Source organism: Chionomys nivalis, chromosome 11, assembly GCF_950005125.1.
Source record: "Chionomys nivalis chromosome 11, mChiNiv1.1, whole genome shotgun sequence".
In the NCBI taxonomy this organism is placed as follows: domain Eukaryota; kingdom Metazoa; phylum Chordata; class Mammalia; order Rodentia; family Cricetidae; genus Chionomys; species Chionomys nivalis.
Genome location: NC_080096.1, coordinates 40,979,426 through 41,121,027, shown reverse-complemented (window position 1 = coordinate 41,121,027; position 141,602 = coordinate 40,979,426). Strand labels below are relative to the sequence as shown.

Genomic DNA, 141,602 nt, shown 5'->3' with positions numbered 1-141,602 from the left:
GGAGATCTTTAAGCATCTTTTTTTTTTTTTTTTGTAGTACTAGGAATTGAACCCGGATCCTTGACTGTGCTGCCCGACCACTGAGATACACCCCCAACCCTCCAGTGTCTTTCTAAAAGGTATTCCTTGTCATTTTTGTGGGGACAAGTGCTTGCACTGAACATATTGGGCCTTTTATGAATGCTTCCGTATCATTATGTATATCCATTACTATAAACGGCTTCCCGACCTGCAGCCATGCCCTCCAGGAGGATCCTCACAGGACGGTCTGTACCTATTAGAGCAGGCGGCTGCTGTCTTGTAACTATTTTGCTGTCTCTGCAGTACATGTCCCTTCTCCTTGTGCGAATAGTTTCTCCACCCATGCCTGCAGAATGCCAGGCCACCAGGCACATCGAATCAAAGCCGCCATTATAACATCCATTTAAATCAATGGGCTGTGACCCGGATACCATGTTATTTGTATCAAGAAATGAGGGCATAGGCTTAGTAAGTGCAGAGATTTGCCTCTTCCGATAGGAGCTGATAATGACAGCATGGTCCTGAGTTTAGGATGAGGAAGGACATATCTATGGCAACTGCTGACAACCGAGCATCAGGTCGGCTCACAGCATCCACCAGAAAACGCCTGGGGAAGTTGAGTTGGAGTTCCTGTTTGAGCTTTCTCTCTGTGGCCACGCCTCCCGAGACTGAACTTCCAGCTTCTCCTTCCCACTGTGAGCATTTTAAGATCATGGGATAAATAGTGGTACCTCTGCTGGAGGTGTCTTACCTTCCAGCTCTTCTCAAGGATAGTGTTTTCACTCTAGGGCTGTTTTGCTGTTCTTCTCCCCCATCACAGAGTTGGGAAGCAACCCATCCCCAGACTAAGGACCTAGCAGGACACTTTGAGACAAATATATTTAATTATGAAATGTGGGATATGGGGGCAACCCCACTTCCAGAGCCAGCTTCTCAGTAAGCTCCAACATGAAAATTTACCAATAGAATGCGCCTTACTTACAACAATGTACCTGTTCCTTCTCTCTTGGTCAGTGTCAGAGACAAATCCAGCACTTTACTTTCTACATTTTGGGGGATGGATTACTATCTTATGTAATTACAAGTAGGTGTGTGTTATTTCCAGCATTTTCAGTGGTTTTATTTGTTCTAAGTTTTGTCGTGCTGTCTATGATCCGGCTTTGCAACTTGATCTCACGTCTCTTCCATTGATCCACGACTGGTCTCTGGACAAACTGAGTCCTTCCACCTAGGGCCCAGCTCGGCTTGTAGGGAGTTGAGGCTGAATATACAATGTGATGGGTAATCTCAGTTGTCAAAATGGTGAGATATAGAATCAGCTAGGGATCTCTGGTCATGCCTGTGAGGGATATTTTCTTTTCTTTTCTTTTTTTTTAAATATTTATTTATTTATTGTGTATACAATATTCTTTCTGTGTGTATGCCTGCAGGCCAGAAGAGGGCACCAGACCTCATTGCAGATGGTTGTGAGCCACCATGTGGTTGCTGGGAAATGAACTCAGGACCTTTGGAAAAGCAGGCAATGCTCTTAACCGCTGAGCCATCTCTCCAGCCCCGAGGGATATTTTCTTAAGTGGGGTGGTGCCATTCCCAGTGCTGAGATGCTGAGATCCCAAACTGAGCAAGAGCATTCATTGCTGGTACTAAAGGCATGTGCCATCATGCCTAGACCTTCCTCTCCTTTCTCTCTCTCTCTCTCTCTCTCTCTCTCTCTCTCTCTCTCTCTCTCTCTCTCTCTCTCTCCTCCCTCCCTCTCTTCCTTCCTCCCTCCCTTCCTCCCTCCCTCCCTTCCACACTCTCTCTTTCTTTCTCTTTCAAGACAGGGTTTCTTGTGTAGCCTTGACTGTCCTGAAACTCGCTCTCTAGACCAGGCTGACCTCATACTCAGAGATCCGCCTGCCTCTGCCTTCCCGAGTGCTGGGATTAAAGGCGTGCACCACCACTGCCCAGCTCTTCTCCTTTTTAATCTTCCAAAACAGAACAAAGACCTCTCTGTCCAGGTAAAAAAGGGACTTGTTTCTGGAGAGCATAGGACCAGGAGGTGCACCAGTGGCAAATGATAAGCAGTTTGGAGAGGCTACCTCCATCTTGGCACCTACACCCCAATTACCAAGTCGTTCATACCAATGACTTTCCTCCTCCTAGGATGAGGCAATCTAGTTTCTTCTTGGTGATGACACCCTCCACAGTCCCAAAGTAAACATTAAGGAGGATATCTTGGAGGGCCCAAGCACACTCACACAGTCGGTTGTCCATTTCAAGCATATTTATAAATATTGTATGTGAGAAGTCCTTTCTGTCCATAGTCACACAGGAAAGAAAAGTCTATCAGCACTGTGTGTACATGCGTTCTCTCTCTCTCTCTCTCTCTCTCTCTCTCTCTCTCTCTCTCTGTGTGTGTGTGTGTGTGTATGCATGCTATGAGTGTGTCCCCACCATGTATCACATGTGGAGACCAGAGCAGGAGGACATGAGGTGTCTTCCTCTCTTGCTCACCTCCTTATCACCTTCAAACAGGATGTCACACTGAACCAAACATTCTCCATTTCTAGTTAGAATGACTTTCCAGCAAGCGCTTGGGATCCACCATCTCCACCTCTAGTGCTAAGGTTACAAACACATGCATCCATGCCCATCCTACTGCCAGGGCTTTCCTTGGTCCTCCTCTGTCTCCTGTGATGTGTTTCTCCTCAACCTTCCTAGATGCCAATGGTAGAGTTCTCCACAAGGCTCCAAGATGGTCCCTTGAATCCATGACCAGTTCTGTCGGTGGTGGTCTAGGTTTTTACCAATCCAGTAAGTATTTGGAAATTAGGGAAAATATTATATTCTCACCAGTGGTGGATGTTACAGTTAAACCAATACTGACCTTAAATATAGAAGGAGAAAGAAGAGGGGGAGAAGGAGGGAGTCAGGGAGGAAGAGAACCATTGTTATTACTGTTCCTGTTAAGGGGCTGGGGATGTAACTCAAAGGTGGAGTACATGTCTACCATACAAAAGCCCTACGTTTGATATCCAGAAGCAAAAAGAGAAAGAGAGAAAGAAGGAAGGAAGGAAAGAGGGAGGGAGGGAGCAAAGGAACAAAGGGAGGTCACTGCTGGAGATTTAGAATCAAGTGAGCTGTGACAGTCTAGAGCACAGTTTAGCAAGCATCCTTACGCAATTGGTCTTCAAGCCATGCTTTGATAGTCCCCCTAATCAAGAGAGAAGATTCGAGTGCTGCAAAGACCCAGACCGTGAGATCCACACTCCAGCTTCACTGTGTGCCAGAATAAGACAACAACAAATTACTTAACCTCTCTGTGTCTGAATGTCTCCATTTACTTAGAATAATCCCTCTACCTGGATGGAAAGATCAAATGATGTGAGAAATCGTACTGTACACATACATGCTAGAAATGCCTGTACTCTGGTGTTTAATAAGCTGCTTAATTGTGGGGGGGGGCTGTGTTGATTAGACTGTAGTTAACAGGAAGGAAATGGAGAATTACGTTTTAGGAAGAGTGGTGTGTGGTCAAACTATCACAGGGGTTATTTTTAATTTCTGGTTGACCTGTGAAATTCCCATAATCTGACTGACCCCGTTTTCACGCCTTATCAACCATAGCTAATGTGCGCTTATGAGGAAATTCTTGGTCAAAGCAGAGGCTTTGACGCTCGGAAAAATTAATAATTGGATCAAGATTATTTCTTTTATGATGTCATTCCTGTGACCTTCAGGGTCTCTGTGTGTGTGACTGAGACCAGAGAAGTAATGCCAGGGGTTCGTGGAGAGGAGAATCCAGTTCCAGAGAGGTAGGAAGAGGGAGGTTTTGGAGAGACAGGACCGGTCTGCACCTTGTGTAATGATTACAGGAAGCCTAACAGCTAAGGTAAATTGTCTGACTGTATATTCACTTAAAGTCTAGATTAATGGCCGAGCTCGGGGTGACTTTTCTTGTTCAGAGAATGGCAACCCGAAGGGTTAGAGCTCGTAAAGAGGGAGAAAGAAAGAATCCCAAGTCCAAGCAGGGAGGGAGAGCAGCTTGAGACTGCTCTGAGGCCGGGCTCGTCCCTTTCGTTGGACAGCTGTTCCTAAAACTGAATTTTTTGAATCTAGTTTTATGGGCTTCCTTCTTCTCTTCCCAGAGATAAAACTATCCTCATTAGTAATTTTCAGTTTCTCCTACAAAATACTCAACGCTAGTTAACTTCTCAGTTAAACTTGCTGTCCAGATTACAGTCCGCATGAACTTTCCTCAGAACACTTAACTGCCAAAATAAAGTGTTGGTTGAACCCCTGCTTTGGACAGGGCCAGGGCGAGACACTGTACACTCCCTCTCTGCTGACGGCCTCTTTGGGTTGTAGCTTCTAAGGATACAGTGTGACACAAACCTGTCGTTTTTAACTCTCTAGAAACTACCTTTAAAACATGAAATAGCAGAGGGCTCACTCAACAAAGTGTTTGCTGTGAGGAACTGGAGTTCAGGTCCCCAGCATCCATCTTAAAAGCCAGGTGTGGGGGGTAGTCAAGAACCAAAGAATGGGTCCCCAGGACTCACATGGCAGCTCTCGACTGAACCTCCAGTTCCAGGGGATTCAGTGCCCTCTTCTGACCTTGGCAAGATTCTGACAAACGTGAACTCATGCAAGCATACACATATAAACACAAAGCATACACATATAAATACATACACATAAGAATTTAAAATTCCAGACCTGCCCCAAGCTTGATGTGTCAGTTACACACCTGCTCCCAGCGCTGGGGAGATAAAAACAGGTGGATGCCTTAGGACTTGCAGGCCCGCCAGTCTAGCAAGCTCCAGGTTCAGAGAAAGTCACTTTCTCAAAAAGGAGGATGGAGAGTGATTAAGAATGACACTCGACATCGAACTCTGGTCTACACACACACACAGAAGCATGCACTTAATCCTTCATACATACATGCACACACACCAAGAAAACTGTTAAAATTTTTAATATTAATCCAAGATGAGGTAATCATTTTGACAAAGAGTTAATATGAGGATTATGAACATGTATTATGCATTTAAAGGACGTTTCAGTTTGGATAAGCTACTGTCACAGTTGGGAAAGGCAGTTCGGGCCTGGACTGCTCTCTTTGGAAAGAAACAACCTCTGGCTTTGAACTTTGATTGCGACTGGCTATCCGAACTCCCACCTACATTCTTCAGGTATCCATTGGTCAATAGACGGGTATGACGGGTATGTCGACAATGCCCTAGTCATTATGCTACAAACTGGAAATTCAGAAGTGCTGGATTAACAAGGTGTTGTTTGCCCTAAAGCTCCTGCAGGAGTGGGAGCCACACAAAGGGACATTATACAAAAACGGAAAGAACTGTGAGTCTCTGAAAGAAGAACAAGAACGCAGTTTGAGAGGTGGCACCGTGGGACCTCCAGGCTGTTGTACTGTTTTATCCCAGTGGCACGATGGGAAAGGGCATTCTAGGGACAGATTCACCAAAGACATTGCCATAAAGGATGGCAGCCAGGGGTGCCTGAGTGTGTGACCGGGCTAAGGTGAAAAGGGAGGGAATCAGGAAAGCCATGCAAGGCAGAGAGGGATCTGGTACGTGACGACGGGTTTGAAAACAATCTCCAAAGATTAGCCTGTTCAGAGCAAAGTACAAATGTCACTGTGCTTAAGCTTCTGGCCAGGTCAGAGACTGTTCCATAGCTTGAGCCTGATTGCTCCGCAAAGCCAGGACCATGTGCCCGGTTCTCACTCTTAACCCAGGGCTGCAGTGCCCTTGAAGCCCTTTCTGTCCCCAGGCCCCCATCCACTTCGACCTCAGCTTGGAAGAATGGCACCATCACCTCTGTGCTTTTAAACTGCTCGACAGGTGGAATTCACACCCCATCGTGTTTAAAATGGGGTCCCAACGACCCACGGGCCAGAATTCCTGAGGGGGTTAGTTCAAATGCATTTATGATAAACGCCTTGAAAACTTAAAAGATGTTGCTTCTGGTCTTGTGCACGTGGAGTGACCGGACCTGCCCGGGTCAAGGCCAGGGCTGCTGGGTGGTTGTCTGGAGTGCGTCCTACCCTCGGGAGGTAACCCAATGAGCAACTGCTTGACGTTGTTTCTACCAAAGGCGACTCCTAAGTGGAAGATCATGGTGGTCCCACAGCCTCCGGGGCGGGAACCCTGAGTCCCGCCAACCCGGCCGCGGGCCGACCCTACCAGCGCCCCCAACCCGGGTCAGCCCCTCCTCGCACGCCGGCTAGGAGAAGAAGGTGGAGCATCCCGGCTCCCGCAGCCAATGAACACAGCGGCTCCCTGGTCCGATCCCCGGCGCGGCTCACCATTGGTCGCCGCCTGGGTCTCGGCCCACCGAACCTTGGCGACCCAAGCCAATCGCGAGGCGGCGGGCCCGACTTACAGCCTCCCGGGGCGGCGGCGGCAGGCTCTGAGCCCGCGGAGCGCGGAGCGGGCTGCCGTGACGGGCGGCGTGAGCCCGCACCCTCCCGCGCGGCGCGGCGCGACACCATGGAGCCCGCCGTGTCGCTGGCCGTGTGCGCGCTGCTCTTTCTGCTCTGGGTGCGAGTGAAGGGACTGGAGTTCGTGCTCATTCACCAGCGCTGGGTGTTCGTGTGCCTCTTCCTGCTGCCTCTCTCGCTCATCTTCGACATCTACTACTACGTGCGCGCCTGGGTGGTATTCAAGCTGAGCAGCGCGCCGCGCCTGCACGAGCAGCGCGTGCGGGACATCCAGAAGCAGGTGATCAGAGCGGGGCGCGGCTGTGTGCCGGGCTAGCGGTCCGCCGGGCGGCGGTGTGCTAGGCCAGAAGAGCGGGCGTGGGAGGGGGGATCGCGAGGACCCCGCGTGTGATGGGGGGGGGGTAAGGACTGCCCAGAGGATGAGACGAAATCAGCAAAAGCACCGGGGCAACTAACAGAACATTGGTTGGAGACTTATGGAGTGTCCGCTAGGTGCAGGGCATGCGCAGTGCCTGGAAAATGAGGGACCCTAAACCTTCAGAGGTGGGCCATAGTCAGGTAACTCATTAGGCCCCTGCATTCCAGAGGAGGAATGGCCCCCGGGAGGTGGTGCTGGGAAATGAGCCAAGTGGAGAGATTGGTTGAGCAAAGGTAGGGAATTAGAGGAGCACAGGCAGTGAGAGCAAGAAGGTTAGAAAGTCAGTTGGGAGAGGAGCCTTATGGTAGGAAAGAGGTGAAAGTTTTGTTTTGCAGTCCGAGGTGCTTTGGGCGCCTTTCGAATAAAGGACTAAAGAGAGAAGGTGAACTCCAGCTCCCAGCCCCATGTGCAGTCACGCTGCACCCAGAAGTAGTTGTCCGGCTCCCACTAAGGAGATGATGAGTTTACATAAGCTAGCCGGGCACCTAGGCTGAGACACCTTCACAGTGAAGCCCTCTTCCCCCATCCAGGACTGGCATGGGCTCCCCCTGCCCCTCCTTATAGTATCTGTTAACCGGCATCGACTGCAGAGCGTCTGCTTCCTGCTGCCGCCCTCATGGCAGCCACCCTCTTGTTCTATTTACTTCGTGCAGTGTGCTGCAGCCTGAGCCTGAAGGTGCAGGCGAACTGACCTCCAGACCAGAAGGCCTTGCCCAGGGAGCCTAGTGTGCAGAAGGTGCTGCTGTCAGAAGCACTTGGCACTCACTATCAGCCTAGCTTCTGGAGCTCACCCCACGGCTCTGCTGTTCTCCCACCCTGCCTGCACTCTTCTTCCTAGGTCTTTCTGTGGGTTCAGGTCCCACATTTACCCGCTGGATGCCCTGGTCAGGTTGTGAGCTCCTGAAGACAGGACTGTTATCTGACTGCTCCCCTGGGGGCCAGAGTATATTAATGGGTGCTTGTTCATGCAAACTAGATGGAAGGATGCGCTGTGAACAGGAAACAATGGGGCCTGGGCCTCTCGTGACTGTGATTTGCTGTCCACGGCCACCTGGTGTCTGGTACCTGTTTTACTAAAATGAGGTTTAAGTTGTGAGTTCTGCCCAGAACAACACAGCTGGTAAATAGGGCAGGGACTCACGTTGGCTTGGGTTAAAGAGCCTGAACTCTCTACTCCCTCAGCCCCATGCTTTCCAGCCCACCCCATGACTCTGGTGTCGTTGCCTCATGCCTGGTTTCTTAACCATAACTGCCTGAGTTGTTGCCTACCTTCTGGGCCCTTCCTGTCTCTCTTGAGAATCTGACAAAGAATGGTTTTTCTGTACTTTGCTTCTTTGCCCCAATCTAATCGATGTTCCAGGCTTGGTAGCGCCTACCTGTGTGACCCACCATCCAGCAGCACCCCAACTCTTCTCATTCACACTCTGTTTCCATAAAGTCTCTGACTGCAGAGTCAGGCAGAGCTAGATGGTCATGGAACTCACCTTTTGTCCTTTCAACCGCTGGCTCACAGTAGTGCCTTTCTGCTAGACCGAAAGCCGCCTCCCCATCCTGAGCCCTCTGACAGCTCCAGGGCGCCTTCCCCAGAAGTCTGACCCTTGACAGGACTCTTGCAAAATATAGCTGAAGCTGGTTTTGAGTACAAAGGGCTGCCCTAGGTTGTGTCCTGAAAATCCAGTAGTACAGCTGGCTGAGGTGTGATTGTACCCAGGACCTTCTCTCCCGTCTGTCTCTATCTTGTCTGCCGTGTCTTTCTTGGCTCTTCCTTCCTGAGTTAGTTGACTTTGCTCTCCTGGGGTGCTGTATTCCTGTGGAGTCCCCCACAGTCTCTGGCATAGATTCAGCCAGTGTTGCTCCCACCTCAGTAAAGAGAGTGTGGCCAGCCGGGTGGAATCAGCCTCACCTGGGTGGAGGAAGAGGAATTGGTACACGCAGATGAAGAGACAATGGACGGTCCTTGGATGCCCTAACTACAGCCATGCATTGTGCCTGCCTTGTTTGTCTGCAGGGACAAGATACTTTTTTTATCCCTCACCAGCATGTCATCCTCTGTACCCCCTCTGCTCTGGCATGGAGGTTTTGCCAAAGTACTACTGCCATTGGCTGGCTGCTCCTTGCCTGCCCCTCCTCTCCCTGTCAGAGTGGTACAGGAGTTAGCATGTGAGATGCTGACAGTCGGGCTTGGCACAGAACACGCTTCATAAGTAGCTGTTCTTCTGTGGACTAAGCCCATCTGTCTTCTGGTCTTCCCTGCTCTGTGATTGGTCAGTCCTGGCTATGAATCTGTGTCTTGCCAGCCATGGGTTGTATGATCTTAGACAAGTTATTTTGCCTGAGTTTCCTCATCTGCAAAAAGGGGGGGGGTCACCCCAACCTCCTAGGATTGAGAGATTTAAGAAGACAGTGTTGAGTAGGAGCCTAGTTGGGTAGGTGTGCCCTGGAGATGATAATCATTTTGACAATCGGTCTGTTACCACTGTAAAGCCTTTCCTGAATTTTCCACTTAATGTTTTCAGGATACTTTGTTTTCTAGTGCGTTTTTCATCCTCTCTTGTACAATAGCAACACATTTGCTCTCCTGTTGGCCTTGTGAGCCAGGGAGACTCCACAGGGTAAGGCCCTCAGGGCTTTACTGTCCTCCTCAATGGTACCGGGTAAAGGCATCTTTCCCAGGCCCCTTATCCTGAAAGAGGACCTGTGAGCCATTCTGGGGAGCCAGACAGAGCCAGCTAAGTCTCACCCTGTGGTTGCAGGTACGAGAATGGAAGGAACAGGGCAGCAAGACCTTCATGTGCACGGGCCGTCCCGGCTGGCTCACCGTCTCGCTGCGTGTTGGGAAATACAAGAAAACCCATAAGAACATTATGATCAATCTGATGGACATCCTGGAGGTGGACACCAAGAAGCAGGTGAGAGGCTGGGCTTGGAGTTCAGTGGTAGAGTTTACCTAGCATTCACAGAGACAAGGGGGGGGGGCGAACACACAAAATCAAGTGAGCACATGCTGTACTCTGGCTCTGGGAGCAGATGGACATTTCCCCATGTGCGTGACTCATGGGGAAATGTGTTCAGTCAAGGACATCCCAGAGTGGACAGGACCAAGGCCGTCAGTAAAGGCTCTATGTAGGCAGTTTCCCTGTCCTGCGGTCACTCTCAAGTAAACACACTAAGGCTTATATTAATTATAAATGCTCGACCAATAGCTCAGGCTTATTACTAACTAGTTCTACCCACTCATGTCCTCCCGAGCCTCACAGCCACTGAGAGAGCAGTCATGTAAACTGAGAACTCCAGGGAATCTTTTGATCGTTTTAATTTCATAAAAAATTAGGGATGGAGGAATCACAGGCAAACATGAGTGGCAAAAGGGAACCTGCTTACCCCTTCCTGGTGTGCTGGTGGGAAAAAAAAGGTGTGTGTGGGCGGGAGATAGCCAGGAAAGGGGAACTTGTCCAGAAGTATAAACACTCTTTGGCTCAGCTACTAATTCTACTTCTTAATGCCTTCTGGGTCTTTTAACTAAGATAAGGTGTAATCATTCTACTTCTCCAAACATAGCTTAAGGAAAGGGAATTGGGCTTCTATGTAATCAGAGATCTCCAACACACAGATTTTGATTACATTTTTCTAAAAGAACGGTGCAATATCCAGCAACAAGAGAATTACTGAATACAATGTGGCCACGTTGATGTCATTTCATTACTGTGAGACCCTGGCCAAAGTACACGTATCACTGTGTCTTCTCTAAGACAACTTTTTGGATATATGCCTGGCCTATAATAAACTGCACCTATTTAAAGTGTGCAGTTGGGTAATAAATTTTGACATGAGTTTGACAGCCTTGCACTAGTGAAACCATTATTAAAACACAGAGCGTACCTGACAGCCTTAAAAGTGTAGTCATGGCTCTTGGTAATTTTTTCCCCTTAAGCCCCTCCCTACCTGTTCCCCGCACAGCATCGGGTTAGCAGTGTTCTGCTTCTGTTGCTGTAAATGAATGCTAGACTTTAGAGACCATTGACAGGAGCCGTTTAGTGCATGCTTTTCTGGTCCGGGTTCTCTAAAAGGGTCATTTAAGATGCGTCCATTTTGAAGCATTTGTGCCTGGCACATAGTGTCTGTCTGCTAAATAGTATCCTGTGCGTAGAGAGATCAGTTTGTTTAGCCATTTACCTGCAGGTGGACATCCGGGCTATTTCCACTTTGGTCAGGAACGTTTCTGAGCAGGCTTTCTGTAAACATGTAAAGTCTTCCTTTGGGGCTGGAGAGCTGACTCGGCTCTCGCAGAGGACCTGAGTTCAGCCCCTGTCACCCACCAGCTCACTACCAGCTACAACTCCAGCGTCAGGGAAGCTGCTGGATACCCCTGAGCTACACACACACACACACACACATAATTTAAAAATTAAAATGGGGACCAGAGAGGTGGCTCATCGGTCAATCAAGCGTACTGTTTCGTAGAGGACCCAAGTTTGGTTCCTGGCACCCATATACAGGATTGACAACACCTGTAATTCCAGGCCTGGGGACCCAAAGCCTCTGACCTCCAAGGGCACCTGCACACATGTACCCCCACACAGATATGCACATAACACATAGTTTAAAACAATACAAAGAAATCTAAAAACAATAACAAATCTTTGTAAGTCTCTCCTTGGACAAATGTGAAGGAGAATGGCTGAGTCACGGCAGGTGGATGTTTGTGTATGTTTTTAAGGGCTTGGTCGGGTTGTTTTCCTAAGGAGTAGTGCATTTTACAGTCCTGTGAGCAGTGTGCATGCCTGCTGCTACGCATTGCTGGACCTGTCGTAGTGGTCCTTGATTTTAGCCATTCTTGTGTGTGTGTGTGTGTGTGTGTGTGTGTGTGTGTGTGTGTGTTATGGTGGTGTCTCCTTGTGGTTTAGCTTGCTGTCTCCTAATGACTGAAGACCCTGGCCATCTTTCCATGCAGACACTGGCCGTTGGTATGTCCTCTGAGGCCTGTTCAGATCCTTTGCTAATAGCAGTTTTTAAACTCCAAAATCATTCGATATTTTCTCTTTGGCCATGACTTTTGAAAACCAGAATTTTATTGCCCATGCAGGAGTGCAGAGGTCAGGACGGCTGTGGAAATAGGTTTTCCTTCCATCTTACAGGTTTGGGGATCAAACTCAAGTTGTCAGGCTCGGTGACAAATGTCTTTATCCACCGAGTCATGTCACCCATTCTGAAATACTTTCTAATTTCCCTTTTGCTTTATGTTTTGATCTTGGGTAATTACATGGATGTTTAGTTTCCAGATATTTAGCAAACTCCTTCTATCTCAGTTTTCTGATTTAATTTAGCTATTGCCAGAAAATTGAATGCTTTCAACTTAAAAAAAAAATAAATACTCCAGGTTAGTATTGTGTGTGTGTGTGTGTGTGTGTGTGTGTGTGTGTGTGTGTGTGTGTACGTGTATGCGCTCTTGTGAGTGCACAGTTTTGGACTGACATGTTCTACAAATGTCAATTCGGTCTCGTGGCTCATAGTCTTGTTCAAATCTGACTTTGCACGTTTCCTCCCCGCTCATCGCGGAGACTGAAGTCGGCCTGTTATTGTTGGTTTCTTTATTCTCTAGTCGTGTATCAGTTTCGCATCATGGATATCAAAACTCTGTTACTAGACATAAACAAACGTGTTTAAGGTTTTCTTAATATCCTTTTGATTAATCTTTTTTTTTTCATTATGAAAAGATGTAGCTCAGGTTGGCCTTGAACCCCACACCTACTGCCTGCCCTCAAATGCTGAGATTACAGATGTGCACTACCACATCTGGCCGAGATTGCCTTTTTAAAAAAATCCTCAGTTATAGTCTTCCTCTGAAATCTTCTTAATCTGATATTGATAAAGTCACTGCCTTTTCATGACTAGCAGTGGCATGATATGTATTTCTTCAATCCTTTTCCTGTTGACCTAATAAAGTGTGTTTCTTCTAGGCAGCACCCGGTTGGGTCTTGATTCTTTTAAATTGAACCTGGCAGCTTCTGTCTTTTAATTGAGGTGGTGAGACGTTGCGTCTAATGTCCTTATTTGATGAGGTTTGAGCCTGTCACCTGCTGTTCCTGTTGTCTGCATTTGTAATTTATCCCCTGCTTCTTTTTTCTTTCTTCTTCCCTGCATTCTTTTGGATTATCAAATGATCTTAATGATCCTGTGTTAGCCTCCTTTAAGGTGGAGCACAGCTTCAGGGTTTCCAGTGTGTGTTTTCCTCCAGGGCCAGTGGTGTTATCTCAGTTCACACGCAGTTTAAAGACCTGAGGACTATAAACTTTCAGGTCCTCCCTCCCGCCCTTTGCTCTGTAGTCACACTGTCCCTAGCTCTGTGCTGTTACTGTCATTATTTTAATAACCAGTTGCCTATTAAAGAAATTTAAATAAGAACACCTATTTGTCCATGGAGTAGTTACTGTCTATTCTAGAGATAAATTTCTGTCCATTTGATTTCCTTCTGTCCTGAAGGACCTCTTTAACATTTCTTGCATATGTCACAATATATACACATGCACATTTTCCCAAGCTGACAGGTATTTTTCTCTCAGTACTTTGGGGAAGTTACTCCACTGCCTTTGCTTGCATTGAGTCTAGCAAGAATTCTGTCGGGTTTTTGCTTTAATGTATTTGATTTTTACTTATGTGTCTATATATGCACACACATGCATGAGTCTCCATAGAGTACAGAAGAGGGCATCAGATCCTGGAGTTACAGGTGATTATAAGCCACCCAACATGGATACTGGGAACTAAACTCATAGCCAGGTGGTGGTAGTACACACATTTAATCCCAGGACTCAGGAGGCAGAGACAGGCAAATCTCTAAGTTCGAGGCCAGCTTGGTCTACAGAGCGAGTTTCAGGACAGCCACAGTTACACAGAGAAACCTTCTCTTGAAAAAACAAACAAACAAACAAACAAAAAAGAAGGAATACATGTGAAAAAGAGAGAATAGCATCCCTCTTAATAGGCTTCTCCCCCTCTCTTTTCTGCTAAGAGGCTTTTTTAATTGCTGCGTTTGAGCAATTTATTGTGATGTGTTTTGGTATGATTTTCTTCGTAATTCTTGGGTTTAGAATTTGTTAGTTTTTTTTCACTGAAGCTTTTAGGATAATTATTTTTTTTTCTGCCTCCTTTTTCTCTCCTCCTTTGGAGACTGCTATGACAGGTGTGCTAGGCCTCTTCAGATTCTTCAAGCTATTTCTCCTGTCTCACTGTAAATGGTTTCCATTGCCCTCTATTTAAGTCCACTAATTTTTCTTTTGTAATTCCTAGTTTGCTATGATCCCAGTCCATTGTATCTTTCATTCCAGACACTGGGTCTTGCTAATATCTTTTGTAGTTTATGTGTGTGTGTGTGTGTATGTGTGTGTGCGTGCGCGGAGGGGCACATGTGGAGTTCAGAGAATAGTTTTCAAAAGTCAGTTCACTCCTGAATTCTGTAGATTGAACACAGGTCTTCAGGCTTGCAAGGCAAGTTCCTTTCTCCACAGAGCCATCTTACTGGCCCTCAAACTTAACTATTTGAACACAGAATTCAGCTGGTGTTCCTGGTTGCTCTTCTGTTAGTTCTAATTCTGTTTTGCTTGATGGGTTTTTCTCATCATGTAGTTTCCTGCGTCTTTGCTACCTCTAAGTGTTGACTGGATAGTTGTGACATTCTGACCTTTTCCTAGTGGGCTTTGGGTATTGCATTCCTACCCAAATTGAGTTTGTATTTCTAGGAGGCAGTTAAAATCCTGGGAACAATTTGATCCTCTTGAGTCTTGATTTTCTTAGGTAGGAGCAGAGCACCATCTAATCTGAGTTAGTTGTTTCCCGAATACTGAGGCAAGGCATTGTATGGACTCTGCCCAAGGCACCGTGCATCAAGTTTTCCAGGCTGGTTTATGAGAGTGAATGCTAGGCCCTGGATGACCTTCTGGTGTCTTTACCTGTAATCTTCCCTGATGATTCTGCTCCCTGGCCTCAGCCTCAGGAGATAGGTTGCATATGCTGTGGTGCCCTTTTCAGTTTTTCCAGGAGTTCCTCTCTGGACAACACTGTTGTGAAACTCTGTGCTGCAAACACTTTTCTGATTGGTCCTCTGGAACTCTGGTCTAGCAGATCATAATGATGCTCCACCCAGGTTTCCCTCCATGTTTCCCTCATTCTGGGCAGATGAGAAGAGTCTCAGAGCTTGCCTTGTTTGTTCCCTGTCTCTCAAGTATCACTAACTGTTTAGTAGGAAGTGCAGAGCAAGCAACTTCCAAACTAAGAATCAGAAGCAGCTGGGTCTCTGGACAGTCACCCATGGTTCCTCTGAAACAGTGGGTCATCCATCTTTGGCTACAGACCCAGAATATCTGACAAACTTTTCTGTGAAGCAGGAATTTGGAAGGACTGTCCTACCTTGTCTTAGCAAAGTTCAGCAATTGCCTGCTTGTGTCCTGCTTGTCCAATTTGGACAGCATACTGTCAGCAGTCGAGGCAAGAGCAGTTTGTTGCCCAGTGGCTAACTTTGCTATAGCAAAAGTAAACTCCATATGGAGTTTCTTCGATGTCCAACATCCTTTTTGGAATAAATTTATGCAACCAGTAGCAGACGTGTCTTACTGTCATGAAAAGCCTTAGGATGGACTAGAGAGATGACTCAGTGGTTAAGAGCACTCTTCCAGAGGATCTGGGTTTAATTCCCAGCACCCATGGTGGCAGCTCACAGTTGTCTGTAACTCTAGTTTCAGTGGCTCTCAAACCCTCATACAGATAGACATGAAATCAAAACACCAATACACATGAAGTAACAAGAAATAAGTTTTTAAGAAAAGCCTTAGGTTATTAAAACATCCTAAATGCCATATTTCATAAATCTCTGAAGTATATGAAAGACTGCCCACCTATGTTATTTAACCTTAAAAATATACCTAGCATGACTACAAGTTTGATTCTTATGGATGACTAAATACCATCTAATTTCTTAATTATACATTATATTTTTAAATGATCTATATAGGTATAATACCTCAAACAGGAGTAGAAACTTATATACAATAGAATAAAACCTTAAATTTGTATCAGTATATAAAAATCTATACCAATTTAAAATATTTGAGATTTAATAGTTTCTTTTTACTTTAAATTAGACTCGGTAATCTGTTCTTTTATGTCCTTTCTGTAACTGCCCCCCCCCCTTTTTTTCAGAAGGAGATCCTTGAATCCAACCTCCCTTGCTTAGTTTCCTCCCTTACCATGACAAGTAACAATTTGCAACCAACCCCCCCTAAACAATGACTAACATTCATAACCTATAGAACAATCAGAAACCACACACACACACACACACACCTCTTGGGTATGTGGGCATTGTATTCTTAAAATTACTTCCTGCTGACTGGGGGCAATAGCATCTTTAGAGGACCCTGAGAAAATTGAGGTAATGATCAAGTCCTGGGAGAGCTAGCTGTGTTATTTTTTGTTTAGTCTCTGTGTGATGGAAAAATCTAACGCTGATCTAAAGTCTTGGCTGGATAGTCTGCAGGTTGTACCATCTCAACTAACTGCCTTGTAATTGTCCTGAGCAGTTTTGTAGTTCAAAGTTGATCTTTGGATGGTGTTTGTCAGCTTAATGCTGTTGCCACAATCCAGGTGGAATCGTCATTGTGGGGCCCAACTTCGTTTTGAAGATTTCAAAGGTCACTGTTAGGAATGATCATGGGTCACTGCAGAAAACTTAAATATTTTAAGTATCATAAGCAGCAGATCTCAGAGAAGTTAAAGGACCACAGTCTATTAAGTATATCCAGGCTACGCAACTTAATTCTAAATATATGTGTATATATAGTAATCTTATAAATTTAGAGATAATATTATACATTAGTGACCGTAGTTTTCTTCTGTCCCAGATCAGGTGACTCTTCTGACATGAGACAGAGACTTTGGATTTTCCTTTAACAAGCATGCTTGGGTTTATTTATTTTATTTATTTTTTTGTTTTTCAAGACAGGGTTTCTCTGTGGTTTTGGAGCCTGTCCTGGAACTAGCTCTTGTAGACCAGGCTGGTCTCGAACTCACAGAGATCCGCCTGCCTCTGCCTCCCAAGTGCTGGGATTAAAGGCGTGCGCCACCACCGCCCGGCATGCTTGGGTTTAGAGAAGGGGAGGGACAGCCATGCTCTAACTCCAAAGCCAGCTTGACTTTTAACTGAATTGGGACCACAGACAGACCATTTGCCTTTTCAGACACAAATCTTTGGGAAGATATGTGAAATTTTACCCTGTTAGAAATGGGCTTTACCTCTAATCTACATGGGAAGTAGAAAAAGACAAGATCTCCTGAGTAAATTGGGATCATGGGGATCATGGGAGAGGGCAGAAGGGGAGTGGGGAGGAAGAGAGGGGAGCGGAGAAAAATATATAGCTCAATAAAATCAATTAAAAAAATTTTAATGTGCTTTACCATTGGACCAGTTTTACTCTTTTTCTTGGGACATTTTTCTCTGGATGTTTGTCCTTTTTCTTCAGATGTCTCATTTGTCTAGTGGTCTTCAGATCCCTTAGTTGGATGCTTTTATTCTCCTGTAAAGATAAAAACAAAACCCTGCCCCAACCCTAACTTTGGCGAGTTCCTTTTTTGACAGATTATGTCTTTGTTAAGACAAAATGATTTTTGGCAAGTATTATCTTTTAATTATAAAAAAAATGTATTTTTTTCCATACTTGATCAAATGAAAGGCTTTTGTTAGCCTTAGAAGTTTTGATTGAATGACCAAGCTGTTTGAGGAACAATCACCTCTCCTATCAAGAGGTCTCTTCTGTTCGAATCTAATTTTTATCAGTCTTGATGGTACCCATAGCATTTCTTCTGTGGAAACAGAAGCAGTACATTTACACAGTACACAGTATACAAATATCCCACAGCAAGTTGGCTGTCTTCTGTAATTGCTCTCTATCATATACATTGAGGCAGGGTTTCTCACTTGAACCCAAAACTTGTCAGTTTGGCGGGTCTGGCTAGCCAACTTGCTCTAAGGACCCCTGTCTCTAACTCTCATACACTGCGCCGGATGTCACATCTACCAGGCATTCACATGGGTGCCAGGAGTCTGAAATTCTGTCCTCGCACTTGAGGTTTCCACTGAGCGGTCTCCCTTAATCTCTCATGCTAGTTTCTTCTCCCCATATATAAGGTGTTTTTGCCTACCTAGGGGTTTTTGCATTGCTTGCATGCTTGGTGCCTGCAGAGGCCAGAAGAGAGCATTGCCTTTTGAACTGGAGTCACAGGTGGTTGTGAGCTGCCATGTGGGTACCGGTAATCTAACCCAAGTCTTTTGGAAGAGCATCCAGTTGTCCCAACTGCTAAGCCATCTATCCAGCCCCCCCAGGACTAAATTTTTAGTAGTCAAAAAGATGTGCATGAGTGGGTTTGTACTTGTGTATATGTATGTTGTATTAAAACATACAAAAGAGCAGCTTAGACATATGGAAAAGCAAGACAGATCTGCTTCGTGCTTGTCATTGCTAAGTGAATAATAGTTAGTATGGATGATTGCTGTTTCTTGCTGTAACTTCCAAATTAATATTTCTCCTATAATCTAGAAAAAAAGTAACTGAACTTTTCTTGTATTTATTCTGTTTGTTTGGGATTTGTTTTGTCTGCTTTCTTACAAGATTTTGCTGTATAGCCCCAGCTGGCCTCCAACTTGTAGCAAGCAGTTCCCCTGCCTCAGCTTCCCGAGTGCTAGCATTCGCTGTGTGCAACCACACCCAGTAGTTGTGAGACCTTCAAGAGGATGGCATTCAACACTTGCTGACTCGAACCAGAGGTCATTCACCGTTAATTAAAGCCAGTCTAGTATTCTAGAAAGAGCCATAAAGGCTGAGGTGTGTGTTCTGCGTGCAGGCATTCTTGTTGGGTTTGACGTTTCCCTCAGACCCAGCCTCTTTCTGGTTCCATCTTCAGATTGTTCGAGTGGAGCCCTTGGTGTCTATGGGTCAGGTGACAGCTTTGCTGAACTCCATTGGCTGGACCCTGCCTGTGTTGCCTGAGCTCGACGACCTCACCGTGGGTGAGTGCTCCGTGTTTGTGGTCGGTGGACTGGGTGGTCCCAGTGTCACAGTGGAGGGCATCAACCCCCTTCCGTATAGCAGAGCTCCTCAGTGACAGCTTTCCCATGCTTCAGTCTGCTTCCTCATGACTGTTGTTCCAATTCTGCCAGTGTCACGCTTGGAGTAAGTTTGGTTCCTCTCCCTGCAGGGTCTGTGACCACCAAAGCTTTTGTCCAGGGCCAGCACCCTCCCATAGCGCATAGCACCTTGCCACCCAGTTACCTCCCTTTTTGTTAAAGTTCCTCTTAATGTGGATGCACACACAGATTTATTTGAACCTCTGAAGCTGGCCAGAGGTGAGGGTGGCGGCCCTCACGGAGACCTTCTCACTCCTGCCCTCCAAATCGATGGATAGGGAATACCCTCATTGAATAGCTCCATTCCCACCAGCTCCACCCTGCACACCACAGCTTCCCCTGCTGACACGCTCGTCTCCGCAGGGGGCCTGATCATGGGCACAGGCATCGAGTCGTCCTCCCACAAGTACGGCCTGTTCCAGCACATCTGCACTGCATATGAGCTGATCCTCGCAGATGGCAGCTTTGTGCGCTGCACGCCGGTAAGTTCAGAGATGGCCGTGGAGTCTGGTGGCCGTCCTGGGGGTTCCGTTGTAAATACATCTCTTGAGCTGTACTGTTGGGAATGCTGTATACTTGTGGGGTTCATTTTCTCCAACAAACTGTGAGTGGATACTATGATTGCCATGAGTCAGGACCCTCAAGCACAGAGAGGCTAAAGGCCTGCCCGAGGTCACACAGATAGGAAGCCCTTCACAGCTAGAACTTAAACCTGGGTCACCGGGTTCGAGGTGGGTACATCTGAGCCACCAGAGCTTTGGCCTCATGGAAGAACACCCGAGGAAAGACAACTAGCTCAGGAGATTGGGTTTGGGGTTAATAAACCACAGTCGGCCAAGAAATCCGTCACGGTGAGTGGTTCGGCGAGTCTTCCTGCACTCTGACCTGAGCCCTGTTATCTGGTCATCGGGGAAGGAGACAAAGGCTTCTCTGAGGCTGGTTCCTCCTTCGGCAGCTGTGTGAGCTGGAAGGGGAAGGTGCAGTGTCGGGGTTCCTGGCATGGAGCCAGGGGTGCTATTTAGGGAGTTTGTGCTGTGGTGACCTGGACAGTGAGATAAGTAGCCCAGGAAAGTGATTGGTTGACAGTATCCTACTGCCTGCCACAGAACTTCCTTGTCCCCTGGCCCACTGCTCCCTGTCCCGCTTGCCACCAAGGCAATGCAGGTTAGTAGAGCTGGCACACCACTGGCCTATTGGTAAACCAGCCCGAGGCTGGAGTGTTTTGGGAAAAGGCTCTCGGAGACGTAAAGACTCTAACTTAGAGTGCCCGGTGGACAAGGCAGTGTCCGTCTGTGGGAGGGTAGGCTCAGATGTTCAGAACCTGAGGCTGTAGGGAGACCACTGATTCTGAGTTGGGAGATCCGGCCTGAGCCCGGCCGCTGCAGCTGACTTTCTAGGAACCCTGACCGAGGCAGGTTCGCCTCAGTAGGGACTCATGCTCCTCACCTGTCAAAGCAGGCAGTACCCTGCCAGGCTCTGAAATAAAGGTGACATGGGCTACGAAAGGCACTGCCGCTTTTAGTGCCCGCTCAGGAGGGGGCACATTCACATTTTCGTGCCTCTTGGCCACCCTGGCTCTAATAGCGATCTATCTCGTTTAGCCTGCACTAGGGCTCCCCTTTAGTCCCCCCTGTCGGGTCTTTGGTCATGACCTTGCTGGGTAGTATGTGGTTCAGGGGCTAGGCTTCAGTAGCAGGTAGTGGATGCTGTTTAGCTGAGCATCCCCGATACAGGGAGCAATAGGAGATTAAATATAAAGTAGGAACTGTGGCTGGAAAATTGAGTACGGATCATAATGTCATTGCTCAAGATAGCAGTAGGCAGGAATCTGGCCCAGGCCCTATATGTTCCTTTATTGACCATGTCTGGAGGTCAGGTTCTCAGCATGTGCCAATTCTGTCTCACAGTCTGAAAACTCAGACCTTTTCTATGCTGTGCCCTGGTCCTGTGGGACCTTGGGTTTCCTGGTCGCTGCCGAGATCCGTATCATCCCTGCCAAGAAATACGTCAAGCTGCGGTTTCAACCAGTTCGGGGCCTCGAGACCATCTGTGAAAAATTCACCCGCGAGTCCCAGCGGCCGGAGAACCACTTCGTGGAAGGATTGCTGTACTCCCTAGATGAGGCTGTCATCATGACGGGGGTCATGACGGATGACGTAGAACCCAGCAAGGTAGGCCAGGGGAAGATAGGTGACTGGGACCGGTCCTCTTCTTGACTACTTGTGGCAGGCAGTTCACCAGGATGCTGGGACCAGGCTCCTTTCGAGCTGTGTTAGGGGCCACAAGAGTCCTGTCTTCTCCACTCCTGCCAGCTACCTGTCACGTGCTTGCCTCATGGTAGATAAAACCTAATGTCTAGCCGGGCAGTGGTAGCACACGCCTTTAATCCCAGCGGGAGGCAGAGGCAGGCAGATCTCTGGGAGTTCGAGGCCAGCCTGGTCTACAAGAGCTAGTTCTGGGACAGGCACCAAAGCTACAGACAGTCCATGCCTTAAATGAGGAAACTGATACTTCAAGGGCTAATTTAAATTTCTACCGGATGACAGAGACAGGATTGGGTAATTACCTTGAAACTCTTCCAAACCAAATGGGCACACCCTCAGCTTTCACCATACAACGTTTAATGTTTTATTAGCATACTTTAATTGTACGTAACAAGTGTGTAATGTTTTAATTTTATTTATTTTCAGACAGGGTTACATGCTAGCTCAGGCTGTCCTGGAACTCACTGTGTAATATAGGCTAAGCTCCAACTCATAGCCGTCCTCTTGCCTCAGTCCCTTGAGTGTGTAAATTCTGGGATTATTGGTGTGAGTCAATGATGTAATGTTTGTTGTTTTTGTTTCTGTTTCTTTGTTTTCAAACCAGCCCTGGCCGGTATGGAACTTTATGTAGACTAGACTGGCATCAAACTCAGAGATCCTCCTGCCTCTGCCTCCCAAGTGCCAGGATTAAAAATGTGTGCCACCATCCCTGGCAACCAAGTAATTTTTAATAGAGGGATTTTTTTTTCTCCATTCAGAAAGGATTTGTGCTCATTGTAAGAGACTTGGAGCTATGAACAAGTGAAAGACCTACACATGACCCAAAGCTAACTAGGTGTTCCTCATTTGGCCGTCCCACCCCCCCACAGCGTGCATATGTAAAACCTTTTTCAAGTTTTTAAGTTAGAAAGTTAAGATGCATTTCTTCACGCACGCACGCACGCACACACGCACACGGTAACTAACCACTTCCACAGTCTGCCATGCATAGCGCAGCATACCTGTTCCGGGCCACTTGTTTGAATGTAAGTACTTGGTTCTGATTTAAGACTCTTTTCTTGTTTTTACACACCAGCGTTTTTATGAATGAAATGGAACCCTGAGCCAAGGTGTAAGCACCCTAAATAGGGATGGATGAAACCTCGCAACCCTCAGTGGGGTAGTCACGCTCATGCCCGCACCCAGCAGCAGGCGGCTGAAGGCCTTTTCCCCATCTCCTGGCCAGCTGTAGTGAGAGGATCACACTTTGATTTTTGCCAATCTGATAAGGTTAAAAATAGTGCCTCTTTATTTTGTAGCTCTCTTGTTACTTGCACGGTTGAACACACCTTTGCAGTTTTCTAGTTTGTCTACCTGTATCTGCGATCGGCTCTCCAAATTTGCCTTGTCCGGTGGGTAAGCGCTGACCTGTGCTCTTTGATTTTTGATGTCTTCAGAAGAGTGCATTGAGCAAACGCCTCTGTGGCTTAATGAAAACCACTGTCCGTTGTTAAGTTGCTTCCAGTTTTATTAATTTAATTAGTGGAGCAGTGAGACCTTGAAGAATATCTTAAAGTAGAATTGGTACGTCAAAGTATAGGCACCTTTTAAGGCTCTTGACCTGTACCTACACTCTTCAAACGTTTTAGAATTGGGGGCCTCAAAATGACTTAGTGGATATGGATACTTCCTACCAAGGCTAAGTTAGATCCCTGCGACCTACATGGCAAAAGGAAAGAACCAGCTCCCACAAGTTGTCCTCTGTCACACACACACACACAAATACATAAATGAATAAATAAATTTTGTTTTGTTTATTTGAAAAGGAGAGCTAGAGGTGTAGCCCAGTGGTAGGGTGCTTACCTAGTGTGTATGAGGCCCTGGTAATAGTTAAATGCAATAATTGAAAAGGGCTCACAAATCATGTGGAACAATTCCCTCTCCATATTGGGAAATGAGGCCCAGTCAGGGACTGAGGCTCCTGGAGATGTCCAGTGACCATAGCAGATTTGCATTCTGTTCTCCAGCTCCTGATTCATGTGGGTCCCTGAGTCCCAGCTTCTAGAGCGTAGCAGTGTCCACAGCATTGATGGTGGGACGTGTGTCTGGAGGACGGTATCCAAGAGCATTAGTGGCAACAGCAGCCATGGAGCTGAAGTCCTCTGACTCTTCGTGGCCTCAGGCCTCGTCATTGTGAGGCCCTCACTCCACCCCTAATCACTTATCAGGGGAATCTAGTCCAAAGGTGTTCCAGCTTCTCCCGGGCTTTTCCTTAGAGGCTGTCCACAGCATAAAGATGAGGGGTGGGGCCAAGGGGAAAAGCCACTCACCTGCGAAAATAACTTGACAGTTGTCTGATGGATTAGATGCCATCAAAGTGATGATTACTAAAAGGAATTGTTCGGCTATTAAAGTGTTTAGACAGCTGACCTGGTCCCTATGTTTCCTGAGGAGAGAACAAAGGCCCCAAGATCCTTCTAGGACAAATGGCAGGAAAGACCAGAGGCCAGAGATTCTTGCCTTTTGTCCTAGCAAGCAAGACCGGGACACAGATGTTAGCCGAGTGGAACAGGATGCTGTTAGATAGGCCAAATGTCCCAGTTTAGAAGCCAGCCAGGCACTCTGATGGGCCCTCTGGTGGCACCATCCAGGATGAGGCTCCCTGTGAGGACATAATCCACTTTACAGCCAGTGAGGAGCCGCTCTCTGCGGATATGTTAAGGCTAGAATGAGCATCTGCGGCTGCCTCGCCTTCCCAAGTGCCGTGTGTCCTGAGTGGTGGTTAGGCTGGCTTATTTGTCGTTTCAGGACTTCTCTGGCACTGTGCTTCCCTAAGACCTTGGACCGAGGCACCCCAAGTTTCGACTTAATTACACAGTGAATGCCACTGCCAGGCGAGTGGCCCGGCCTCAGCTACCTTAGATCAAATTGCTCCGTCTGCTGCCTAGTTTCGGTCCCCTTCTGTTACTAAGCAGAGGCCTCGCTCCCCACGGGGAAGCCAGCTTGGGCAAACAGGCTCTTGTGCAGAACTGCCTGTCACAGAGAAGGCCCCACACGAGGGTGGCAGGTGCTGACTGTAGAGGGAAAGGCTGAAAGCCAGGGGGAGAGCAAGGAACTGATGCTGTGGCCCACTGTGGGCCAGGCCCACGCTAGGTGTGTCCTGTGTTGTGTGTTTTGACCTATACAGCCACTCCAGTCAGCAGTACCAGTATCTTGCCATAGGGAAAGTGAGCCAAGTAGGCTAAAGGATCAGCTTGGCTTATACATGGGAAAAGCAGATTGGCACACAGTATGTACAGTGTGGTATGACCTGCTTTGTTTGTTGTTTTTGTTTGTTTTATGTTTTATTTTATTTGGTTTTTGGTTTTGTTGTTGTTTTGTTTGAGAGAGAAATAAAGCCCTGAACCATGTATGTATTTTTTATTGTTAATTCACACACGCAGGAAACTGGGTTAGGGAGTGTAAACAGAGAGTGCTCATTATTTTCCTGGCTACCCAGACCCAAATAATCACACAGAAACTATATGAATTCCAACACTATTTCGCCAATAGCTTAGGTGTATTCCTAGCTAGCTCTTATATCATAAATTAACCCATTTCTATTAATCTGTGTATCACCACGAGGCTGTGGCCTGCTGATAAGGTTCTGGCATCCTTCTCCTTCTCCAGCTACGTGGCGTCTTTGACTCCGCCTACTTTCTGTCTATATCTCTGTTCAGATTTCCCACTTGGCTGTACTCTGCTAAGCCATTGGCTGAAACAGCTTTATTCATTAGCCAGTAAAAGCAACACTTGTACAGAAGGACATCCCATATCAAGGGAGTGACCTGCACCAGTTCACACAGCTCGAGTATAGCCAGGCAACATGTGCCCCAGCCTTCCAGCTCTAGAACGTTCTGTCTTCCCAAGAGAACCTGCCTAGAGTTCATTCCAGAGGAGAGGGAGCTGGGGTCTGAGCAGCTAAGTCACCTTGGAGCCAGCCAGATCAAAGCCTGAACCCCTGAGAGCTATAAGCCAACAGTTCAGGGTATCATTGCAGGACACAGAACCAGGGACCAGGCTTGTAACCTGAGCTTCCCTTCAGGAGATGGGGACTATAGGGAAAGTCCTGAACCCAGAGGACTGGAGCCAAGTCTGGGAACAGGAAAGGAAGTACCATGGTGATCCACACTGGCTCGGTGAGGGCAGCAGGAAGCTAACCTGCCCTGAGCCCTGAAGTGTCACTGGCACCGTGAACACTGACTTCTCTTTGAATCAAGTCACCAGCTATGATGGGCCACTCAGTTTCCTAGACTGCCAGAGCTAGCTCCACGGCCCTGTGCTCAGCACTAAGGTCCCTGAGTGTCTGCTCTCTGCTGGAGAGGGCCTGCTATGCCCAAGCCGCCTGGCTTTGAAGGCTCTCCAAGGCCACAGCTGACATGTCAGAGCTTTGAAAAACGGCTGGATCGCTGTTGCTCCCTGGTGGCTCCCTTGTGGTGTCTGGCACTCCCTGATCACAATACCCTCTTGTCGTTTCAGCTGAATAGCATCGGCAATTACTACAAGCCGTGGTTCTTCAAGCATGTGGAGAACTACCTGAAGACGAACCGGGAGGGCCTCGAGTACATTCCCCTGCGGCACTACTACCACCGCCACACGCGCAGCATCTTCTGGGAGCTCCAGGTGAGGCTTGGCTCCCCCAAGACAGCAGGCCGTTCACACCGGGGCCACCATTCACACTGGGTTAAGTGAATGGCCCAGCAGAGCAGTTACTGTGTTTTGGGCGGGGTACAGCCACCTGCCATGAGAGTTGACACCGAGAACAGGGGCCATGCTTTGCGGAAGGCAGGCAGACACTTTATCTTTCAGAACCTCCAGGAGAGTCCCTGGGCAGAGGAATGGCCAGCTGTGGGCCATCGGGGAGCGCAGTACACTCCTGATGCTGGGTAGCTGCCACCTCGGTAGGGTCCCAGGTGTTCTCTTTGTACCACAAGAGCAAGTAAACAGTCTTCACGTTCTTTGGGGGACACACTCATACGCACACGTAAGAAGTGGAATTGCTGGATTATGGTAATTCTGTGTCGAACTGGCAGAGGTTCTGCCAAAGTGTTTCCCACAGTGGTTGTGCGGTTCACGTTTCACCTAGCAGTGTTCCAGGTTCCCCGTCGATCTAGCCAACTAGCCAATACTGATTTTCTGATCTGTAAGCTATTGTTATTATTACGGCCATCCTTGGAAAGGCAGTGCTGTCACAGTGGTCTTTGATCTTGAGCATTGTGTCAAGTGCTTGTGACCCATTTGTGGGGTCTTTGTTTAATTGTAGACCATTCGTTCATTTGTTTTGGTGTGTGTGTTTGCATGTGTGTAACAACTTCCAAGAACCTGTGCTCTCCCTCGGCTTTGTGGACCCCCGGGGTCAAACTCAGGTCATCAGGGTTGGCATCGAGCGCCTTTGTCCACTGATCCATCTCACTGGACACTTTGTCCATCTTTCCCTAGGCTGCTTGTGTTTGTTGTTGAGTTGTGTGTGTTCCTCACACACTCTGGATGCCAAACCATCAGCAGACACGCGATTTGCAGCTATTTCTCCGTCCTGCACGTTGCTTTCACAATTTTCACAATGTCTGTTGACATACATTTTTTTCATGTCAGTGAAGTCTAACTTACCCATTTTGTTCAGTGTCTTATTTAAGAATTTATTAACAGCCGGGTGGTGGTGGCACATGCCTTTAATCCCAGCACTTGGGTGGCAGACGCAGGCGGATCCCTATGAGTTTGAGGCCAGCCTGGTCTACAGAGCAAGTTCCAGGACAGGCTCCATAGGTATACAGAGAAACCCTGTCTCAAAAAACAAAAGAATTTGTTGACAAATGTGAGATCAGGAAGATCCTTGCTCACCATCCCATCCTGCAATCCATGCCTGCCTCCAGGAGCTCTGCCTCCAAGACTAAAGCGCCTTCATTTAGGTTGAACCTTTTGCACCTCCTATGCAAGGTAGGAGTCAGAAGCAATCGCTCAGGACCTTACTGCCCTGTTGTCCCTGCAGGCTGCATATGTCTGAAACACAGCAAGGTTGCTGAGTTAGAGCCGGGGTGCAGAATGAGGTCACCCAGCAGCCAGAGGCTGGGTCACATGGCTCCTTGTAGGTCAAGTGAGAACTTAATGCTTCTTCTAGGTGTGATAGGAAGCCAGTGGGCACTTCGAGCAGGAAGGCGATGTGTTCTACTTTTTTATTTTTAATCTTAAAGGAAATCTTTGGTAGCTGGAAGGAGCGTGAGGTAGGTTGGGGGCTAAGCAGTCGTGGAAAAAGAGATGAAGCATGTCTGTTGCCTGGGAGGCGACAGAGGCGAAGAGCAGCTCGAGGGACTCAGGCAGGATTTCCAGACAGATTGGCTTGAGCTCAAGGCTGGAGACCCCTAACTACCACAGGAAGCAGGGGAGGCATGGTAAAGGACACTGGACGTTCTGAATTGACCACATCTGTTGAAGCTACTGCTTTGAGCACACAGATGGGATCTTGAGTTGGTAGCCAGGCAACCGTGTGTGTGAGGACCAGGGGGCCTCAGCGAGGTTAAGACCGTGTGTGTAAATATGGGCCTTGGTGGCGGGGAAATGTTTATGAGGTTGTGGGGGTTTTTGTTTGGTTATTTTGTGTTTGAGATAAAGTCTCATGTAGCCCATGCTGGTCTTTATGTCAGTGAGACCAACCCCAGTCTTCTACATTCTCCCCACACACACACAAATACAGAGCTTTTAGGCCTGTTCCCCACACCTGGCCTTTTTTTTTTTTTTTTCTTTTTGAGAAATGTTATTTAAAGCCAGGATAGTAGGTGCCTGAAGACCCCAGTCCTGGGTCCCCTACAGCCCCAGGGAGAGGAACCAGCAGAAGAGAAGATCCTTTAGCCAGAGCCCTGGGGACCTTAATGTCGAGTGCTAAGTGAGACAAAGGGGTAGAACCAGCTTTGAATAGCAGGTGAAAGCCGGAAGGCTGAATCTGAAAGAAAGGGCTCATGAAAACCAATCTCAGCTGCTACTTAAAGCAAATAGACACGGGACAGATGGTGGAAGGAGGGTGGGACTAAGAAAGAATCTGCGATTGTTTTTAGAAGAGGTGACATCATGGTTATGTGTCCTGGGGCTGATGGGAAGAATGACAGTACAGGGTGGGGGTGTTTAGAGAGCAGGATGAGTCCTTGGCTCAGCTGAGAAAGTGGCCTCCTGTGGTGGTATGTGTGGGAGGGAACAGTCGCTGGAAGTTGGGGAGAGTTGGGAGGTGGGAAGTCGAGAGTTCCCTTTTGGTTGTCTGTAATTTCTCAGTGAAGTCAGAAGTAGGAATTTCAGCTGGGACATGATGACAGACCACTTGAGAGGGGGACATGTGAATTGTTCCTTACAGAGTAGGAAGTTCATTTGCCTGGGGATGGCCAGGGGATTCAGCTTCCTGCGACTCGGGACCATGAACTCGTGGCGAGGCCAGCATGTGGCTGTGGGTTTTCACACTGTGACAGTGGGTGCCAGGTCAGTAGTGGGCCACCTCTGAGGGCACCTGGACAGTAGGAAATGTGGAATAAATGAAGATAGACCACTGATTGTCTGGGACCGACTGTATGATACTTTTGTACCCCAGCAACTGAGTTCTGGTGCGACACGGCACTGCAGTGGTCCCATCCACGTTGAGTGTGTTGTGGGTGGCTCTGGGAAAAGATGCACCAGGACTGATTTGGCTCTGAGATTAGATCACCATGGTGACAGTGTTGTCAGCTGCTCCGAGATATGACATGAGAGCAATAGCCGAGCTCAGCGAAAGACGAGGCTGCTGAGAAACAGGCAAGCAGGCTGGGGAGCTGGGGTACCAACGTGTGGGGACATCACAGGTGTGGGGATTAAAGTCACAAACTGTGAGGGAAAATGAAGGTGATAGTGACCACAGGCCACTTGAAGTAGAACTGCGGTGTATGAGGGTGAATGAAAACGCAGTGGTTCAGAACTGGGGAGGGGACACTGGCCCAGGCTACGGTGATGTGGGGTGATGGATTGCAATTGGCCAGGCCCAGTGAGGGGTAGCCATGAGTATGGGGTGAAGGTAGCCATAAGTGTGGGATGAGCGGATATAGCAGTCCAGGCCTCATTGAGGGGTGCCGTGAGTATGGGGTGAGGGTAGCCATGAATGTGAATGAGCGGATGCAGCAGTTCAGGCCTCATTGAGGGGTGGGGTGAGGGCTGTAGCGGAGCACTGGGCTGAGCTCCCCAAGTCCAGTTGAAGAGTAGGAGGAATGAGAATATGAGCAAAGAGGTGAAGACCATAATGGGGTCACTCATTGAAACAGCTTACCTGAGCTAATGGGAGCTCCACCCACCCGGAAAGGGAGGGAACCAGCATAGGTCCAAACTAGTCCCTCTGAATATGGGTAACAGTTATATGGCTGGGGCAGACTGAGGGGCCACTGGGATTGGCACCAGGATCTATCCCTACTGCTTGTACTGACTTTTTGGGAACCCATTCTCTTTGAATGGATACCTTGCTCAGCCTAGATATAGTAGGGAGGGCCTTGGTCCTTCCGCAAAACCTTACCCTCTCTGAGGAGTGGGTGGGAGATGGAGGAGGCAGGTGAAGGGAATGGGAGGAGAGGAGGGAGTGGGAACTGGCATTTGTATGTAAAATGAAAACAGATAAGTTTGTTTTCTTTAAAAAAAAAAAATTAGAAAGAAAGTGGGGTAAGGGGACCGCAGTGGTCAGACTCCAGGGGGGACCAGTGAGTGTGAGGCGATGGGTGATGGATGAGGACACCCTTACTCACAGCCATATGGGCTCCTTGAGCTGCCTAACCCCCACAAAAGATCACCCAAGAGAAACTCGGGCATATTCTGCAGTGTACCTTTCATGTTACAGTTGACAGTCACTGCCACCACAACCCAAATGATAGCACCATGTCATTGACCCACTCCAGCTGAGGGGCGCTGAGCCCCATCTCCAAAGGAGATAGATAGATCTTGAACTGTTCACGGTCTGTGCTCAAAATGAAGCTTGCTGTCTGTTGTTGCTCTGTTAGGTAAACACTGTCCTAAATCACCTTCCTTTGCTGGAAGGAACTGGAAGAACAGGTGTTTTAAGCTTGTGTTTGCTTACCTGGAGTTTGTTTACTCTTGGGACTTAGAAATGCTAGGCAATAGGGAAATAGCACACTGGGCGGCAGCCTGCTGCAGAAGCCAAGCTGTCAGTCACAGGAAGGCTTCAGCTGGCCCGCAGGAGCGCCAAGCAGAGTTGGCCTGCAGAATGTTGTTCCCCTAGAGATCAATGGACTTTACCCACACCTCTGGCCCTAGACCAGCCTCTTTTTCTCTCCCTTCTGCCTAGAGTGGTTTCCTGAGGAGGAACCCAGTTTCATGAGTCCCTGGGGACTCCAGCTAAGCAGAGACCTTTCTGATAAGGAGTGCACACCACACGACCTCAGGACATCTCAGGACGTAGGCTTTCCCCTCAATACACCTTCCCTTCCATTGGCTGCCTTCACTTCAGCTTCCTCCCAGGAGGAAAAAGGATCTTTGAAAACAACTGGGTGAACCTGCACTCTGGGTAATGAGTCAGTCCACCCCTCACAGGGGACCAGCCTGGCCAGCTCAAGCATCTTCCTTCCTTCCCGACTTGGGTCACCGAGCAGCACCAAGTTCAGGGCTCGCTAGATAACCTGTAGGGCCCGATGCACAGAACAGGTCTAAAGGGCTTCTAAAATTCCTAAAATATAAAGCCTTTTTCTTTGTCCTGTCATAAGTATTTACATAATAAGTAAAAAAAAAAAAAAAACATTCTAAGTTATTAGCATGGATTTTACCATTCTTCTAAATATAAGAGCATTTGCTGGGGCTCAGTGATAGGCAGCTTGCCTAGCACACATGAAGCCATAAGTTCAATCCTTAGCACAATGGGGTTGGTCTGGGCTGGGGGTTGACACCCACTGTCTTTGGTCTAGAGAGATGATGGTTCAATGAGTACAGCATTAGCTGTTCAAGAGTGAGGACCTGGGTTCAAATCCCCAGAACCCACTTAAAGCTAGGCATGATGACCTATATCTATAATCCCAGAGCTCCTAATGGGAGGTGGAGCAGGAGAAATCTGTGGAAGCTTCCCAGACAGCTGGCCTGATACCCGGGGCAGCAAACAACCAAAGAGACCTTGTCTCGGACAAGGTGAAAAGCAAGGACAACACCAGAGCTGTTCTCTGACCTCTGTATGTCACTTCCTCGGGCATGCATTTATGTACATATATAAGCATACAAGGTCTCTTTTGCTTTTGGTACATGCCTCTTTTGACCTTTGTCTTTTTATTAACTCATAGGCCAGGTCTATGTCATCTTCCGTGGCCATTTTCATAGCAGTTGTTAGCCAGTGGGGGCGAGTAACATGGTAAGAAAGGAGAATCTGGGATCCTTGGTCATCGCTGGGGCCTTGCAGCCAGCGCACCAAAGCAGAGGTGGCCAGTAGCAGGCTGGATGCAGGCAGCAGGGAGGTGGCAGGAGCCTGAGGACCAAGCACCTTGAGGGAGATTGCTGGGATGAGTGGCCTCAGTGTATTGGCAGGACAGGACAAGAGTGAAGCCAGGGCCTTGGGGACCCCAGGTCACGAAGGGGACAAAGGACGGATTGTAAGGCAGTAGCAGAGGGGAAAGAAGAGTGTTTAAACATTGCTTTTTGAGGCCGACAGTGTCGGCTGATACAAACCAGTGGATCTGAGAAAGGGGGCATGGTGTCACTGAGAGCTAAAAGCAGGCTTCTCACCGTGCTCACCTGTCAGGGAAACGGCAGGGATCTGGAAGTGTGACCGCACATTGCTGGTGGGCGTGCAAGGAGCAGTGTTTGCCTCAAGTTTCAGAGTATAAGATGGTACGTGCTTCTGAAATAGGATCCCTTAAAGAAACTCACAGCATTTAATCTAAAGTTGCCCGTGTCCTGTCCAGGAACTTAACAGCAAGTGTGCATATTGATGGGCAGACATAGGCAGAGGAGCCTCACGGATAATCTTTGAGTGATCTAAATATTCATCAATGTAGACCTGCTTAAATAAATAGCTCTACATCAGGCAACGGAGTGAGGCATGGTAGGCAGTTTATGCGAAGGGCTGGAGGGGTGATATTCAGTTTCTCTGGGTACTCTCCGATTCTCCTAGCCAGGCAGAGGCCATAGACATCTAGATGGGCAGATGTGGCTACAATGGGCTGACTCTGGCCTCACTCACTGTAGTGCTATGTGAATCTAGCAGACTGGACAGCGGATTAGCAGCCTTGTAGGAGAGCTCTGACTCCAGGGATGGTTGAGTGCTGCTACCCGGCTTTTAGCAGTTGGCACATACTGCTGCTTTGGGCTCCTGTTCCAGGGGACCTTCGGGAGCTGCCTCTGACTCTCTGTCCCAGTTCTGTCCTGTACCCTCCATTCCCAAGAGAGGATCTCAGAACAGGAAGCATGTCTGGAATGCCTTGTCTCCGACACCCACCCACCCTTGGCATCAAGGCTCCAGGGCTTGTGGTAATCTCTGCACACTGGTGACTTAGGAAGGTGGCAAGGTCAGAGCTGGGAGGAACATTGTGAGCTAGTCCTCTAAACGAAGGGTGTGCTGGGGAAGCAACAGCACCCAGGGAGTGAGAGAAAAGACAGCATCTGCCCATCAGGGTCTCCAGGGAGACCAAGGGAAGCAAGTGAATGAATGGTTGGCTGTGTGTGCTCCAACAGACTCCTTGTGGAGCTCGACTCCACCCACCTGGTGCATCCCTGCTGTGTGACCTTAGAAACATTGCTCAAGTTCTCTGTGTATCCCTTTTCTCACTGGGCAGCATTCATTTAGCAAATATTTATGGGATGCGAATCACTCTGACCTTAATCTCAAGAACAGGGATGGTAGCCATCTCATCATTGTGTTCCTGGCCTTGCACGCTATTTTTCCCAGATAAGGAAGCTGAGCTCAGAGAAGTTCTGTAACTAGCCCAAGGCTGTAATAGTTGGTAAATGTGCGAGATGGGGATCAAACCCAGCTCCGTCTGATAAAGGCCACCCTGCCTTTTAACGAGGGGCTTGCACCCTGGAGTACTTGTCCCGGGTGGATTGAGGACCTGGCCGTGGCTCCGTCTTCCCATCCCCCTTCTCTGTCTTTTAGGATATCATCCCTTTTGGCAACAACCCCATCTTCCGTTACCTCTTTGGCTGGATGGTGCCCCCCAAGATCTCCCTCCTGAAGTTGACCCAGGGCGAGACTCTCCGCAAGCTGTACGAGCAACACCACGTGGTGCAGGACATGCTGGTGCCCATGAAGTGCCTGTCTCAGGCCCTGCACACTTTCCAGAACGACATCCATGTAAGCCGGGTGGCCAGGCGGGCATGCTCCCATGGGACCCAGAGCTCCTCTCCAGAGCCATGTCACCCAGCTTTGTGTATCTGCCCGCTGGGCTTCACTTCCTCTGACTATAAAATGAGGATCTTAGCCCACTCAGCCAGGGCAGCAAGAAAGAAGGGTCTGATGGGCTGCTGGCCCCATGAGGTAGAGTGGGAGTATCTGGAAGGGGTGGAGAGGAAACCAAAGCAGGGAACAGCCCGGAGCCTCTAGTGAGGGCTGCAAACCCAAAGTCTCCCTTGGTGGGATGTGGGCAGGCCAGTCCTGTGTCTGCTACCTGAGACCAACCCACTTCCCTGGCCTCTCAGGTCTACCCCATCTGGCTGTGCCCGTTCATCCTGCCCAGCCAGCCAGGACTGGTGCACCCCAAGGGAGATGAGGCTGAGCTCTACGTGGACATTGGGGCGTACGGGGAGCCACGCGTGAAGCACTTCGAGGCCAGGTCCTGCATGAGGCAGCTGGAGAAGTTTGTGCGGAGTGTGCACGGGTGAGTGGCCTGGGGTGTCGGGGCACAGGGACCCTCTCACCCACCCTGCCCATCCTCACACCCTGACCCCTTCCTTCCCATACAGGTTCCAGATGTTATACGCCGACTGCTACATGAACCGGGAGGAGTTCTGGGAGATGTTTGATGGCTCCTTGTACCACAAGCTGCGCAAGCAGCTCGGCTGCCAGGACGCCTTCCCTGAGGTGTACGACAAGATCTGCAAGGCGGCGAGGCACTGAGCGGGGCACCTCGGGAGCCAGATGCATGGGAATGGACTTGCTCTCCCTCGCTCCAGCGTCTCTGCTTTCCCAGATTTCAGAAAGAAACCCCTCCAGAAATCTCCAGGGCAGCTCAGGCAAGTGGAAAGAAGGAAGCACACGGGATCTGGAGTCACACAGTCCTAAGTCCCGCTCCCAGCTTAGCCACTCATTAGCCGTGCGACTCTGACTCTGGGCTGGTCACTTGGCCCATCTGTGCCCCGTGTTCATTTGCGGAAGGAGGTAAAAATTCCTACCTGTGGGCCATCATCTACACAAAGGGCTGGTTGTGTGGGAGGAGCTTCACGAGTGGTAGCCACGGCCACGGCTTCCCATTCAACCTCACACCTGACTCCTGCTCCCCACGGGTCACCTGTGCACAGGTTTGGCTGGCATGATGAAGGGGGTGCCCTGGGGTTGTACCTGCATTGCCTGCATCAGCCACAAGAGCCCTTCATGGGGGCAAAGGAGGTTCCTCCTTCCCCCGGACCTTAGGGGGGCCACATGATGGGCAGGCGGGCCCAGGATGTGCTGTGCCAAAGCCAGGTCCAGTCCAAAGTCCTCTCTGCCATCTTTGGGCCATCCTGCCCCTTCTTCCTGTGTGCGCAGGCCCGAGGGTCACCCCAGCCATCACTGGGCCCACTCAGGACTGTTCCTGGAAAAAGACATCTCAAGATGGGAAGCCTGGCCTTCCTGGGCTTTCCTTTCTTGACTCCCTCCATGCAGACCTCCTCTAAGATCCACTGAGTCACAATGGGGGCACATGCTCATGACTGTGTCACATAGGGATGGTTCCCACACTGAGTAAGAAAGGGGTGTCTGCCCTGTGCTACTGTGAGGACCCTCCCTGGGGTTGGAAGGAAAGCTTCCAGGGTCACTCATTTCCCCCATTATGTTCCCCCACCCCCAGCTCTAGTTAATTTCAGTGCCTTACAAATCCTAAGCTCAGAGAAAGTTAGCTCCATTTCCGTTCCAGAGGGAGGGGCCGCTAAGGCCCCTCTGCCTTGTTAGTGAAGTGTGGTTGGTTGTACAGCCCCACCTTCAGAATTGCCTGGCCTGGCTGAAAACCCAGAGTCTCCCGGGGGGGCGGGGCGGGGGGGAAATCAAGTCCTGGAAGAGAAGCCAGAATTCAAGAGCTGAGCTGGTCACAGTCCCCGCTAAGCTGCTGTTTTCTCAAGCCTCATTGAAATGTCAGAGCTCCTGAAGCCTTTCTGTGTTAGACAGTAGAAAGCCTAGTGTTAGAAGCCGGGGGAACATACACAATCCAGGTGACAGTTAGGGACTGTCCATCATCTCGAGTTCTTCCTCCCACCCCCAAGCCAGCTCCCCTGTCATTTTCATATGTCTGGCACGTGCCAGAACCCTTAAGAGTCATACTTAAGGATGCTCACTGATGCCGCCGAGAGCTGACATACTGCACAGTGCCAGTGTGGTCCTGTGAAGGCTGGAGGACTTGTGGCCGCTGGAAGGCGGAGGAACCACCGCATCCTCTTGTCCTGTGAAGGAAGTAGTCTTCACCTCGCTGTCTGTGCAGCGTGCATTCTTGGCACGGGCTCTCTTGGTGGTCCGTGTGCATCCTCGTCCTCACCGACTGATGACTCTGCTTGCTGCAGATGAATGGTCGATGCGAGCTAGGTTAGTTAGCGTGATATCTGAAGTACCATCGTTCCACCGCTTGAGCCTCCATAAAGAGCCACTGGGACTGTGGTAGTGATGCCAGCAACGTGTGTCACCCTAAAGAGCCAAATTCTAGTCCACCACAGACACGCCCCAGGACCTGGGAAGGGAAGGGATTTTGAATCACATTAGCTTCAGGTTAGTGTTTGGCTCCAGTAATATCTTGCCTGAAAAGTGGCCAGTCGTCTTCCAAGCATGGTGAACTGGGTCCCAGGTTTTCCTCACAAGCCAGTCCTGTCATTGTCCAGCCATCCGGGGGCTTGGTGATCACCTCGCTGCTGCAGGACAGTGCATGTGGGATGCCAGAGCAAGCCTCTCCCCTCCGTGACTCTGGTTTCTTGGCTGCATGAAGGTGTTCTGGAAAGTCAGAGTTGTAGCCACTGCCTGGCTGGAAAGCTGAATTGGCTGTTACTGGAAGGGAAGAGGGAGAGGGGTGGCTGTGGCAGTGTGTGCTGTGTGGGTTTTTTTTTGTTTTGTTTTGTTTTGTTTTAATTTGGTCATGGGGACCAAGGAGAAGGCATGACTCCCCCTGGTCAGGCTCTTGCAGCCTTAGGCACTGTGCCTACTCTCCAGAACACACGTTCCTGTGGCTGTGGGGACCACCGCTTCTGTAAAAATAAAATACAGCCTGGAAGCTAGTCTTTGTCGTTTTTTTGTTGTTGTTGTTGTTCAGAGGATCACAGTGTAGAGTCAAACCAGGACTCAGCAGCGGGTGTTGCCACTCGGCTCTGATGTCCTGTCTGAACACGAACACCCACAGACACGAGCTGAAAGAACGTGGGGGGAAGCAGGGAGCAAATGTGTTTCTGTCATTCCAATGAAGACGTGGTGGCAAGACAGAGGATGGCAGCTCAGGTCGGGTGGGCACTGTCCTCGGGCACCAGACGTGCCATCAGAGGTCTGGCCACTGTCCTGGCCTTGTCACTTGGTTGTGACCAACTAATTTTGACAAGCTAATTGCTCCTGTGTAGACTTCCTCATCCAAAAGCTGGAGAAACCCACTGGCTCTCCAGCAGAAGACAACGCCATCCTCATCTGGGCACACCACCAGCCTTCCTTGCAGCCAGGTGTGTCCTCGGGGTTAAGTATTTTTCTGCAGTGACCGGGAACAGAAATACAACCTCTCTGGCTGTCCCCCACAGTGTCTGGATGCACATGCCAGAAGGGTAGGAGAGCCCGAGCTGGAAAGAGGCAGGGTCTCTGCATCACCAGAGAACAGCTCACCCGCTCTGGGCTAGCATGACACAGTGATAAACTTTTGTTACGATTGTGTGAGCAGTTTGGCTCACCCCAGCTGCCTCAAGAGCTCTGAGGCTTAAATGCCCAGAGTCAGGAGACTCAAGTTTTAACTCTCAATAAAAGTTTTGCGCAAATGTGCACACAATGGACATTTTACTAGAACATGTGCGGCAGGTGAACATCATTCCGTTAGGAAACCCCTTCCCCAGTTTTCCAGGCTGTATTTTACATCTTCAGCGTTCCTTCTGCTGGTCAGCTTTCCTTCACTGTAACGAAGTGCCTGAGCTAGTCGAGGGATAACGAGGAAAAGCTTGTTTCGGCTTTCCTTTACAGAGCTTCCACTCTGTGGTCAGCTGGGCCTGTGGTGGAACAGCATACCGTAATGGGTAGGTGTGGCAGAGAAAACAGTCACAAACCAGGGAGCAAAGACAATAGAGGAGGGAGTTGGGTGTCCCTCGGTCCCCTTTACAGGTGCGTCTCCAATGACCCAAAAGCCTCCTACTAAGCCCTCCCCAATAGAACCAAGCGTTTGGCACGGAGACCGGTGAAGATATTCCAAGCCCAGATTTATATTAAAATAGAGCTTTTGCATTTCAGCCCTCAACAGCACCTAACGTTTGGATGAGTGTGCAACCACATGGTGTCTTACTCATTTCTCAGTCTTGTAACAAAGGGGGAAGAGTCTTAGGGTTACTACTACTGTGATGAAACACCATGACCGGAACAACTTAAGGAGAAGGAGTTTGGTTTACTCGCATTTCCAGTGGTTTGCGGCCTTCCCAGGGCTGCGACCTCTAATACAGGTCCTCATGTTGTGGTGACCTCCAACCATAAACTGATTTTTGTTGATTCTCCATAATATTGCTACTGTTATGAATTGTAATGTAAATATCTGTGCTTTCCAGTGGTCTTAGGCAACTTGCAAAAGGATCATTCGATGCTCCTCCCACCCAGGGGGTTGCAACCCACAGGTTGGGAACTGCTGATGTAACAGTCGTCACCAAAAGCAGTGGGGGCAGTAATTTAAGCGAGGCAGGAACTGATGCAGAGGCCATGGAGGGATGCTGTTTACTGGCTTGCTCATCATGGCTTGCTTTCTTATAAAACCCTGGACCACCAGCTCAGGGATGGTGCCACCCACAATGGGCTGGGCCCTCCCTCTCACATCAATCATTACAGCTTGTTTTTATGGAGACTGAGTTGAGGTTCCCTCTCCTTTCAGATAGTGTTAGCCTATGTCAAGTTGACATAAAATTAGCCAGCATGGGGCGGGTGTCATCTTTCCCATTACGTAGATGAGGAAAATGAGGGTCAAGAAAGGTCAAGTGAGTTGCCGGTAGGCTGACAAGCATGCAGGCTGACTAGTCACAGCTGAGTGACCTTCCCAGGAGCTAAGCAAAGCATTGACCTGGTCTGGGAGGCAAAGGCACTGTAGAGCTTGACCGAGGAGGCCACTGGCAAAAGAGTCACATTCTCAGAGGAGATGTTGAAAGAATGTAGGGACACAGGAACTCAAACAGCTGAATCCTACATGGCCCATCACTCTATGATCCAAGGGGAAAAAATTTTTTAAGTGAGGGACTTCCTGTCTAGGCTGATACCTGTGGTAACTGGGCTCGCAGATTCCTGGTAAGCTTGAACAGGACTCCAGGTGTTCATTCTGGCCAGGCTTGCTTCTTCCTGTGCCCCAGTTCTAGTTCTGGGCCTGAGGCCAAGGACCATGCCCTGGGACCTGGGAGAAGCAGCCAGAGAAGCCTTATCTTGCTGTCAACTGGGCCACGTGTGCAGGAGTATCAAGTGTGTAAGAGGAAGACGTGTGCAGGAGTATGAGAGTGTGTAAGGAATGTGTCCAGCCATAGCTGCTCACTGCTGACCAGGAAGCTGAAAGCAGAAGGCCTCACATGCGTGACCTTGGAACTCCTAGGTAACAAATCTGTCTCTTCAGAGGAGGAAGTTATGAACAGCGACAGGAGAGGGGACCATGGCAAGCTGGGGCACTAGAAAAGCCATTGTCACATCTTACACTTGGACTTCACTAAGCTCCGTGGGTAGCCTAGTCCCTCATGCCACTGGAACCTGGCAAGCTCTGCAACACAAGCTTGCTTTTTGCTGGTGGTGTGGTCAGAGAAACAGCTGAAATGGCAGGGAAGGGAGGTGGGAAAGCACGGGGTGCTTATTTCAAGGTGTTGACTCAGAAGGCTGTGGAGGCCTCGTTGGCCCAAGGTCTAGAGACCCAGGAAAAACTAGTTGTGTGGCTTGTTTTGAACTTTATCCTCCAGCCTTGAGTTGACCTTGGCTGTCTTGATTTCAGGTCCGCCGTGCCCCAAGAGACCTTAACAAGATCAGGCCTGTTAGCGTTCCCTTGAAGAAAGAGGCAGACATCAAGGGAACCTAACCTGTGATTCCAGGCACCGCTCCCCACTGCCTCCTCCCAACTTCCTGTGGGGGTGTGGGGGGGGAGAGATTCCAGTGAGTCAGCTTTTCAGAGTTCCCCTGCTAGTGTGGGTCTTTCCTGTGGTGTTGCGGCCTTTGAGTCAGCCTCCTGTATGTAGCCCTCCACCTGTGCTCCCGCAGGAACTCTGATAAGCTCATTCAGTCCTAAGCTGGGCTTGAATGGAATGGTTTGTTTGGTCTGTTGATGTCTAACCTGTAGCAAATTGGTGTTTCTTTGCCTCTCTCCAGGAAAAGTGAAAAACAGTTTCGTTTGAAAGCTAGACAGCCCAGGAAGAAACTAATCCTTCCATTCTAATACAAAGGTGGGAAAACAGGGTGGATGCGCCCCCCCCCCAGCAGGAGGAGTGTCCTCACTCAGCCGGCCACACTCAAGGCTTCTTCTGGCTGGCCAAGACCCAAACTACCCACAGTAAATAAGACTAGATTGTCTTATCTCACTCAGAAATACCTTTGCAAATGACCAAGTAATGCTTACTCAAACGCCTGGGTACCACGTGACAGAGACGAGCAGATACATAAAATTAACTATCACCAGCACATCATCCTGTTTTGTTCCTAACACGCCGCGTAGCCGAAGTCTTCAGCACGCACCTGAATGCCAGCTCAGCAGGAAGTGGCCCTACACTCCAAGGTCCAGGACTGTCACCGCTGAGAGTCTGGTGTGCATCCCTGTTAGTCCCCTAGCACTCTACACCCCATCTGTCCTCAGGTTGATTAAATCCCCTGTCTCTGGATGAGTCCCCAGGGGCCCAGGAAGTGAGTGGACCAATAGGGCCTTAGCAACAAGCGCAAGAGGGCCAAGCTGGATATAGCACCTTCAGAGTAAAGAAAGACTGTAGCAGGGGCCAGGCCTGCTTGGGCTTGGGCAGTTGCTAAGCAGCTCATAATGATGGGGACCACAGAGAATGAAAGGGGCCCCAGCTGTGGTGCATACCGATCCTGGCTACTCAGGGTACTGAAGAGGACTCAAGCTTGTGAGTTTGAGGCCACCCCAGCAACATAACAAGACTATTTCAAAACAAACAAAAAATCCAATTGTCTTGAGACTGAGGATATAGTTTAGTGGTAGTCTTAGCGAGGGTTACTATTGCTGTGACAAAACACTATGGCCCAAAGCAACTTGGGGAGGAGAGGGTTAATTAATTTCATTCACACTTCCATGTAACAGTACATCATTTAAGCAGCCAGGGCAGAAACTCATACTGGTGCAGGACCCCAGAGGCAGGAGCTGAGGCAGAGGCCATAGAAGAGTGCTGCTCTGGTGGGTCCAGCCTGGCTTTCTCTCTCTCTCTCTCTCTCTCTCTCTCTCTCTCTCTCTCTCTCTCTCTCTCTCTCTCTCTCTCTCTCTCTCTCTCTCCTCTCTCTCCTCTCTCTCTTTCTTTCTTCCCGTCTCTACCACCCAAGCACTGATTAAAGGCCTGTGCCACCACACCCAACTTCAGCCTGCTTTCTTCTAGAACTCGGGACGACCAGAGGTATCTCCACCCTCAAGGAGCCAAGGAGCTGGGCCCTCCCACATCACTAATTATGAAAATGCCTACAGGCTTGGCTACAGCCGGATGTTGTGGAGGCATTTTCTCAGTTGAGGCTCCCTCTTCTCAGGTGACTGTAGCTCATGTCAAGTTGAAACAAAAACTAGCCAGCATACAGAGAATGTTGGCTTTGCATGCCCTAGGCCCTGCATTTCAGCCCCAGTGAGGCTGTGGAGTCCCCAAGAAAACACTGCAATGTTCATAGTGAACAAACTGTCACCCTCAGTTGGTAAGAAAAACCCAGTTCTGTGTTTAGTAAAGAAAAGGTGCTGGGCACCCTCTGTGAATGTGCCTAGTCTGAACTTTTTGTGCCATACAAAGTCATGCTCCGTTCTACCAAAGTATTGCCAGCGCCTACCTGCCCCGTGTACTAACAGGATGCAGACTAGGTGTAATAATTCTGTGTGAGAGGGACCTTGGTGGCAGCACCTTGGCAGCAGGCGGGTCTGAGCCACGGTGAGAGCCCACAGCAGGTGAGGGACAGACACTGTGCAGACAGAACTTAAGTGGGGAGTTTTATTGAGATAAAGGGAGTGGGGGAAGGGAAGGGAGAGAGAAAGAGATGTGGGGGGATTGCCTTTTAAAAGGACAGGATATTGTCTGCCATGCACGCACTCTGCCGGGTCCCCAAGGGACGTCAGGTGTGCCTGGATGCTAACACTAGGACTGCCTTCAAGTGATGTCCACTCACATTGTGGGGTCTGATAGCACGGCTTGAAAGGGGCAATTTCTCCCTGCTCAGGACCCTCACAACTTGGCCGGATTCCACACTCAGGTGATGGAAGTTGCTGGGCAATGGGAGAGATACTAGAACAGGATGCAACTTTTGCAAGATTTCAATCCGGGTCCTCGGAGATGGAACTAGAATTGGTGGCTACCAAATGTTTATGTGCCACTGGCTATGAAGCTCTTTGTTCCCCAAATCACTTAGGAAAAGTCCAGCATATAGTCAGCATGGAGCTGTTTAGACGTTTTCTTTGGGCAAGCTAGGCTCCAGCCTCATGGCCACCTCGGTGCTGTCCTCTCCAAAGCTTACTGGAGGGCCTCAGAAGGGCCCAGGGTATAAACCTCAGCACTCGGTGTCTGCTCAAGCCCCGTCCAGGTGAAAGGCAAAAGACTCAAGAAGTCTCACGTCAGCTTCACACCCAAAGGAGCCTTTACAATTTGAGACAGGTACTACTCGTGGGATGTCAGGAAAAACATCAGTGTTCATCGTGGTGTGTTCTCTAGAAGCCAACCCCGACTCTGAACTAAGAACCTGACTACAGGTGGTTTACTGGGCAGTCAAGAAAACACCCGGAGGAAAGTGGGGAGGAATGGCGGCCAGGAGTGAGCGCTCTCAGCCAGCTTGCCCTGTGGGCAGCTAAAGCCACCTACTCCTGGAAAACAAAAGCCTGTGTCAAACACACTTCAGTCCTGCCAGAGCACGGGGAAGCTGGGAATTTTGATATGCCAGCTTCCACCCAGGAGGGCAGCTCCTGCAGGGGTGGTGACCCTGGGATTTCCGGGACTTCCCTGGCAGTCAGACAAGCCTGTGAGAGGTGGGATTCCTATAGGATTCCTGACTTTCTTAACACCCAAGCTCACTGGTCACCTCAGGCAAAATATTTAAATAAACTTCCCAGTTTTCTTGCTTACAAAGAAGGATTACAAAGCTGTCCACCTTCTCTATGGTGTCAGTGACTGCCAGTAATAGAATAGCTGGAAAAAAAATATTTTTTTAAAATATACTCATTTTATAAGGTGTTTTTTTAAAAAAAGTCTTATTACAGTTATTTTCTAACTTTTAATAAAGATTTACTTTTTAGGGCTGGAGAGATGGCTCAGAGGTTAAAAGCATTGCCTGCTCTTCCAAAGGTCCTGAGTTCAATTCCCAACAACCACATGGTGGCTCTCAACCATCTGTAATGAGGTCTGGTGCCCTCTTCTGGCCTGCAGGCATACACACAGATAGAATATTGTATATATAATAAATAAATAAAATATTTAAAAAATATTTTTTATTTCATATGAGTCCTAGGACCTACACAAAAGTTGGATGATATAATGTGTGGTTCTAACCCCAACGGGCAGGGGAGGGGGGGTTCCCTAGCCATTGCAGTTGGTGGTTTAAATTTCCAGTTTGCAGCCCTGTTTCTAGTCTATGGAAAGTTCATGGGACGGACAGATCCTATTTCCTGCTGCCTTGCTAAATTAACTGTCAGGGCAGTTGGAAGAGTCAGTGGGTCAGGTTTTGCATAGAGGATTTTGTGATCTCTGTGAATAGACAGTTTCTCTTCTCCCACAACTGTCGAGACAGAATCTGCTCTGAAGAAAGTGTCTAATGTGTTTTATTACGTGAGTTCTGTGGCTGAGTCCATCGGGTCCCAGCACCCCCTTCTCTAGGGACAGCCCTCTCCCCCACCCCACCGCACACTTACTGATGGAGTGAGGGAAGCCACTCAGGATGTTGTCACTCACCCCCACACCCACCTGTGCGCCCACAGTGCTGACTCTGGGGGCAGAGGCTCCCTCACTTGTTGGACACCGCTTGGAAGTCAGTAGCCTCCTTCTTGCATGAGGCCCTACTGAGCTTCCAGAAGCATTCCTACCATGAAAATGGGGTGTTCCTGAAGGGGCCTAGAGGGCTGCATTGCAAATGCTCCTGTCTCTCCCTCTCTGGAACAACAGTGAACCTGGTACACGCTCTGTTTACAGCAGAAGGGTTTCCAGGGAGTCACCCACATTCCCCTTTTCCACCCACCTGCAGCCTGGCCCCCAAATTCATGTCACCAGCTGAAGGGATAACTTAGGACAATGCATCTCTTGTAATAAGATTACCCTCCCCCTCCCCGCTGTCCCAGCAGACATTGCGGCAAAGATGGCCCTCCTGGTCTCTCCCCTCTCTTCAAGACCCCTGCTTCGTTTTCCATCCTCCCATCCCAAGATTTCTCTTCCAGCCTTGGGCCCTCTGGTCACATCAGGCTGTCCTTCTTCTGTGGCTTTAAGGAGTAGGATCCGAATTGTAATCCACAGTTGGAGGGCACTTGCCCTTCATAAAAGGTGTGATCCGTTCCCTGTAAAAAGAGAGAGAAATATGGGCCCGATCCCTTCCCTGGAGGGGGCCTACAGGAGATAGTCAGCTGTGCTTCACAGGGACATCTACACGGACTGAGAGGCCAGGACTCATGACCTCCAGAAAGGACCCCTTTCTAAGGGAGGAATCTCTACCCTTATACATTTCATCAGTTAGAATGTCTTTTATGAGCTCCAAGGGGAAACACATGAAGACTGGCAGAGAGTGACTGAGGAAAACACCCAATGAGGCCTCTACACACATATAAACACATGTGCATGCGCGCACGCACACACATTTTATACACATGCAAAAGGGGCACAGAAAGAAAAACCAGTAAGCTGGACGAGGTGGCACGTGCTGTCAGGAGCCGTGTCCCCCCAAATTATTATAGGAAGCACCACCGTGAGGAGTTTTTGCAGAGGGCTTCACTTTCCAATTGTATTGAGAATAGTCTTATTGACCAAGCCTATCTCACACCCAAATTAACTGTTAATAGAGAGTTATCTGCTAGCGGAACCTGCCTCACATTCCAAACTATCTAGACAACTAGGTGTGTCACCTTGTGACTTCCCGACCAAGGAATCTTGACCCGACCCATCGTAACCTCTCGGACTAAGTGACGGGCGTGGACCACGTGGCAGCCCCCCAAGCTCCCCATTCAGGGGCTATATAAGCTGTAACCATGACTCTAATAAACGGAGGCTTTGACAAATAAGCTTAGCCTCCTTCCTGCTTATCAGCCTATGCCTTTCAGGTGGTGCCTCTCCGTGACCCTGGAATAACTGGCCAGCCAGGCGGGTTACAAACCCTAGACAGAGTGACCCGTCGAGGCGGCTACTCCGTACTTGGGATGAAGAGGTAGGAAGGTCAGGAAATCAAGGCCAACCTCAGTTACACAGTTAACCTGAGGCCAGTCTGAGCTCAGTGAGACCCTATCTAAAAATGAAAGAAAAGAAAATCGGCCACTTACCTATAGTGGCTCACGTCTGGAATCTCAGTACTTGGGAAGCTGAGGTAAAGGGGATTACTATCACTTTGAGGTCAGCCTGGGCTACACAGTGAGTTTCAGGACAGCCTGGGCTACAGAGTGAGTCCTCTCAAAATCAAACAAACAAAACCATAGCACCTGGAAGAATACACAACCCTGCCCTAAGAGGGAAACTGAGGGCTAGAGAGAGGTAGGTAAGCTAGCACGAGGTCATATAAAGCCAGGATCAGGGCCAGGACTCAGGCCCAGCATCCCCAAGCTTCCAATCTCAGTCCCATGTTCCTTCCACCATTTAGATACTGAGCCAGGAGTCGAACACCCTGCCCCTGCTCAGGTCCAGATCTCCACCCTGCAAGCAACTTGGAAACGGTTTCCTTATAGGAACGCCTAGCTACCTGTGACCAATAGCAGCTAGCAGCCATTGTGACATGCGTCACACTCTCAGCTACTGCCTGTTTTCCCTACTAAACAGGCGAGGTCTCCATGGAGACAGGGCTGTGGTTGTTACATGCTTTTGTTCCTTACCCTTGATCATGACCTGGAGCTGAGTGGATACACCACAGATATTAGTCAAAGGATGAAGGAGGGAGAGGAGGCTCACCAGAGTAAGGGGCCTCTCCTGCCCCCGGTGGGTCTGTGTCTAACGTCTCTGCACCCCTGCCTATAGCCTCACCTCTCATCTAGACTTGGAGGCAGAATCGTTGTCTCTGTCCGTCCCCACTCCATCTACCCACCTAAAACACAAGTGTTACTTCCCATTAAAACCCTTCTGAGCACCTGGGAGAAAATATTTACTCGTCTTTGTAAATTCTGACTTCTAAGAAAGTACTGATGCCAATAATATTTAGAGAATTCTCTAAATGTGGGGGCCGGAAAGATGGCTCAGCTGCTGAGTGCAGAGGATCCTCATTTAGTTCCCAGCATGCACATGGGAAGGCTCACAATCACGAATAACTCCAGCTTCCCAGTGGTCTGAAGCCTCCAGCCCCTATGGGCACCTGCCTTCGTGTGCACACCTGCACTAATGATGTGCACACACCCATGGACACATAGGTAAAAATCAAAAATAAAGACAGAGACTTCTCCAGACTTTGTAAAAATGTAAGCAGCCTGCTCTTTAAAACAAACGAAAAGCTTTGAAAATACTTCAGCGAAGAAGTGAAAAATAAAAATTCAACATCCTGTCATGGAGAGATGCGAATCCGAACTCTGTTGACAAAAATTCAAAATGCGATATGAACACTGATGTGGTGGGGCTGGGCTGTAACTCAGGAGTGGAGAGCTTGTCTGGCATACACAAGTCACGGGTGTCGACCCCTAGCACCGTCATACAAAATTGAAGCCCGAGTGTGAGGCAAGTAAATCCTCCCACATTGCTGGTGAAATACAAAAAGTACAGCACCCCAAAATACTTAGAGGCTTTCTTAGACTGCTATATGTGCGCTTACCAAATGATCTAGAAAATCTCATTCTGGGCTAGTTACTATAAAGAAGTGAAAACCTGGCTATCCAGAAAACTGTATAAGCTCTTTAAGGCAGCTTTCATAAAGATTGAGATGTGAACAAAAGGCAGAAATCCACACTCTGGATACATTTCAGCATCAAAGGAACAAGCTTCCTCTACAACATGGGTAACTTCAAGATCACTGTGTAACATGACAGGGAAAGAGGCATCCGTGCATGGCCGGTTCTGTTTGGGAACAGCAAGCATATTAGTCACTGGCATGGACATAGCGCATTGATGCAGGCAGCATGGAGGAACTTCCTGGCTTGTGGTTTCTCAGCTATATGTATCTGTCAAACTCAGAAACCAGGAGCTGAGGAGACGGCTCAGTGAGCAAAGTGCCTGCCATTGTATCCATGATGACTTAGGTGTGACCGCCAGCACCCACATAAGAAGGGAAGAGTGTAGCATGCCCTTGTAACCTCAACACTGCAGAGAGGGAGACAAGAAATCTCTGGGGCTTGCTAGCCAATCAGCCTAGCCAAGAGGATAAGCTCCAGACCAATGACAGATCCCATCCCCCCAAATAAGCAGGACAATCCTGAGAGATGACACCTGCAGTTATGTTATAGCACAAACACATTTTTTAAATTCGGGGCTAGAGGATGGTTGTCTTAGTTAGGGTTTCTATTGCTGCGAGGAGACACCATGACCACAACTCTCATAAAGGAAAACATTTAATTGGGGCTGATTTAGGGTTTCAGAGGTTTAGTCATTATTGTTACGGCGGGAAGCTCTACATAGTGAGTTTGGGTTAACCTAGGCTACATGGCGAGACCTTATATGAAAAAATAAATAAATAGAGGTAAATAAAAAATATAAATAAATAAATAAGTAAATAAATAAATCTGATTTGTATGAAAATGCGTGACTTCTCACAGAACGAAGTCCAAGTATCTTAGCTCCATGCCCAAGGGTTTCTTGTGCCCGGGTCTCACTGTTTGTTACTCACACGCAGCATACACCATTTCCAGGGATTCTCTCTGGGCTCAGATTAGGATTGAAGGGTTTCCTAGAACCCCACTTTCTGACCCAAACACCCAACACTCTCACCAAACAGTATATGAGAATGTCCAGGAATTTCAGGAAGGTAAGCATGGGGGGATCAGCGTTCATCTCTCTCTGCTTCCTGGTTGGGGACACAGTGTGACCAGGCACCTCACACTCCCACTGCCACAGAAGAGCTGTGGCACCATCTTGTCATACGGGGGACTATGCCCACCAACTCCAAGCCACAAGAAACCCTTCCTCCGTGAAGTCACTTCTGCCAGGCATCTTCTTATGGCAATGAGAAAAGTAACTATATAAACACATATACATTTAAAAACCACTGTGTATACTGCAAACATGTTCCAAGAATGTAATAATTTATTATTACTATGAGCAATTTGAGATTTTTAGGTAAAGAATGGCATTTTAAGCTAAAATTCTGAAAGAATACCTCAAGTGTTTTGGCAGAAGTGTATTAATGCTGCCATTTCCTCTAAATTTATCAAAAATAAAAGATGTTTAAGAGGGACCGAAGAGAAGGCTCAGTGGTTCAAAACATGTACATTATTACAGAGGAGTTGAGGTTAGCTCCCAGCACCCACATCCAGTGGCTCATAACCACTGTTAACTCCAGTTGCAGGAGCTCTAATGCCCTCTTCTGGTCCCTCCATGCACTGCACCCATGTGCACATACCCACATAAAATACACAGACACACAATTTAAAGTTTTTATATTTTAAAGATGTCTAATAGACAGAGTGATAGAAGATCCGTCATTGAGCATGAAAACATTAGTAATGTGGTCATTTTGTATAATAATAATGTTGAATATAAAGGATATGTAGATGCTGTGTCATATGTCAAAGGCAAACTTCCCCAAGTCACTTGTCTAATTCCACCACGTGAGCACTAAGGATCGAACTCAGGTCACCAGGATTGGCATCAAGTGCTTGTCCCCCACAAGCCATCTCACTAGCCCATAGTAGCAAATCTAAATGATGTGGGTGTAGAGGTGTACAGTATAAAATCAACTTTCCTACAATGTTCAATTTTTTCATAATAAAATGTCACGCAAAAAAATGTAAATTTCTGCCAAATAAAACCAGAAGCTTCTCAAGTATTCCTTTTGTGCATTATCAAGACGCTGGCCCATTTCATTAATGAATGTGTTGGCTTATCACTTAACAAGTGTTCATGTGTTTTCTCCTCTGGGTATCAGCGAGACGCTGGAGCCTGGGAACAGAGACACTCTGTTTAGTCTCACTGTGGGCATGTGAGGAAGTCACAGTACCACGGGGACGCATGCGCCACCCTGGGATGTGCAAGAGGCTGAAAATAAAGAGACATTGTCCAGAAAACCAGGGAAGCTTTTGTATTTACACAGTGTTATGGCTGATACATAGGCGTGTCCCAGATAAGCACTAAACAGCCGTGTACAGTCAATGGCTTTAGGATTAGGCCAGTAAGGGAGATGCCAGGCTGGCGTTGTTCCGCATGGCCAGAGTTTCTTTTTTGTTTTATTTTTGTTTGTTTTTGAGACAGTGTCTTACTATGCAGCCTTATATGGCCTGACGCTTGGTATGTAGACCAGGCTGGCCTCAAATTTAGAGACCCACCTTCCCAGTGCTGGGATTGAAGGTGTGCACCATTATACCAGAGCTTTAAAATCCTAGTTAAGGGCTGGGTGTGGTGTCGCATGTCTTTAATTCCAGCCCTTGAGGCAGATGTGGGTGGATATCTATAAGTCTGAAGTCAGCCTGGTCTACATACCATAGTTAGTTCCAAGCCAGTCAGGGCTACATGGAAAGATTCTGTCTCAAAACCAGAAATGTTGTGGGGTATCGAAGAGACAAGACTATTCGGGCACAGGTTCAAGTCCAGGGAGAGTCTGTATTAACCAGTCATTGACCACAGACTGGGTGCTCAGGACCCAAGTACAATCCCGAACCTTTCTCAGGGTGAACTCTGAGAAGCACAAAAATCCCATCCTGGGCTGACACACCTCAGTTGGTAAGCATCATTACCCAGAAACAGAACTATAGAAACCTTTTTTGTTATATTGCAAGGTCAGTACATTTAGGAACTTTCCCAGAACTGTGGACTTTGGTAGACTTGGTCTTTGCTATTGTTTTTGCAGGTGGTGCTGCCTACACATTGGGTTTCAAGGCCTAAATGGTACTTCCATCGTGAAGTCACTTATACTAAGGTCTGGAGGCCTATAACAAAACAAAATGTCTTAGTCAAAAGATTCAAAAAGGTAGCCAGAAGGAGGTCTGCTGTGGAGGTAACACACTTATGAAGGACCTACTATACACACAGTAGAACGAAAAGCACTCTTTCCCAGGCAGGTTGCCTGATTGAAAGCCTGAGGCCCAGTGGTTCCCGCCCAAGAAGAAGCAGGTGACCGTGAAAGAGATAATGGCCTCCCACATTCTGCTCCTCTCTCACACATGCTCTCCCTCACCCGGGTTAGAGACAGTGTACTGGGAAAGGACATATCTCCCACCGTGGCCCAGGAAGAGACAATAATGAACAAGGTCAGAGTCAGAGGCACACATTCTGTTCCCTGCATTGTCTCTGCTCCGGCGGTACTTGGCAGATCCCTTCATGAGCCTCGTCAAACCGTGCTTACTTGAGCTAAAAGATGAGAAAATGCAGGCCAGCCACTTCGACAGCAACCTCTGCTATCTGTGACCTTCCACATTTCACAATCACAAGCACACAGGACCACAGCCACCACCCTGGAACAGTGGCAGGCATCAACATAGAAGGGTGGTAAGAAGGTGAGAACCCTTTCCCCTCCAGTCTCTATTCATTTTCACTGCTTTATTCCTGCTGTTGATTTTTAAATTTAAAAAAAAAATGTGTGTGTGCATGTGTGTGTGTGCATGTATGTGTGTGCATGTGTGTGTGCATGTGTGTGTGCATGTGTGTGTGCATGTGTGTGTGTGCATGTACATGGATATGGCTGCATGTTGAGGCCAGATCCCCTGGAACTGGGGTTAGAGAAGATTGTGAGCCACTCTACATGGGTGCTGGGGACTAAACCCCCGTCCTCTGCAAGAGCAGCAAGGGTTCCTAACTACTAAAACCATCTCTTCAACACACTTTCTTTAGGGATTTATTTTGTTGTTTAAATCAAATGTAAATGTGTGTTTGTGTGGGAGTGTATGCACCTGTGGGTGCAGATGCCCAAGGCGTCCAGAAGAGGGCTTCAGGTCCCCTGGAGTTGCAGACAGTTGTAAACCACCCAATGTGGCGGCTGGGAACCAAACCTGGGTCCTCTGCAGTTATACCTGCTCTTAGGGGCAGAGCCCTCCCTCCAGTCTCTACCCCTCCCACTGCTTACTGGAAGCAGCCACAGCTGAGGATCTTCCTGGACCAGGTGCTTCGACTGACTGTATTTCACAGGCTTATAGTTACAGTTTTCGTTGGAATTATTTTCTAACCAGTTCAAAACTTGATTATTCTCTTAGACATAAGAGCTGTTTAGAGGTTTGCTTGTCTGTTTGTTTTTAAACAGGGTCCACCTATGCAGTCCCTGGCTGACCTGAAACTTTCTCTGTAGTCCAGGCTGGCCTTGAGTGTATAGAGATCTAACTGCCTCTTCTGGGATTAGAAACACACCCAGCCAGAAGATGACTTTCTTGATAAGCACAAGTCAAGGGATAGGAGAAGGCAGGGGAAGGATGGTAGCCTGGGTAATAGCACATATGTGTGAAGTCCCATAACTAAGGCCATTGTTTGTTCACTAATGGAAAGTGTAATTTAAAAAGAAGTGTGCTTTCCAACTCCCACGTTCTGGTTTGGGGAACTGTCCTTTTGGTATTAAGTTCTTGCTTTATCATATTATGTTTAGTAAAATGCACATACATTTTTCTACGAATGACATTTTAGCTTAAACCCTTTTGAGATTTTCCTAGACAGTTATTATAAATGCCTCTTAAGTGTCTGAAATAACAGGGTAAAATTTGTCTATCTGAAGCTTCCAAATATTGCCCATTATAATGTGGGACTTGATCACCTATTTGAGGTATGTGAAGGTTCGTCATTATTCTAACTTCTTCATGGATTTTATGTTTATCATGACCAAATATTCATCTTCTAGTGGCATGTGGTGGCACACTCAAGGAATCTCAGTCCTTGGGAGGTTAAAGTGGAAGGATTGTGAGTTATGGGCCAGCCTGGGCTACATAGGTTACATAGCAAGAACTTGTCAAACAAACAAAGCAAAAATATTTATCTTTGTTCTGATTAATATTTTGCCTTCAGTTCCTCTTTGCTTGGTATTTGAATATTGTGTTGTCTTTTGCTGTTGGTTACATTAGTTTGGTACAGCGTAGCCTGATCAATTTTTTATGCACTCTCCCATTCTTGAGCTCTTTGTACTAATTCACTCTTTGTCTGACTAGAGAGGAGCCCCCAGTAGTCTTTTCAGACAAGACATGTTTGAAATACATCTTCAATCCTCATGCAGCTCTCATTTGTCTTATCTGAATACAAATCATATTTTGACTAAAAGAAGATGCTACAACCCAATTTTTTCTCTTGAGAAAAAAAAATTTTTTTCTACCATGTATATTTCAGAAAAGAAACCTAAAACATGCCTGACTACTTTGATTAGGTTTAAAATTAGCTACCTTTGGCCAGTGAGATGGGCCACTTTCTCTTAAGCATGAGGATCTGAATTCAATCCCATGGACCCACATGGTAAGAGAGACCTGAAATTGTCCTTGACTTCCATATAAGGGTTTTGACACTTGCACACATGGCTGTCCATGTGCACACATGCACACACACACATACATACATGCACACATGCACACACACAGAATCAATTGAAAATTTAAATGAAGGAAGTTTTTTTTTTAAAGGCAACAATAAAGGAAATGCCAAAAAAAAAAAAAAAAAGTCTTTAAAAATATGTTCTTTTGCCAGGAGGTAGTGGCACACACCTTTAATTCCAGCACTTGGGAGGCAGAGGCAAGTGAATTCGAGGCCAGCCTGGTCTATAGAGCAAGTTCCAGGATAGCTAGGGCTACAAAGAAAAGCCTTTTTAAAAAAAATACTGTCTTTTTAGATATGATACTAATAAGATGTTACCTTTGAAATTCAGAAATTGTATCATACTTCACATGAGATAAATGGATACATGTGGTGGTTTGAATGATAATAGCCCTTGTTGAAACTGTTTGGGAAGGATTAAGAGGTGTGGCCTAGCTGGAGGAGGTATGTACTGGGTGTGGACTTTGAGGTTTCAAAAGCCCACACCATCCTCAGCTCTCTGCTTCATCCTTGTAGATAAGATGGGAGCTCTCCACTTCTGCTCCAGAGTCATGCCTACCTCCCTGCTGCCATGCCCCCCACTATGATGGTCATGGACTCTAAGCTCTGGAACTGTGAGCCCCCACATTAGATGCTTTCTTTTATAAATTGCCTTGGTCCCGGTATTTTGTCACAGCAGTAGAAAAGTAACTGAGACAATATATTAGCCTCGTTCTCTCCTAAAATTTCACTAAACTAAAAGTAAATAAATAAGAGTCTTACAGCTAATGCTGGCCAGAGAACTGAAGTATGCTTTTTCGTGTAACACTGGGCTTCCCTCCTTTCTAGCCATGCAGCTCACCTGCATGCCAGCTTAACTCAAATGACATGGCATTTTCTCTCCCACTTAAACTCCCACCTGTGAGTCTATAATAAACTTTTCTCCAAAAATAAAACAAAACTCTTAAAGCATAGACCCACGCGAACAAATGGATGGAAGAATCAATATGCAAAAGAGTATTTCATACGTAGAAATGGGGGTGGAAGAGTGGTAAGGGAGACGATCCAAGAATCTAAGCCCCAAGTCAGCAGAGGGAAAAGCTAAGAAATTTCCTACTCAAAAAGACTAAAGAGTTGGCAGCATCAGGCACCACTAGAAATGGGACTGAAGTTGAACGCAAACGGGAATACAGAGGGAAAGCCTGAGTAGTGTCAGTTTGTTACCCCACTCTCAGCAGCCAGGTAGGTGCCTTGGAGAATGTTTAACACTGTAGTTTTAGTTGTAAATGTTTTATATAGTTACTTTTCTCATTGCTGATTCTGGAGGCCCAGCTATGGAGCATTTAAGTGGGGTTTGTGAACAGAGTGCTACAACTTGCTTAATGGCAACATAGACCCACTGTGTGCCTAAAGTGGGGCTGTGATCATGACTTGCACTAAACATACCTCTGCTCCACCATGCTGAACTGAGTGGGGCAAGCAGGCAGTGCTGTATTTCCCCTAGTGATGGTGCCACTTAAGTTCATAAGAAGGGATTACTTAACATTTTGAGAAGCACTTCTGGTCAGAAAAGGTTTACAGATTCACAATAAGGACAGATTCAGACACAAAAGACCTCTAAATGGATCACAGTATGTTTAAAAAAAATGTATGTAGGCTTGGGAGAGAGAAGAAAAAGAGTATAGAGAGTTATAAAAAGGAATAAATGGTTTAAAAACAAACAGTCATAGACTAAAGGAGTAAAAAGTAATAGACTAAGAAAAGCCATGTAAAGATGGAAAATACACAGAGAGTCTGGATTATGTGTACTATTGTGTTTTCTTTGAATTTTTTGACTGCAGAGAGACATTTGATTCTGGAGATTGCTAAGCCAAACGAATATATATATATATATATATATATATATATATATATATATATATATATATATATTGAAGCTATCCTGATTTCAAAATATGGATCTAAGGATATGTTGCTTTGGAAAAAAGGTTCTTTGTTTCCACAGAGGATGAGAACCTGTGGAATCATTCCAGACTAGTGTGGTTTGATGGACCGAGACCCCCCTAAAAGGCCACCTTGAACACTCCTCAAAAAATTACTTTGCCCAACAAAAGTCAGGAAGCAGTTTGGAGAGGAACTATGCCCATATTCCCAAATGTTGTTCATAAATTTTTTTATATTTAAAGGAGGATATGCTATAGAGATTTGCATGGGTATGGATCTTGGTTTATTGATATAAACTTAAACTTAAGGTCAATTTTGTTATATTGTATATATATATATTTCTGCTCTTGATTAAGGTATTGTGATTGTACAGCTCATTTTAAAATGCAATGTATAATAAAGAAATATAGGTTAATAGAGAGTCACCTATAATAGTCAAGCTTGTAGTCATGTTACTTAGATTTTCTAGATGGACAGATATGTACTTCAGATGGATAGGTATTCTTTAAACCTTTCAAAGAATACAGAATATAGTATTTAAAATGTTTTAAGAACTTAGGATTTTTCATGACTGTGAGACTCATCTTCTTCTGGCAGCACCAATTACTTCAAGAGGAAGGTGGGCATCAAAGAGGCTCCTCATGAAAATTGCTAGCCATTTGGGCAAGAAACTGATCTTGCCTGGACTGCTTGACGAACTGGACATGCAGGACCCGCAGAGAAATGACTTCTGAACTTGCCTAAATGTGAGACAATCCTTTGGGGTTCCTGCTTCATGAAAGAGTCTGCTAGACATTCTGCAGGACACAGAAAATGTGCCAATATAGGTGAAACTGTCTTTGAAATGTCCTGCTTCACGGAAAAGTGTGCTGGATATTACAGACCTGTAGGCTGAAGATGGATGTTACAGAACTTTGGGTGACTGTCCAGGCAGTGAAATTTCTCTGTCAATTCTAGAGTTCTGGAAGTAGCTTACAATGGACTCACTGTTTACTTTGGTAATATTACACCCTTCTGGAGTCTTTGTTGGAGTTGAAGAATTTATAGTTATAGTTTTCCTTAGTTATGATAAAAGATAAAGTAAATATAAATATTGTAACTGTAATTCTTGCTTGATACCTGTTTTTTTGTATGTAATTTTACTATGTTAAAGTTAAAAACCTTCCTTTTTATTTAAACTGAAATGGGGAGGTGATATGGGATTCCCCTCTGTATGCTGTGAATACCATTGCGTAATAAAGAAACTGTCTTAGGCCTACACAGGGAATAGAGGTAGGCAGGGAAAACTAAACTGAATGCTGGGAGAAAGAAAGGTGGAGTCAGAGAGAAGCCATGTAGCCCTACCCTACACTGATGCCAGAACTTTACCCGGTAAGCCACAGCCACGTGGCAATACACAGATTAATGGAGATGGGTTAAATTAAGATGTAGGAGTTAGGGGGCTGGAGAGATGGCTCAGTGGTTAAGAGCATTGCCTGCTCTTCCAAAGGTCCTGAGTTCAATTCCCAGCAACCACATGGTGGCTCACAACCATCTGTAATGATGTCTGGAGCCCTCTTCTGGCCTGCAGACATACACACAGACAGAATATTGTATACATAATAAATAAATTAATTAATTAAAAAAAAAGATGTAGGAGTTAGCCAATAAGAAGCTGGAGCCAATGGGCCAAGTAGTGATTTAAATAATATAGTTTTGGGGCTGAGCAACCGGGAACAAACAAGCGGCTTCCTTACAACACAGCCATAACAAAATACCTGGCAAAAGTGATTTGAGGAAAGAAGGGAGTTGGTGGGTATAGCCCATCATGATAGAAGATGATGGTGCCACAGCTCTTCTGTGGCAGCCAGAGTGTGGTGTGCCTGGTCACACTGTGTCCCCAATTAGGAAGCAGAACGAGATAAATGCTGATGTTCAGCTTGCTGAAGATGGAAGATTCATTCTTGGTAACTGAGGCTCTCTATTCACAGTGACACCAGCCAGGTACTCTGTCTGTCTGTCCGTTCATCCATCCATCTATCCATCCATCTATCCATACATACATACATACATCTATCCATCTATCTGTTCATCTATCTGTCCATCTATCCATCCATCTGTCCATCTATCCATCCAATCTACCTACCTACCTACCTATCTATCCCATCCCATCCCATCCATTCATTAATTCATTCAGTGATAGGGTCTTTGTAGCTGGAAGGTTTTCTCTGTCTCGCCTGGTCCTGCTGCATCAGTTTCTCTCCCGCCCGCTGGTCTCCATAGCCACTTATAAAATAATCATTCTGAGGCTTACTATTAATTATAATTGCTTGGCTGATGGCTCAGGCTTTTTACTGGCTAGCTCCTACATATAAATTAACCCTTTTCTATTAATGTGTGTATTGCCACGTGGCTTCGTGGCATTACCTGTTCTCTAGTACATCTTGCATCTTGTTGCTCTGACAGCTCGCTGGCATCTCTCTGGACCCCACTCTTCTTCACCTGTGTCTCTGCTTGGATTTCCCACCTGGCTCTATTCTGCCTGGCTATTGACCAAATAAGCTTCTTTATTAGCCAGTAAAACATATTCACACCATACAGGAGGGCATCTCACATCACATCTTGATGTATAATTAGGTTGTAATTAACTCATTATATAGCCTAAGATGACCTTAACTCTTGATCCTCCTGCCTCAACCTCCTCAATGCTAGGATTACAGGTACGCACCACCATACACAACCATGTGCGACGTGTTGGTTTTGTAGTTGTTTTATTTAAAAAATGTTTTTATTTTATATATGAGTATTTTGACAACATGCATGTGTACCATGTATGTGCCTGGTGCCTATAGAGTTCCCAAAGAGGGTGTTACAGCCCATTAAACTGGAGCTACAGATGGTTATAAGCCACTATGTAGGTGTCAGGAACCAAAGTTAGGTCCTCTGCAAGAGCAGCAAGTGCTCTTAACTGCTGAGTTATCTCTGCAGCTCCATGAGCTCCACATTGTAAAATTTGGATTAAATGGAAATGAAATGATTGCCTATTTTTTCTAACCTCTTCCCCTTCACTTACATGGAAGAGCTTAGGCGACTGGGCTTAGATGCCCAAGAAAGCTTTCTCCGGCCAAGGCCAAGAACAAAGATCTTGCAACAACGGCACTAGAAGACACCCTCATCAAGAACACTGATACTTGTTCTTCTGTGGTAGCATCTATTACCAGAAAGTGCAGAGGGAACTCCTGAGGAGGTTTTAGTGGGACAGGCATGCCAAACAAGGGCCAATAAGACACTGTGGGAAATCTCCAACAGAAGATCGAAGCCAAAACAGAGAACAAAAGAGATTGGACAGAAAGGAGTCTGTATCAAACAAATGCATCTTCTTATTTTTCAAGGATGAAAAAAGCAGCGCTTCCATGAAATAAGGGCTTGTTGTCATGAACATAAACATCCAGAATGCAAAAATGTGGAGGCTAAAAGAGGAAGGAGAAAAATGACATTTGCAGTGGGTGAGGGACTATTTCCACTCTCCTGAAAACAGAAACACCCAGGGTGGAACACAGCAGGCCTCACAAGTGACCCCTTGACAAAAGCATGGATTTGGAATCTCACACCTGCTGACCTCCCCATTTGAGGGGCACAGTCCTCCAGTCCCGGGGTCCTGGTGGAGTGAGGTCTTCCTAAACAATGCCACAGAAGCCCCTACGCGAATCTGACACCTACAGAGACCCTCTAAGTATCATCCACAAGCCATAATTAATCTTTACATTATGCCCCTCCCTGTAGGGTATAAATTATTCTCCTTACAGACTGGAAAGCTGAGGACTGGAAGAAAATGAAGTGAGTTCTGGTCGGAAATGGCACTGTAAAAAGAACTCTTAAGTGTGTTCTCTTTATTTCAAGAATTCTTTTTTTTTTTTTTTTATTTATTATGTATACGATGTTCTGTCTGTATGCCTGCAGGACAGAAGAGGGCACCAAACCTCATTGCAGATGGTTGTGAGCCACCATGTGGTTGCTGGGAATTGAACTCAGGACCTTTGGAAGAGCAGGCAATGCTCTTAACCGCTGAGTCATCTCTCCAGCCCCCTTTTTTTGGTTTTTCAAGACAGGGCTGGGATTAAAGATGTGGGCCACTACCGCCTGGCAAGAATTCTTGTCTTACTCTATTTGCAGGCTTTTGTTTTTTGTTCCTGGCTATAAAAATAATCTATTATTTTCTGTCTTGGAACTAGCTCTTGTAGCCCAGGCTGGTCTCGAACTCACAGAGATTTGCCTGCCTCTGCCTCCCGAGTGCTGGGATTAAAGGTGTGCGCCACTATGCCTGGCTAATTTAATTTTTAAACAATTTTGGGCTGGTAGGGTGGCTCAATGTGCACTCACACTGAACCAATCTCACCCAGAACAGAAGATTCTTCTTTAGGAAATCCCAGTGGTCCCAGAGAAAACCCTAGCAGCATGACAGGTGAATGATGGATCCAACCAGTTCTTCCCCATGAGACTCATGGGGGCATTTGCGGTGTTTTTCTCTTGAATATGAATGAACAGGGGAAGAAAAGGAAGAGCCGAGAAGAGCTGGAGACAACACGCTTAGGAAAAACTGCAATCTCTCATCCCTAGATAAGAGAGCATCCTTAGATAAGAGAGCATCCTACATCAACAGCACAGAACTGATACTATGAAAGAAAAAGAGCAAGTGGTACTCAGCCAGAAGGGCTCTCGGGGGTTAGAAATACGATAGAATTGGGACTAGAAAATTAGGACAAGGAAGTTTTACCACACAGGACAGAAAAAGCAGACAAAAAAAAAAAAAAAACAAAAAAAACAAAAAAAAAAACAAGAAACTAGAAGCTGGGAAGATTGCTCAACGTGTAAAGTTCATCTTTACACTAGGAAGGACTGGAGTTTGGATCCTCAGACTGCGTGTAGAAGCCATGTAGTCACAACAGTCTCCTGTAATCACAGCCCTTGGGAGGCAGAAAGGGGAGGTGGGAGAGGGGTCCTTGAGCTAACCTGGCTAGCTAGACTAGTTGATCAAGGAGTTCTAGGTTCCACTGAGAGACTCTACCTCGACACTGATGTCAGCTTCAGTCTTAACATACATACGCACATGTATGCACATCTGCACATATACATATGCCCACACACATTCTCACATGCATAATACACACACACTAAACACACGTATACGTGGCAAAAAAAAGAATGCCAAATAAAGACATCGACATCTATCTAAAAGAGAGAAGAAAAGGGGAACATTAGAAACCATCACAGACAAAACCCTAAAATCAAACTTCCCTAGAGAAGGACCTGAGCTTCCAGACAACAGAAGCACACCAAGTGCCCAGCACAGTGTTTGAACATAGACTATAGTACAGCACATCACCACAAAGACTCCGAACACTGGAGACAAAGAAGGCCCTGGAAGTTTCCAGAAAGAAACATGCAGGTCACACGCACAAGACAGAATGGTGTCAGGCTTCAGAACCAAGCTGGGAGTTAACAAAGCCTTCCAAATCCTGAAGGAAAATGATCCCAGTTTGGTTATTTCCAGCTAGACTATGGATCAGCCATGAAGGCAGGGAGGGTAAACAGCATTTTCACACATGAAATCTATTAAAACTCTTACTTCCCACTGCCCTTTCTCAAGAACCCCCAAACAAAGGCTCAAACCAAGGAAGACAGGGCCACAAGACTATTTTTATACAAATAAAACCATCTGAGAATTACATTTAAAAACTAGAGACGATTCAGCAATTAAAGGGTTTGTTTGCCAGAAAATAATGAGGGCCAGAGTTGGGATCCCCAGAATCCCATGGTGGGTGGGTGTAGCAGCCTGCTTCTAATGCTCACCTAGGGCAATGGGGCGTGGGGATCCCCAGAGCAAGCTCACCAGCAAGAATATACATATCAGTGAGCTCTGGATTTGATGGAGAGTTCCCGGCTCAACAAATAAGGTGGAAGAGTGCTCAATAAGGAATCTCAATGTCAACCTCAGGCCTCTACCTGCATGAGCATCCACACACATGCAAAGGCATGCATTCATGCACATCCACACACATGAAAAATGGGAAAAGAAAAAAAAATGAGCAAATCATCTGGTCCCCACTCCTGGGTCCTCACAATGCCCACTCCATAATTTCCCACAAAGAAAAGACTCAATTTACACATTAGAAAAATTATCCATTATGATCAAGTAGGCTTCATCCCAGAGATGCAGGGCTGGTTCAACATACGCAAATCTATCAATGTAATCAACCATATAAATAAACTGAAAGAAAAAAACCATATGATCATTTCATTAGATGCTGAAAAAGCATTCGACAAAATTCAACACCCCTTTATGATAAAGGTCTTGGAGAGATTAGGGATACAAGGGTCATACCTAAATATAATAAAAGCTATTTACAGCAAGCCGACAGCTAACATTAAATTAAACGGAGAAAAACTCAAAGCCATCCCACTAAAATAAGGAACACGACAAGGATGTCCACTCTCTCCATACCTCTTCAATATAGTGCTTGAAGTTCTAGCAATAGCAATAAGACAACATAAGGGGATCAAGGGGATTCATATTGGAAAGGAAGAAGTTAAGTTTTCGTTATTTGCAGATGATATGATAGTATACATAAGCGACCCCAAAATCTCTACCAACTCCTACAGCTGATAAACACCTTTGGTAATGTGGCAGATTACAAAATCAACTCCAAAAAATCAGTTGCCTTCCTATACACTAAGGATAAGGAAGCAGAGAGGGAAATCAGAGAAGCATCACCTTTCACGATAGCCACAAACAGCATAAAATATATTGGGGTAACTCTGACCAAGGAAGTGAAAGATCTATTTGACAAGAACTTTAAGTCTTTGAAGAAAGAAATTGAAGAAGAAACCAGAAAATGGAAGGATCTCCCTTGCTCTTGGATTGGGAGGATCAACATAGTAAAAATGTCAATTCTACCAAAAGCAATCTATAGATTCAATGCAATCTCCATCAAAATCCCATCAAAATTCTTCACAGATCTGGAGAAGACAATAGTCAACTTTATATGGAAAAACAAAAAAACCCAGGATAGCCAAAACAATCTTATACAATAAAGGATCGTCTGGAGGCATTACCATCCCTGACTTCAAACTCTATTACAGAGCTACAGTATTGAAAACAGCTTGGTATTGGCATAAAAACAGAGAAGTCGACCAATGGAATCGAATAGAAGACCCTGACTTTAGCCCACAAACCTACGAACACCTGATTTTTGATAAAGGAGCTAAAAGTATACAATGGAAAAAAGAGAGCATCTTCAACAAATTGTGCTGGCAAAACTGGATGTCAATCTGTAGAAGAATGAAAATAGATCCATATCTATCACCATGCACAAAACTCAAGTCCAAATGGATTAAAGACCTCAATATCAGTCCGAACACACTGAACCTGATAGAAGAGAAAGTGGCAAGTACTCTACAACACATGGGCACAGGAGATCACTTCCTACGTATAACCCCAGCAGCACAAACACTAAGGACATCATTGAATAAATGGGACCTCCTGAGACTGAGAAGCTTCTGTAAAGCAAAGGACACTGTCACTAAGACAGAAAGGCAACCCACTGACTGGGAGAAGATCTTCACCAACCCCACAACTGACAAAGGTCTGATCTCCAAAATATATAAAGAACTCAAGAAACTAGACCGTAAAAGGTTAATCAATCCAATTATAAAATGGGGCACTGAGCTGAACAGAGAATTATCAACAGAAGAAGTTCAAATGGCCAAAAGACACTTAAGATCATGCTCAACTTCCTTAGCGATCAGGGAAATGCAAATCAAGACAACATTAAGATACCATCTTACACCTGTCAGAATGGCTAAAATCATAAACACCAATGATAGCCTCTGCTGGAGAGGTTGTGGAGAAAAGGGTACACTCATCCATTGCTGGTGGGAATGCAAACTTGTGCAACCACTTTGGAAAGCAGTGTGGCGGTTTCTCAGGAAAGTCGGGATCAACCTACCCCTGGACCCAGCAATACCACTCTTGGGAATATACCCAAGAGATGCCCTATCATACAACAAAAGTATATGCTCAACTATGTTCATAGCAGCATTGTTTGTAATAGCCAGAACCTGGAAACAACCTAGATGCCCTTCAATAGAAGAATGGATGAAGAAAGTATGGAATATATACATATTAGAGTACTACTCAGCAGTAAAAAACAATGACTTCTTGAATTTGCATACAAATGGACAGAAATTGAAAACACTATCCTGAGTGAGTTAAGCCAGACCCAAAAAGAGGAACATGGGATGTACTCACTCATATTTGGTCTCTAGCCATAAATAAAGGACATTGAGACTATAATTCATGATCCTAGAGAAGCTAAATAAGAAGGTGAACCCAAAGAAAAACATATAAGCATCCTCCTGAATATTAACCTTCATCAGGCGATGAAAGAAGACAGAGACAGAGACCCACATTGGAGCACCGGACTGAAGTCTCACAATCCAAAGGAGGAGCAGAAGGAGAGAGAGCACGAGCAAGAAACTCAGGACCGCGAGGGGTGCACCCACACACTGAGACAATGGGGATGTTCTATCGGGAACTCACCAAGGCCAGCTGGCCGGGGTCTGAAAAAGCATGGGACAAAACCGGACTCGCTGAACATAGCGGACAATGAGGACTACTGAGAACTCATGAACAATGGCAATGGGTTTTTGATCCTATTGCACGTACTGGCTTTGTGGGAGCCCCGGTAGTTTGGATGCTCACCTTACTAGACCTGGATGGAGGTGGGTGGTCCTTGGACCTCCCACAGGGCAGGGAACCCTGATTGCTCTTTGGGCTGACAAGGGAGGAAGACTTGATTGGGGGAGGGGGAGGGAAATGGGAGGCGGTGGCGGGGAAGAGGCAGAAATCTTTAATAAATAAATAAATAAATAAATAAAGACTCAATTTTAAAGTGCACGTCCATCAGATTCAAGCATATCTAGGGTCAAGCATCTGCTTTAGCCAACGGCCTCTTAGATCAATAAAATACAGAAGTAGCTGATGTCTGTGGCCTCTTCATAGTTTGCCATGGGCCTTCACGGGCCTCTCATGCTTGGCTTCACAGTGTCCTGACTTTTACCAACCCTCAGTGGACACCAAGAGCCTGGGGTTCTGCAAGAAGCAAGCACCTAGGACTAAACCTAGGTGGTGGAGGATTGAAGAAGTAGCCTTTTTTCCCTCACCTGAGACCAATCACCCCATTTGCCTCTTCTCGGCCGTTTACTTACTCAGTAGCTGAAGGACACAAAACTCAACCCACCTCACATAGCCAGTACATGCTAAACCGAGATCTAAACTGAATCTAAACTGAAGGGTCTCTGTTGTGTGGTTGGCATGGGAACTAAGCATGCCCCTCCTCTAGACCACCAAGGGGCATATTACCTCCCCTCAACCTCCTCTAAGAGCCCCGGCGATACTCACTGCAAGAGTTTGTCTCGGGTTGGGTCTAGCGGGTAGCGCTTGGGTCCATTCAGGAACAGAGAGCGGAATCGCTGCCTTCTGTCTTTGGTCTCCATCAGTGTGGTGTTGAGGTAGCGGCCTACCCCAACTGGGTTCTATGCCAGGGAGAGTACAACAATCCTTAGTGAACATGGCTTGAAAACTTACCCTCAGGCCTTTTCTCCTCCCTTCAGGCCCCAGACACCCCCAACTATTAGGAATCAAATTGCACCCCTCCACCAAAAAAAAAAAAAAAGGGCTGAAGTCCTGATCTTAGTGTCTCACACTGTGACCTTATTGGAGAATTGGGCTGCTGCAGAAATAAGGGATTGAGAGGAGGTCATGCTGCTGCAGGTGGGACCCTGGTCTAGTATGATAGGTGTCCTTGTAAGAGAAGACACTTGATGGGAGTCATACACAGAGGTATCAGTGTATGATCAGAGTGGTCCAGTCATGAGCTAGAAGAGCCAAAAGCTGCATAGAGGCAAGGAAGGATTCTCCAGCATCAGTTTCATAGGGAGCATGAACTCTAGTCTCCTGGCATCCAGTGCAGGTGAGGGTACAGCTCCAGTCACTAGGCCACCTGGTTTGTTCTCCTTCAAATGACACCTAGGCCAGCCTGCCCCTGTGTCTGCCATAAGAGAGGCTCAGAGACAGGACATAACTTTCCAAGATGACATAGTAAGGTCATGAGAGAGAAGCACAGGAGGCAATAAGATCAGAGTCCAGGCCTGACGTGGGGTGCCCTTCTGTACGCTGTGAATACGTTTTATTACCATTGGTTACTAAAGAATCTGATTTGGTCAATAGCCAGTCAGAATAGAGCCAGGCAGGAAATCCAAGTAAAGATAAAGGGGAAAAAAGGCAGAGTCTGGGAGACACCAGCAGCTGATGGAGAAGCAAGATGTGAGGTAACAAGCCATGAGCCTCATGGTAAAATATAGAATAATAGAAATGGGTTAATTTAAGTTGTAAGAGCTAGTTAATAATAAGCCTGAGCTAAAAAGTTTGTAACTAATATTAAGCCTCAGTGGTTATTCAGACAAGCCATTCTCAAGCAGGAGTGTCCAGAGAGGACTTCCTGCCCTACCTTGGGAATTGGCCTGCACTTTGCATAGCTGGCTCTGAGTTATTTTCAACTGTCACTTGATATATAATCTAGAGTCACCTAGACAACAACGGATTGTCTAGATCAGGTCGGCCTCTGGGCATGCCCATGGTGGTCTTGATTTCATTAATTAATGTGGGGAGATCCAATCTGCCAATACCACTCTGGGTTTGGGTCCTGGACTGTACAAGAGCAGAGAAAATAAACTGAACAACACACACGTGTGCATTTCTCTCTGTCCTTGTCCACGGTGTGATGGACTCGCTGTTTTAAGCTCCCTCCATCTTGGCCGCTCTGCCATGGCAGACTACAGTCTGGAACTGTGAGCTGAAATAAAGTTGCTTTTTCTCTATGTTGCTCTGTATCCAGGATTTTTTATCACAGCAACAGAAATGAACCTCGGGCACTGGCTCCGTGACAACAGCATGGCCGTCTAGCTCCAGTCTAAACTTGTGACGGGATTCTGAGAGCTCAGCTGTTAATGATAACTAAAGTCAGTTTTAACTGTCTACAACCTAGAATCACGAGGAAGAGAATTGGTGTGTGGGGTGCTGAGATAGGAAATGGGATTAAAAGGCAAAGGCAGGTAAATTATAAGCAAGATGTGTCTCAGAGAGACTGTGTCATGGATATGAAGTTCGGTTTGAATATGGCTTGGATATGAAGGAGCCCCCAAAGGTCTTGGTCCCCAGCTGGTGGTGCAGTTTAGTGGTGAATGGATTATGATAGCCACCGGAAGCTGAGGCCTAGTTGGAGGGTCGCTCACTGGGGGCATGCCTTTGAAGATATGCTAGTGCCTGTCCCCTATCACCCCCCTCAATCTCTCTCTCTCTCTCTCTCTCTCTCTCTCTCTCTCTCTCTCTCTCTCTCTCTCTCTCTCTCTCTCTCTTTCTCTGCTCCCGTTTACCACGAGGGGAGCAGTTTTCCTCTACCATAGCATTTCTGACTTACCCTAGCCTAAAAGGAATGGAACCAACCGTGGTGGATTGAAACCTCTACACCAAAAACTAAACTAAACCGGTCATCCCTCAGTTGACTCTTCTCAGGGATTTTTTTCACCATGGCAAACAGTGACTGTCTCAGACCAGGAAAGATCTTAAAAACATCAAGTTCAGATCTGGACAAAGCTTCCCTGTGCTGCTGGAGGCAGGAAGCAAGACCCGTGTGTGGCAGCGGGGCTAAGACAATTTTGTGACTCATGGAATTGTTCACTTAGGATTTGTGCACGTGTAGTGGATCAATGTGATTGATAAACGTGCACTAAAGAGCCGCATGGAGGCTTAAGTACTCACAAGCACTAGAACAAACTTGTTCTAGGAGAGCACTACCAAACTAAGGGCGTCATCACACACCTGGAGACAGCAAAAAGAGCCAGTGAGGGAAGGGGACAGAAGAGAATTTGTTCACTCAGGCATAAGAAATGAGCTAACATCTCCACCAGTTGTCCTTGAAGCCCCACGGACTAGCACAGAGACAGGGGAAACATCGCCCAGGGAAGGGAAGAGGATGGGAGAGCTGTCCAGTAGTAGGTGGGGCCTCTTAACACTTTGGTTCTCAAAGTGTGGCCTCTGTGTGATAATCAGTTTTAATTGTCCCAAGAATCACACAAGAAGAGAATCTCAACAAGGAGTTGTCTAGATTAGTCTGGCATGTGGACATGTCTGTGGGGGTTGTTTTGATTCCATTCATTGAGGCTCACCCATTGTGGGCGGCACCATTCCGTATTTGGCTTGTGAACTGTGTAAGCATAGACAGGGGGCTGGATACAAGGAAGCATGCGTGCGTTAACCCATTGCTCTCTGCTCTTGACTATGGCCACAGTGTGACTAGTTCCTCCCTGGCTCCCCTGCAAAGATGGACCGTAACCTGGAATTGTAAAACAAATAAACTTTTATCCCATAAAGCTGCCTTTGTCGGGACCATTGGATCATGGCAATAGGAAAGGAAACTAGTGCACCGTGGAAACCTGTTGGAAAGGTCATTTCCAGCCCTCCTCCCCAAGGCATGCTGAATTAGAAGCCCTGGCACAGCACCCATTGACCTGACCCTTATCAAGTCCCCCGTGCCTGCTCACGCTGGAGACCCTAGAAAGCAAGTGCCTAGAAAAATAAGACAAACACAGTTGGTGAAAGAGAGAGAGTCCTGGGCCCAGGAAGCATCTGTGTCATGGGCACAAACAGTTGGGGCTATCCGAAGAAATGGGGAAACTTCCCTGTCCACCAGCATGCCCCCCAACCTAGACCCACTCACCCAGCTTCCGAAAATCATCTGTTGGGCCTTATTGCCTGACCGCTTGGAGGCCAGGAGGAATGGCGGCCGGTTGACGTGTTTCTGTTCCGTCTCATGAGGAAGATAAGAACCAGGGCCAGCTATATCCTAGGGGTAAAGAGGGACCCACTGAGGAAGCCCTAGAAATCTCAGCCCACGTAGGACAACTGAGGATTCATGGCAGCTGACCTCATCTGTCCAGCACCCCCACTCTACCCACCCCCACCCAGACGCCTCTTTACAGGTTCCCAGGAGCCCCTGAGATGACCAGAGAAGTGTTCTGAGCAGCAGCCTGGGACTGAGGCACACTGGTCCTGGAGTCAGAGAACTGAGTCCTATAAGGGGTCTCCTGGCCCCTACAGGGAAACCCTTTTCAAGTCCTGCACCCCAGTTTCCATTTGTCTAATAAAAGAAGCGTCCCTCCCAGCCTCCCATGGGAGAGGGATGGACAGTGGTTTAGCAGGTAGTCAGAGCATCCAGCCCTTTTCCTCCTATTTCATTTTATCCCTTGGGTCAGACCCTGCCAGGGCCCACTCAGAGAAGTGGCCACTGCCCCCCAAAAAGGACTGCCTTGGGAGGCAGAGCCTGGCCCCTCCTTGGGAAGAGCAGGTAGGTAAATCAGAGGATGGACCCTATCTCACTCTGGCCTGCCCAGTCTTCTTTGCCCATCCTCCAGCTCCTTAAGGCCAGGGGAGGAAGGGCAGATGGGAAGGCATCCCTGGCTGGGACTTCCTGGTGGCCTGGCTCAGCTACAGGGTCCACACTGGTAATCCTAATCACAGTTGTGAGTACTGGTCACACCCACAGGCCGGGTGTAGAATGGAGGCTGAGAAAGGGGCTAACCAATGCAAGGCCAGACTGGCAACCAGATACGGCACCCCACCTCCCACAACCTCCCTTGCCTTCCAAGAGAGAAAACAGACGGCGGGGTACACTGACCATATTTCTGGGGTACTGACTAAGGGTAGTCCAAAAAATTCTCTCTGTGGGGTGTTTCGGTTCTCGGGGAAGTTTCGAAAAAGCGCCACGTTTCTTGTTGTGACGTGAGTTGAGTTCCTCCACGAAGCTCTTGAAATTTGTCAACTCCCTGGACTTCTTTCTCTGAGGAATCGAAGAGAAAAGAAACATTGTCCCAGGAAGGTCACAGGCTCGCTAGCCCTCACAGAAAAGCAGGCGGCGCTGAGGGACCAGACTCTGCAGGCAGCAGGCCAGCCGGCCTGAACCAGAACCCAGCCACCATGGTCCAGACTGCTACCCAGCTGGCCTTTACCCATGCCTTCTTTTCTTTCTCGCACTTGCTGAGCATTCACTGTGCTAGTCAGTAATGATGTTTCAAATATTTAAAACCAAGTATGAGCAAAGTTTTTTTTTTTTTTTTTTTCAGCTAGCGAAGCTACTGTGCCCAATCACAAAAGTCAAAATCCTCAGAATGGGCTGGCAGGATAGTTCAATGAGGAAAGGCGTTTGCTTCAAAGAGTTGCTCTCTGACTTCCACACACATGCCAGGGTGTATAAATAAATAAATAAATAAATAAATAAATAAATAAATAAATAAATAGAGTTTTGTTTTGGTTTTGAGATAGGATTTTACTATGTACCCTTGGCTAGGCTGGAATTTTCTGTACAGGCCATGCTAGTCTCCAACTCACAGTGATCCTGCCTCTGCCTCCAGAATGCTACGATTAAAGGCATATGAGATCATGCCCAGTTGGAAGGAAGGGAGGGAGGAAGGGAGGGAGGGAGGGAGGGAGGGAGGGAGGGAGGGAGGAAGGGAGGAAGGGAGGAAGGGAGGAAGGGAGGAAGGGAGGGGAGGGGAAGGGAGGGGAGGGGAAGGGAGGGATGAAGGGAGAAAAGAAGGAAGGAAGAACATAAAAGAAAAGAAAGAAGAGAGAGAGAGAAAGAGAAAGAAAGAAAGAAAGAAAGAAAGAAAGAAAGAAAGAAAGAAAGAAAGAAAGAAAGAAAGAAAAGAGATAAAAATGAAAAACGAAACAAAAGGCAAGACCAGCCCACAGAATGACTGCCGTGAAGAGAATCCCACCGTGGTAACAATGACTTGTACCCGAGGTTCCAGGACTAACACATGCACTACTCAGGTGTGGGACTTTGATGGCGGGGGAGGGATGGGGACAGAGCCCATAGTGAAGGTGAAGCCTGAGCTCCTGAGTTCGATCCCTGGGACCCACCTGGTGGAAGGAGAGTGCTGACTCCTGCAAGTTTCACAAGCATGCCATGAACCAACCCCGCACACCCAAATAAATAGATGAATGCACGTTTTAAAAGATTTATGGGTGTGCATATCTGTATGTGGTGCAGGAGGCAGAGAGGATGCAGAAACTCCGAATTTGCCTCTCCATTTTGCTGTGAACCTAAAATTGTCCTAAAATATAAAACCTGTAACAAAGAAGTTCAGCTTCGGCTGTAGTAGCAACGGGGATGGGGAGGATGGACGGGTCGGGGGAGGTGGTTCCCAAGACCCTACTGTGCTGAGCACATGACCTTAGTGGCAGGTAGATCTGGGAGGCCCTAAGATCAGCCACATCATGGGACACAGGACAGTGACAGCTTACCACGTAGCTCACAGGTATTCCCGCGTCACCCACCTTCTTCCCAAGCACTGCTAACACTGTCTGCCCCCACATTATTCTGCTCCTGGCTGGTTGCGCCTTTCTCTCTCCTCGACTGGAAGTTCCACACAGGCTATTACCCTGCATCTAGACTGCGAACTGGACTAACCCTGCTCAGGCAGCGACTCCAAGATGGGGACAGGACAAACAGGTCTGGACACATACTTGATCCCTCTAGCTGTAATCCCGAAGACAGCAAAACACGGAAAACTATGAAATCCTGTAGCTTTTTTTTTTTTTTTTTTTTTTTTTTTTTTTTTTGGTTTTTCGAGACAGGGTTTCTCTGTGGTTTTGGAGCCTGTCCTGGAACTAGCTCTTGTAGACCAGGCTGGACTTGAACTCACAGAGATTCGCCTGCCTCTGCCTCCCGAGTGCTGGGATTAAAGGCGTGCGCCACCAACGCCCGGCCTGTAGCAAGATTTTGACGGGGATTGAAAAGGGGTCTGGCACGCTAAAAGGCACCTCTCCCCTTCCACTCTGGGACTCTATTACCCAGAGCACTGCCGCTAACTGAGCTGGGTTATCTCGGATCCGTGAAGCCTGGGAAATGTTTACAGACACTGTACCCTTGGGGTGCCCGCAGGTCTGGCAACTGACATACCAGCCCTGCATGCTGGACTCTGTATATGTGCAGTTCATGTTAGTATCGAGGAGAGAACAAACCATAGAATCTGATGTGCAAAACCGTGCTCTGGTCCCTGCTCTGACACAGGGAAATATATCCCACCCTGGCAGAGGCACACAGTCAGCGAGGGGAGACCCCTCCTCCCAGCAACATGTGGTACACAGGACTATGTTCCTGTGGCTAACCGGTGAAGCCTGCCTGCCGGGGGGGTGGAGCTCAGAGCCACCCACCCAGGCACATACCTGCATGGCATAATGTCCGTAGGGCATAGGCTTGCTTCGTTCGCCAGAGAAAATGTCGTAGGGGCCACGAGTACCAGTGGATCGGTTCACGAAGCTCTCGATGCCACTTTTGATGGTGTAGGTACCAGGTCCCAGACCACTGCCCTAGAGCCAAAAGTGGTGGAGGCGTTTACAGGAGAGTGGCCAAGGTGGAATTTCAGCCTCCCTATGCCTGGTGGGGAGTTACCTGGTGAGACAAGGGTGGCGGCTTGTTGGACATCCTACACATAAGGCCCTCGGAATGTGAGCGGTTCCAGGCATTCTCCTCCAGCCGTGTGTATGGATTACCCTTCTCCCCATAATTTCCAGGGCCTGGATAATAGTTCTGCAGGGCAGGAGACAGAAACGCAAAGTTGTCGGTCCTACTCTTCGCGTTGGTTCATCTGAGGAAGAGATGCCTAGGGTTTCATCTCAAGAGGAATGAGGTTTTCAGTTTGTGCCTGTGTTACCCACTCCGCCTCATGGCATCACCTGTGAGCCTCCTCCATGGCGCACACCTTCAACTCGAGGCTACATTGTTGCCTTGCTGAATTGCGCCTGCTATTCAGCCTGGTCTCCCTGCTCTTGCTTGCTTACAATGTTTTCATCCTTTAGAATTCCCCTTCCTACCCTCCAGTGGGGCAATCACGCCAACCCTGCAAGGATCCCCAGGCACCATCTCTCCTGGGACCCACACTCTCCTACCCAGCACACACACAGGCCACCCACAGCTCTGTAACCGGCATCCTCACTGTGCTGTGAACAGGCTGGGATGGATGAGCACCCCGAGTTCTGGGTTGGGGGACCCTTGGCTCTGCCTAGCTGGGGGAGCTTGGGCCTCTGAGCCGCATGGTCCATGGGATTAACCATAGAGATGGTAATACTTCCCTGCAGGGAACGATGACAGAGTTGAATGTCTGCAAAGACCTCTGCCCAGGGCCTGGCACCTAGTAGGTCCCATCACACAAGTCAGGGTGAGGTGACTGTGGCCAGTATCAGAGGCCTGGATTAGCTTTTAGATAGTTTTAGAAGTGCAATGAACAGAGTTAATTTGTGGTGCAGGGAGTTGGAGCTTGTCTTGGGTGATATGCATCTTTTAGCCACATGGGGGCACTGCTGCCACGCAGATGATGCAACCCACCTCTCCTCTGGGCTCAGCAATCAAACCCTAGGGGAGCCAGACCTAGCAGAGGAGGTGGGACCTGTGCATGCAAAATCAAGCCACTATGAGGATCGGATCTGTCTCCAGAAGAATCAGATGGGTCTTGCTTCCTCCCGGGGCTCAGAGTGTAGGTGGCGTGTTCTGTAGAAAACCCCGTTGTTAGGAGACTGGGCCCCTAACTGTGCTGACTTGCTACAAAGCCTTAACAGCAGCCAGAAAAAAAGCAAGTCAGTACTGCTCCCCCCACCCCTGCAATCAACACACAGGAAGCTTGTCTCTAAAAGTCAGATTGAAAAGATGCGCTGGGCCCTCCCTCAAGGAGCTTCTTCGGCGGTCAGTCAAGTCCTTGGCCTCCTCAAGTGTCCTCTCAAAGCCCCTAGCTTCCCTGGGCTGCAAGGCCCTCCTCACAGACTTCACTCGGAACCCTCCCATCTCCCACCTCACCACTCTCTGCAGCCTGGCTATTGTTTGAACTAGCCAAGTGTATTCCCATCTCGAGTCCCTAGCCTATACTGTTCCCATTCCCAGGAATGTTCTAGGCAAGAATCAGGTATCATAAGTCCCCTTTGCTTATGACCTGTGGGTCCCAAATTGCTGTCTGTGAATCACTCCACAGCGCTCCTTCTATGTCTCATTTCCCCCTTAAAACTCTGGCCAGCTATGTATGTCCTTCTTCATACTGTGGTTTGTGTCCCTGGGCGCCTACTCTATTTATCTCCGCCAGATCTCTCAAGGCCTAGTTCAGTACTGACATTCTGTTGTTGCCTAGCCATCATTTCCTGGTTGGCTAGGGGACTGGATACATTTTTTGAGCTTCTGATACAGTCTAGGTTTCTTCTGAGACCTGGAGGTGAACCACATTCGTCCCTTCTGGAAGATCTCACAGTCACTGGGCTCAAGGCTGAGACACAGGTGAGCACAGAAGGGCCAGTGAGCAGAGGAAAGCCTGACCAAGCCTAGGGAAGAGACCAGCCCAAAGAAGGGGGCTTCTCAATCTAACCAAGCTGCAAAACCCTTCCAGCAAGGGACAGGGGCTGGAGGAGACAGAAGCACCTACCCCGATGAGTCCTCGGAAGCGCATCTCCCCAGAGCTGAGCAGCCCCCGCTTGCTCTGTGGTTTCTGCTGCATCTGGGTTAAGAAGTCTTTGAAGTTGTAAGAGCCAGGTCCCAGCTTGTGCACCTGCCCCAACAGAAGAAACCGCACGATGAAAAAGGAACCAAGGAAGGTCCAGCCAGAAAGGAACCCAAGGGATGGTAGAGCTCTCCAAGAGGGGAGACTGAAGGAATAGCCATATGGACAGGAAGCCTGGTTCCTGGAAGTGGGGAGGGCCATGCTCTAAGCCTCACCTGCTGCTGTCTTTCCTTTATGATACTTTGGTATTGGAAGTGGGGTAGCTGGGTTAGTCGAGTGGCTTCCTGGGCCCGAGCCCAACCTGAGCCCAACTTCTGTTCCAGAAACTTCTTGCTGAAGCAGGTATCCTTGGAGTTATAGGTCCCAGGTCCTATATGGGACTAAATTAGAGCAGACTCAGAGCTGACTGAATGAATTTTAACCATATAGCCCCTCCCAGCCCCCAGCAAGTCCTCCCCCAAGTCACCTTTGACCTGGAAATGGAACCACACGGTCGTCGTCCCTCCCCCCCACCAGCCTAATACCCAGGGCTCTGCACTCAAGTCAGCCCTGATGGCCCTATCACTGGCCCTGTTCCACTTCAGGGACATAGATATAGAGCCAGGCTGGTGCTGAGGCTGTAAAAGGAAGTCTGAGGCCCCTAAACTCCTCATTTCCCGCCCCAGTCCTGAAGCCCTAGTAGGAGCGGAGCTTGGGTTAGAGCATTCACAGGTGGGTGGAGGAGGATACAGACCCCATGCGAGGAGGCAGGCTCACCTGTTCCATAGAATGATGCCTGGAGTACGGGGCCTCTGTGAAGGTGCTTAACTTCTTCTGGTTGGGATAAACAGCAGAGACATCAAACCTGGGGAGTTATACAGCCAAATGAGAGTCCCATGGCTGGCGTCCCCGCCTGGCTGGAGCAGCCCTGGGGACAAGGGAGTTGGTTTCCCAGGAAACATGACTTTGGATCTGTTCCACTGAGCATCCCAGAGATTCCTACCGCTGGCCATCACCATCACAGCCTCTGCTCTGCTTCTCCTCACAGCTTCATTTCTCTCCAAAGTCCTGTTATCCTCCCCGCCTCTAGAGGGATAGTTACACTGCATAGTGTATACTTTGTATCATTTTAATATACTTTTTATAATATATATAGGATGATTATCCATACCAGCTCGACCTTAGATCCTAGAACCATGTGTGGCACATAGGCTATTTATGTGCAACTGTATCAAATATAATATAAAGAAATATGATAGCTGGGCATAGTGGTACACACCTTTAATCCCAGCACGTGGGAGGCAGAGACAAGTGGATTGCTGTGAATTTGAGGTCATCCTGGTCTACATAATGAGTTTCAAGACAGTCAGGGTTATGTAGAGAGACTCAGTCTCAAACACAAACAAAGAAAAAACCAAAAAAACACCACCAGCAACACACAAAAAAAAAAGAAGGAAGGAAAGGAGGGAGGGAGGGAGGGAGGGAGGGAGAAGGAAGGAAAGAAGGAAGGAAGGAAGGAAGGAAGGAAGGAAGGAAGGAAGGAAGGAAGGAAGGAAGGAGAAATGAGACCTGGGCTGCAAACCCACTCAGAACTTTTCAGCTGTTTCATGGACAGGCCATGTGGCATCTCTGAATATGCCACATAGATGTTCTAGAAATAGTTTGCAAGAACTTATTACAGAAGTGGAACAAACAACAACCAAAAAAAGTTTGGAGGCCAGGCATGGTTGTGTGTGCTTTTAATCCTAGCACTTAGAGGGCAAGGGCAGGCAGATCTCTGTACACAGTGAGAACGAGGAGCAGGGGAGAGGAGAAGGAAGAGGAAGGAGGAGGAAGAGGAGGAGGAGGAGGAGGAGGAGGAGGAGGAGGAGGAGGAGGAGGAGGAGGAGGAGGAGGAGGAGGAGGAGGAGGAGGAGGGAGAAAAGACTCAGTATGGTAGAGCCTGGGCTAGCCTGAGCGGGGAAGTGAGAGGTGGGGGAGGGGCGACCCAGCCCTCTTCTTCCCCCCCCCCCCCAACCCCCAGGCCTCAGCATTGGCCTCTCTCTCCCGTGGCGGCGGAGCTGATGGGGCCCACGAGAACTCCCTTGGATTCTGGGTGCCAGACCAAAAAGCAGTTGGGCCCCACCTGTGGCTCTGCACCCCGAAGGGCGCCCCTTTGAACCACTTTGTGTGGGTGGACATGGTGTTGCGAAGGGGGTCCCGTGGTGTCCCACTGAGCCTGGCCTCCAGCCTGCCCCCACCCCCGCACACAACACCGCCCTGACATCGCGCGCTGCCAAGGCAACCAGCAATCTGGGCGTTGTGATTCAGCAAGCACAGACCTGCTTCGTGCCACGTGGGGCCTTACCAGCGCTGGCTGCCCCCTGCCGTTTTCATTCATTCCCAGTGCGGCCTTGCCAGAGACACTTCTCCTCGGAATCCTGCAGACCTTAGAATCCCTCCCGGGGTTTAATGGGAGTGTTCCTTTCCCTTGGTGAGAATCTGTTTTTTTCTGCTTGTCAGTGCGAACAAATCGAGCTTCTCAGCCTGGATGTGAGGGGCTTCTGCCACTACCTTTACATCTTATCTCTTGTCACCTCTTCCCATACTCTGTGAGCTCCAGGTAGGGGCAGCTCTAGCCTAAGTTGTGTTGAGAAACCCGGGGCCTTTTCAAACTTTTCCAGCTTCCGTAACACACTTACTCCCTTCCCTCCCAACTCCTACTCATCTTCTTCAAGAAAGCTCAAAAGCCTAGCCCACCCATTAGAATGTTAATGTGAACAGAATTAGAGAAGATGACGTGTGCCGGCAAGAGAAATTGGAACCTCTGTGCTTTGTTGATGGGAAAATACTGTAAAACAATCCAGTGGTTCCTCAAAGAATAAAACATAGAACTATAACATCACCCATCAATACCACTTCTCAGTATGTGCCACAAGACCGAAGACAGGACACCCAAACACACACACATACATTCCACACCTGCACACACCCAAACTCATGCCCATACACACACATATTCCACACCTGCGCACACACACACACACACAGTACCCCTGTTTGTAGCAACATCATTCACAATAACCACAACCCATGTGTTTACAAGCAAATGATGGATAAACAAGGAGTGATAGGCACAGACAGACCATGGAATACTGCTCACCCTTAAAAAGGGAGGAAACACTGACCAACTATGGCAGTGTGCACCATAATCCCAGCATTTGGGATCCTGTAGCAGGAGGAGAGTTCCAGACCAGCCAGGGCTACGTAGTGAGTATGAAGCCAGCCTGGACCACACAGAGGCCCTGTCTGGAAAGAAAAGTACAAAAATAAAAAGGGAAGTTTTTACTCATGCTACATCATGGATTAAGCTTGAAGTCATTATGCCAAGTGACAAGCCAGACATAAAAGAACAGATATTATTTCACTTACACGAAGTGCTAGAGTATTCAACTGTGGAGAGAGCGTGGAATAGCAGCTAGCAGGCACACGAGGATTTGGAGGAGGGGGCGGGAACTGGGATGGAATCCTATCTCCATTTCTGAGCTAAATCTCCAACCCTTGTAAAAAAATTATTTGAAATAAGTTCTCATATGTTTCCAGGCTAATCTGATGAGCCCTGAACTAGCAATGCTCCTGCCTCAGCCTTCTACTGAGTAACCGATATTAACACATGAGCCACCTCATCTGGTGGGAGTTATTTAAGTAGACATAGAGAGTTTCAACTTTGGAAGATGAAAAAGTTTCAGAAATGGAAGGAGTGATAATGTGAATATGTTTAATGTCACTAAACTGTACAGTTAAAACCCAGTTAGAACGTCTGGGTGCGGTAGTGCACCCCCAAAGAGCAGCGCAGACTTACCTGTGTGGTTTGGAGGCCAGCCTGGCTTTTATAGCAAATTCCAGGCCAGCCAGAGCAACATGGAAAGACCCTGTCTCAAAACCGGTAAAATTGGGCTGGGGAGGTGACTCAACAGGTAAAGGCCCTTGCTATCTAGCCTGACAACCTGAATCCCCAGAAACTAAATAACGGGAAAAAGCTGACTCCTGAAAGCCGTCCTCTGGGTCTACATAGGTGTACCCATGACACGTGTGCCCCCACCACACAAACGCATACAATAAAATGTTTTTTAAGTCAAATGGAAATTTTTATATTAACTATACTGCTGCAATTTGAAAACAAAAAATAAAAAAGCAAAGCTCTCTGGAAATCCCTCCCTGATAATCCAAAGCAATGAGAGATTGTTTCATCTCACGATGGACAGTAACTTTTAAGTTTTGCATTAAAAATTATTAAATATATTATGCTTCAAATCTAAAACTAGTAGGTAAAGACAGCGCCCAGATGTTTTGACTTGAAAATACTGCTGAAGTCGTATTTTCTTCAACTTCACTAACGAGTCTATTTTCTCTTGTGAAATCCTTCCGAGGAGGATGAGGCAAGAGCCCAAACACAGGACGAGTGTGGAAGAGTCCAAGGTCCAGACCTCTGAGAAAGCCTAGTCTTCAGGGACTCTGCCTTGCCACACCGGGCGGGCACCACAGTCCCACCGGCACTCTAGAGCCAGCTCCAACCTGAGGAGACAGGGTAGAGCAAGAAAACTGGGGTCCGGGGCAGGCAGCAGGACCAGCTGGGCACCAATTCGGAGTCCACGCATATCCAGAGCGGTCATTCATCAGTTTACAAAGTATCTTTCTCCCGCTCCCTCACCCCACCCAGGTGTCTGCATCGTGTCACGGAAGAGGACAGCCAATAACAACGGGAACTGTGCTTTATTAGGGACGGAGAAGCAAAACTCTTGGGCTCCTTATTTTTGCCGCCCGGGCTCACTGCGGAGTAAAGGTATTCAAGTGGCAGGCCAGATGCATACGGTCTGGAAAAAGACCGGAGGGCAGTGGCCTGCTGTGTTCTGTGGAAGGACACACTACAAGCGCTAGAATGAGGGACGCTTGCATGGCTGGAAGGGCCTGTCCTGACAGCTCTGTGTGAAGGGCGGAACAGTGTCAATTGAGGAAGGATTTGGCCGGCCTGGGCAACCTGAGGTACCAGGCCTCCTTAGGCATGCCCTGGTTCTGTGACCTTGGCCAGCACCTTTCTCTTCTGAACCTATTTCTTCGTCTGCTGAGTAGTCAAAATCTGCCTTTGCCACTCAACGAGTTGGTGAGCCTTACATTTGGACCACACCTGTTTTTCAGACACACCTGCTTGTGCAATGCTGAAGTCTAGCAGCGAAAGCGGAAACACCTACAGGGCGAGTCCTCGGCCGACTCTAGGAGCCACCCACTCGCTAGAGGTGCCCAGGACTGTCCTGCGGTCGTGCGGGGCTCCCTCAGGGCCGCCCCATCCACTGTCCCCCGCAGCCTTGGGAGCTAGGAGGGGCCAGAGCAGCCCAGGGGCAGCCATGACGGAGCCCGGGGCCGAGGACCTGGACACCCTCATCGACGAACTGGACTACCTGCCCGGCCACTTCCATTTGGAGATGCAGCTCAACTTCGAGCCGCGCTCACCGGCTCAGCTACGCGCCCGGGATCTGAAGCTCCAACGGGAGGGTCTGCGGCAGGAGCTGGAGCTGGTGGCTACCCCGCAGCTGCCTGCCGTGCGTCACCTCCTGGGAACCTTTTCCTTTTATCTGGATGAGCTGGACGAGGCCCGCGAGCGTTTCCTGGAGGTGGCCCGCGAAGACCCTGGGAACCTCAATGCCTGGGCCAATCTGGCACACGTCTATGGGCAGCTGGGCCAGGAGGAAGAGGAGGAGGCGAGCGCCGCGCAACTGGCCGGCCTCATGGGCCTGGCAGGGGACCCCGAGGATTCAGGAGACCCACGGCTCCGCGCTGCCCGCTGCCTGGCAGAGCAGGGATATGCACACGGCTTCGACGTGGGCTGTGCCAGTCCAGAGGAGCGTGCCCAGGTGCTGGAGGCGGGCATCGCACTCTACGACAAGGCGCTGAGCTATGGGCAGCAGGTGAGTGCTGGCAGGACTCTTCCATTTCCTTTGTAGGGATGCCCCCCACCATTCCTGACCCAGGCTGCCTAATAGCTTCAGGTTCCTGGCACTGCCTACCTAGCTTTCTGTTTCGGCACCAAGGCAAATATAACTAGGCCAGCTCATCCCTTTTCCCTCCTCTGCCAGCAAGGACCTATGCACATTCACCTAATAAGAGGCACAATCAGGCCCCAAAACTTGCCAGATTTTCTTCCTTTCCTCTCCCCTACTCCACCTACCTATCTATTTAGACCCCGAATTTTGTCAGCTCCGCTGCCTCAGTGGGCTGACTTCCGTCTCCTCCCCAGCCTTTCTCTGCTGGCCCAGCCTCGGGAACTCTTCCCCGCTTGCTTCACTCTGCTATCCATACAGTTGCTGCAGCTCACTGGCCACGTCTTCAGCTCAGGCCCCTCCCCACCAGCCGGCAGAATGAGTCCTGGGTTTGAGTGGCTTTTGAGGCCCTCAGCCCTTCATCCAGGCTTTCACTAAATCCTACATCTGCTCCATTCCCTATGGGCCGGCTGCTCACGGCTCACTCCCTTCAGATTTGCCACAAATTCCCCCTGATTCCAGGCTGGTCCCTCCAGCTCAGTCTCAACAGAGGGAGGCACAGTGTTCATCTGATTTATCACTGTAAACCAGTCTGGTAGTCAGTAACACTCAGGTCCTGGCACTAACAGACCCTAGTATACTTATCATTATCTTACATATAAGGGCCCTATGTTCAGCAGCCTATACAATAAGCACTTAGAATTGAGCAGCCCCGTAGGTCTGGAATCAAGGTATGGCTCTACTCAGTGCTTGGAGCTATCGGAGTCCTCGGCAGGTCTGCCTGACTGGGGGCCATCGATAGCCACACCAGTTCATAATTAATAGGGTATGGTTCCTGGCTGGTTGATGTTTTACTGTCTTCTGTTTCTTAGAAACAAGCCAATGGGTCCAGCCTACACTGCAGGGGAGGGGGTTACACAGTTCAGAAATACCAGCAGGTGGGGCTCACTGGGGCATCCCAGAGGCTGCCTGTCACTGAGGCTGATGGAAGAGTGATGTGGGCATGTTATCCTCCTGAGAGCAATGCCCTAGCACGTCTCCATCCCCCAAACCTCCAATCACCCTGGGTGTCTCTTCCATCAAAGCGTACAACTTCTTTAAGGACAAATATTGGAATGGTGACTTCAGGGAGGCCATGTTGGAGGGTGTGGACTTGACCTAAGGACAACAGTGCAGGACAGAGGTCGAGAGGGGACTTAGGCTGCAAGGGTCCAGGTCCAAGCCCCAGCTCCCAGAGCTCTCTAGCTCCAGTCAACAGATACCTGGCTCTCCAAGTGCCCTTTCCCTCTTGGTGAAATGAAGAAATAATGGCATGTGTGTCATAGGTTTTCTCACTAGTATAATGGCGACACAGTGGGCCCTGCCAGAGGATGGAATGCTGAGAATTTGTTGCTTTGGGGAGCTGCCCGAGGTCTGTGCAGAGAGTTGGGGTCCAGGGAGAGGCAGGGTTTGCTCCCTGCCCCATCTGCCAAAGAATAGATGAGCCTGTACTCATGAAGTACCTGGTACCGAGTATGTGCTCAGTAAACAGGACAGCAGTGATTTCAGCCATCAGCATTAGGGGCTGGATCTGGAGAACTCAGCTCTGTTCCTGTTTTGCTGTGTGGCTTAGAAAAGCTGCTCGTCCCTAGCCTCTGTGCAGACTTCACAGAGGCCAGTACTGAGCTCTGTATCCCTCCCTGAGATGCACCGTGATTATCCTGTCAAGTAGTAGAGAGGCCTGTACATGCCTAGCAGGTGGTTGCTGGATTTCTCTACATTTATCCATACCGCCTGTGTGCCAGACTTGTATTTAAGAAGTCCCAGCATTAAGAAGCTCCTCAACGCCGGGCGGTGGTGGCGCACGCCTTTAATCCCAGCACTTGGGAGGCAGAGGCAGGCGGATCTCTGTGAGTTCGAGACCAGCCTGGTCTACAAGAGCTAGTTCCAGGACAGGCTCCAAAACCACAGAGAAACCCTGTCTCGAAAAACCAAAAAAAAAAAAAAAGAAGCTCCTCAACAACAGAGAAAGCAAACATTAGTTCCTCCATTAATCACCTTACCCAAACCCTTCCTCTGGGAGCAGAAGCCCAAAGGACAAGTTAGAGATGCCCCTACAGCTGCCCGAGGTCACACGCCCATGACACATGACATTCTCTAAATAGCACCAGAGAGCATGCTTTCTTTTTTTTTTAAATATTTATTTATTTATTATGTATACAATATTCTGTCTGTGTGTATGCCTTCAGGCCAGAAGACCCCATTACAGATGGTTGTGAGCCATCATGTGGTTGCTGGGAATTGAACTCAGGATCTTTGGAAGAGCAGGCAATGCTCTTAACCACTGAGCCATCTCTCCAGCCCCCGAGAGCATGCTTTCTGAAATAAAACCAGTTCCCCAGGGCCTGACGATGGACACAGACTTCAGCGGCACATGGGGACCCAATGCTGGCGTCAGCGGTGACCTGGAAAATCCAGGTCCTGTGGAGTAGAGAAGCAATGTGCAAGTTCCAGAGAAGGGATGCCTTTCAGCAGAGGTGACTGATGGAAGCTTCTGGAAGAGGTAGAAATCTGTTAGCAGGAATAAGAGGAGGGCATGCCCAGCATGATGGTGTAAAGGCCTGATATAGCAGGAGCATACGGAGCATGAGGACTTCAGAGACAGTTACCTGGGGCGGGAGATGAGGGCCAGGAGGCGGCAGCCTGAAACTTTATGGAGATAGCATAACCACTCAAGAGCTACTGATATGAACTTTGAAATCGGGTGCCACCTTCTTCATTAGCCACACCTTCTCTGACTATGTGCCCCTTCTCACAGCAATCCTAATAGACGATTCCCCAGACATCTGTGTAGACTTCTCCCTCGCTAAGGAGGACTGCCCTCTGCCTAGAAAGCAAAGGCACCCATCAGAGCCTAGCCCATGTTGTTACCTGCTTCTGGGGGCCTCCTCACATAGCTGCCCCCTCTGGACACCTTCCACCTTCATCTTATACCAGGCAAGCAGTTTGCCTGATGGGAGTGAGCTAGTAAGAGGAGCTGAATACTCCCATCCTAACTTGCCTCAGGACCTTTGCTTTTCTCCGGGAGACCCCTCACAGGCCTTCTCAGGAATCTGGGATGTGGAATGCTGAGAGCGCTCAGGCAGGCCAGTCTGTTTGTTGGTGAGATCATAATTGAAGGCAGGAGGTAGAGGCACTCAGGGTAGGAAGCAGGAGGAGGGACTCCCCAGCTTCAGGAGTGCTTGTGGGAGCAGTGGAGGTGGGCAGGGGCTACCAAATCTTGTGCATTGCAGGAGGCTTTCCACCTGTTGGGAGGAATTGCAAGACACAGGCAGGATGAACCAGGAGCTCCTTGAGGCCAGAGGACAAATACCTGCTGGAATGTAGTGGCTGTAGTCTCACCACTACTACAGAGGGAACAGTGTGAAGCTAGCTCATTGTTCAATTTGTAAATGTGGGGAGGGGGGAGGAGTGAGTCTTTGGAATGGCTGGCCTCTCTGTTCATTCCCTGTTGGGAGGTTTAGGGTTGTGATACTGGGAGTGGAATCCAGGCCTTGCTACACTAGACAAGCGGTCTATTGCTGAACTCCACCTCTAAGCCTTGCTCTTTGTCTGGACAAAATTCTAAAGAGATGTCTTGCTGCTGTCATTCTTTCCATACTCTGAAGACCACCTTTACACACACACACACACACATGCACGCACGCACACATGCACAGGAGTGGGGGGAAGCAGAGAAAGAAGACAGAGTGATTGATTTGCAGGGATAGAGATTCCTGGCACGGATCTCATCTGTCTTTAGACAGATCAGGTGGAGAGTCTGCTCCAGCCCCAGGTGGCTGCAGGATGCCTCATGAGATCCTAACATGACCATCCCAAGGTGGCTGGGAAGATGACCAGGACATGAAAGCACCAGGTAGGATGTAAATTGGGATCCTGTGCAGTTCTTCCCCCAGCATCTGGCCCCTCCAGACACTGTGTGTGGCTCTGTACCAGGCAGTGTCTGTGGTTCTTCTTGGAGGGAATTCTGCTTTGTCCCATGAGGGGTGAACCCTGTCTTATGTTCTTTTTGTTACCTGCCCCTGCCAGGGGTTAGCAGAGATGGAATGAACACCTGGAGATGGGATCTTTGTAGCTGTTGTTAATTTTATTTATTTATATTTTTAAGACAGGGTTTCTCTGTGTAGCCCCAGCTGTCCTGGAACTCACTCTATAACCAGGCTGGCCTTGGGACTCAGAGATCTACCTGCTTCTGTTTCCTAAGTGCTGGAATTAAGGGCTTGCACAACCACTGCCTGGATAAAAATTTAATTGAGTTGAATAATTCAATTTTAAATCTTAAAAATAATCCATGTTTTTAAAAAATAAACTTTAAACACTTAGAACTTTTCTATTTCTCCAAAAAAAAAAAAAAAAGCCCTGTCCCAGGCCACTCAGTTATTTGATTTTCTTTTCTCAAAATATTGGCTTAACACATGCATAAACATGTATGTAAACATTCACACATAACTCATGCACGTGCATATGTTACGGCGTAAAAGAACTGTAGACAGAATTTATTATAAAATATTCAGCTTTAATAAGGGGAAGACTTACAAAACCAAGGTTCCCGCGGAGAACAGGAAAACAGAAGGGGACGCCAGAAGCACACCCGCAATCTTTATAAGTAAAAAATAACCTCAGGGGATCCGCCCTTCAAGCAAGGTGATTGGCTGGGCTTCCCCTACATGCATACATTGTACATGCACCGACACATGAGCTAACATGTACACACACCCACACATGTATACTTACACATGGGCACACATATGTATACTTATACATGTTCACATACACGCTGTTGATAAAATTCCTTCTCTGGAAGAGACATATACAATGTCTACCTCTTTTTCTAAGGTTTCAATGACAAAGAAAGGTAAAGTTCCACCAGAATTCACTCTGGGAGTCAATGTGTTTACTTACCAAGCAACAGGTGAGGGGTTACAGAAAGGGACAGAGGTAACCTTAAAGCAGTCACACTGGAAAGTCTGAACTCAGTGTGTGGGATGATGACCCCCCCATGACTCTATGGAGAGAGCCTCCTCCATAATCCTCTACCTAAATCCTCAGCCTCCCACCCCAGGAATCCAAGGCCATATGCAATTAGGGCAGAATTGCTTCCAAGTGGTTGAATGGAGTAGCTGGATACTCAGCTTGAGGGTCCCATAGCACGCTCTCTCTCTCTCTCTCTCTCTCTCTCTCTCTCTCTCTCTCTCTCTCTCTCTCTCTCTCTCTCTCTCTCTCTCCTCCTCCTCCTTCTAAGAGGGCAGGTCAACAGGCCCAGCTGTGCTGAGCTTTTGTGAGCAGGTCAGCAGAACTCCCAAAGATGGTGGCAGTTTTGCTTGGAGGGTGGTCCTGTCCAACACATGCCTGCTAATATACTTGCAGATCCACGTCTGAACACACATGAACACTCTTCATACCCACATGAGTAAGTGCTCACACATGTGCATGCTCCTGCCCCTCCCCACCCCTCACAGCTGCCTGGGTGCGACCCATCCACAACAGGAGCCTGTGGGCTGAGCTCAGAATTGCACTTTCATTAGCGTTTTTTAGTCTAACTCAGACATCACAGAGCCACCACCAGTTAGGCATCGTGTTTCCCCTCACCTGCAGAGCACAGCAGGCTCCAGAGGGGAAGCAACCTTCCAGGAGGACCCCGTGCACTTATATCATTTGGATTTCATCATCAGGGATGCTGGAGAGCAGGGAAGTGATGCCTCAGGCCAACTTCACAAAGAGTGGGCATTCCATTTCTATGCCTAACAGGGTTGAAAGAGCACCCTAGTCAGCAAACCCAGGGTCCCTGTGTGCACATTGGGTACACACACCTCCACGGTTCTGGGAGCTCTGATTCGGTTCAGGATGGGTGAAGCCAGACGAAGCTGACAGAAGGAGGATGCCAGGCCATGGGCTAGTGAGCTGGGCACTAAGCATGCCTGTGTTTTTCTACATCATCTCACGTGATCTCATAGAAATGCTGGCGATGCCATGCTGTTCTACAGATGAGCAAACAGAGGCTCAGAGAGGTGCAGGCTTGCCCAAGGGTATACACAGCCATGAGTGCCGGGCAGGGACCAAAGTCGGGTGCACAGCATTCCTGTCTCAGTCTTGTGGTGTCCTTGGAGCCACGCACATTTGCTGCTCATTGCTTCTGGGAATGCCGCTGCCTTCTCTCCCCACTAACTGGTAACCTTGAGGGCTGTAGTCTGTGAGACCTCAGTGGGCAGGCATTTTTTGTATCATCTCATTCAATTATGCCTGACAGAAGAAACCATGTCCACAGGGCTCTGCACAGTGGGGATCTGAGGAGAGTGAGGCTCTCTTCTCTTACCTGAGGGCAAAAGACTCCCTCAGACCCACAGTCACTACAGACCCTGAGTCTGAATTAGATCTACAGCAAATAGAGACGTGGCTCCTCAAGGTGCAGTCAGTGTAGGGACCGCACGAAGCAAAGATGACCCACAGGGCCTGCGGGTATGACAAACTAAGAGACAGCAGGGAGCTGCCGTTGCTCTGCTCAGAGCATGAAGTCCAGGTGAAATGCTTCAGGGGATCCAAGATGCTGACAGACACCGAGTCATGGTACTCATTTCCCAACGCCCTCCACCCACCCATTCACTACCCCACCACAAGCTTCTTAGATGGGCAGGATGTTCAGAGACACAGAGGCGAGCTCAGTGATCAGGATCCCTCATTAGAGGAAGGGACCTCAGACTTTTGTGATTCCGCAGATTCAATGAGGCAAGTCAAGGGGAACACTAGTCCCCACAGCAGGGTGGGGAGGAACCTCTCTCTGTCCTGTGCAGTGTGCTCTGCCGCTGTCTGTCACCACTGAAGACCTTCCGCTTGTGCTAGACAGACTCATTCTCGGGCAGGTCTGATACCAGCGATTGTTTCTGCAGTGTCCGCCTTCACAAGGCCAGGGATTCAGGATGCTGCTGAAAGACTGGTTTTTGGAGGGAGGCAGATCAGATCGGAATCCTGGTCTTCTACCCGGCAGTGTGGCAGAGAAAAGCCTTCTTCCTTTCCATTAGTCCCCTCCCAGAAGGGTATTAGTCATCCGGGGGCCTCCCTGAAACGTAAAGAGCAGCTGCCAAGGCAAAGTTCACCCTGCCAGGTAAATACTCGCTGAGAGCCTAGTTGATAACCCAGTCTATTCGGGAGTCTGTAGTTCTGTGAACCGAGGGTTTAGTGAGAGGAGAATTGAAATCCTTTAAAGTCACTTCCAACGTCCCTGTCTCTGAGGCACCACTCAGGGACATGCTTGAGTCCACACAAGCCTGCCCTGTGACACTACATCTCATCCCACTCCTTCTGCCAGGCCTCCTGCCTTCGTCTCTTATGCCACAAGCCACAGAAGCAAGCTCGTCAGGCATCCCTGAGGAGGAGAGTTCTGATCCTTTGGCCCATTGGAAAGGGACACATCTCTCAGCCCATTTCACTCCACCCTCTGTAGGGAGTCCAGCCAGCGGCTTTCAAACTCAGACCCTCAGAGAGGACACAGAGCCTCCTGGGCCACACCTCTAGAGCCACAGAGGGGTGAATCAAGAATTTGCATTTCTAAGTCAGGCCTGGTAGCTCACACAGTAATCCTAGCACACCTAGACTGAGACAGGAGGATTGTCACAAGTCTGAAGCCAACCTAGGCTATAGTATGAAACTCTCGTCTCAAAAAAAAAAAAAAAAAAAAACCCTAACCAGGTTGGCCTCGAACTCACGGAGATCTCACAGCTCTATCATAGCTGTCGCTCCTACAACCTCCCTAACAAGGAACTCTTGAGGAGTCAAATGAGCCAGCACATGGTCTGCTCTGCACAGCAGAATTTGTTGACTATCAAATCGTGTGACATAACAAACAGCTAAGCCTGGATGTGGTGGTGCACCCCTGGATTCCTAACAGGAGATGGAGGCAAGGTGATGCCAAGCTCTAGGCTAGCCCAGGACATGCAGTAAGACGCTCCCTCATTAAACAGGGGTGTAGGGGTATGTGGGGTGAGTAGAATGCGAGGAGTGTCCGTAAGTCTGTCCAGGCTTTCACGTCGGTCATGTGACTTCGAGGACAGACAGCATCTTGCCTCAGTTTTCCCGTCTGTACTAAGATGGTAATGATTCTCACTTTCCCTTCCACGCGGGACATTCAGAAGCCCTAAATAAGCTGTGAGACCGTGCTTTGCAAGTGGTAACCACAGTTTAAACCCTGGCTCTTTGCGGTTAGAAAGAATGTGAACTTGAAGACAGAGGTGGCTTTCGGCCTGCTGTCCCCATCTCATTGGGGAGGCAGAAAATGAGAAGAGGAGCAGGCTGATGCTTACTTAGGAAACTCCTCAGGGTCTGTCCCCCGTGCTCACCTGCAGCTAGTCCCAGGGTGACTGCAGACTCAAGCTGGGCCTCATGCAGCTCCTTCTTGAGAATCTGCCCCAGGGTGAGGGCCAGCCTGACACCTCAGCTCTGATGCTGACTGGCTGCTCTCGTGGGGTATCCTAGGCAGAGCCCAGACCAGGAGGTCCCAGAAACTCCTTCCATAGGGCTCTCAGTCTTTACCTCACCCCAGGCTGCCTAAACCCTCAGCCTCTGGAAGCTGGGAACCCTGGAGCTGTACCCTTGCCTGCCACGCCACTGAGGCTCCTCGGCAGGAGCACACAGCAGCCACAGGCCTGTTTAATTTAATGCACTGTGGCTTGCCAGGTTGCCCCTGGTAACAGCTTCAGCTGCTGCTCCAAAAACAGCCAGGACTTTTAAAGAGACAGGCATCCAGGAGCTTCTGGCTAACAGCAACCCAGCAGCACTCCGAGGCCCCTACTCCATGTGCGCTGACCCCCCTACTCCATGTGCGCTGACCCCCCTACTCCATGTCTGCTGACCCCGCCCATAACCCAGAAGCCTGCCTTTGGCAACACTCACAAGTGTTGTCTCACTCAGATAGCTGCAGTTCTGAAAATCAGTTTAGTCTCCAAATTTGGAGGGTCAGGGAGAGAGAAGAGCAAAGGCCTAGGAGCTGCTCCTGCAATTCAGGGGGAGTGTCACATGGCTTCCATTGTGAAATTCCTAATAGCAGGTTCTGAATTCGAGGGTGTTGACAGTGAGCAGAGTGGCGGGGGAAGTGTCTGCTCATAGACCTTGATGTTAATGCGTGTGGAGCTTTGGGTAAATCACCCCACCTCTCAGGTCTCAGGGTCCTCGGATACATAACAAGGAGATTGGTAATGGCATTGTGGGAAAGGCTGGAGGTTAGGACCGTGGAGGGATGAGCTTAACTCCCAGCTCTGCCATTCACTGGCCATGTGGTTTGGGCCAATAAGGCAATGTCTTTGGACCTGGGTGCCGACGGAAGGCAGTGGGTCAGGGGGGTGTAATGTACATACCCATAATGTAAGCACATGGAATCACACATTTGGAGCTATCCTGGGCTACACAGCAAGTCCAGGACAGCCTAGGCTACATAATGAGATGCTGTCTCAAACAAAAAACAAAACAAAATGGATGGTACATCTAATACCGGGGTGCTATGGAAACAAGTCAGATGTCTGCAGCCCTAGAGACAGGAATATGGTGCAGAGGGTGTCTTCAGGTTCCGGGCCTTAAAGCCCTAGGGCCATTTGGGGCACTGAAGCAGATTACAGTCTACAGTAGACAAAGCAGCCCCAGCCCACACCAGGAGAGACGGACTCCTGTTTGCCCCTGGGTGTGCCCCTGAGGCACATAGCACTACCCTCCTTTGCAGATAAGGATGCCGCCCCTAGGCTCTCATCCCGAGGGCCACCCAGTTGGACCACTCAGGCCCCTGAGCCTCCCAGCCTCTGCTCTGCTCATTCCAATCCAGAAGCCACTCTGCCAGCTCTTGTATTGGCCCCTCCCATCCCTTATCAGAAACACGGAAGAAAGCAAAGAAAGCATGGGGCCTCTTCCCTCCGTGACTCTCGCATTAGACAATCACAAAGCAAGGCTGTGACCAGACCAGAGGTCTGAGGTTACGCCAACAAGCAGCCAAGCAGCCCGAGGCACCACGAGTTACTCATGCGCAAGTGTTTGACCAGGGTAGCCCATAAAAGGTACCCCATAAATCTGAGCCCTCCCTCCCTTCCAAGCACCAGTGTAAGGGCAACAGACAGGTAATCTACCATTCTATCCCCACTTTGTGCTTTGGAAATGTCCCCATTTCTCAAGGATGCCCCAAAACACTTGGGGCCTGTGCCTCTATCCCCCACAGTGCTTTTCACAGTCAAAGCCCTGGTGTACGTAGGCCCTCCTAGAAACGGTTTAACCCACTGAAGTGTCGTGAGTAGCAAAGCACACATGGGCGCTTGACACCCCCAGCTCTAGCCCCTGCTCTGACTCCCCACCACCTTACAGATGGGCTCCAAATTCTAAGCCTGGAACTTTGACCCTTCACAATGTTCCCCCTGGCTCCTCAACACTTTGGGTTAGGGATTCCAGCCCTGGTCACCTGCAGACCCCATTTCCGCTCTCCTACCATCTCCGAACCTCTGCCCATGATGGCCAGGCCTCCGGGAATAGTATTTCTTGCTATATCCCTCTGGCGGTGCCCTCTCTTCTGGAGGACCCTGTTCTAGTGCCACTTCTTCAGAAAGCCTTGGGGGACCCTGGTCTGGGGAGGACATCTCCTCAGGACCCTCACAGTCCCTTCATCCCTTCCATTCTAATTGTATCTTTACACCTGGCTTTGCTGCCAGGCCAAAGCCTTCAAGATGGGACCACCTTCCCTCTCCTGTCTTCACTGCCCAGCCTTGGACCATTCACCATTCACCGGCTCCAGCTCCCTCCTCCTCACTTCACAAACAATGTTCTTTGCCTTCCGGGTTACATACATACATATGTATACACACAAACACACACGCACGCACGCACACACGCACACACACACACTTTACCCAAGATCCCATTCACTGGCTGTGACTCCCTCCATCTCACACACACACACAGTGTTCTTTGCCCTCCGGGTTACTCATTCCCTCACATCCCTGAGAAGCTGCTCAAGCCACCCCACCTCAACATACACACGGACCAGGTACCCTGGTCCCTGTCTCTCCCTCTGAAGTGCCACAACCTAGTCAAGACTCAGCTTGGAAATACATCCTCTAACTGGGCGGTAGTGATGCATAACTTTAATCCCAGCATTTGGATCTCTGAGCTCTGAGTTTGAGGCTACCCTGGTCTACAGAGAGAGTTCCAGGATAGCCAGGGCTACACAGAGAAACCCTGTCTCCAAAAAACAAGAAAGAAAAGAAAGAAAAAGAAAGAAAATACCTCCTCTGGCTGGGAGTGGCGTCATCCTGCTGTAGATGGTCTGCCACCACTCTCAGGGCTTTGGTCAGACTTTGCCCCTCCTCCAGGGTTTGATAATGGTGACAGGAATCAGGAACATGGGCTATGTAGCTAAACCAACACCAGTTCCCCAGAGCTGCCTTCTCCAGCCGGGCTATCCTGGGCAAGTCACTTCCCTCTCTGTACCTCAGTGTATGTACCTGTAGAGGAGCTAATATCCAGTTCCTAGGTTTGCTGTGAGCTCAGGCAACGGGCATGAGAACCTTGGCACACACACCAGGCCTCTCCATACCCAGGTCTGTTTCCCTAGCCAGTTTATAAGCCTCGGAATGTCAGGGTTCAACCGTCACTGGAGGCCACATCCCCGAAGCACTTCTGAGGTGCTCAGGAAGGCTGGCTGATCTGAACGTGGCTGGAGGGGGAGGAGTGTAGGGAATGAGGTGAGTGAGAGCCCGAGCTGAGAAGGCAGGAGAGGTGGGCAGGGAGATGACTGTGGGGGAGGGGCCAGAGGCAGAGGCAGAGTCAGAGCCGCCGACATGCACTGGGGACTTTATTGGTTTTCATTAAAATTCCTTCCCAAGGCAGGAGGAGCTACTCCCGTAAATAACAGCATAAATATTTTATCGGGTGCCCGAGTCAGTCTAAATGCACAGCAGGGTTGGCGAGAATAATAATGGAAAATATTCAGGGAGGCCGGGTGAGCTGAGCTCGGTGGACTCACTTAACATCCCCAGAGAGGTGGAAGTGGGGAAGGTGCCAGAGGGAAGCAGGAGGGGAAAGAAGAAAGGAGAACACAGCTGAGCAGAGCTGGGGCTGGGGGACCCAGAGACTGGGTAGGGTTAGCTGGGGAAGGGGAGAACAGGCTCCACACCTGCTCCCCGTGAGGGCTGCTTCACTGGGGACTCAGGTGGCTCATCTCAAAAGCTCTTTGATCAGAGAAGGAAAGCAGTTTGCCTACGGCTGCCCAAACAGACACCGACATCAAGGCTGTTGATGGCCGAAGGCCTCCCCACTGTACCTGTTGCCTCTTTAAGTTCAGGCTCTAGCACGGGTACCTGTGAGCACCAGCCTGAGTGTCTCCATAACCACCATATACAGCATGTCACTCTCTGCTTCCTAGATCCCAATAGAAGAGAAAAGGAGCTGGTACTTCACCATGGCAACGCTCTTCATCAGGTCAGGCCCGGGACTGGAGGTGGGTTGGGGATGGTGGAAGAGGTGTGGCCTGGAAACCAGGCTGAAGATGGAGTAGAGGAGGGTGGGTGCCATGGCAGCTCTCTGGGGTCGACCACAGCCCTTTCCTGTCCACAGGCTGGACGGCATCTTGCTAGAGATGGGCAGTGAGGAGCAGAAAAGGCTGCCAGCCTTCAACCGCACCCTGGCCTTGCTCCGGCAAGTCCTCAAGTCCTCAGACTCCCGACACCGAGGTGGGAACTCCGGGTGGGGTTGAAGAGCCTCTGTCCTGCTGTCCTGCCCCTGTCAGTAGTTCTGTCTGACTCCATCCCTGTCTCTTTTTGCCTCACCCTGGCTCACCTCACAAACCTGTGTTTACACAAGGAAGCCCAGGCTCCTTAGCATAGCAGACTCAGGTGCCAAAACCTGTGGTCCCAGCACTGGGTGGCACATGAAACATACAAAGGGCTTGGATCAGTGGTAAAACAATTTACCCATGTGGAAACAGGCAAAAAGAGTTTACTGAGGTATGCTTCAAGGAAGTAGCAGGGAAATCACTGCTTCTTCAGGGAAGAGAGAGTAGCCACTGAGAGGGAGTTTATTTTACAGCCATTGAGGGGGGTTATTTGGCATTGTTTCTTACACCATTTGTGTGGAGAACCCTATCTGGGTGGAGAGGCTCCACCCCGTGCCATCTTGTTCAGTAGGAACTTCGGCAGTAAGTTGTTTTCCTGGAGATTGGTCATTTGTCCAAGGAGCCGTGGGGTCAGGTTCCAAAGGTTGTGGCCAGGCTGTAAAAGCATAGGAATTTTGCTTTTATTTGGGGTCTTTTGTTTCTGTACTCAAAAGCCTGAAGTAGCCCAGAGTGCTGAAACAGTGTGTTCGATGGTAAGACCACCACCAGACACAAGCCCACTAAGCCTACAATGACACAGACCCATATCTTAGAATATACAGCATGTGTCTCCATCACCTTCCACCCCTGTCTATGGTTAGGGAAGAAGGCTGTGTAGGAGACAGGTGAGTCACTCATTCTAAAGGCCAAGCAGCAATCACAGGGACTACACCCCCCAGGAAGCCAGAAGAGCTATGTCCCTGAAACGGCATCTCCTGTGTGACATGTTTAGACACAGAGTAAGCCCCAGACATGGCCTGCCACACCCTCAGGAGTCCTATAACCTCCTCTGCCTTTCGTCTTCTCTGTCTCTGGCTCACACTGTGGTCCTTTTCTTCATCTTTATGGGGACCAGTGCCTACAGAGGAGGAGTTGGCCCCCGTCCCCGCTTACACTCACCCTAGCTCCACTGCTCCCTAGAGACCCCACCCTCTCTTGCCCTCACCCAGCTTTGGCCTGGTGCTATGTTGGCATGCTGCTGGAGAGGAAGGACACCTTCTTCACCACCCCCATGGGTGTCCACGAATGCGGATACTCAGGGACGGAGGCCCTGGACTGCTTTGGCAAGGTATGTGTATGTCCTGGGTACACCCGCTTCCCAAACTTGGGCTCCCCCAGAGCCCTCTGCTTCTTGGGCCAACCCCGCTCTGTGACCCACCCAGAAAGAACCCTACTCCAGCCCTCCACCTCCACCCTCTCCTCACCCAAAGAACAAGCGATCCTTCCTTCAAGCCTGCTCTGCTCTGCCCAAGGTCAACACCATCCCCACCTGAAGTGACCCACACCCATCCCTCCAGCCTTGAAATGGGCCCTGGAACAGTTCTTCCCACGGCTGTGTTTCTTTTCCCTCCCAGGGGTTTAATAGAGGGGACAGATTTACTGGGATCTCCTTACTGGGTCTGCCCTCAGGTCTTGTGACCCTAAGACAAGTCATTTAGAACCACCAGTAGCAATCAGCAATCAATACCAACATTGGCAGGGAGACGCTGGCCCAGCTAGAAGCCCCATAAGTATGAGAAGGTTGAGGATGACTCTGGCCTACATCTTTATCAGCCACACGACAGGAGAGGAAAAGCTTAAGAATGTGCCAGTGAGCTAGACTCCAAGGAATTTGGGGCTGGTAGGTTTGCCCAAAGTGTAGGATCCAATATGGTTACTGTATGACTAAGCCATGAGGATGCTGGCCATGGGTAGGTAGGATCTGTGAGTGTGGTGGCTCAGCTTCATGCTTTCATTCCCCGCTTCCTCCCTTCATAGGCCATTGAGATCGCCAAGGACCATCCTCCCATCCTGAATCGCCTGGCCAAAATCTTCCACTTCCTAGGAAAGCAGGATATGGCCATAGGAACCTGCAACATGGCCCTGGATGTGCTTAGAGACCCACAGCTCAACTGGCAGGCATACAGCACCAGGGCCAAGGTGAGACAGCTCCGCCTCATTCTGCCGTCAGGTATAAGAGGCCAAAGGGCAAGGGCAAAGATCCTTGGGCCAGTGCCCTGGAATCCTCATGGCAGAGAGCTTAGGAATCGTCTAGACACCCAAAATGCCTGCCTTTTGAGCCAAGAGTTAAGCTTAGTGCTGTGTGTAAACACGGAAGCAAACATATCCCAGGAGTCCGTTCGTGACTGACTGATCACTATATTAGAGACTTCACCATCTCTCGGGAGACTGGGCTGCACATATCCTCAGGGCTCCCAGTCACACACTGAGGTGAAAGTTGCCTCCCTCGGTTCTCCTTGCTGGACCCAGCTTTACCTCTGACCCCCTCAGAACCCAGCTGCTTGAGGCCACACCTACAGCTCTGAACTCATCCCCCCCCACACACACACACACCCCTCATTGGTTCCACTACCTTTTCATTGTGCTTCCAATCCGGTCCCCAGGGCTGCAGGAAGTAAACAGAAAACTGTCCTGTAGTTGCTGTGGTTGCTACTGATAATAATAATACTCACTATAAAGCCAGAAGGTGGTGCTACAAAAATCTTCCAAACTGTGCTCTGCTTAATCTCCTGAGAATCCCGGAGAAGCGGGGCATGTGCCAGTCTACGGATGGGGCATGGCACAGAGTGGCAGCCAGCTTCCTCAGGGTCCTGCCTTCACTTTGCTAGAATGACAGCCGTAGCTCCTCCATCTGCTCCCTGTGGCTCCAAAGGTCACACTCACTACTCAGATGACCAGAACAAGAAGGAACAGGAACATGTACAGAAGGGAACGCACAGGGCAAGGACAGAAGCCAGGACCTGGCTGTGATAGCTTTGTCCAACTCCTGTCCTGATGCCTTTCTTCCATCCTGTTGGCCTGGGTCTCCACCTAGAATCCTCACTTGGTAGATATCCAGCTGACTTCCTCCCTTCCTGCAGGCCTGACAAAGCTTCAGCTTTTTTCTAATGGCCTCTTATTGAAAATGACAAACTACTTGCCAGTATTTTCTGTCCTTCCCTGCTTTACTTTTCCTTCTTTTGTTTGTTTGTTTGTTTGTTTGTTTGAGAGAGGGCTTCTCTGACTGTCCTGGAACTCACTCTGGAGACTAGTCTGGCTTCAAACTCAGAGATCCTCCTGCCTCTGTCTTCCAAGTGGTGACATCAAAGGCATGCACCATCACCACCACCCAGCTACTTTTCCTTTTTAACACCAAGACACTGTTTACTCTTTGTCCTGTTGATTGTTTCTCCTACTGACACAGAAGTTCACACTTTGTCATTTTGTTTTCCACTGTGTTCTCAGTGCCTGACACATAGTTAGTTTTGGGAATTGCCAACTTTTCAATTTAGAAAATGGAGCTCAGATGTTATAATACTTCCTCGAGGTTATATGGCAGATTGTGGGGGCAGTCAATACGTGTTTGCTGGAAGAATAGATGGATGGAGGGATGGATGGATGGATGAATGTTCTTACTTCATCCTGTTCCTCACTGTGTAAGCAGGGAGGCAGGCCCAGAATGGGGAGTGGTTACCCTAGCTGGCACAGTACTAAGACCCAGGGCTCGTGGGTCCCAGTCTGGGGTGGCAGGCTTTCTGCAGCCACACAGGATGCCCCTGGTTGCTACCCAGAAGCAACCTGGCTTTTTCGTGAGATCAGAAAGGAGGCAGATGTCTTGTGTAGAGGGTTTCCCCTGAGTTGCCCCTCTACTGCAGGTTCGAATCAGAGCCTATGTCCACGACCTGGAACGGGCCAAGGTGGGGCTCGGGGGCATGCCAGACAGGAACCACCTGGCCTGTGCCAAAGCTGACCTTGAGGAAGTGATCAAGGTGCACCCAGGCCTCAGGACCTACCTAGACATCGGCCAGGTAAGAGACAAGGGCTGCCTGGACCCTGAGGACAGAGAGGAATACGTGGTGTGGGCCCTGCTCTCTCCCCCTCCAACTGTCCCGTGGATTGGATGCAATAATGTGTGTAGATGTTTAGAAGCCTCCCTCGTCCCACCCTCTACCCCTCAGCAGTCAGTACAGGCCATGATGTGCTCAGGGAAGGGCTATCAAAGGTGACCACATCATAATTGTATGGGGGGCTGGGCTTAAGGCTAGATGTGGAGGAGCTGGGACTAGAACCCTGGTACAGGGTTTTCCAGGGGGCTGGAGAAATGGTGGGAACTGATTGGGGGGGGGGGCTAGGGTGTGAAGGAGGAAGGCTAAGAGGCCACCCCTACCCAGGTTTACTACTACATGGGCGTGGATGCCATGAGGGAGCTGCTGGCTGTGGATGAAGCCGCGCTCAACCAGGCGCTGGTCTTCCTGGCAAAGGCTGGCGAGTTGGAGCTGGGAGCCACGCTACCGGAGCTGCAGCTGCTGCGTGGCAAATGCTTGCGAGTCCAGGGCGAGGATGCCAACGCTGCCGCCTGCTTCAAGCGTGCAGTGGAACTGGACGACACGGGATCCAGCCACACGGAGAGCTTCGGCTGCCTGCTCGAGGCGCTACTGGCTCAGTGGAGCCAGGCACAGCTGAGCGACGGCGAGGTGGGCTGTGAGGTGGACATCTGGTTGTGCCACGCCCGGAGCAAGTACCCACCGGCACGCCTGCGCCAGGAGCTGCAGCGGGTGTGGCGCGGCCACACAGATGAGGTCCTGGGTCTGGCTGGTGCCCTGGTAGCCCAGGGACGGCCGGCACTAGTGCGGTTGCTCTTTGAGACCATGGAACACGAGGGTGAGGACGCTGGAGGACCATGCAAAAATCGAGCGTCCTCCTCCTGAGTCAGGTACTGATGCCCTGATGAGGTCGGATCCCAAAGAGGCCCCACGTGGATAATTGAGTCTAGTCATGGCACTCAAGACAGGCCATCTGGAAGGGTGAGCAGAGCCAGATGTTTTCGGCGTCGGGTTATAGTTTAGTCGAAGGCTTGCCTAGCAAGCATTGAGGCCCTGGGTTCATTTCCTACATCTGAGGGGTGGGGGAAGTCAAAGCAGATTTTCTCCCCCCACAGAAATTGTGAATGGGTATTTTGAAACGTTTTATAAATTTGAAATACCCATAGGGCAGGAAAGGGGCGCTTGCAGGAAATTCTGCAGGAAAAGGAGTCTGGGAGCATGCACCGAGAGGTCACTGGAAAACTGCCCCTTGAAGAAAAGAATTTTACAAACACGCAGGGAAAATAGGATAGTTCGACTCTGGCAGAAAAGATGGCTGTCTCCGATGTGACTTCCTATCAGTCCCCTGGCAGAAAAGACGGCTGTCTCCGATGTGACTTCCTATCAGTCCCCTGGCAGAAAAGATGGCTGTCTTCGATGTGACTTCCTATCAGTCCCCTGGCAGAAAAGATGGCTGTCTCCGATGTGATTTTCTATCCCAGATGTCTGAGTGACTGCCATTGGAGTCCCAAAGGCCACACTGAAAGTTTAGCTGAGCAGTCTCAAGTCCTCAGCCAGAAAAGTTAGCTAAAACAGACCAAGGTAGCACTGTGTCTGGGAGCCGGCAGGGTTCTGACTTAAGCCCAGGCTTTCAGAACCAGTTCCTACCTCACCATCAGCTTCCAGCAAGCCTCTCTGCTTTGGTCAGCCTTCCTGGAAGACATCCCAAAAGTCTCTGAAATAGAACTTATCAGAAACACCCTTATTCGCCTTCCCTGTCCTCTCTGCATCCCTGCTCCTGTCCAGTTTAGTTTTTTGTTGTTTATTGTTTTATGATAACCTCGAGGACTTTTCTGAAAACTTCATTCACACATTGTATGGGCAGTCAGCAAACGCCCATTCTAACTTCCCTCTGGGTTCTCTGCACATCACATAGGTCAAGAACCCCATTGCCTGGGCTGCCCACTATGTGCTACACATAGATCAAGTGGCATTACCTCTTCACTTCATGGATGACACAGACACGGACAAGGTCCCAGACAGATGAAGAATCATCACGGAAGCAGATCACCCCACTCCCTGTCACCTCCCGGCTGGAGGCTTACAGATGTGGCATCTTTGGTCAGAGTTGGGCTCTCCTGGTGCTCTTTGGGCCTGTTCTCCTTTCTCCCCATCTCTGCTCCTCACTCTAGGACCTCTGTGCCCTTCCATATCTTGTTGCCTCTCTGGTTTTTCCCAGCCATTACTGACCTAGCAAGTGCTCAGCTCAGAGGCAACCCCCCACCCTGGAAGTTCCTTGCCTCCTCTCACCTCTCATGAACCCCATCTTTCTCAACATGAAGGGTTTATTGGAACTGTCTCCCGCCGTATGACATTCATGAATGTTGTGACCAGGACTGTAGCCCAGGGACTCTTGAGGTCTAGAGTTCAGCCATCGCTGTCGCCATTGTACCTCCTGCTCAGCTTTATGCCGGCTCCCCAATTCCATGAGTGGGAAACTAAAGCCCAGAGACTGATCCAAGGTCAAGCTCAAAGATGCCACCCCTTTCATAGTCCTTTCAAGGATGCCGTTTACTTCTGTCAAGTCCATGAGAACCTCAGTTCTTCCATTTCCTGTCTCATCAAATACATGGCAAGCACAGGCCAAACTCCAGAACAGCTTTGGGGCCAGAACCAACCGTGTCTTTCCCTTGCCTTCAGAGAGGTAGCAGTCTGGACTATGCACAGCAATTAGGAAAACACCTTATGAATCACCCTCAGGATTTAGGGAGAATTACAAAGCTACTAGAGACCTATGGAAGTTTTTGAAAGGCACCCTGCCCCCAGCTGTCCTCAGCTAGCCTGAGTGGCCCTTCTGTAGCATAGTGAAGAATGTGCTGTCCCAGGACCTGAATCTTGGCTGTTCCTCTTCAACAAGCCATTGTCAGGTCAGACCTGGAAGTTCCTTGCTCTGCCCCCTGAGTGTCTGGGAGGATAACTGTCACACAGATGAAGCCACAGAAGCCTCAGTCCTTGCACTGCCTGCCTTCTCTTCTCCTGGATCTCACAGCTGCTAGGCAGCTGGGAACATCTGTTTAAGAGGTATGAGTGAGGGACGTGAAAGACTATAAAAATGAACAGGATTCCTCAATCACAGCTTTCACCTGCTCCCGCCTCCCATCTCCTGATCGCCAAGTGGGAGTGTCTGCAAACCGTTGCATACAGCAGACAGGCAGATTGCTACATCACAAAGGAATTAATTGATAGTCAGGTATAGTGGCTCACACCTGTAATCCCAGCACTCCCTAGGCTCCTCCTTGGGATCAAGACCAGCCTAGGCTACACAGTGAGTTCCAGGTCTGCAGAGTGGGAGCCTATCTGGAAAGCTAAACAAATAAAAGAAGACGTTTTTAAAAGGAAAGGAAAAATAAAGATGGCAAAAAAAAAAAAAAGCCACAGAAAACAAATCAGTTCATTTTCAACAGATCTGTCCTTTTATAGAGTTGATACCTTTTCTAAAACTTTTTCCCCCAATTCAAGTTCATTTCCTGGGGCCATAGAGCATAGACCCTAATAAGTGAAGTGACCTTGAATAGACTCTTTCCTCTGCTCAGCATCCTCTTCCTAGCATGGTGCTGTTGTGCAGTATTGCCAGCCAGGCTATGCTATGCTCTGACCTGGGCTCTCACAGCAAAGGTGCGGTGCGTAGGTGTGAGCAGCTAAAAGCTGCTTACCCCCCCATCCCCCCATCCCCCCCACCTCCCCCACCCCCCGCCGCCAAGAGAGTACCCTGCAGGGATAATGGTGGCTGGATGCCAAATGAAGTGAAAAGTCTCCTTCTCAGGCTGTTGACTTTCTTCTTGTTTAGGGAAAGGGAAGATAATGACATTTAGCACTTTACATCCTAACAGTAAAATGAACAGATAGAAACAGATTCCAGCACTGCGGACTGAAGCTCCGCAGCCAGAGCCTCGCCCCCCCCCCCCCGTGCCCTCCCCGCCCCCGCCCCCCGCCCCCCAGTTCTTGGGGCCAGAGTCACTGGCACCCTCCTCTCTCAGCTTTGCCACATCCAGCTGCTCACATCAGGTTTCACACCTGTTCTAAATCTACCCTCAACCCTACCCCCACCACCTGACAGCTACCCCCACTAACACCCCCAGCTACCACACCTCCCTGCCTCTGCGGGGTCTGTGGGGGGGTGCATGCTGTGTTTAGAGAGTGCTGCTTGTTGCTTTCCTTGCAGAAAGTCTGGTTTCAGGAGCATTCACAGACTATTAGGAGTGCAAAGATTAAGGTGGATACTACTGGGCCCTGACCCAAGAGCCCTTCTCATCTTATTTTAATGCTGGGTCCCCAGCCGGTGGTGCTGTTTTGAGGGAACCTTTAGGTGGGAGACAAGTTTGAGAGTTATTCCCATTTGGTGGGTGTCTGCTGCCTGTCTGCCAAAGGAAGATGCTGACACCATGTGCTCCCACAGACTGAGCCACCCCGTTTTGCCTTCCCCTACTCTGAAGAACTAAACTTTGAAAACAAAACAAACAAACAAAAAACTGTAGGGCTGGAGAGATGGCTCAGAGGTTAAGAGCACTGCCTGCTCTTCCAAAGGTCCTGAGTTCAATTCCCAGCAACCACATGGTAACCCAAAACCATCTGTAATAAGATCTGGTGCCCTCTTCTGACCTGCAGGCATATATGAAGACAGAATACTGTATACATAATAAATAAATTAAAAAAAAAAAACCCTGTGAACCAAAAGAATAAGGTGGCAGTGGGTGATAGGAGGGGATGTTTGCAGGGCACCTAGGGGATACTCAAGCTGGCTTTGCAGGATTTACTAACATATGCCCTGTTTAAATTGTCTCTGACAGGCATTTGGTCACAGAAAAAGAGCAATATACTTCCCCAAAATCAAATTCCAGCACTTTAACATTGGACTTCCCAGCTCCTAGAATGCAAGGCACACATCTCTGGCTTTTTTTTTTTTTTTTTCTTTAGAAATTTCCCAGTCTCTGGGGCTGGAGAGATGACTCAGCAGCTAAGGTTACTTGCTGATCTTTCAAAGAGCATGAATTTGGTTCCCAGTACCCACATTGGGCAACTTAGAACTGCCTCTAACTCCACATCCAAGGGGATCTGATGCCTTTGACCTCTATGGTCAAAGACCTGTATTCACCTTCGCACAGACACACATGTGCATAGTCAAAAATAAAATACACTTTAAAAAATAAATTTTAAGAGCCGGGCAGTGTGGTGGCGCACGCCTTTAATCCCAGCACTTGGGAGGCAGAGGCAGGCAGATATCTGAGTTTGAGGCCAGCCTGGTCTACAGGGTGAGTTCCAGGACAGTCAGGGATACACAGAAAAACTCTGTCTTCAGAAAGAAAAGAAAAAAAAAATCTTTAAAAAGCACAATTAGAAATTACCCAGTCTCAAGTATCTTGTGATACTAGCACATATGGACTTAGCCAGAGAGCACAGATATTTGGTCGAACGCTATTCTGGACATTTCTGTGAGATGGTTTTTGGAAGAGACTAGTATTTACCCCCGAGAGCTCTGAGTAAAGTGGATCGCCGTCCTTAGTGTGTGTAGCCTTGTTCACTCAATAATAAGGACTAACTTCCCTTCAGCAAGAAGACCCTTTGGGGGCTAGAGAGATGACTCAGAGCTAAAGAGCACTGATTGTTGTTCCAGAGGTCCTGAGTTCAATTCCCAGCAACCGCAGAGTGGCTTACAACCATCTGTAATGAGATCTGGTGCCTTCTTCTGGGCACCATAATAATAATAAATAAATAAATCTTTTTTTTTTTTTTTTTTTAGCCTTTGGACTACAACTACAATAGCAGCTATTCTAGCTGGCCCAATCCACAGATTTTTTTTTTTTTTTTTTTTTTTTTTGGTTTTTCGAGACAGGGTTTCTCTGTAGCTTTGGTGCCCGTCCCGGAACTAGCTCTTGTAGACCAGGCTGGCCTCGAACTCCCAGAGATCCGCCTGCCTCTGCCTCCGGAGTGCTGGGATTAAAGGCGTGCGCCACCACCGCCCGGCCAATCCACAGATTTTTGAGCTTACAGGCTTCTGTAATCATTGGATCCAACTGTACTCATTGGATCCACAGTGCTGTCCTTACACTCCTCTATACATCACAATCTATCTTATTAAATTTCCTAAGTGCAAATAGGAAGGAAGGGGTACTGTGGTATTTATTGCATACCAGATGTGTAAGACAGTGTAACACTCGCCTTGTGTTCATTCATCCTTTTATTCACCAATTAATTCAGCAAAGTTTTATCAAGCATTTATAATGTTCCAGGCAATGATCTAGTCCAGGCGGTGGGTAAACTATGGGTGAATTTGATCTGCCACCAGGTTTTCTTTTTTTAAAATAAAGTTTTATTGAAACACAGCCATATTTATTTGTTTACATTCTCCTCTGGTTACTTTTACTAGATAATGACCTAATTGAGTAGCTATGAAAAAGACCATATGGCCTGCAAAGCCTGAAGTACCTAGTGTACTGCTTAACTCTTGAAGAAGAAAATTTGGTGCCCCCGGGATAGGCATTAGTGTATCACTGCGTTCTAAGGTGACAGAGGTGGGGAAGGATGAAACCCAAGTGAGCCCCACACTGGAAAAGCCTTTACTATGTTAAATAGTGATGAGTATTAGAGAGAAGACTGAAGGGTATGAAGCATGCAGGGATGCCTTGAGTAGGGGTGGACTGCAGAAGGGAAGAGGGTGTCCTGGCTGAGAATGGATGAAGGCCTGAGGAAGTAGAGGAGTGAGTCCTGAGAGCGGGGCATGGAGCTGTCAGGAAAACAACAGGCGCAGAGCCATACCGGAGTATTAGCTATAAGTATGATTCCATTTAACACTGGGTACAGGTGCCCTTCAACAACTTCCCATATACAATCACATTTAATTACAAGTCATTGTCTAATTACACAGATAATCATACACAAGACCCATCTAGTATATTTCTGCTACCTACTCACACAAGACTTCCAGTTTAAAGTTTTGTCTGTTTCTCAGATGTCACGTCTGAGAACACTGCAAGGTACTGTGCCCTCCTCTTGAAAGACACTCTTCCATGAAGCCCTGGCTCCTGTAGCCAGGGAGTCCATTGTGACCTTCATCCTGCATGTTCTACCCACGCTTAGAGTCCCTCTTGGTTTGTGGTCATAGGCTCTGGATGCAGGGATGTCTTGAGTCAGAGGAGTTTGTCATCTGAGCGGTAGACAAGCTGTCCCTTCCTCTATTTATTGATATATTAAGCCACAAACCAAGCAAAACTGTGGTTCTTCAAAATGCCGAGGATACGGGAAAGGGCAAGATTAGGGTCACCCTCAAGAGGATGCAAGTGTGGCCAGGGAAAGCCACTGGGGCATGAAGTGTCCTGGGACTGTGGGACAGCAAGGCAGCTGTCTATTTCTTTCCCTTTATTTTTGATAACTAGAAAAAGAAATGGGCTTTTCTAATTTGTGGGGCTAAACTAGGAATGTGACTATAAACCAAAGCATCCAATAAATTGATTGATTGAAATGTGTCCCAGGAATCTGCTAGCATGACAGGGTCAGACACTGGGTCTCTACCACCCTGGACTCTGTGACTGTCCAGCCAGGCCCCCACTCCAGACCACAGAAGCTCCTGTGCACTTACAAATCACTACAGCATGCTGGTCTGCTTCCCAAGGGGGTCGTGAGCGTTAATTAGTTACTGTGGTTAAGTGCTCTGAAGATGTGGGGGTGTATAAACACTATAGGTCATTAGGCCTCTTCATACCACTGTGTTCTGCAGCCTGGGAACTGCTAATTGAGAAATAATTAACACCTCAGGGTATAAAGGGCACTGCCTAGATTCCCCAGATCGGAGGGGCTATAACTACGTGTCTGGGCAGAGGGAGAATAAAAGGTCACTGTGGACACATGAATCCCAAGAAATTCCAAGCATGACTTCCCTCCCAGTTGGAGGAATATTGCTCCAGCAAAACCTGAGAGACACCAGTGCCCGAGGAAAACCCCTCCCATAGAGCTGGGCCACGGGGACCCAGCATGGCTTTTAGAGACAGAAGAACTCAGGACCACCAGCTCAACCTGGTCCTCTAAGCAGGTTGGCGGACACTATGGTCATGTGCTGTCATGTGCTCTAGTCAAGCCATGTCTTCCTCAATATAAGGGTATGATGAACCATATATCTACCACCCTCCCTCACCAAGTTGTCCAGTATCTTTCTTGCAGGCCAGCTCATGTAACATAGTCATTCTAGGGGAGACTTTAAGATATCAATGCCTGGGCTTGTCCCACTTCAGTAACCATGTACATGGGGATTCCTGCACTGCTGTGGCAGAGGTATTAAGTCACTGGAGCCTGCATGCCTGAGAGGAATAAAGACATTCTTAAAGAGACACTGTGCCCCTCCTTGGGGCTATGGAAACAATGTGCCACAAGAAATGAGAATTCCTCTGGAAATCTCACACTAACGGGAAGGAAACGACTAAAGTCTGAGCCAATGTAGTGGTTTTGAAAGAAGATGGCCCCCAAAGGAAGTGGCACTATTAGGGGGTGTGGCCTTGTTGGAGGAAGTGTGTCACTGTGGGGGCGGGCTTTGAGGTCTCTTTTTCTCAAGCTTCACTTGGTGTGATAGTCGACTTCCTGTTGCCTCTTAGTCAAGATGTAGGACTCTCAGCTCCAGCACCACATCTGCCTGCACACTGCCATGCTCCCTCCCCTACCCCCTACCCCATGATGATAATAGACTGAACTTCTGAAACCATAGCAAGCCACCTCAGTTAAATGGTTCATTTATAAGAGTTGTTGTGGTCATGGTGTCTCTCACTGCAATAAAAACCCTAAGACAGTCACCCAGAAAGAAACCTATCTCTCAGAAGAGGACTTGCAATTCGTCAGGCCACCTCTCAGGACAGTCTAAAAACGGTGACAGTGACAGCTTTGAGACAGTCTAGGGGTCCTGATTGGGTGTCTCTTCTCTGCCAGTTAGAGTTAAAAGGCAGGGGCAGTCTGAAGCAGCACAGGTGGCAGCAGAGACCGCTCAGACACCTCAGACAGAATCAGCAGCTGGAGAAAGGCCTTCCCTGGGAGAGAGGAAACACACACAGAGCAGACACAGAGAAAAAGACCCTTTGCAAAGTAGAGGGGACGCTCAGCAGGAAAATCCAGCCTTCCCTCTAGGGCTGGGGGTGTTAAAGCCTCTGAAGGGTCTTCCACTATTTAGGATTAGTCAGTTTGAAAAAAGCAAGGATGGGTGATTGGCCCAGAACTGTGGTACCACTTGTCCAGCCAGTCAGTCACCACGGGGCCTGCTGGTGGGAAAGAGAAGCCTACAAAGCTTTTCTTTGCTTTAAGCTGATGGGTTTTTGTCTCAGATCAGGAGGGTGAGAAAAAAGTTGGCCATCTTGGAAATTCACCACCTTTATTTTTTTATTTTTATTTTTTGTAAAATATCTATTATGTATACAATATTCTGTGTGTATGCCTGCAGGCCAGGAGAGGGCACCAGATCTCATTGCAGATGGTTGTAAGCCACCATGTGGTTACTAAGAATTGAACTCAGGACCTTTGGAAGAGCGGGCAATGCTCTTAACTGCTGCGCCATCTCTCCAGCCCCTAATTTGCCACTTTTATTACCTAGCATGGCTTCTCTCCCTGTCTGTCTGTCCACCAGGGAATTGGTCTAACTCCTAGTCTCAGCTTGTTGAGGATAGGTGGCCAAATCTGGCTTACTGGGGTTTTCGGGACCTAGGTTCTGACCCTTAACAATTCTGGCACATCAGGAGCCGTGAGAAACAGAGATGTAGTCCCAGCACCGGCCTATCCCTCTTGTATGATGTCATCCATTCCACTCCATGCCTCTGACTGTCCTGGCCCCTCTGCCTGGCAGACACATCTCTAAGGTAAGCTGAAAGGTAATTTCCTCAGTAAGCTCCCCCTTCCCTGTGCTCCAGTGAGGTTACTGATCACAGGCAGGCGTTGTTCATGAAGCTCCTGGGACACCGAGAGTTGTCTGGACCATTATGGGAGTCATCAGTGTCTTATGGTGGGCCCAGTACACTTGAGGCCATCCATAAAGTGTCATTGTTGAACAAGGGAACTGAAATAAACACAGCTGCTGCACAGGACATTTTCATTCATTCTGTGTGTGTAACATTCTCCCCCAGACAGCCACAAGGCTCTAGACTCTCCCCTCCTTCAGCTCTTTGTTGACATGCCACCTTCGTGCTGAGGCTTCCTATGGGCAACCTATTTACATCAGGACCATCCAGCTCCCCGCTCCGTGCTTTTTAAGCTAACTTGTCTTTGGAACATTTAAAATTCCCTAGAGCTAACAACTTAGCTTCTTTCTATGATTTTTTTGTTAATTTTGATTTAAAAATTAATTTTATCAAAATCCTGTTTTGCCTTAGTTTCTGAGTTCTTTATGCCCTGCTTCCCAGCAGCACTTTCTAGTTTGTCAACATGAGAGAGCTAGAGCCATCTGGGAAGAGGGGACCTCAGTTGAGAAAATGCCCCCATCAGGTTTGCCTGTAGACAAGTCCGTGGGGAGATGTCTTAAAGAATGATTGGCATGGGAGGGAGGGCCCAGCCCATTGTGGCTGGTACCACCACTGCACAGGCCGTCCGGCATTGTCTAAGAAGGCAGACGGAACAAGCCATGAGGAACAAGCCAGTAAGCAGTATTCCTCCATGGTGTTTCCTTCAGCTCGTCTCCAGGTTTCTGTCTTGAGTTCCTGCCTTGACCTCCATCCCCCATGGTGGACTGTAACCTGTAAGCTAAAACAAACCCTTTCCTCCCCAAGTTGTTTTCAGTTGTGGTCTTTCTCACAGCAGCAGAAAGCCAACCTAGACAGGTACCCTGCTAAAGTTTCGCTGTGCTGGCTTACAGGTTGTCTCTTCCAGAACAAGCTAGGTGCTGTTTTCTTCATTCTGTTCTTCACTACACCTCCAGCAGGGGCTTGTACGATGTAGCTATTCAAAAGATACTTTGTGAGGGCTAGGGAGCTGGCTCTCCAGGTAAAGAACTTGCCATGCAAAAGTGCGCCTCCGTGAAGAGGAGAGCTCAGGGCCTCCGGGCCTCCGTCTATAAGATGGAAGAAAGACACGTCTGTCAGCCTTGGACCTCCACATACGAGTTCATACTTGTATACACGCAAACAAGCAAACATTCGCTTACACCACACAACACACTTGTGTAAATATGTATATTATGTATGGGGAAAAGACTCATTTTTACTTATATGTATGTGCACGTATGATATGAGTGGGTATCCTCAGAAAGCGGTCATGAATTTCCCGGAAGCTGGAGTTACAGTAATTGTGAGCTACCCGAAGTGAATGCTGAGAACCCAACTCTTTCTCCCTGAAGAGCAGCAATCGGTCTTAACCAGCACAGTAAATGGAAGTTTTAATTCGCACCTTCAAGACTCAGTGAAAGACCCTACAGACCCCCTCCTCAGAACCCGCAGCTAGCAGGCTCCCCGGGAGAACGTCCTGTTTGCTTGAAAGATTCTCAGGATCAGCAGCTAGCCTGCTCTCGTGAGAGGAAAACAGGATATCTATAAGATAGGACATCTACAAAGCAGGATGACTTCAAAGTAGGATACCTATAAGATAAGAGCAGGATGTCTGCTGCCAGACATCCATGCTGGGAGAGGAAAACCATTCATGCCCCCCCCCCGCCTCATTCTGATAACCACGCTTCTGCTTCTGTAAATTGCTTTTTGCTGCCCTCTTTCCTATAAAAAGTCCTCCTCCCAGTCTACAGGCGCGCAAGTCCTCCGAAAGACTTTGCCGCCCGCAGGTACCTGTGTCTACCTAATAAACCTCTTGCAGTTTGCATCCGACTCGTGGTCTCGGCCTGGTCTGTGGGTCCGGGGTCTCCACCTGAGGGAAGGTCCCTACCGGGGGTCTTTCATTTGGTGCGTTGGCCGGGAATTGAAGGCCCTCACCCAGGGACCACCGACCCACCATCGGGAGGTAAGCTGGCCAGCACCGATTTGTTAGTCTGTGTCTGCGTCGTTTCTGTGCTTGTTAACTCTGTACACTCAGATCTGGGTGCTCTGTATCTGGCGGGCCCAGGAAGGAGCTGACGAGCTCGGACTTCCATCCCGCAGCCCTGGAAGACGTTCCAAGGGTGTCTGGAGCCCTGAATTAGGTGGCAGCTTTTTCCGGAGCTCAATCTGTATCCCAAAGTCTTGCTTTGCTGACTTGGGTCTGAATCTGGAGCCTTTTCGGTGCTCATCTGACGGGCCACATTCCAAAGGTGGCCGGAGCCTGATTTTTCACAGTCTCCGTCTGAAGTTTTGCTTTCGGTTTTGCGCCAAAGCCGTGCTGAGCGTCCATATTGTTTGTGTCTGATTGTTGGATTTTTGTGTTTAAATATGTTCTTTGTTTTTGTATATCTGTTTGTGCTCGAGTCTAAATCTGGTACCATGGGACAATCGTTAACAACCCCTCTTCACTTAAGAAGGGGGGAAAATTGGGGTTTTAACTGTTTCTCAGAGACTGGAACTGATGGTATTTAGTAACAACAATGTCTGTCATTGTACTCTTACTGGAATTGACCTGATGATATTTGTAACTGCTTATAGAAGTTGGAAAAGTTTGACACACCCTGTAAAATGTTGAGCCTCCTCCATATGCAGGATCAGATAGCCCAGAGGGACCTGAAGCGGCGATGGCCGAGGGGCCCCCACAAGAATCCCCGGCCCTCTCACCTATGGCTGGCCAACAGAGGGACAGACGCGAGCCGCCGCCTGATTCCACCTCCCACGCCCTTCCCCTCCGAGAGGGTCCGAATGGGCAGCAACAGTACTGGCCATTCTCAGCTTCTGATCTCTATAACTGGAAACAGCATAACCCTTCCTTTTCCAAAAACCCAGTGGTGCTGACTAATCTAATCGAGTCTATTTTAGTCACCCACCAGCCCACCTGGGATGATTGCCAGCAACTCTTGCAAGCCCTGCTGACCTCAGAGGAAGAGCAAAGAGTCTTTTTGGAGGCTCGGAGAAACGTTCCAGGCGACAACGGTCACCCAACCCTTTTGCCTAACGAAATTGACGAGGCCTTCCCTCTGATGCGACCTGATTGGGACTTCACCACAGCTGCAGGTAAGGGACACCTACGCCTCTATCGCCAGCTGCTTATAGCGGGTCTCCGAGGGGCAGCATGCCGCCCCACTAATGTGGCTCAGGTAAAGCAAGTGATACAAGGGAATGAGAAAACTCCCTCTGCCTTTTTAGAGAGGTTTAAGGAAGCATACAGAATGTATACTCCCTATGACCCGGGGAACCGGGGCAGGCCATTAGTGTTTCAATATCCTTTATTTGGCAGTCCAGTCCGGATATCAGAAGTAAATTACAGAGGCTGGAAGGTCTGCAGGGGTATACAATACAGGATCTGCTGAAGAGGCAAAGAAAGAGAGAAGGAAAGGAGAATTTACAAGTATATTCAGAGGAGCAACCAATAAATGAGGAAAGAGACATGAAACAGAATAAAGAATTAAGCAGGCTGCTGGCCACTGTAGTTCAAGGACAAGAAAGAGAGGGAGGTAGGCTGGGAGAAAGGAAGGGGGCCAAAATGGACAGGGACCAATGTGCTTATTGCAAAAAAAGAGGCTCTTGGACCAGGGCATTCTCATCCCCTGCCGGTCACCATGGAATACCCCCCCTTTTACCAGTAAAGAAACCAGGGACTGGGGACTACCGGCCAGTGCAGGATTTGAGGGAGGTCAACAAAAGGGTGAAGGACATGCACCCCATGGTCCCCAACCCCTATAACTTATTGAGCACTCTGCCACCATCCCACGTTTGGTATACCATATTAGACTTAAAGGATGCCTTCTTCTGCTTGCGGCTGCATCCGGAGAGCCAGCCCCTTTTTGCCTTTGAATGGAAGGACCCAGATCTTGGTCTTTCGGGTCAATTGACCTGGACTAGGCTCCCCCAGGGATTCAAGAACAGCCCGACCCTCTTTGATGAGGCTCTGCACCGGGACCTGGCGACTTTCGGGTCCAGTACCCCACCCTGACATTGCTCCAATACGTTGATGACCTCCTTCTGGCGCCGCTTCAGAGAAAGAATGTCAGGAGGGCACAAAGTCCCTCCTACAGACATTGGGACAATTAGGATATCGGGTATCAGCCAGGAAGGCTCAGATGTGCCAGAAGCAAGTCATTTACCTAGGTTATCAATTAAAAGATGGACAGAGATGGCTGACCGAGGTGAGCAAACAGACTATCACTAACATCCCTGCCCCCCCGGAACCCCCGCCAGCTGCGAGAGTTTCTGGGAACAGCGGGATTCTGCCGCCTCTGGATCCCAGGGTTTGCCGAGATGGCTGCACCCTTGTATCCTCTAACTAAACAAGGGACAATGTTTGATTGGGGAGAGGAACAGCAGAGGGCTTTCAAAAACATTAAGAAAGCCTTACCAGCCTCCCCTGCTTTAGGCCTCCCTGACATCACCAAACCCTTTGACTTGTTCGTGGATGAGAGACAGGGTTACGTCAAAGGGGTCCTAACTCAAAAACTGGGCCCTTGGAGGCGTCCTGTAGCTTATCTCTCAAAGAAACTCAACCCAGTTTCTTCAGGGTGGCCGCCCTGTCTGCGAATGGTAGCAGCTATCGCAGTCCTCACTAAAGACGCGGGTAAACTAACCCTGGGCCAGCCACTGACTATCCTGGCACCCCATGCGGTGGAAGCCTTGGTCAAGCAGCCTCCAGACCGCTGGCTCTCCAATGCCAGCATGACTTACTACCAAGCCCTGCTCCTGAATGCGGACCGGGTGCAATTCGGACCTGTGGTCGCTCTTAATCCCGCGACCTTGCTCCCCCTGCCTGAGGACCCGGAACACCACGACTGCCTCCAGATCCTCGCAGAAACACACGGGACCAGACCGGACCTGACGAATCAACCCCTCCGAGATGCTGACTATACTTGGTATACGGATGGCAGCAGTTTCCTGGCAAATGGGAAACGAAAGGCGGGGGCAGCAATGACAACAGAGACTGAGGTAGTTTGGGCAGAAGCCTTACCAGCAGGCACCTCCGCCCAGAGGGCTGAACTCATCGCTCTGACCTAGGCACTCCGGATGGCAGAAGGTAAGAGACTGAATGTTTATACGGATAGCCGATATGCATTCGCCACGGCTCACATACATGGGGAAATTTATTGAAGACGAGGGCTGCTGACCTCAGAAGGAAAGGAAATTAAAAACAAACTTGAGATACTGGCACTCCTGAAAGCCTTATTTTTGCCCCCAAAATTAAGTATTATGCACTGCCCTGGGCATCAAAAAGGCCATAGCCCTGAGGAAAAGGGAAATAGGCTGGCAGATAACGCTGCTTGAGAGATTGCTATAAAATCAACCAAGACCTCCCAAGCTCTCCCCTTGACGAACCCGGAAGAGGCCCAAGCCTCCAGTTCGCTACCCCATAGTAAAGAGGACATTGATCTCCTAAAGAAAATGGGGGCCACATATGACCCCGAAAAGCAACATTGGGTTTTCAAGGAAAAGATTGGTATGCCAACAAAACATACTTATAAAATAATAGACTACTTGCATAAATTGACTCATTTGGGGCCAAAGAAGATGAAAACCTTGTTGGACAGACAGGAGTCAGGCCAATACCTCCTGAACAGGGACGGAGCCCTGCAAAAAGTGACTGATGAATGCCAAGCCTGCGCTCAGGTAAATGCAGGCAGAATCAAGCTTGGTCCAGGAGTTCGGGCACGGAGACATTGTCCCGGAGTACATTGGGAGATCGACTTTACAGAGGTTAAGCCAGGTCTCTAGGGGTACAGATACCTCCTGGTGTTCATAGACACTTTTTCAGGATGGGTAGAAGCCTTTCCCACCAAAAACGAAACCTCAAAGGTGGTGACCAAAAAGCTCTTGGAAGAAATATTTCCCAGGTACGGAATGCCTCAAGTCTTGGCACCGATAATGGGCCCGCCTTCGTCTCCCAGGTAAGTCAGTAGGTGGCCAAACTCCTAGGGGTCGAATGGAAATTACATTGTGCGTATAGACCCCAAAGTTCAGGACAGGTAGAATGCATGAATAGAACAATTAAGGAGACCTTATCCAAATTAACGCTTGCAACTGGCACTAGAGACTGGGTGCTCCTCTTACCACTGGCCCTGTACAGGGCCCACAACACCCTGGGGCCTCATGGACTGACTCCTTTTGAAATCCTATATGGGGCTCCTCCCCATTTATAAATTTCTTTAATTCAAACATTGCCGATTTTGCTAACAGTCCTTCTCTGGAGGCTCATTTACAGGTGTCTACAGATTGTGCAGAGAGAGGTTTGGAGGCCACTCGCCGCTGCTTACCGAGACCAACTGAACCAGCCGGTGGAACCGCATCCCTTCCAGATAGGAGATACTGTTTGTGTCCGCAGACACCAGACCTAAAACTTGGAACCTCGGTGGAAAGGCCCTTACACTGTCCTTCTGACCCCCAATGGCACTAAAGGTTGACGGCATCACAGCCTGGATCCACGCCTCACACGTTAAGGCCGCCCATACAGCTGACAAAATGGAGCCCGCCGCAACCCCAGCATGGAGAGCCCAACGCACTCAAAACCCCTTAAAGATAAGGCTTACCCGTGGGGCCCTTGGATCATTATATGGGCCCTACTAAGACTGGGGATGGCGACATTCCCGGGATATGACTGCCATCACCCGGGGGGTGGAGGGGGACGACATGGGACCAGGAACAAAGACTTCTACGTTTGTCCAGGACAAAACACACAAAAGGGACATGGAGGGCCGGGGGACGGTTACTGTGCCCAATGGGGTTGTGAAACGACGGGGGAGGCTTACTGGAAACCCTCCTCCATCTGGGATCTAATCACGCTCAGACGAGGAACCACGCCTGGGTACTCGGGAAGGGGACCCTGGACTTGCGGGGGAAAAGCTTGTGGCCCTTGCTATGATATCACTACCGCTACCAATGTCCAGGACGCCACCCCAGGAGGTAGATGCAACCCCTTAGTCTTAGATTATGGAGACCAGCCAATTTAGACAACTTCAGGCAGCCATGCATACTGATATCAAGGCACTGGAAGAATCGGTTAGCGCACTTGAAGAGTCATTAACCCCCCCTCTCAGAGGTAGCCCTACAAAACAGGAGGGGGCTAGACATGTTGTTTTTACAAGAGGGAGGGTTATGCGCAGCACTCAAAGAGGAATGTTGTTTCTATGTGAACCACACTATGACAAAGCTTAGAGAGAGGTAAAGACAGACACAAAAGCTGCTCGAATCACAACAGGGATGGTTCGAAGGGTGGTTTAATAAGTCTCCCTGGTTTACGACTCTATTGTCTCCTCTGATGGGTCCCTTGATTGATTGTCCTCCTTCTGATACTCCTGTTTGGGCCCTGCATCTTAAACCGCTTGGTCCAGTTTATGAAAGACAGGCTGTCAGTTATTCAGGCCCTAGTGCTGACCCATCAGTATCATATGGTACAACAACAAGAAACCGAGGTTCCCTAACTGCTTAGAGTAAAAGATTTAACTCTGTGATAAAAGAAAAGGGGGGAATGAAAGACCCTACAGACCCCCTCCTCAGAACCCGCAGCTAGCAGGCTCCCCGGGAGAACGTCCTGTTTGCTTGAAAGATTCTCAGGATCAGCAGCTAGCCTGCTCTCGTGAGAGGAAAACAGGATATCTATAAGATAGGACATCTACAAAGCAGGATGACTTCAAAGTAGGATACCTATAAGATAAGAGCAGGATGTCTGCTGCCAGACATCCATGCTGGGAGAGGAAAACCATTCATGCCCCCCCCCCCCCCCGCCTCATTCTGATAACCACGCTTCTGCTTCTGTAAATTGCTTTTTGCTGCCCTCTTTCCTATAAAAAGTCCTCCTCCCAGTCTACAGGCGCGCAAGTCCTCCGAAAGACTTTGCCGCCCGCAGGTACCTGTGTCTACCTAATAAACCTCTTGCAGTTTGCATCCGACTCGTGGTCTCGGCCTGGTCTGTGGGTCCGGGGTCTCCACCTGAGGGAAGGTCCCTACCGGGGGTCTTTCATCAGGGAGGCTCCTCTTTGAGAAGCGCACGCCCATGTGCTCCAGTTTCTGAGCTAGTCTCTCAAGCCTGGTGCTTAAGTCTATATTAAAATGTCTTTGTTAAACCCCATTTCTGCCTCATAAAAAATTTTAAAAGACTCCCCTGGACATTGTAATAATTTGTCCAACTGTTTTACGATCCTAAGCTCATTAAATTTAAACTTTTTTAATCATAGGGTAAAGTTGAAACATAGCTTCCTGTGTGTAGCCAAAGTCAAGGTTACTTAGCAGCACATCTGCTATCCTAGGAGTCAACAGGTCCTGGCAGTGGGTGGTAAAAACAGACTCAAATCCTTAAAAGTAGGATTTGATCATAGAGTCGCACTTTGCTAATGCCTAGAGGGCACTTCCGGAACCGTGATCGTCGTGCCAATCTACGATCTTGGCGGGAGAGCGAGGCTCTTTGGCTTAGTTTCCGGAACTCTCTCGCGTCCTTCTCCAGTAGGGTGGAGCCAGAGCTTCCCGCCCCCTCCCGAGAGTGTGGCTTTCCGATTGGCGAGAAGCGTGGGGGGGTGGGGCTCAGACCGAGCCGGCGCAGGCGCACTGACTTCGCGTGGTGGACGAGCGGGCGGTGCAGGTAGAGTGTTGCTGGGGAGCATGGCTGGGTTTGAGGGTGCGCAGGGAGGGCCCAAGCGAATCTAGGGACGGTTTCTGGGCGCACGCACCCAGGATCTGGTGTCTGCTTTCCCGCCTGCGTCCTGTCCTGGAGTTTGGTGGAGTCACAACCACGGACAGTTGGATAGAGGAGTCCTTGGTCCCTGCACCCCCGCCCAGCTGTATTTGAGGGCAGCATTTCCGCCCTGGTCAGCCTCGCGTGGCCCTTAAGAGTCAGAGTTCCTAGAGCAGCCTCGGGGATGAACTGGTCGTTTGGACGCCTTAGTGTTTTGAATCAAAAGAGAGGAAGATGGGTAGGGTCACCTCTCCTGAAGGGCGAGCCAGTTTAGAGCCGGGTGCTGAAATGCCAATGTCAGTGGTGGCAACTTGGTGGGAATTGGAGACGAGTTCCTGCCTTCCAGAATGCCCTGTGCCCTTTGCTGTCGCCTTACACAGAAGACTCCCCCATCTCAGAGCCTCTGAATTGGACATCATAATAGCCAAACCTTTATGGCACTTCCTGTGTACCTGGCACTTGGAAGCGCTCTGTATACAGCTTTCCTTACTGTTGAGTCGTGTCGTGTGTCCCTGGAACAGGGAGAGGATAGGGACATCTCACAGGTGGGATCTGCGTGCACTCCCTAGGCAGCAGACAACTCTCCCGACTGCTGCCTGGGTTTGAAAAGTTGGAAGTGGGCTGTTTTAACAGGCTGAATGAAAGATGATGGTAGCTGGGATGGAGGTGCAGGCTGGTCAGGTGGAGAGCTTTGGTAATAAGGAGTGAATAGATGAGGGCAGGTTTCTGATTTGGCTGGAGGGTGCTTCTGGTGCCTTGCAGGGTGATACTCAGATCTGCAGGGGCACCGTTGTTGAGAGACTCTGGGTCATCAAGTTCCAAATAGCTGTGTGCTGTGTTCTCCAAAGAAGAGGAGAGTATGCAGGTCTAAAGTTCAGCAGATTGCACAGTGAGTAAAGATGCAGATTGACCGGGAATGTGCAGTGAGAAGGGCAGTTAAAACAAGAATGACTTTTTTGTTTGAGCCAGAGTTTCATTATACATCCTCAGATGGCCTGGAACTCTGATGTGCAAACCTGGCTGGCCTTGAACTTGTGGTAATCCCACCTCTGGCTCCCCAGTCCTGGTATTACTGGATGTGCCACAATGCCTGGCAAAACTGACATAAAAGCAGAGGTTGAGAATAAAGACAAGGGATGGCAAAATTGCCCTCAGCTGTTGGCTGTGGGATTAGAGTGGGTTTGTTCCAGGTTCTGTTGTAGAAGATTATTTTAAGGTGTGTTGCTTTTGTTTATGCTGCATTTGTTTAGGTCTTGAGGCTGTGATTCTTTGCCTGTCTAAAACACCTGATGGTCTAATAAAGAGCTGGACGGCCAATAAAGCAGGAGCAAGGATAGGTGGGGCTGGCAGGCAGGAGGATAAGTAGGAGAAACGAGGAAGAGGAGCAAGAGAACAAGGATTGGAGGACAGTAGGGGCCAGCCACCCAGGTAAACAACCCGTCACGGAGTAAGAGTGAAATTAAGATATATAGAAGTAAGAAAAGGAAAAAGCCCAGAGGCAAAAGGTAGACAGGTTAAGAAAAGCTGGCTAGAAACAAGCCAAGCTAAGGGCAGGCACTCATAACTAAGAATAACCCTCCATGTGTGATTTATTTGGGAGCTGGGTGCCGTCCCCCCCCCAAAAGCCAAAGGAGTAAAAAAAAAAAGGAAAAGGAAACATTTTGGCATTCCAACATGGGGATAGAGTAAAAGAATATATAACTACAGGTTCTTCCCCAGTTTCCTAAAATAGTAGCAATAGTAAACATCCACCAAGCACATAAACTGTTGGAAGAATAAAAATTTTCCCCATCTTTACAAAGTGCCCACAGTGAACATACAAAGGAAATCTGGTAGTTATACCATTTCATGATGAACTTTAGTACACATGAGTAGAGACAGATGTACGAGGCTGCATACAGGAAGTTCTAGTGGGAAGTTGGCCGAGAACCCAGGCTGCCTTCTCCAGAGCCTGTGCATGTACCGCTGGATGCTGTCTCCACGGTAGATTGTTACATCTTCATAATCAGAATAATAGGAATTTCTTTTGTTCTTCAATAAAGTCCTTTCTACATAGCCCTGACTATCCTCGAACTCACTCTGTAGCCCAGGCTAGTTTGAGATTGAAGGTGTGTGCCTACATCCGGCTGAACTTTGTTTGAAGAGAAGTGGTGCTTTGGTCTGCGGGGCTATTAGAAATGGAAGGACCCACGGCTCCCGAGATGAGCTGCTGTCTCAGGCATTAGTTGGAGCCCATGCTGAGAACCCAGTCATCCACATGACTCGTTTTTCTCCAGGTACCAGGGTGTCATGGAAGGGCTGCTGAAAAGATGCAGAGCACTGTCTGCCTTGGCTTTCTGCAGCCACCACCTCTCCAGGTACGTTACCCACAGATGCTACCATTGTGCACCAGGGAGGCGGCAGCGCTTGGTTTTATCCCGCATGTTCCAGCCTCAGAACCTTCGGGAAGACCAGGTGCTTCCTCTGGAGGGCAGAGCTAGCGATCTGACCTGTAAGAGCCAGCGGCTGATGCAGCAAGTGGGCCTGATCCTCCCAGCAAGCCCCGGCTGTTACCACCTCATGCCCTACACGGTTCGTGCCATGGAGAAGCTCATCAGGGTAATAGACCAGGAGATGCAGGCCATTGGGGGGCAGAAGATCAACATGCCGAGCCTCAGCCCCGCTGAGCTGTGGCGAGCCACCAGCCGCTGGGACCTGATGGGCAGGGAGCTGCTGAGACTGAGAGACAGGCATGGCAAAGAGTACTGCTTGGGACCAACTCATGAGGAAGCAGTTACAGCCCTGGTCGCCTCCCAGAAGAAACTGTCCTATAAGCAGCTTCCCTTACTGTTGTACCAGGTTACCAGGAAGTTTCGGGATGAGCCGAGGCCCCGTTTTGGTCTTCTCCGTGGCCGGGAGTTCTATATGAAGGACATGTACTCCTTTGATTCCTCCTCTGAGGCCGCCCAGGAGACCTATGGCCTGGTGTGCAATGCTTATTGCAGACTGTTTGATAGGCTGGGGTTACAATGGACGAAAGCCAGGGCAGCTGTGGGCAGCATTGGAGGCACATTGTCCCATGAATTCCAGCTGCCAGTGGATATTGGAGAGGACCGGCTTGTGGTCTGTCCCAGCTGCCACTTCTCAGCCAACACAGAGATACTAGACTTGTCGCAGAAAGTCTGCCCCAACTGCCAGGGTCCACTGACAGAAACCAAAGGCATTGAGGTGGGGCACACATTCTACCTCGGTACCAAGTACTCTTCCATTTTCAGTGCCCAGTTTACCAATGCCCACGGGGACCCTTCGCTGGCGGAGATGGGGTGCTATGGCTTGGGGGTCACTCGGATCTTGGCTGCTGCCATCGAAGTCCTCTCTACAGAAGACTGCATCCGCTGGCCCGGTCTCCTGGCTCCTTACCAAGTCTGCCTCATCCCCCCTAAGAAGGGCAGTAAGGAGGCAGCAGCCACAGAGATGGTGGAGCACTTACATGATGACATTATCGAAGCGGTGGCACAGCTCCGAGGGGAGGTCCTGCTGGATGACAGGACCCACCTGACCATCGGAAATCGACTGAAAGATGCCAACAAGCTTGGCTACCCCTATGTGGTCATTGCCGGCAAGAGGGCCCTGGAGGACCCCGCCCACTTTGAGGTTTGGTGCCAGAACACTGGTGAGGTGGTCTTCCTGACCAAAGAGGGGGTCCTGGAACTGCTGGCTGGTGTTTGTGTAGTCTAAGTGCCCGACCACACCTGTCCTGGGCTTGGTGCCCACTGTACGACTGTAGTTCCTTCCACTTCTCTGGCTTCTCGTGGAAGGGAGACCATGCTAGGGAGCCCTGTACTCATTCCTTAGAATGGTTCGGATTTAATCACTGACTGATCCTCTGGACTGGCCATCTACCATGTGCCATTCATTTTGCACGTAGACACTTCCATTAGACAGGTGAGAAAGAGACCTACGTCACTCCCTTGAAAAGCTGATTTCTGGGTGTAAGACCAGAATGACTGGAAGCTGGGGACCATGCTTCCCCAACCTCATCCCACAGTCTGACACATGCCTTGTACTTCATTCAATCTACAAAGCAGGGCCCTTCTCCTCTAAGGAACCAAGAGCTCCAGAGAGTCAGGCACTTGCTGCTAACTCACTGGTAATTTGACTCGCCTGCTCCCTTCTGGGGCCTGGGGTTCCCATTTGAAGATGGGAGATGGAGTTAGGTCTGTAAGGACCACAGAGCGCTCACTGACCCCACTAGACATGTGGATCTGGTTCCTTATTCCTCTAAGCTTCCCAAGAAGTTATCCTAACTGCCTGATGGCCCCACACTAGCTCCAGAGACTTGACATTACTGGGTTCACTTCAGCACTGAGATCATGTTCTACTGATAAGTCAGGCTTTGGGATGAGCTTTTTTGTGTTAATTTGAAACAAAAATAGCATATTGGGGGCTGGAGAGATGGCTCAGAGGTTAAGAGCAACTGGCTGCTCTTCCAGAGGTCCTAAGTTCAATCCCCAGCAACCACCAGGTGACTCACAACCATCTGTAATGAGATTTGATGCCCTCTTCTGGTATGCAAGCATACATGAAAGCATAATGCTGTACACATAATAAATTAAAAAATAGCATCTGTTTCAGCAGTACATACAATAGCATGCCCCCCGCACTTGCTGGGGTAGGGAGGGTGGCAGGGGGCTGGGAAAATGTGCCTTAAACTGTTTCTCCCAGACTTCAGGAGCAATAGGGCCCATCCTCCCACCACACCCCATACCCCGCTCCCCACCACTATGACCTTGTCCTGGGTTCTGAGTTGAATTCCAGAGCCATAACAGGAGAGGCTGGTTGAGAGCTGACTAGATTCTGTGGAAAATGGGAGAGGGGCAGCATTTCACAGCAGGGCCGCTTCCACTCACTGCTCCAGCATCCAGCTGAGGAACATAGCTGGGCTTTCCAGCCCAGCGTCCCCTGTGGTCTCCATGTGTGCCCCCGTGATCTCCACGTGTGCCCCCATCTCACTAGTCCGTGGAATAGTGCCATATTCGAGGAGGATCTTCACCACTCTGGAAAGACTATCCCAGACACATACAGAGGTGGGCCTCTCAAATCTAAATGATTCTAAATTCAACCAACTTGCCAAGGAAGATAGATTGCAGAAAGGTGTCTGGGCTCCAAAGCAGGTCCTGGGAGCTATTAGGGCTTGGCAGATAGATGCCCTGGGAAACTGGACAGTGTGCTTGAGGGTGGAGTTACTGCAGGACAGCAGCAGCTGGACAGAGACAGGAAAAGTAAGCCAAACATCCGCAATCCCCTTAGTGCTTCTGGCCAGCCGTCAAGTGGACAGCCACCTCCAGCCACATGCTGTTATGTCCAAGTGCATGGGTCCATGTGACTGAACTGAACCCTCTGAAACCCAAATAGTCTCTCTTTGGGTTGTCTCTTTGAGGTATTTTGATCAAGTGACATGAGATCTAATCTTGCCTTTGTGATACTTAGGGTTCTGAGAGCAAGCATAGGTCAGGTTGCCTGGCACAGGCTCTTAGTTTACCGCAGATTGGGGTCCCTGGGTCCCTTACAGAGCTTCTGGTTCCAGTGGGACCATGGCTTAGGACTCTGGTTGCAGTGAGAATGAAGAGCTCCTGGAGAAAGATCGTCTGCCTCTGAACCCGTGTTGTTATCAATTATTTCTTTGATTTCAATGGGGCATCAGGCTGATGCCAGCCTCTGTTTGGGGGGGGGGTTGTTTGTTTTTTAAAAATACTTTTTGTGTGTGTATATGAGTGCTCTGTTTTCACGCACACCAGAAGAGGGCATCAGAGCCCATTACAGATGGCTATGAGCCACCATGTGGTCGCTGGGAATTGAATTCAGGACCTCTGAAAGAGCAGCCAATGCCCTTAACTGCTGAACCATTTCTTCAGCCCTCCAGCCCTCTACTTTTGATGGTTTTGTTTACTGAGGACCTGCCTCGAGCCTCTACTGTGAGCATCTTCATGTGCTGCTTCTAGACCTTAAAATCTTTACAGATGAGGAACCTGGGGCTCCGTTTAATCAGCTGTCTTAAGGATGCATGGGTATTGAGGATCACACCTGGGATTCAGATGCCAGCCCTAAGGTGTGCCTTTCTTACCACATTTCTTGACTTCTGCCCAAAAAAGTGGTTCCAATAAGCAAAACTGAATCTGTGCTCAATCTCATTAACCTTGTGAGAAATTAAAATTCATGCACACGGGCTGAGATGCAGCGCAGTTGGCAGAGTACTTGCTATCAGGCATGGGGTCCTGGGATTGATCCCCAGCACTGCATAAACCAGGCATTGTGGTGCATGTCTGTCATCCCAGCATATGGAGACAGAAGAATCAGAAGTTCAAGGTCATCCTTGGCTTCATAGCAGGCAGCCTGGGACCCTTGCCTCAAACAAATGAAAAAAATTACACATGAGTGCTTCATTCATTTTGGTGCAGGGAGTTGAACCAAGGGCCTTGCACACGTGCCAGACAGTTTACCACTGAGCTGCAGTCCCATACATCCTCAGGTTCTTTTTTTTTCCCCCAGGGTTTCACTGTGCAGCAGGCCAGGCTGGCTTCAAATTCAGTCTTGCCTCAGCCTCCCAAGTGCTGGTATTACAAGAACGCACTCCTAAGCCTAGCTTTATTTATTTTTTTCTAATTACAGATGTGTGATGTGGGATTCCCCTCTGTATGCTATGAATACCATTGGTTAATAAAGTAACTGTTAGGCCTGTGCAAGGCAGAATATTTTCGGAGAAAATGCTGGGGGAAAGAAGGTGGAGTCAGGGAGAAGCCATGGAGCTGCTGCCAGAGACAGATATTGCCAAAACTTTGCTGGTAACCCACAGCCATGTGGCAATACACAGATTGATGGAGATGGGCTAGTTTAGGATATAAGATTTAGCCAGAAATACGCTTAAGCTATTGGCTAAACAGTATTGCAAATAATATAGTTTCTGTGTGGTTATTTCGGGAGTCTGGGCAGCTGGGAAAACAAGCAAGTGGCCTCCTACAACAAATGTTTATTCTGTAAACTTAAGGAAAGCTGGCCTAAAGGCACTTTAAAAGCCAGATTCTAAGAATAAAGAGCCGATAGACTTCATAAACATGCAAGCTGAATACAGTGATGCGGAACTCCAGGAACCCCACATGCAGGGACAGGGAAACTTCTCTAGTCCTCAGTTCACAGATGGAAACAGCCTGTGTAGACGGCCGGGTTTGAACTGCATAGAAACTCTGTGCAGGGGTGACTTGAGGTAGCATTCTCACTTACAGGCCTGGCAAACCAAGTCAGGAGGAGGCAAACCTCTCCCATCAGTAGAGTGCCTTGCCAATGGTCAGTCCTTGAGAACACAGATGTGCACTGTAGTTCAAAGGCTCTGATTAGGTTGTGGTTTGTCTTCTGCTGAGGTGTTTTTACGTATTATATTACAACAAGAGTTTTTCCCATAACACTGAGCTTTCTGTTTAGATTAGCTAGGGCACAAAGCTCTTGAAATTAGTTGCAATCAAGTGACTAGTCTATGAAACCATTTTCATGTATTATGGGAACCTAGATTGAATCGTGATTTGAGTATTATAAAAAGAGCACTGGCTTTGTAATAAAGCATGCAGTTGTATCTCCTACTCTGCATCCCGTGTCCTGATTTCTGTGGCACTACCCAGGGTCATCCATAACCGAGGAGGTTGGGGAAGGGTCCCCAACAAGCCTGGAGTAGGAACAAAGTGTCTCATGCCATGGACCTGGCAAGTAGCAGGTCAGCCACTAAGCTGCCAAAGCCTCATATGCTGCTGCCACTGGTGCCCATTCTCTGTCTCACAAGGAGTTAAACGCAGGCACGGTGCCACCCTTGGCCAGCCTTGAGTTTTAGGCATTGGACTCACAGGACCACTAAGCTGGTGTTCTGGTAGCCGCCAGTGTGATTTGGTGAGATGAGAAGCATAATCCTTGATTTCGCTCTTCCTGGGATTGTGACCCAAGACAAATTGTCCTTAACACACTCATTCTTGGCAAGGTGCTCAGAGGAGTGGTAGCCTCCTCATAGGGCGATGTGGGGTTGACAGGGTCACTTGTGTAGAACACTTAAGCTTTAGTGTGCACTCAAGAAACCCTTCTCTTCCCTGAGGAAGCATTCCCATAACTTAGGAAATCCCCCAGGAGGCTTGGCTCTGCCACTAATGGTATCCTAAGATCTGGATCTTGGTTTTGGGGGTTGAAGCTTTATCTGTCCTGGAAAGAGTCGAACAAGTTGGACACACCCACAGAATGTTTCAACTTGGGGCATCCAGACAACACACCCTACTCATTTCTCAGCCCAGGGATTCTACCTCTTGCCATAAACTGATGGCTAGGATGTTGACTGGATAATGCAGGACAGGCAGAACTATCACTGTTCATTCCTTGGGGAGGTGTAGCGGCAACTGGCTGGGAAAGAGCTGAATTACTACTTGGGGACAAAGGCTGGTACATAACAAACCTACCATGTAAATCAGCCTAGAATGTAAATCAGGGCTCCATTAATACTCTCTGTTCTAATGGAAGAAACACCTGCTGAGCCATCAATAAAGGAACTCTGCAGAAATATGTTGAAATTCTCCTTTTTTAACTGCTTGGATGCCAGGCCTCATAAGAGTTCCTGCAGCCCATTTCTGTATTAAGATGCCTGTATGTTTTAGTGGACTGTTTTGCTACAGTGGCTTTGTTTTATTGGGAAAAGGATGGGACATAATTTTAAGTGTTATTGCAAACTTAAATGACATTAAAAATGAACAAGGTACTTCACTTAATATCAAACAATGGTTTACATTGTAGTGAGAATCCCGACTGGAGACACTAAGGATACATGATACACTTAATACTGTATCTATGGCTTCTATGACTGTGAAGGAGACTTCCTTAGAGCCTCAGTACCTCAACTTTTGTGTGGGTAAAATGGAGACAGTGCCTGGGCCTTTGCAGGCACATGGTAAGTAGCAACTGCCCTTACATACATTAGGTGATATTTTGTATGTAAGTTGGGGGCACACACGATGAACCAGCAGAAAAGGGTAATGTGTTTATATTTCCCATGTTCCGGCAGAATCCTAGTGAGGGACTGAATCAAGCCAGCAGCTTGCCAGGCTGCTAACAAGCTCCCAGGGTTGAGCTTAGTTGCCCTTGGCTAATACACACTGCAGGGTCAGCAAGGTGCAGAGGGGCACACCAGGTAATGGCAACCATGCATCCCATTTGCAAGGGCAGATGCTGCTGCTAGGGCTCTCCTCAGAAACAGGCTGTAAGCCAGGCGTGGTCATGCTTTTTGTGGAAGTAAGGTATATTTTGAAGACATGAAGAACAGGACAGTGGCTACCAGGGTAAATGGTGCACTGGGAATGGTGCCAGAGAACAGGGAGGATGGGAAGGATGGCTGACCCTTTAAAGTTCCATGGCACAGGAGGACAACTTTGGTTGACAATGCTTCACTGCCTATTTTAAAATGGCCAGTCGGGAGGATTTCCAATGTTTCCATCAAAGTAATGATGTATATGTGACTGTCATTATACAGTACATACATGTACAGAAATGTCACACTACACCAAGAATTTCAAGTTACTATGTGCCAGTTTAAATTTAAAATATTTTAGAAAGTACTACATACCTTAAAGCAAGATTATCTAGATGTGCACAGTTTAACCACACAGATCTTAAAAGCATAGGGTTTCCTCTGGCTGGAGTGTCAGATGTAGCAGGGGAAACGAGGCATGAGACATAGAACGTGACAGGCCACAGAGGAGCAGTTAGTCACGGAGACCCAGGAACCAGAGAGAGGCTTCCAGAAGCTAAAGACCGCTCCCGCTGAGGACTAGTGAGGCAAGGGGTGCCTCAGTTCTACCTCGGTGAACTGAATTCTCTCAGTCACCTGAACGGGTCTGAAGCAGATTCTTAGAATCCCCAGGAAGAGCCCAGAAGGCTGACATTTTTACTTCAGCCTTGTAAACCCTGGAGTGGAGATACCAGTTGAGCCAGGGCACATCTCTGGCCACAGAACTGTCTGCTACTAAAGACAGAATGGAAGAGGACTGGGAGCCCCACTGACAGAGTTCTGTGGCTGCAGGCTCTGGCTGGGGGTTGGGAATGCTGCACGGCCCAGCGACTGCCAACACTGTACCGTAAGCACGGAGCGAGTGGTGCAAAGGCCCCTGGGCCCATGGCAAGCCAGGAGGCAGGCCCAGTCTTTACAGTCTTGTTATCTCTGAAGGACTCAAGAGGGTCCCGAGTTCAAGTCCTGTCCTACTTTGCATTGGCTAGTTGACTTTGGGATGGTTGCTTAAGCTGTCCTTGCCGTCTTTATGCGTGGGGAGATTCGGGGAGCCGCCTCTACAATGTTGCTGGCCTGGCCCAGGTGCTCAGTAGGTGGCTGTTCTTTCTCTGGAGTCAGACCAGCGGGTGCTGCCCTGCAGAGGCTCCCTCAAGGGGCTTTGGCTTTGCTCGGACTGTCCACCTTCTTCAACTTTATAAAATCTCCACAGGTGCTGGACCTGTTCACAGTGAGTCACCCTTTTCTGGAGGTCACAAGCCCATGGCTGCTTGTGAATCGTTGAGATGCTGAGTGGGTTCAATGCCAGGCCCCGGCAAAAAGGCATTGAAGACTGCCGGAAAGAAAGTTGCACAGTGGTGAGGCCTCAGCCTTATTGTCACCCTACCTCCTCTGTGGGTCTCCTGCCTCCACCTCCACACCCTGCCCCCCCCCCACATGCAATATGCACACACCAAAACAATAACAAAACCAGGCAGGTAAGGTTTGAGTCTCCTGCTGTATTCCCCAGCCAGAGGGGCACCGGATGAGGATCTAGCCCCGTGTCTTGCTAGGAAGCAGTTCCTTCACAGATCCCCACCACTCTCCTCAGACTTCAGAGAAAGACTGTTCCCAAAAACCATCTTTTTCTTTCTGGTTTAGCGAACATTTCTCCACCTCCATCACCGACAGATCATTCCTTTTGTGGCACACACCATAGGAAATCAAGAGACACACCTGGCTCAGCCTTCTGAATGCCAGCAGCACCCACCATGTTATGATGTCACCTGAATGATGTCATACAGAATCACCCAATTGTGAATCGCTGAGCCTGTCACTCCTGGGCTTAGGCCTCAAATGCACAGGTTGCAAGCAATGCCAAGAGTAAGATAAGCATTTTACAGCTGAAAGGGGCTTCAAGCAGCAGACGGGCCCTGGTGTAACAATGCAGCTCCTGGTGCCTGTTCTGCTGTGGTGGTTTGAACGAGAATGGCCACCACAGGCTCAGTATTTGAATGCTTGGTCCCTAGTTGGAAAATCTGTTTGGGAAGGATTAGGAGGTGTAGCCCTGTTGAAGATGTGTCGCTGGGGGTGGGCTTTGAGGTTTCAAAAGTCCAGCCATTTTGTTACCTCTTTCTCTGTCTTGTTGTCTCAAGATGTGAGCTCTCAGCTACTGCTCCAGCACCATACCTGCCTGCCTGCCTGCCTGCCTGCCTGCCTGCCGCCATGATCCCCACCATGGTCTTGGATTCTAACCCACTGGAACCACAGGCCCCAGTAAACTCTTCTGTAAGTTGGGTTGGATTCCAGAGGGTCAAAGACTAGAGACACAGCAGAGGCTGGCTGATGGGAAGGGCACAGTCTGAGGATAGAAGGCTCCAGAAGAACGTCTTCCAGGTGCATTTCACCCTTCGCCTCACCTCAGCCTCATCCAGGTTGTATCTCTAAGTAGGCAGCAGGAAGGCGCAGTGGAACGTCATTTGCCCATGACAGCGAGGTGGCTATAAATGGCTGCTCCTGGAATCCTGCAATGCCTGCTGGTCTGCTGCCAACATTAGGACCCTCACATAGACTTCTGAGTTTTACAAAGAAAGTCAGGGACAGTCTAGCTGAGCAGAGAATGTCTAGTGTTTCTAAAACCAGGGGAGAAGAGAGGCTAGATTTGCAGAAACCTGCCCTGGGAAAGAAAGCTGCATGGTCTCCCTAAATATTCCAGACAATTTCTCTTCCAGAAATAAGGATGCATATAACACAAGACCCTGAATCAGCCCATCTGAAGGATACCAGCTGGTTTCAGTTTAATGATGTATTAGTCAGCTTTGCTATGGTAACAAACACCCCCAGATCTCAGTATTTACTACAGAAAGCATTTGCCTTTCACTTTACAATCTATGGTTTTAGGTCAGATGCTCTGAGCTTTGCTCAGACACCCAGGCTGAAGGTGATGCTCCTATTTGAGAAATGGGGCTCAGAGTAGAGGGAAAAGAACACAAGCCTACTTGACGTCCACTGTCCATTGGCTCTTCAGGCTTCTGTCAGATGTGGCATGAGTCACATCTGCTCATAGCCCTTGCTCCCCTTGGGAGATGGGGCGGGCACTGAGGAAAGCCACTTGGCTTCAGGTTAGAGTACAGGGTCTCTAGGATGAACAGCCCAAGACAAAAACCATCTGTGGCAGACAAAGACTTTCCAGATCAAGAGGTATGAAATCCTAGCAGGCACGGTGGTACGCACGCTAACCCAGCATTCTTCTGCTGAGCAGGAGCATGGCTGGAGCTGAGGAATTGGGAAGCGCTAAGACTGCTGTCTGGTCTGTTGCAGTTCTCACGCTGGGAGGTCAGGGGAACAGGTAGACTTCTGAGACATCCCAAGGATCCCAGTTTGTACAATCATTGACGCAGAAACAGGATGTGGCTTCATGGCTCCATTAACCTCATGGCATCCGCAGCATCCTTATAGTTCTCCATTCTGGTGAAAAATTGGACCAGTCTCAGCCCTACGCCTTAGAATACTATGCAGGGTTGGTTACTGCCTTGGAATGCCTTCCATGTGTGCCTGATGCCACAGAGGTTAAGGCTATCGATGTGCCATGAGCCAGTTTACAGGCCAGGGAGTCACCAAGGCCAGCTAGTCTGGCAACTGCAGCAGACGCTCCTTCAGAGATGGACTCCAGGGATGCTCTCTCTGACCAGGGCAGAGCTGTCAATCTGAGGAGGGTGAGGCCCAGCTGGAGCCTGGCACTCAGCCAGACAGGCTGAGGTTCAGGGAGGCCAGCAGCTTCTCCCCAGCATGAGGCTAAGGAACCACTGTCCCTGGGGATAGAGAAGTGCTGGACTCCAGGCAGAGGAAGCTGAGGGAGGAGACCCCAGAGTCTGGCTTCCACTTTACCTGTGCACCCTTTTCCCCTGAAGATAACTCTTACGGAAAGACGAGGATGCTACACAGATGAGGAATGCTGGGGTGAGGGCTTTCACAGAGTACCTGCAGGGAGAGCATGACAGAGTGGTTAGCTGGGTTACACTCCCCATTAGCCATGAACCTTCCCAACCGCACTCAAGGTGAACCTTTCGATGTACAGAAACATTAAAATACAACTTAGCCCATTGCTTTGTCTGTGAACACCATGACAGTCCCCCCTTAAAACTGAGCCCTAACTTCTAGATGGGCCCTCTGACATCAGGCACACAGGGACAAAACATGGAAGACCACAAAACAAGCTATCAGTTCATTCACTAGCTAGTCTGTGAGTAATGGGGGTGAGCCAGGTTCCTCCTAACTTGAGGTTACAGTCTGTACCCCAACAAGCAAATGGCTCCAGAAGTGAACTTGTTAACCCCCTGGGAATTCTACAGACGCTGCTGAAAGGCCACAGTGGATACTGCTTGCGGCCATTGCTGATAACAAAGACATCCTCCCCACCAGACTGCACCATGTCTACAGGACAGGGCACTCTGACCCCGGCTTGCTTCCTTACTTGAAAGCCCAGAACCGTGTCCCCATCCTGCCGGTGAAGGGCAAGCCAGCGAGGCAAAGTGCTCAGGGTCACACAGACAGGGACCAGAGGGTCTGCAATGCTCTTTCCATGTAACAGTGCCAGGAGACAAGTGCAATCAGAAAACGGAAGCTACCCCAGCTGCCTTCTGCTGTAAAGCCAAGCAGCTTTTCCATTCTGAGACCAGGCCACTCACCTCCCTTGGCCTAGGCTGTCACTGTTCTTCAACCTCCTTGGCCAATGGCTTGGCTTAATGGGCCAGGCCAGTCAGTCCCACTGGCTGCCTTCTGTGACTGCTGTGTCAGTGAGCAGAGGAACTAACTAGACCCTGGGAAGGATCTGCCCATTCCCATCATCACAAGGAGGTGCTCACCTGGGGTGCTGCAACACCTGCAACAGAGTGCTCCCGGGGGACACCTGGTATAGCTCTGCCCTTTCCTCATCCTCGAAGTAGACCTATGAGATTAACCGGGAAGAGAGTCAGAGACAAATGGGCATAAGCTGCCCTACACATGCCAACACCCAAAAGTTGTTCACTGACCTCCATATGTGCTATGGCAAATCAAACACAGAACGTTTTAATAAAAACACTCAATTTCTGTATACACTCTCCCAAAATCCCTCAGGGGAATGAAATAGAACTTTCTTACCTCCAAATTATCTGGGTGATATTTCTGCTCTGAGTCCCAGCAGGGTGCTTCACTAAACATGGCCATGAGATGGTCAATGAACCTAAGAGAGGAAGATGGGCTTTCTGGGTACCAGTGGTCCACCTACATTCCCACACCAGTCCCTGGACACCAATCCAGAGAGAGAGGTGATGTATAAGGCATGACATTCAGGCTTAACTCACACTGACAACAGTGCCAAAACAGGAAGGTGTACCACTTGTCTAGAACATATCTCTCTAAGCATTAACTCTCTAAGCATTTCACTTGAAATCACAAGTTAAATGGTGCAATCTATATCTTTTCTAGTAAACATACACAAGTTATACGGATGAACTACCTACCCAGACCTGACAAGGCAAGGCCAGCTAGTAAACAGATTCACGCTAGAGAAGCCTGTAAACCTGCTGGGGATAACCTCTAAATTAATCTTTCCTACTCAGCAAAAGCCCACTTGTCTCCAGGCAGTCAGCAGGAGGCGCACACTAGCAGGAGTGGAAAGCTGCTGGATGGACTATGTACCTGGAGTCCTCATGAAAAGCAGAGATGAAGTCGGACTGCGCATACTCTGGATACAGAAACAGCACAGGCCAGCTCAGCCTGCCTTGATTATCTAGGCTCAGCCTGGCTCCGCAAGGGTTCTCAGAGCTGAGCCCATCCAAGAAGATCTCAGCTGGACCATCGGAGGCTGAATCTTCATCTTTACTGATGGCTTCTGAGACAAGCCTGATATTCCTAGCCTGGATCAAGACAGAAAGAAAGGCACAAACTACCTTCTCCTGTAGGAAGATGCAGACCCACACCACTGAAATACACCCTAGCCCTATGAACTTCCTGAGGGCCCGCTCCACATGACCCATCCTAACTGTCCTGGCAGCCTGGCACACAGGAGGCACCACTGTTGAACTTACTTTCACTAGGGATGTGTTGTGTGTTTGGCCCTGCATCAAAAGAGGAGCTGGACATGGTTCCCTACCCTCAGGGCTGTTTCTGGTCTAGTGGGAGCAGCTGCAGAACACAACAGAAGGTAGGGAGTGGAGCTGAGGAACTGCAGACAGTTGATGTGGGATTCCCCTCTGTATGCTATGAATGTTTTATTACCACTGGTTATTAAAGAAGCCAATGTTTCGGCCAATGGCTTAGTAGAGTAAAGCCAGGTGGGAAATCCGAACAGAGATATAGAGAGAAAATAGGTGGAATCAGGGAGACGCCATGTAGCTGCTGAAGGAGACAAGACGCCACGGAATCTTATTGGTAGGCAACACTCTCGTGGTTATAAACAGATTGATAGAAATTGGTTAATTTAAGATATAAGAGCTAGCTAGAAAGACGGCTAAGCTATTGGCTGAACAGTGTTGTGTAATTAATGTAGTTTCTGTGTGATTATTCGGGTCTGGGAAGCCGGGATACGAACAAGCAGTCTCTGCCTACAGACAGTAACTGGTGGTATCTGAGCATGCTAAGCCTTAGAGTGTTGCTTTGGAAGGCGGAGAATGGAGGAGCAGCCCAGCCCAAAGACTGGCATGTGCAAAGGTGTAGGACAGGGCAAGTATGCGATGGTACAGGAATGGAAACGCTTCCCTTTAGGGAGGGCCTGGGATGCTAGAAATAAAGCTGACTTCATCCTGACTGCCTTACTAAAGTGAAGATCCATCAAGAATGGGGCCACCTCTTACGTGTGCCAAGGTTTCTACGGTTAGCACATCCAGGGAAATCGAAATTAGTTGTGGTTATATCCCTTAAGGTAGGTAAAAAGTTTCTACTCCCTGATAAGCCTCTCCACCAACACAACAATCTAAATCAGACCAAATCAAACCAAATTAGAAAAAGCCCAGGTTTAATGGATACAACACTCCTGGGTGATTTTCCAGCCCCCCAAAGAGCAGGCAGGAAAGGAAGACCAGAAAACTACATGTCTGTTTTCTGGGGGGCAGTTTAAATACCCAGCAGTAGTGCTCTTGAGCATCTCTGGGGGAAGGGTCATCATGTGGTGGTCTTTCTGAGATGCAGCAGGGTTTGGGGAGAGAGATGAGGGAGGGGGCTTAGGATGGAGCTTCCACCTGAACATTCCAGACTCTTTGGATATATGGATGCCAGGGGCTAGGGTGAAGCTTTCACATGAACAGTAGGGGTTGGCAAAACCTATTTTCTTTTCGACAGTCTCATGTAATCGGAGCTAGCCTCGGCTTTCTGATCCTCCTGACACCTGCTCCCTAGTGCTGGGATCAAAGGCATATGCCACATGCCCAGCCTAGTTTGTTTGTTTTTAAATATTATATTTATGTAGTGTTTTATCTGTATATATGTCTGTGTGAGAGTGTCAGCTCCCCTGGAGTTGGGTATAGACAGACAGTTGTAAGCTGCCATGTGGATACTGGGGATGGACCTGGGTCCTCTGGAAGAGCAGCCAGGAGTCTTGACCACTGAGCCATCCATCTCTCCAGCACCCATATTTAACTTGTTAATAAGTGTTAACAGATTGCTGGTTGGGAGACAGAAGTGGGGTACACTAAATTTAGCAGTGTTAAGTTCTCAAAGTTAATAGCTGAAATAAATGGGTACACGACGTCAGTGAACAGAGAACGAAACTATGGCCTCACCCAGGAGGCATCACCTCCCTTGTAAGGGCAGAGCAAGATCAAATGGGAGACACGTGGGGTCAGACACATCCACTTCATGTAAGAACCAAGCACTAACTGGCTTGGCCACTGGGTCTCCTAGACTACACTCACTTCAGAGTGCAGCACAGGGAGGATTTTATCATTATTAGTTAGAGTGACTTCCTAAAACTGCGGCTTTCTCGGGTTGTAATATAAGTTATAGTAAAGAGCAAGGACCAGGCTCTGACACCCACAAGCTGCGTGAGATTTTCTCACCCAAGGCTAGTAAACCAGGAACAAGAAAGTCTTCCCCAAGGCTGGAAAGGGAGAGGGGAGGAAGGGGAGTGGAGAAAATGTATAGCTCAATTAAAAATAAAACAAAAAAGAAAGCCTTCCCCAAGGCTGGAAGGGGAGAGGGGAGGGAGGAAGGGAAATGGGTAAAATGTATAGCTCAATTAAAAATAAAACCAACAAATAAACAAGAAAGCCTTCCCCAGATGGCTGCTGTGAAAATGCCCAGAGCACGCACTCGGTATGTTGCTGAGACCAGCAAAGGCAAGGGCAGAGCTAATTGAACATGGTGGTCTGACTCCAGAGCCTGGGGTAAGCACAGTGTGAAGAAAAAGCATCCTAAGAAAGGTCCCCTGTAGCCAAAGACTGCCTTTCATTTCCCGGCCACCCAGACCCATAATGACACAAAAACTACATTAATTGTAACATTGTTTGGCCAATAGCTTAGGCATATTCCTAGCTAGGAACAGAACCCATTTCTATTAATCTATGTATTGCCAAGAGGCTGTGGTTTACAGGTAAGGTTCCAGCATCTGTCTTCTTTGGCATCTTTGACTCTGCCTTCTTTATATCTGTTCAGATTTTCTGCTAAGCCACTGGCCAAAACACCTTTATTCATCAACCAATAAAAGCAACAAAAATACAGAAGTACACCCCACATAAGTCCCCAGCAGGCTTCTCAAAACCAGGGGACTTCATACACTTGGGACCTTTGGCTTGAGAACTTACCTTGATGGCCTGGAGTAGAGCCTCGTTCTGATTCTGTTCCTTCTTTTCTTTCAGCCTTGCTTTCCTCAGATCCCTCTCTTTCATTCTCTGGAAATAAAATTCAGATGCCATCAGCTTAAGGAACTCTTCCTCCATCTTATTCCAGCCTACAGGACTGATTCTGCCTCCAAGTGGGCTTAGGGAGATGAGGAAGATGCCACCAATAAAGGAGAAAGGGCATTCCCATTCAGGGATCCCAATGGAGTACACAAGTACTGCATGGGAACCCTAACTTCTCTGGTGTGGCTGAAGAACCCATGTCAAAAACTCACAGGCTCTGCCCTCTGCATAGTTATAACCTATGAGAGAAAAAATCCACCATTCTACTCAGTCTGGCAGGAAGAGAATTCAGATTCTTTTTCCAGGTCGCCCCCCACCCCCATCCCAGTCTGTCCAACACCAGTAGCTCCTGCTTTCACTCCTGGGCTTGCAGTTGATGGGAATCTGCCAACATCTGCTACAAAGGGAAGAAAGCAAATATTTTAGGCTTTGCAGACCATGGGGTCTCTACTGTGCATTATCTGGTTTTCTTTCTGACTCTTTTTTTTTTTTTTTTTAAAAAAAAAGCTTGTTACTTTTTTTTTTTAATATTTATTTATTATGTATACAATATTCTGTCTGTATGCCTGCTGGCCAGAAGAGGGCACCAGACCCCATTACGGATGGTTGTGAGCCACCATGTGGTTGCTGGGAATTGAACTCAGGACCTTTGGTAGAGCAGGCAATGCTCTTAACCTCTGAGCCATCTCTCCAGCCCTCTTTCTGACTCTTTAGAATGTGAAAACCACTTAGCTCACTTCATCTTCATAAAAACACTCAAGGCCTTTAATCCCAGCACTCGGGAGGCAGAGGCTGGTGGATCTCTGTGAGTTCGAGACTACAAGAGCTAGTTCCAGGACAGGCTCCAAAACCACAGAGAAACCCTGTCTCGAAAAAAAAAAACACTCAAGGTATATATTATACTCTCCATTTTCAAAGCTTGGACCGAGAAATATCAGGAACTTGTCCAATGCATTTCAGCAGTGGCAAAGCAGTATTCAAACTCAGATTTGCTGACATATCCCTCCAACGGCTCTTGCCTGGAATATTCTTCTCTCTAAGCATCACTGAGCCAAGTAAACTCCCGCTCGGTCATCATCTCTCAGCAAGCTCTGGAATCCCCATTTGCACCCTGCTCTTGGCAGGGTAGAGTTAGACATCACTACTAGACAGCTAGCACACATACCAGACACTCCCACAGTAACTTGAGACACAATCTGATGCATGTGCAGATAGTCACCAACCTTCAGCTTGTCTGCTTTCGCCCTCACTTCTAGAAGTTTCTTCTCTTTGGCATCAATCTGTAGCCCCTCATCACACCAGTTCACAGCCTCAGCAAAGTGGTTCAGTTCAAGATGGCACATGGCACCTGCAGAAACCAGAGTTCTGAGATCTAGGAACAATGGGCACACCTTGAACAAACCTCCTTCCCCAGCGCACCAGCCAACCCCAGGAGGGGAGGCAGGACGCAGCTCTTTGCAGTTCAGTTCCTAAAAAGGCAAGGATTTGTAAAATTGCGCCCATCCCCATTTAGTTAAAAACGTCTAAGTCTTCCTGGTACAAAGAACCCTAAAATGCAACAGCTCATGGCAAAGAACACAGGCTCTGGAACCAGACAGCTGGGCTAGAAAATGGCTGTCATGGGCTGGAGAAATGGCTCAGTGGTTAAGAGCATTGCCTGCTCTTCCAAAGGTCCTGAGTTCAATTCCCAGCAACCACATGGTGGCTCACAACCATCTGTAATGGGGTCTGATGCCCTCTTCTGGCTTGCAGGCATACACACAGACAGAATATTGTATACATGATAGATAGATAGATAGATAGATAGATAGATAGATAGATAGATAGATAGATAGATAGATAGATATTTAAAAAAAAAAAAGAAAGAAAGAAAAGAAAATGGCTGTCATTCACCTACTGGGCCTTGGACAAGGGCCATGTCTGAGCCTCAGGTTCCTCATCTGCGAAGGGGAGAATAAAGCCCATCTCAGATGTGTATGTTTTTTTAAGATTTATTTTTAATTGTGTGTGTGTGTGTGTGTATGTGTGTGTTTATAGGTGGGCATGTTCACAAAGGTGTCTGCCTGAAGAGGCTAGAAATGTTGGCTACCCTGGAGCTGAGGCTCAGACAGCTGTGAGCCACTGGGAACTGAAAAAGGTGCCCTGCGAAAGTAAACGTTCTCCCAAGTGCTGAGCCATCTCCCCAGCCCCCAGAGGACGTTTACTACAAAGCAGAATTTCTGCAGCTGCCAATCAACACCAAAGTCCAAGCACTTCTCATTTTCCTTTTTTATGGAGCCGTCTGCTTAAGCTGGCCCCTTCTGGGTTTTGTTTGGCTGGTTTGGGGGTGGTTTGGTTTGCATTCTGGGACGAAATCTGAGGCTCCTTGTGCATGTTAGGGAAGTGCTCTACCACTATGTTACATACCTGGACTCCAGTTCCAAAATGTTTCTTTAATACATTTGTTTGTTTTTTTTGAGACAGGGCATCATTGTGTAACCCTGGCTATCCTGGAACTCACTATGTATACCAGGCTGGCCTTGAACTCACAGAGATCCACAGCCTCTGCCTCCCAAGTGCTGGGATTAAACGTGTGCGGCACCACCACCCAGCTCTAAAATTAATGATGCAATCATGTTCGAGAGTTAACCTCTTTTAGGCTTTTCATAGAAATTGAAAATATCAGAACTTTATTATAAAGCTTGGCTGTCAAAGACTCTAACCCTGGATAGGTAAGATGGTTGAGCACTTGCTGCCAAGCCTGATGTCCTAAATTCACTCCCTGGAGCCTACATGGTGAAGGAGGAAAGTCTATTCCTGAAGGTTGTCCTCTGACCTCCACAAAATACATACTTGTTTTTTTTGTTTTTGTTTTTTTTTAAGACTCTATCCTCATCATCCAGAGATGAGCAAAAACTCACACCAAGAGCAGATGCCCCGCAAAGATCATAACATAAGGTAAGGCTGACAATGAGTCAATGAGACTAATTCTACTGGCCAGTGTTTACTCGGGGCCTCTGTCCTGTGGCCAAGGGACAAGGACCTACTTCCCACCCACAGCCATGAACATCTAAAGAGGCATAAGTTGGATAGCGCAGGTCAAGCTGGCTCATGGCAAGGAGGGAAGTTCAATACATGAAGACTAAAGACTACAGCATCCTAAGCTCAGAGAGGAGCCGAAGAATAAAGGAATAAAGCACTGTTATTACGAGGATCAGACCTCAGGATGGAAACAAGGAGGGGACAGTCCAGCACCAGCATTCTCTGCAAAGGCCCCAGAGCTTATCTTTTCATTCATTTTAACAAGGCATTTGCCTATCTTGCCCTTCAATAGGCAAAACTGGGGAGAAAATAAAAATGTGCTATGTCTTAATTAATTTTATTCTTTACTAATTCAAAATGAGGAGTTTCAATTTCATACAAATACAGCATAAAGGGTGGAGCCTTCTAGGAGTGCCGAGTGGCATGCAATGCCAAGGGGCAGCAAGGAACTTCACATGGAGACTGCAGGATTGCGGTAACTCCCCCAGTCCCCAGCTCCTCAGGAACAAAGCTTTCAGTGGCAGTTTTTGGTGCAGATGGCCAGCTTTTCCACAGTGATGACCACCCCCAGCTCATGGAGACTCACCTCTTATTATGGCCTTCAGGTGGCTGGGCTTTAGCTTCCTGGCGGCCAGCACATCATTGAGAGCAGAGCGAAAATTGCCTAACAAAATGTCAGTAAGTAAAAAAAAGGAACAAATTTTAAGATCAAAATGTTTCCAAAATATCATGGCATTGACAAAGATATTTTTGCACAATTGTCGAGAAATCACAACAACTGAACATATTTCTGGAAAAATATAATTATGTTCATCAAGTCCTAAAAAGTTCACAGTATCAGGCAGTCTGGATGAATCTGAAATGCTAACAAGCACGTGAAAAGATTTCCACTGTCACTAGTGGCTGGGAAACCAAAGTCAATGTGAAATAGGTGAGGGTTTGAAAAAGAACAGTGTCCAGATAATTAGAGAATAAGTTAGCACACTCCTTGAAACAAGTTTCCTTCTGGAAATCATTCTCAAAAATACTTGAGTAACATGTAAGGAGTGGTGAGAAGAACAAGCAAGCTCCATTACTTCCCTCTGGTACTGAGATCTGAGACAGGGTTCCATGAAACCACCAGGCTGACCTCAAACGTGGGATCCTCCTGCCTCACTCTCCCAGGTAGCTGAGATTTATAGTCAGACACTCACAAAGGCGCTTAGAGCACAGAATACACTTTGAAAGCTGGAAGGCAAAGGGACAGGCTTGACAACAGAAAGCAGAGGGAAAGCCACACCACAGAAGGAACGAGCATCAGGATCAGTGTCACAGGCACCAGGCCCTCTGCAATGGGAGCAGAGGCAGACTGAAGGACCAGCAGATTTCCAAACGCAGTACTCTCCACTGCTAGAACCCAGCCCGCCCCAAACCTGTGGAGAAACTGGAAGTTTATTCTAGGAAGACTCAAAAACAGGTTTTCTGGACTGCAGCCTCCCTCCGTCCCGCCAGGCACAATGAGATCCAGTAAAGGAAAACTAAGCATAGAGCCCTCAGCAGTACACAGGCCTAGCAGTGGCAGCCCATGCCTTTAATCCCAGCACTCAGGAGACAGAGGCAGGTGGGTAGATCTCTGTAAGTTTGAGGATAGCCTTGAAGCATGATTGATAAAAACTCAGGGATAGATATTGAGGTTCAACCTAAAGATATAAAAAGCAAAATAGCCACTGGCTCTTACCTCGACTTCAAAAATGGTGATTCTGCCTTCAGGAATCTCAGAGTGAGACTGAGAGTTGTCTCCTCCCGTTTTATAATCCTCTCTAGGGCTGGGACTAAAGGTATGCACTGCCAGTTTCTATGGCAACTAGTGTGGCTACTGGGATTAAAGGTGTTACCACTGCCTGGTCTGTAGGGCTGACCAGTGGGGCTATTTTACTCTCTGATCTTCAGGCAAGCTTTATTTATTAAAATACAAATGAAACGTCACTACAGAGCCTGGTCTACAAAACGAGTTCCATTACAGCCAGGGTTACACAGAGAAACCTTGTCTTGAAAAAAATAAAAATAAACAAAAATCAGTAAAGAAAGAAGGAAGGGAGGGAGGGAGGGAGGAGGAAGGAAGGAAGGAAGGAAGGAAGGAAGGAAGGAAGGAAGGAAGGAAGGAAGGAAGGAAAAGAAAGAAAACAGTACACAGAATTTAAGAAATTTCCTAGCTCCACTTGCATCTGCCTCTCAAATTCCAAGATGAGAGGCATAAGGTACCACTCCTGGTGTAAAGTCTTTCTTCCTGTTTTCTTTTCTTTTTTTAATTTTGTGTGTGTGTGCACGAGCGCGCGCGCACGCACATGAATGCCAGCCAGACAGGCACGTATGTGTGGGTGCTCATGGACATCAGAAGATGTCTGATGCCCTCTGGAGCTGAGTTGTGCCTGTGTACAAGCAGCTGTGAGCACCTGATGTGGGTACTTGGGACCTGAACATGAGGTTCTCTGGAAGCAGAGCGAGTGCTCTTAACTGTTGAGACACATATCTCTTAAACCCTCTAAGTAAATTCTTCAGAAATAATAAAGTCAGGCTGAGGAGAGAGCTCAGTCAGCAAAGTGCTTGCTGAACAAGCATGAGGACCGGAACACAATCCCTAGCACCCTAAGAATGCTCCCTGTAACAACATGTGCTTTTGATGCCGTGCTGGGAGAAGAAGTAGTGGAGACAAATGGATTCATAGGGCTTGCTGGCCAGCCTGCCTTTCTCAGAAAGCTCCAGGCCAATGAGAAACTGTCTCAACAAACAAGGTAGATGGCACCTGAGAATGACATCCGAGGTTAACTTCCACCCTGCAATGCACACCCACCCATCTATATGTGCACACACATACAGGAAACGGAACTAACCGCATCATAATTAGTGCTCACCCATATAGTACTGTGCTGCCGCCCGGTTGGTATAAAGGACAGCATTCAAATCAGGATCTCCACACTTCTTCTTTAATCCTTCGCTGTAGGAAACCACAGCTTTCTTATAGTCCTTTTCTTTAAAGTAGTCATTGCCTTCATCCTTATAGGTCTTGGCTTGATCTGCAAAGAGAAGGAAATAATTATGATGTCACACCTTTAGAAAGCTCCTAAAAATCTGAACCATGAAGTAATGTAATACTGTGCAGGCTGGGTTGTTGGGATCTTCATGCAAGCTAGGGTCCTCTGGGAAGAGGAAGCATCGAATAAAAAAAATGGCTCCATCAGATTGGCCTGTCTTAGGCATTTTCTTGATTAATGATTGCTGTGGGAGGGTCCATCACACTGTGGGCAATACTACTCCTGGCAGGTGGTTCTGGGTTGTCTAAAAAAGCTGTACAATGCAAGGGCAGCAAGGCAGTGAGCAGCACTCCTTCATGGTCTCTGTCTCAGTTCCTGCCTCTAAGTTCCTGCTCGAGTTCACTTCCTTCGGTGATGGACTGACTGTAACCTATAAGCTAAAATAAACCCTTTCTTCCCCTAAGCTCATTTTGGTCACTCTTTTAGCACCATAAGAGGAGGGCAAACTAACACATATATGATAAATGAAAAAAAATGGGACCAACAGAGAAATAAAAATTCAAATTAATGGTATGATAAAGTGGACATCAACATAGAAACACAATGTTATGCAAAGTTAATGCTACAATCAATTCCAGGTATGTGTAGCTCTGGCTATGCTGGAACTCACTCTGTAGACCAGGCTGGCCTCAAACTCAAGAGATTCACCTGCTCTGCCTCCTGAGTGCTGTTTGTGAGAGGGGGGAAGAAAACTGACCTAAAGATGGCTCAGCAGGTAAAGGCACTTGCCCATAGCTTGACAACCTGAGTTTGAGTTCAGAAACATTCATAAAGGTAAAGAAGTCATGCCACAAAGCTGTTTTCTGACCTCCATATGTGTACACACACACACCCAGAGAGAAAGAGAGAGAGAGTTTATCCTAGTTTTTGAAGGAGCTTAAGAATCATTTTGAGGAAATTATACTACTCCCTCTGTTTCGTTCACTGAAATGCAAATTTCCCTCCTCTTTCTGGGAACAACCTACAAAACTATTAAGATTTAGTTTCAGGGGGAGGGAATGGGAGGTGGTGGCGGGGAAGAGGCAGAAATCTTTAATAATTAAATAAATTAATTAATAAAAAAAAAAAGATTTAGTTTCAACTTCAGACCCACTGTGAGCTCACCCCTACCCCACAGTGCTCCAACATGTTGTGCCCACGAAGGCAGGAGTATATTTATTGGCACTTATCACACATATCTCCTGATTCTTTGGGACAATTTGGTTTTTCATTGGAGTCTGACCTTTGAGGCCTGTAATGACCATGGAGAAGGACGTGTGGAGCAAAAAGCGACAAGCTGGCCATCTCACTCACACTTTACCTCCACTCAGCAAACACACAAGCAAACCCTAGTTTTATAAGGTACCTTCCGGAGATCGCTCATCATCATAAATAATTGACTGAAGACAAGCCAAGTCGGGGAACTCCTTGGGATCTATTTCTGATGGTGCTTTCTTCATAAATAGGGGGATCTTGTCAAATTCCTAGATTTTAAAAGAATAAAGCACATAATTAGTATTGTCTACTGAATGAGATCCAATCCCAGGACGCAATGTCTTTTTCACTGGTCATGATCTACCAATCATGATCCAGTTTCTAGGGTGTTAAACTGGACTTCTGAGTTCTCAGCTCTCCAGGGGTGGTCGTAATCACCTTTAGTTGGGCGCTCTCGCGTTCCTGACCCTTCTCTACCTTCTTTCATCTTTGCCCTAACTTTTAGTGACAGGGTGCTGCAGGTAAAGCAACTTTACAAGTGAGGAACCCGGCTCAAAGAACCCCGGAAACCGATCCAGTAGCAAAACCAGGAGGTGGTGGGTCACAGGGCTGACTGCCAAACCCTGTGGTCTTAACTGCACTGACAACTTAGACCCTCAAAACCTCAAGGCTTCTGGCACTCAACAGGCAGTCACTCGTCCTTCGGCAGCGATCAAGACACAAGGACCACACTCCTACCCCAGCGGAGCCCCCGGGACCGCCCACCTCCTCCCACTGGTCCTCGTGGAAGCCGCCGCGGTAAGGTTGGCTCTGGAACTTTTCCAGGAATGCGTCCATGTTAGCGTCATCCGCAGGGTCAGAATTCTCCATTGCAGCTCGTGACTCGAGCGCTTGAATCCGGAGGATCCAAGAAGCGTACCGCTCCTTCCGGCGGCGGCCTAGGTGCCCTTCCCTCTGCTCTCCGGGCTGTACGTTGTCCGTGCCTCTTGGGTTCCGCTGGTCGGTGGGCGTGGTCTGGAGGGGGCGTGGCCTGATAGGGAGGCTCCACCACCGCCATCCGCAGGCAGAGTTTGCCTAGCTTCCAGTCTCCTGGCTTCTGGTAGGAGTTCGCTAAGCTCCCTTTTGTATCTGAACCCTCCACACCCTCTCCAAACCTGATGTTTTGTCTTTCCTATAATATTCTCAAAAGGTGAATTCTTAGCCAAGCCTGGTAACATCTGTCTGTAATCCTAGCACTTAGGAGTTTTAGTAGGAGAGAATCACAAATTCAAAACCGCCTAGATTACATAACAAGAGCCAGTCTCAAACAAAAAAACTTTCGTGCACACAAATTTTAGCACACTTTTTTCACTCAGCGCAAGGTTTGGAGTCCCCAAGGGAATTAAGTACATCCCTATAACCTATAACTACACCTGAAACTCCATGGGGCTTACCCTTCTGGATACCCAGCCTAACTCCTCCTCTCCTCACCTCACCCCACATCACCTCACCTCACCTCACCTCAGACATCTTCATACATGCCCCTATGGACCTGTGGGACGATCACCCCAAGACATATGCCTACAGGTAGGTCATGGTTATTCCTAAGCCCCCACTACTGACTAGTGACAGAT

The 141,602-nt window shown here is 48.5% G+C and overlaps 5 protein-coding genes across 5 annotated transcripts; 3 read left to right on the top strand and 2 right to left on the bottom strand.

Annotated features, from left to right (window-relative positions):
- Window positions 1-6,410: 6,410 nt before the first annotated feature.
- On the top strand, window positions 6,411-36,716 carry Dhcr24 (24-dehydrocholesterol reductase). Its single transcript, XM_057784947.1, has 9 exons — window positions 6,411-6,749; window positions 9,641-9,796; window positions 18,837-18,942; window positions 19,423-19,541; window positions 20,967-21,230; window positions 25,821-25,964; window positions 33,424-33,621; window positions 33,966-34,144; window positions 34,230-36,716. The coding sequence occupies exons 1-9, from the start codon at window positions 6,519-6,521 to the stop codon at window positions 34,381-34,383; spliced, it is 1,551 nt and encodes a 516-aa protein (XP_057640930.1). The 5' UTR covers window positions 6,411-6,518; the 3' UTR covers window positions 34,384-36,716.
- A 7,570-nt stretch (window positions 36,717-44,286) lies between these two features.
- On the bottom strand, window positions 44,287-75,350 carry Cimap2 (ciliary microtubule associated protein 2). The gene is made up of 10 exons (XM_057785485.1): window positions 75,292-75,350; window positions 73,944-74,031; window positions 73,403-73,567; window positions 73,113-73,235; window positions 71,102-71,239; window positions 70,876-71,019; window positions 68,324-68,485; window positions 67,367-67,492; window positions 63,991-64,124; window positions 44,287-44,359 (listed from the first exon to the last, which is right to left on the bottom strand). Exons 1-10 carry the CDS (start codon window positions 75,345-75,347, stop codon window positions 44,287-44,289), a joined length of 1,209 nt encoding a protein of 402 aa, XP_057641468.1. The 5' UTR covers window positions 75,348-75,350.
- Window positions 75,351-78,449: 3,099 nt separating this feature from the next.
- On the top strand, window positions 78,450-97,188 carry Ttc22 (tetratricopeptide repeat domain 22). The gene is made up of 7 exons (XM_057784962.1): window positions 78,450-79,108; window positions 91,605-91,660; window positions 91,796-91,911; window positions 93,002-93,120; window positions 93,810-93,971; window positions 95,687-95,839; window positions 96,203-97,188. The coding sequence occupies exons 1-7, from the start codon at window positions 78,548-78,550 to the stop codon at window positions 96,737-96,739; spliced, it is 1,704 nt and encodes a 567-aa protein (XP_057640945.1). The 5' UTR covers window positions 78,450-78,547; the 3' UTR covers window positions 96,740-97,188.
- A 17,271-nt stretch (window positions 97,189-114,459) lies between these two features.
- Window positions 114,460-123,055, top strand: Pars2 (prolyl-tRNA synthetase 2, mitochondrial). Its single transcript, XM_057785290.1, has 2 exons — window positions 114,460-114,472; window positions 116,842-123,055. Exon 2 carries the CDS (start codon window positions 116,855-116,857, stop codon window positions 118,280-118,282), a length of 1,428 nt encoding a protein of 475 aa, XP_057641273.1. The 5' UTR covers window positions 114,460-114,472; window positions 116,842-116,854; the 3' UTR covers window positions 118,283-123,055.
- Window positions 123,056-125,324: 2,269 nt separating this feature from the next.
- On the bottom strand, window positions 125,325-140,916 carry Ttc4 (tetratricopeptide repeat domain 4). Its single transcript, XM_057785569.1, has 10 exons — window positions 140,755-140,916; window positions 140,141-140,258; window positions 138,616-138,777; window positions 136,311-136,388; window positions 133,927-134,051; window positions 132,605-132,691; window positions 129,507-129,724; window positions 128,967-129,048; window positions 128,690-128,772; window positions 125,325-127,805 (listed from the first exon to the last, which is right to left on the bottom strand). The coding sequence occupies exons 1-10, from the start codon at window positions 140,857-140,859 to the stop codon at window positions 127,709-127,711; spliced, it is 1,155 nt and encodes a 384-aa protein (XP_057641552.1). The 5' UTR covers window positions 140,860-140,916; the 3' UTR covers window positions 125,325-127,708.
- Between the last annotated feature and the right edge of the window lie 686 nt (window positions 140,917-141,602).

Coding starts and splice junctions, on each gene's coding strand:
- Dhcr24 (XM_057784947.1), top strand. CDS start 6,519: ATGGAGCCCGCCGTGTCGCTGGCCGTGTGCGCGCTGCTCTTTCTGCTC. Junction 19,542..20,966: donor GCTTTGTGCGCTGCACGCCG/GTAAGTTCAGAG, acceptor TCTGTCTCACAG/TCTGAAAACTCAGACCTTTT. Junction 21,231..25,820: donor ATGACGTAGAACCCAGCAAG/GTAGGCCAGGGG, acceptor TTGTCGTTTCAG/CTGAATAGCATCGGCAATTA.
- Ttc22 (XM_057784962.1), top strand. CDS start 78,548: ATGACGGAGCCCGGGGCCGAGGACCTGGACACCCTCATCGACGAACTG. Junction 79,109..91,604: donor CGCTGAGCTATGGGCAGCAG/GTGAGTGCTGGC, acceptor TCTGCTTCCTAG/ATCCCAATAGAAGAGAAAAG. Junction 91,912..93,001: donor CTCAGACTCCCGACACCGAG/GTGGGAACTCCG, acceptor GCCCTCACCCAG/CTTTGGCCTGGTGCTATGTT.
- Ttc4 (XM_057785569.1), bottom strand. CDS start 140,859: ATGGAGAATTCTGACCCTGCGGATGACGCTAACATGGACGCATTCCTG. Junction 138,778..140,140: donor TGATGAGCGATCTCCGGAAG/GTACCTTATAAA, acceptor TTCTCTTTGCAG/ATCAAGCCAAGACCTATAAG. Junction 134,052..136,310: donor CCTGAAGGCCATAATAAGAG/GTGAGTCTCCAT, acceptor TGGTTTCTGCAG/GTGCCATGTGCCATCTTGAA.
- Cimap2 (XM_057785485.1), bottom strand. CDS start 75,347: ATGTCCACCCACACAAAGTGGTTCAAAGGGGCGCCCTTCGGGGTGCAG. Junction 71,240..73,112: donor GCTTCCGAGGACTCATCGGG/GTAGGTGCTTCT, acceptor CCTGCCCTGCAG/AACTATTATCCAGGCCCTGG. Junction 71,020..71,101: donor CGCCACCCTTGTCTCACCAG/GTAACTCCCCAC, acceptor TTTTGGCTCTAG/GGCAGTGGTCTGGGACCTGG.
- Pars2 (XM_057785290.1), top strand. CDS start 116,855: ATGGAAGGGCTGCTGAAAAGATGCAGAGCACTGTCTGCCTTGGCTTTC.